The 144,179-nt window shown below is 39.7% G+C and overlaps 1 protein-coding gene across 1 annotated transcript; it reads right to left on the bottom strand.

Moving 5' to 3' along the window:
• Positions 1 to 47,166: 47,166 nt before the first annotated feature.
• Positions 47,167 to 123,745, bottom strand: LOC311520573 (uncharacterized protein; the record flags this gene model as incomplete). The annotated part of the gene is made up of 4 exons (XM_084628129.1): positions 47,167 to 47,407; positions 57,356 to 57,473; positions 122,255 to 122,575; positions 123,163 to 123,745. 4 exons carry the CDS (start codon positions 123,743 to 123,745, stop codon positions 47,167 to 47,169), a joined length of 1,263 nt encoding a protein of 420 aa, XP_084484255.1.
• Between the last annotated feature and the right edge of the window lie 20,434 nt (positions 123,746 to 144,179).

Here is a 144,179-nt window from a genome sequence, read left to right as displayed (position 1 = left end):
CTTTCCTTCACTTATTCAGCACAGATAAGTATAATTAGAAGACAGCATAAAATGCAAAAGAATTTAAAAATGTACTGGACTTCCTGGGCTTTCTCTTCCTTCTAGGGTGACCAGATGTCCCAATTTTATAGGGACAGTCCTGATTTTGGGGTGTTTTTCTTATATAGGCTCCCATTATCCCCCACCCCCTATCCTGATTTTTCACATTTGCTGTCTGGTCACCCTACTTCCTTCTGTTAATCTGACCCTCTATTTTTATCTTTTAAAGAATTGCAGAGTTTTTGGAAGAAACTCAGACATAAGGAAATACACTTTTCAAGATGAGGCAGGATCATTAGAGTGCACTGAAGACAGAGCTTCCAAAAGGTATGAAAAGACAGACTCAAATGCAAAAATACTAGGGTGAATGGTAGGCAGTTTCTTATATTGTAACAATATTACTTGAAGCCACCCATATGACCCTGCAGTAATGTGTAAAATTGGGAAAGGCAGCTGAAATGGAAAAGAGAAAAATGATAAATGGCTGATCATGGCCCTATTCTTACAAAGCAAACAGTGAAATCTCTCACAAAATACAGCATGGAATCTGATAAAACAGTATGTAAAATTCATAAAACCATAAATCTGTTTTTAAAATAGCTTTCAATAGTTATCAGGTAGTTAAGGAAGCAAATTTAATACATATCCCACAGACAAAATGGTAAACCTCTACTTTCCCGGGGTAAGTCTCCATCTTCCCAGTATCGTATGTTTTTCTGGTCTCAATTTTTCAGAAGATAAAATTAGTGGTCTAAACCACATTTTTGAATGTGTGTTGAACTTTCGAGGACTATAGTGTTGTAGTTGTATATTTTTTTAAATTGGCAGACAAATATATATTTTAGGAAAACCCACATATTGCTGTTTGTAGGCTTACATGGGGAGTCCTGATGGTTGACATCATCAGTCCCCGAGCTCAGTTTAAGCATGGTATTTCAAAACTCTCAAGGCTTACTATTCCCAATTAAGAATTATAGAAACAGGCCTGGTGAGCCTAGAGGGTTTTGAATTGTGCTTGTAGAACATTAAGTAAACATGGATATCTCCAGGCTCACAAAGCTCTAAGAAAACTATATGTATCTAATTATATTAATCAACAGGCAACATTGTGTGATATATGTCAGAGGTAGTCTCCCAACAAACAGCCATGTAGAAAGCATTAACTGTATTCACTAAAGCCTCAAACCACACAAAATCACAACGATGATATTTGTGCAGGGTGAAGTGAAAATGTACTACAAAATAATACAAATTCCCAGAGCTTTCTACCAAATAATTTCCATGAACGTTCACATCTGCAAATCAAACAACTCCTGCATGCCAACAGTCAATTACGTGTGTGTTTATCTCTTAAGTTTTTAATTTGTACTACTTGGGAGAGATGTCAATATTACTAATTAGAATATATCCATCAAGCTTAGAAACTATGCCTGGCCAAATTTACATTGGATTAGTTTAAAACTTGATCGTATTTAGGAAAAAATTGCACAATATTTACTGCATGTTAATACAGTATTTAAATTGATATTTTAATCTTGCAAGAATCACAGAATTCACAATTAAGGTTACCACAGTAACTGTAACTTGGCCCCCTTGCACATATGAATTAAAGTAGGGTTTCATTATTGGCTTGACTCTGCCAATGTTAGCCACAATGACAAGTATCTATGCCCCAACCCACCAAAGCACATAAGCATATGTTTAACTTTAAGCATGTGAATAGATATTGATAAGAGCTCAAGTGCTTTGGTGGGTTGAAGACTTACTTCATAAGCAGTCCCATTGAATTCAACACAAACACAGTGAAACAAAACTGTATTATGGTTTGTAAATCTAAGGTTATAGAAAAAGCTACAATTTGAGAATAGGACAGAACACAATTGGAATTGTTTACACAATTCTACTGGAGGAAAATTAAAATGTGTAGATCCTTCATACTTGATCACTGTTCAGTCAAACTACCATAACTAGAAGCAGGTAGTCAGGAAAGCAATTTATCCCTTTTAAATCTGATGAGTGCACCTTGTGCATAGGGAGGTAGATTCCATCCCTCAAGCTGAAGGAAAAGAGCTCCCTCCTTAGCAGAGGAGACCTCAAGGAAATCTGTGGTGTAAGGATCTTCTACTAAGGTCTCAAATAAAAATGTTTGATTCTTAGTCTTCACAGAAACACTCAGGGAGAGGCTCATGCCTCAAGGGTGGGCTATCATATTGCCAGGATTTAGAACCTCAAATTGGGTTGAAACCTAAAAAGTGATGATGTCCCATCATTTGGCACATTTGGACCCCAATGGACAAAAACACTAAACATTAGCAGTGAGGTTTTTCACAGAAATGACTTTGATCTGTTCCTTTTGATTGTATAAAATCTTGTGGCTTGATTTTTATTTATTTATTTATTTATTTATTGCTTAATCTGAACCAGTTTACCCACCCCAAAGCATATAGTTTTTATACAGCAGAGAATATGCATTGTTGGAGTGAAAAGCCAGTAGTCAAATAATGATCTTTCACCCATAAAACTAAATTAATGAGTTGTGGGAATGGCAGCTGAGCCAAAGACAAAATATTTAAAGATATACACTTTTAGAAAGTCTTAGCTTAATCTTTAACAGCTTGGACATTGGCACGAGAGGAAATGGTATGGAGTTATTGGCACCAGATGTGAGGTTCTCAATAAAAAGACAGCACAGGAAAAATCAGCACTGTAGCTATTAATTTTCTGATTCAGGCATAAAGATGGGTCATCTAAACAATGGTGCTTTCTTACCAGAGGGCTTACAGGATTGTATTACTTAAATGGTGCACACCTATTTAAGAACAGTTCAGGCAGTTTCAACATAGAATTAAAAAAAATATATTGCAAAATAATTCACTGTAGCACCCAGTACAGATGTCTTAATTTGGTTCTAAATCAGGAAGCAAACATTATTGTATTCAAGATGTGTATTAGGCCTACATTTATTGGGGTAGAGCATGGATGTAGCCAAGTACAGGATAGATAGCAATACCTGTAACAAGTATACGAAAATGAATAGCTGTTATGCACCTCACTTAGAAACCACCTTGTTGTATGGGCAGACGTGCCTAGGAAAGATTACAGCATAATAAAGAGGGGAAGAGTCTTGAATATGTATTAAAGCAGCTTTATTGCACATACAATACCATTGTGTGGAAACATTTGTTACTGCTCAATAAGAGTCTAATATTTTCCCCCGACTGAGTCCTTTCATTACATATAATTTGCCAGTAGAAAGGTAACATTTACCTACACTTATCACACACTGATATCTAAGATGGCCAGATAGATGTAGAAGGGTAAATAAGTTGTAATTGTGATGTGGCAAAGTGTGTACAACAGTTGTTTTTTATTGGTACCCACTGCTCTGTTGGAAGTGGCATTTGGAACTGGAATGGGATGTTATACCCAAGCAGAGTTAACTTTGCAGAGGATGGCTAGCATCATTATTTGAACTTGGGGATTTTGTGGAAAACATTCTGGGTTTATTCCTGTTATTTGTAACTTTGTACTGTAGTCACTCACCAGTACTGTTGCAGAAATGAGTGGGAGAGAAGAGAGTAGGAACATTCCAGTGTTAATATCTAATTATATTTTATTGACTAGTATGACTGCAGGCAATTTTAATATTCTTCCAGCTATGCCAGGAGCATCTTACAAAGAATGTTCTCTCAAGTTACTCTGAAAGGAAATGAGCAGTTCCAAATGTTATCACACTGATTAGTAGCCGATATTGCTTTGAAAGACTGAGAATAATATTAGCATTGAAGCATTCTGTTGCATCTTTTTTAAAAAGCTCTTCAGTGGAATACATTTGTATAGCTTGTTTTTACAGACATCTTCATGATACTGGGGTCATTGAAGTCATTAGAACTATTAGGGTTTTGACCCTAATTGACTAAGGATGAACTGAACGGAAATGGGCATTCTAAAATGTAGTATACTAGAGAGGGGGAGAGAAATGGAGGTTGGGGGACTGGGACTCTGGAGGTCTGGTTTCAATTCCCAGCTCCGGCATGCACTTTCTGTTTAATCAAATCACTTAGTACCTGTGTCTTATCTCCTTATCTGTGAAATGGAAATACTATCACTCCTTTCGGAACACTGGTTTGGGGTTTTTTGGTCTTACCTGTTTAGACTGTAAGCGCTATGGGACAGGGACAGTTTCTTACTCTGTACCGTGCCTACCACAATGGGGCCTCTAGCTACTATTGTTATACTAGTTACGCTAAATAATACATTAGAAGGCTTTTATACAGTAAAATAACTCTCTCTCTATGGGACATTTGCAATAAAGAAGATGAATGATATTTACTGTTGGAGACTGTTTGGGAAGAATACAGTAAGCCATTCAAAAATGACAAAATGTTCAATTGCCAACTGACTTCCCAATGAATTCCTTTCCAGACTTTAATGTCTTTCGAGAATGAAACCAGAATGAGTTCTTACTCCAAAAATTGATCAAGGGGGATCTACTCAGAGGGGGCAATATACTTTTAAATCTCTTTTCCCCATTCTCAGGCTGATGGAGCTCTGGGGAGGGCGGGGGAGACACATGTTTTAGGATATACAGCCAGATCTAGTGGAGAGAGAGACTAATGAGGTAAGAAACTCAGACAGCTTTGTCCTCTCTCTTATTTAGATCAGTTTCTGGGTTATCTGCCCACACTGTATATTTTATATCCCAGTTGTGATGTGATATATGGACTAAGTTGCTTTTTCCTATAATTGTATCTCATTTCTTTCACTTCTCTTTCACCTTTCCAAATTGCCTTACATAACATACCTCAGTGTTATTATACACCTCTGTATCAGCATAGGGAATGCCAAGCTAATACTCCAAATACCAAGGTAATATTTGTTTTTAAGGCCGTTAACAAGTTATCCAACATGCCCAATGAACATCAAGTCAGAAAAGAGTCCCTACACATACTGAGAATATTATGCTTGTCCTCCACAAAGTTCTGTTTTCTAAGTACTACAAGTGCATGACTCTATAACAGCAGCTTTGGAATTAGACAAAAATGTAGAAAAATGCATAATATACTATGAAGGTTAGCTGCCATCTGATGGAAAACTGAAAAAGAAAATGTATTTAGAAACAATTTTTCAGGACAAACCTTAAAAACTAACCATTTCAATTGCATGTACAGAATTTCTTCAGGCACTTGTGCTCACAAAGCCTGCATTTAAGTGTATAAAACAGATAAATTTGTGCACCAAGTTAAGCAATGCAAATACTTCTTTATAGGATTTTTGTATCCATTTTCTCAAATGGAATTTTTTTAACTGTTTAAATGTTAATAATTTACTTCATTAAGGGACTAGGAATAGCTCTTGTGCTGGGGCTAGGTGTCAGGAATTGGGGGGCCACAAGGAACTTATGTGGAGTCCCTGCTAAGGCTAGAGCTAGTCCCAAACACAGACCCTACCCCTGAGGGAGTGCAGTGTTTGCTCTCTCTGTACCCACAGGGGAACACATACTACAGAAGGGATGAGATAGAAGTGGGGCCATAGTCCTCCTGCTCTGCACAATGACACACAGAGCATGCTGCGTCAAACTAAAGGAGCTCCAAATTTCTACTAGGACAGTGTGGCTGCTCACTGCTCCTTACTCAGAGCTGTTACTTAAAGGCACCATCCAGCCCTACATTTGAAAAGCACTAAATAGGAAACAGCATCACAAAAAATCCAGTGTTTCCTTTCTGTCCCTACAGTAAAATGTTTGATCATCTCCAGATTTTGCTGTGGCAGCTTCATCTCTGTCATCCCCAATTTCTACTCTCTTCCACACCATTCAGATTGTTGCAGCTAAATCATCTTCCTTTAGCCAAGTCACTGCACTTTTTATGTCCCTTCTCCTCATCTTCCATATGTACCATACATTTCTTGTTCTTACCTTGCTCTGCTAACATCTCTGCTGCTATCTTAGTGCTATTTTACCCTACTATTCCAGGTAGACCCATCTGTAATTGTGTCCATCAATTTATCAAACTCCATCTTAACACTAATTAGGTTGTTTGCCCCCACTACTCCTACTGGAAGGGGCTGTTCCAGAATCTCATTCCTCTGATGGTTTTAATTTCTAGTCTCAATTTATTCATGGGCAGTCAACCACTCCATTTCTGTCTGTGGCTAATTCCATGCTTCCCTATTCCTGGAACACATTCACTGTCCCAGTACACAGTTCTGTTCCATGGTAGAACCTACCTCTGGGTCTCTCAATGTGTTTTGTATTGTCTGTCCTCAGAGCAAGAGATGTGTCTTACATAATGTCAAGCACCCTCTTGCTGCTTGATAAACAGAAACCTCTCCATTATAAATATCCAATTTATCTATTCACCAGCAATTATATTCATATAAAGATGTGGTGGATTCTCCTTCTTCTTCATCAGTTCTTTTTCTACCAGAAGTCTTAATCCTCTTTTCTGCAACAACCAATTGTGGTGTCACAAACACAAGACGAAACTCTTAAATATGCATTTCATCTAAATGCCCATAGAAATGAAGCATCATTAGTAACAAAGTAACTTTATCCTTAGTCACAAAAAAAATATCCAAATGACACAGAAATGGAATAACTTCTGTCCCATCTTCTGTCCTCATACTTCAATGCAACCCAGTGAAGTCTATAAAATTGTATCAGTTCTATTAAGGGAAGTATTTGCAACAATTATCCAGAAAGCATATATGCAGCATCAACATTCCTTAAGTTAGATGCTTTATTTTAGTAGCTTCCACATGCAGCAAGCTATTATACAAACAACAAAAATACATTCAGTGACAACCATAGCAACAGAAAATATGTACTAAAATGCTGGAAGCTAAATTGGAGAGCAGAGAATAGCAACTTGCAAAAACCTGAAATGATATGTGAGCAAGTTTTGTGGTTTCCTTCTTAATTTTTTTTAATTTTGATGTGTCAGAACATGATGTGCTCTAATCCATCAAATGATGTGGCATAACACAGTAAGTCATGATGTAATGCATCATTTGGCATGGATCAGTGCTTTCAATAATGATGTGATGGAAATTTATTTTTTTTAAATGTATAAATATATATATATATATTTTAGATTGAGATGCCACAATAAATTATGTGCCTACTCAATCCGAAACAGTGTAAACTAGTCTCTGCCAAATATGACAAATTTCTCCTTTTGCAAAACAGACCAGCCTGTTGTTCAGGTAGAAGGTATGTCATGTTATAGACTGTTACCCTGATAATCATCAAAATGTAAGTTAAAATGCAGAGTCCACGTTAATTATATTTGGCCAAATTCCGCTTCTTACAAGGGAACAGAATTTAGCTCACTGTCTTCAGAGCAGTCTTTATTAATGCATTTGCATCTCTGAACCACAAGACTTCTAAAGCAAATTTCTTACTTGCAAATAATAATTTCCTCTTTTGAACTGGAAAAACATTTTTCATTTCCAGAAATATTTTCGAAGCTTTAATGTACATGCCTGGTTGATAATCTTCCTTATTCATTATCATTGATAGTGGAAGGTCCATTTTCAATTCAAGAGCATTCGTTTTCTGGGGTAGGAGTTGCATTCTTTCCACTTCTTTGTTCCATAGATATCTAATTTCACTCTGGAGTAAACCTCTCTCTCTACTTTTCTTGCAATTCCACAACCCTCATCCCAATGTATTTCCACATTTATGGAAAAAAAATATGATTTGCTCCCCTTTGTTCCCTATTGTGCAAAAAAGAATAAGGAAAAAGGAACAAACTGGCTCCTGAAATTGTAGATGAAGAGCGCGGCAGCTCCCCAGCATGGCTCCCTGCCCTGCCAAAGGATATTGATAGGCTACAGTATCAGTAGCCTGTAGGAGATGTGCTGGGACTAAAGGGGTGGCAGAGCTGAGGAGCAGCCATTCTACACAGCAAGTGCACTTCTGCAACCAGTGGAAGTTCCACTCAAAAAACTTCTTCAGTCAGTCCCATCTCTCCATGAACAGTAAGCAGAGATTGTCCCCTGCTGTGAACTGAATCTTAGTAAAAGGCTGTTGGTAAGATTTCTTACAACAATAGGCAAAGACAAGCACAAATGACAGAGGCATTGATCCCACACGCTAGCATGCACAGGCACAGCTGTTGGCCTGTAGAGCCCCGCTGAAGCCAATGACGTTCTGCACAGGTGCAGCACTTGTCAGTATACTACAAAATTCAGCATTGAGGCCAGTGTAATCAAAGCTGCTTTTAAAGTATTTTTCCTGTATGAACTAAGTGTTTTCCTTCTCTTTTACTGTGTATAGACACCAGTTCAGCTATAATGTCATTATTTCCCATGCCTTCTTGTACATACAGGATGCAGCCAGTAGTTAGATTTAGAGAACATTTATTTTCATGTTCTTCATTTTGTGCCTACTGTTGATAACTCTGAGGAATAGTAATTCAGGAGAGAAGGATGTGTAGCATGACCATCTTTGGGAGATACTCTGAGACCATTATGGAAAGAAAAAGGGAGACAACCTTTATCTCTGAGAACTTTCACAAACAAAGCAGGAGCTTGTATGGTTGCACCAATTCATTTTTAACTTTACTCTTTAAAAAGTAAAATGTCAGACTCCTCCAGTCTGCACGAGCTGCCTGAGATGATGATAAATAATTCTATAGCTGTGCAAGTTTTAGTCATTAGAAGTAAAAATAAATAGAAATGCCATTTATTCTTTAAAATAAAAATAATATAAATTGGCTAAGCTTTCTTTTTAGACAAATCCAGCCAAATAAACAGCACTTTAAATATATTCTGGCAAACAATACAGTATCTAGAATATATAATTGGCATTACATATTTGCAGCTGTATTCATACTATTTCAAGCTATCATCTGCTTAGATCTCAATTGACAAATAGGATTGAGCTTGGTCAGTACCTGGCTGAAAAACCTCCAAGGAGAACCTAGGTACTGCTTTAAGTGGTGGGGGTGATTCAGAAGGTGGCATATTTCCCATCAAGTTATTACTGAGCTAGTGCCCTAGGATAATCCTATGTGGTCTGTAGTGCTGGAGATTCTGTCTGTCTGATAAAACAAAGCCAAGATGCTGAGCTCTTGAGCATTAACCCTAGTACCTTGGCAGCATTCTTATTTGGATAATTACTTTGCATTTTGCCTACCTAAATCTCCCCTGGAATTGCCACTGCATAAATTATTCTTCACATTCTGTTGTAACCTGTTGTGTACTGTTGCTGTGAACTGATAACTAACTGCTGCACTTCAGCAATGAGCAAAATGTCTCTCTCTCACACACACACACAAACACACACACACACACACACGGCCCAATTCATAGTTACTCCATTACTACCCTTGGAGCAGAAAGAGAGGGGAAGGGGTCAAAGATGGATTTAAGCACTTCCCATATTTGCAGGCCTTTTAGAGGTCTGCCTGCCCCACATCTGGTGGACCCTAGCAAGCAGAGAAGAACTTTTGCACAGTACACCTCATCCACATCTTTTCCCTCCCCCAACATACTTTCTATTCCTGATGCAGGGCCAGTGTAGAGACTTCAACACCATGAGCTGCGGTGGCCTCCTAAATAGAGGTTATTTTGAGGGGGTTGTTTCCATTAACACCCTGCATGCTGACAGGCTGACATAAATGGATATTAGTGTAACAGAGAATCATATCATTAGTATTTCCCTTTAACTGTATGATATAGGAGCCTCAGATTAGTGTCATTTGACCTAAATGCTACAATTAAGGTACCCTATGGCATCTGTGTACTAGGTAGACTTTCTATTGTACAGCATCCTGGCAAAAGGATAGCTACACTGCAATGTTTTAACTGTGATGGATGAAGGTCAACCTCTGTGTTAGATCTATCAGCTGCTTTCAATACAGCTGATCATAACACGTTATACACTCACCTACAGACTGCAGTGGAAGTGGCTCCATTCCTTTCTTGATGAACATTCCCAGAGGCTAATGTTGGACAATTGTTCACCATCCCTCAGGGTGTTGTCATGCGAAGTTCCACGAGTAATAAATCTTCTATTTAAATGACTGGAGGGTAATGGCAAGAGCATGGCACTTTATTTACATTTGTGTCCTTGCACTAGTTTAAAAATATAACATTGTAAAAGGTACTACTATAACAAATGATCACACACATCTGAAATCAAAAACACACTGATAACTTAGACACAGGCAGGAATATATTGCTGCTCTCATTAGGACTTAAAACTCATCCAGACTAGCATTATACAAGACTTCCCAGGAAGTGGCAGATCTAGCAAGTGTTCTGGGAAGTATTAGAATCAATATGTATTTTAGAAGAAAGTTACTGAACATACCCTTAACATACCCAAGCTCAGTTTACCAGAAGTATACCGTAAACTCAGGTCAAGGAAATCTGTCTCCTTGCTGAAGTTGATTAACTGATATATCCCATGCTACAAAGAGTTTTTCTTAATCAACAAAATCAATTGTCTTAATATCAATAAATGATCTGGATGTATTAATAAAATGTCTCTCTATTACAGGGTTTAAATATGCCAATATATAAACAGGGGAACAGTGAGTTATTGAAACTACTCTCACTTTACCTGTAACTATGGCCTTCAGATTCTCTCATAATTATTGGTTTGTTGTTATGGCTATTGATTTTGCAAATGGGATTTTGATTATAATGGATGCTACATCATCTGCTCCCTATCCAGAAAATAGCTTAGAATAAAAGAAAGATATTATTTCCTGTATTAGAAATACGCTGTTACAAAAGAAACACTTCAAGTTGGATTTTACATGTTGATTCTCTTCTCATTTGATTTTGCCCTGGTAGCTCCATTGATTTATTTGGGGGTTACAGTGGTGCAATTCAGCTCCACTATGTGTATGTGGAAGAGGTTGCTTCACTTTTATAGTTATTGTGAATTATAAGGAGAGATGAGTGAGCTTGCATATCATAAGAGAAAAAGATGAGGTCATGGAAGAATAAGGGACAATGAACCTTAATATAGGACAGAGATTAGGAACAGGGGAGTAGCAGGAGGCATCTTAAAGGCAAGCAAGCAGGTGGTTGGGAATTCTTCAGAGTTAACTCAATCTCCTGATTGCCACGGGTACTGTTCAAAGTGTATTCTGACTACACAGAGAGCTGGCTACATGCTGCATTTTGCTCATGGATTGGAACTGGAGTTTGGAGTTTATACCCTTATCATGGAGTGGCCAAATGAGTTTACGATACACCTGTCCCATTGTTAGAGGCTAATGACATTTTTTGGTTTTAGTTGACTAGGGAAAAATATTGTTCAGATGCTGGACTATTGTGCAATGGCCTGACCAGACACTCAAGTCCTCTTCTTTGCATTATAATAGACCCTAAACATCCTTTTCTGGCTTTGTCCTCTCGGGTCACTAAAGTGCTGGTGGCCTGCAACATAAGCCGAACGAAAGACAACTCAACTTAAGGACAGCTCCACATAAGGACAAGACAATGCTGGTAGGCTGGAAAAAGAAATCTTGTTCAGAGGATTTGCCCACCAACTGTGACACAGATTTCCAACCTGCGAGTCTTGTCAGATTTCCTCTACTGCATCTTGATGCCCAAATAGCAGCTGTGACCAAGAACACATTTTTCATTTTGCTTGGTTAGGACATGCCAGTCAGATGCAATTTATATTATTATTAGCCAGCTCTTTACCACACTGATATTGAATTATTGTAATACACTCTAAACACAGGAAGCAGAGACTTCATATATCTCAAAAAATGGTAGCCTTCTCAATAAGCGTGGCTTCCAGAGGAAGCATATTACACTTGTTGCTGTGTGAGTTGCAGTAGCTTCAGATTCATTTTGTAAAATTCAAGATGTTGGGTGTAATTCATAAAACCCTAAATTGTTTGAATCTGGCTACCTGTGGGACTTCCTCTCCACTCATGTGGTACAACAGCAGAGGAGTTGGTTGAAGTGCTTGGGCTAGTAGTCCTCTGGATTAGCTAGGAGGAGACTAGTGACAGGGTGATTTTCAGTGTTGGGCTTTTGACAGAGCTGCTTAAGAGTTTTCTGAAAAGTATTTTCACCAAATATGAAACTTTTTGCAGGAAAGGGTCGGGTTTGACTCAACTTTCACAGGGAAGGCTTCTGAGCTCGAGGATGGAATTTCTGGTTTTAACAAAAAAAAAAAAAAATCAGAGAGACAGAATAGCCAATAGCCTGGTGAGTAGGCCCCTCAGCTGTGATGTGTGAGACTTGGGTAAGCTCTTTATGCCAAATCAGGTAGAGCAAGGATTTGAATTTGGTTTTCTCAATCCCAGGTGAAGGGATTGGCTATTCTGAGGTGGGTTTCTCTTGGCTTTTTCAAGAAAAATATCAGAAGATTTCTGTTTTGGAAAAAATGAAATCTTGAAAATGTTTGCAGGATGGGAAAACCATTTCCCACCCACCTTTGACTTCTAAAATGTGTTTCCTGTCTCAGTCCAACAGAGGCCAAGTCCAACCTTCAGAGGCCAACTCCTGTCTTCCATGCTTATTTCTACTGGTCAAAATACTATAGAAGTTTTTAAAAAGTTATGTTTCATATCCATGAAAAAACATCTTTGAATATGATGCAGCAGCATACATCTCTCACTAGCTGGTTACAGAATTTCATCTATAAGCAATACATACTTACACAACATTATCTTCACTGTTAACTAGGGTACAGCAGATAATATTAGACATTCCTAATTCCTCAATTCTTGTATTCACTATTAATATAATTTGATGTCTTTTTTTATCTGGGCATTTTTATTAGTATGTGTCCCTGGCAAATTTCATTGAACAAGAAGCCTAGAAGCTAATTTGCATGACCAAGTTAAGAAGAAAGCTGTATATGTAGCTGGACAGTCCCTTTGATTTAAGTGGAGCTGTTCACCTGGGTAAAGGCAGGTTCCAAATCCACATGAACAACAAATCCTTGAAAGCATAAGCTCCCCCAAAAGCAACTCTTATACTGTTTGTATAGTACAAATTAGAGTTTCCAGTAAAAATGACAATTTAGTTGTATATCTGTTACCATATACTTCCAGCTAATATTTCCCATATTTCTTACTCTAATATTGGTGCAATGTGCCCACCCTATGTACATGAATATCTGTGACACTCACAAATATAGTTCTACCCTTTAACACCAAAAAAACAAAAAAAACACCCTGCTTTTACTTTTTGCTTTGCTAAATGCAGAATTATTGTATTCTGTCATTATGGATTATGAACCAAGTTAGGTACTGTATCCTCACAAACAATTAAAGCTTATGAGGTGTTTTAACAGAACAAAATATTCAGAAAATTTAATTAGATAATGGGTGCCTGCATTATTGTGATGTCCATTTATAATGTGATGAAAATATTCTCACAGCCCTCTATATTGTCTAGTATCTTAGATGCCATGCCACTGTATTTGCATTTCTGTAACAAAAGACTTCATTTTTTTGAAACATGTTATGGCCTGGCCTCATTAATTCAGAAAAAAGAAAATACAATTAAAGAAGTCTTCAGGGGTTCTAAAGTCATCTGAATTTTGTGCTAGTTAATGACATGCAGTATTATTAGTTTAACTTAATCCTGTTACTGTGCTGTGTTATATATAAACTATTCACATTTTAATTTCATAGTGTGAAATTCAGATCCAGAAAGATGTTTTTGTTTTTATGGCTACACCATAAAAAAACTGAATCTCACATTCAGGTTATATTTGTATTGTCACCAAGACTAGCTTTCAGACTCTAAAACATTTCTTTTTTATCACAAGTGTCCACCACATCTTCCATTTTATAATGCCATATTGTTGTCATATTGACAAAAAAAAAATCCCTCAAGATAAAGGTAGTTGCAAAACGTACAGCAACAAGTTAAACTGATTTGGTAGATTAATTACTGTACTAAATACTGTACACTTAACATCCTTGTACTAAGCCATAAAATGTTAGTGCTTTTAAAATAAGAGAGTTTATAATTTGATTAATTGGTTCCTTTGATAGGATTCTGAAAGAATGTTAATATACTACTATTAGCCTGCTGTCTGAATATTGTGGCTGGACTCCATCTGTAATTCTTTTTAATATAATATGTGTTGGCCCCAATCCTGCATGGCTGATGTACTCAAAACTCTGAACAACATCAAGAGGAGCTCTGAAGTGCACAAATAATATAAAGAAAAGGAGTACTTGTGGCACCTTAGAGACTAACCAATTTGCTCACGAAAGCTCATGCTCAAATAAATTGGTTAGTCTCTAAGGTGCCACAAGTACTCCTTTTCTTTTTGCGAATACAGACTAACACGGCTGTTACTCTGAAACAAATAATATAGAATGTGGTTCGTGGTTGATTCATGTGATTTAAAATACATATGAAGAATCTCCAGGAATTTTGTGTTTTATAAATCACTTAATGTATACTCTTCACAGTGATTGTATATTATTGACAAGACAACATTACAAGATACAAATTGGTCATTGGAATAGAATACAATTTCCTTTAACATGCATAGGTTTTCATTGTTTTCTGGAGGAATAAAGAAAAAGATAGTGCTCTCTTGTAATCTGATATTAATATAGATCAATTAATCTAAAACCTGCATTGTCATATTAATGATTTAAAAGTGGGGTTGTTATTTTTTTTGGAAGCATGGTCAATTTATTGATTCAAACATGTAAGAATGTTCCTGTACTTAGGCAGCTTCCTTTTGTTATATCAAGAATGGTAATTTTATTGGAGAAAAGCACAATAGAAGATGATTGATTGTCTGCTTTTGTCATGGAGATGAATTATGGTGGAATGCATACATGAAAAAATAAAAGCTTTATTCTATAAACTGGTCCTTAATGCTTTGCTCATTTTGGTGCATTGTTTGCCAACTCTAGCATAGGCTAATACTAAACAGTGTAGTAAATAAAAGCATTTTGCTGAAGTAAAAATTTCCTCACTAATGAAACCAAGCTTTAGGAAATCAGCGTGCCAGCCAGTGTGCTACATTTAAAATGTGTAATTTAATCTATGCCAAAAGCAGAGTAACAGAAAGTTAGCATAGCTATTATCATTTTATTAAATTAGTAATAAGAGTGCATAATGAAAAATGAAAAACTTTTTATTTAAGCCTTAATGGAAAAGCAGCTTGCAAGCAACACAACACATTTAATTTTAGACAATGGGATAAAAATCTATTAAGAAAAAATATGATGGTCAGTAATCACTGAATGATTCCAATATCTTTTTTAAAAATCAAGAAAGTTAAAATAATTATGCTGCATGAAACTTAAGAGCATAAAATATTAAAAATGAACAAAGTAGCAAAAGCTTTTAAGAGGCAGGCTATGGCCTGCTTTTAAAATCACTTAACTGGAGGAATACATGAGAGTAGTCCCACCCCACTGAGTTGAAAGGAACGACTTACGAGCATAGGATCAGGACCTATACTTCTAATACAAGGGAGAAAAAAAAAGATGTTTTAAAATATTTGAGCATAATGATCATTTAGGTTCCTATCCTGCATTTCTTGTAGACCCAAAACTCTCACTGAAGTCAGCTGGGCATTCAAGTGGATATTTATAAAGTTATTTCATTATGGTTAATTTAAAAAAAATTCCAAAGCCTGTGAGAATCAGGTAAATTCAGCAGTGCTATTTTTATACCCTTTTTAAAAAATAATTTGATACTACTGTACTTGCTTGGAGACAGAACACTTCATTCTGGATACAGCTATCACCTGGTGTTTGCTAAATCACTGTGAAATTCTTGCAACAGCTGTTTGTTCCTGGGGAAACATTCACTTCATATTGCTGCAATAAACTGATCATTGCCAATTAAATGCCCATTAATTGTGTAAGCAAGGATTACTACCAGATGTTTACATTAGAAAGAAAAATATCCTTTGCTATTTATTTTCCACTTATAACCATTTCCTTTCATGTAGATAATTATGTGAAAAGGTTTTATTTTTTTAAATATGCCACAAATTTGAATTTAAGAATTAATAAAATACACACACTCTCTGGATTTGGAAGGAAGGATAATATATATATGTAATTTAAAATGAAAAGTTTGACAATATGTACAGTTTTCAATTACACAAATTCTCTTTTAATGACAGATTTAAGTTTTCCCAAAACACTTCACTGAATGCAGTAAGAAATAGCTAGCTTTCAAAAGAGCTATGAAGTGCATGATGCAATTTTCTTGATACTTTTCCTGATGTGACCCAACATTTAAAGTCTCATACAGCGTTCACTCATTTGGTAGTGTTCCATTCACACCATATTATGAATGATGTCTTAGACGGAAACCAATAATGGCATCTAGTGCTTTTAGATCATCATGTAATCCACTAGTAATAAAAAGAAAAAAAGGAGATTTAAGCAAATATATAATCAACAACATATAGAAACAGGTTGAAACTTTGTTAAAAGTTTGGGTTAAGCTAGGAATGCTCAGTACAGGTCATACCAATCACATCTCTCATATATTACTGCAGAACAACTCAATCCATTACCCGTATTGTCGGTCGCATCTCTTGTTAGAGTAACAGTGGAAAGTAAACCAATGAGATGAGTTGACACACTAAGTAGTTCACAGTAGCCACCTTATAACCCAAACTTTGCTGTTGCCATGAAGAGGTCAGTGAATAAAGGCTCATAATGATTAGGATTTAAGGAACTGCTATATCATTACTGAACTATTTAGACTAAAAATCTCTACACGGCTTACCGAGCAACAGAACTAGGCCAACATCCTCACTCTCTTTGAACAGTGTCCTTAAGAGGCCCCAGAAACAGATACCCAGAGGGACCTCTCAACTGATATTTGGCTCTGAAATCAGCCCTTTCCTCAAGCAAAGATCTGAACACACAAGAAGGGGGCTATCATTTTTGCTAGTTTATTAAATTCTTCTTTCGTCCAACTACTCAATGCATCTTTTGGACCCGCTCCCTCTCAGCACCGCACTCAGATTTGCAACTGCAGCCCCTACATGAACAGTTACTACAGATGACTGATGCTTCCCAATATTGTTCCAAGGAGTGAGCATCTATGAAGGCGGCCTGTAAAATCAACAACCACAGGTAAAAATTGGAAAATCTACATGATATTTTTGGGGATATAAATTTCTCTCACAGAGCCAATCTGTAAAATTCTTTCCCAAGCCCATATGATGACCAGCTGCAGCTCAGAGCAGGACAAAAAAGCAAAGCAGAAACCTGCCCTCACCAGGCAAACCCATTAGTTTACCCAAATTATGATGCCATAAAACTTAGGGCATATCAGGTAAAGACACCCTACGCAGACAGGAGAGCTCTCCCGTCGGCATAATAAAACCACCCATGTCGGTGGGAGAAGCTCTTAGGTTATATCTACACTACAGCCTAAGTCAAAGCACACATGGGACATACTAAATGGATTATAAACTGGCCAACTGTCAAAATGTAAAAGGGGAATCATCTTCGAGCGGGTGTTTCTCTAATGGAATTCTGCAGATATCTTAATCCTCTGCTGTTTAACATTTTTACCAATGACCTAAAAGAAAAAAAAATCATTACTGATAAAATTTACAGATGGCACAAAGACTCAGGAGTGGTAAATAATGAAGACGCCAGACCAATTATTGTGTGATCTGGATCACCTGATAAGCTTGACATACGCAAACAATGTATGTCTCAATGTGGCCATATATAAAGTCATATCTAGGAACAAAAAAAGCAGGCCATCCTTACAGGATGGAGGACTCTCTTCTGGGAAATAGTGAGTCTGAATAAGATTTGGGGGTCATAATGGACTATCATGCGTACATGAGGACCCAGTGTGACACTGTGGCCAAAAGGGTTAATTCAATCCTTCGATGTATAAACAGGGGAATATTGAGTAGGAGTAGAGCGGTAACATTACCTCTGTATTTGGCACTAGTATGACCACTACCAGAATACTGTGTATAGTTTTGGTGCCCACAATTCAAGATGGATGTTGAAAAATCAGAGAGTTCAGGGGAAAAAGCCTTGAGACTAGTTAAAGGATTGGAAAACATGCCTTATAGTGATAGATTCAAGGATCTTAATCTATTTATCTTAACAAAGAGAAGGTTAAGAGATAACTTGATCAAAGTCTACAGGTACTTACATGGGGAACAGAAATTTGATGATAGAGGGCTCTTCAAATCAGACAGATTTATGACAAGATGCAATAGCTGGAAGTTGAAGCTAGACATATCCAGACTCAAAATAAGATGCAAAATGTTTAGTAGTCGGGTAATTAACCATTGAAACAGTTTACCAAGGTTTGAGATGGAGTCTCCATAACTGGCAATTTTAAAATCAAACTTGGATGTTTTTCTGAAAGATATTGTCTAGTACAAACAGGAATCAATTCAGGGAAAGTGAGAGTTTTGCAGGAAGTCAGACTAGATAATCACAGTTGCTCCCTATGACTTTATCTATCCATCTGCTGCTATTAGGACAAAAAAATCTTTGCCCGATGTCATGGACTAAGAGCATCTTTCCCTGACAGCTAATGTATATGTGTGGAGTTTTAAAGGATTAACCAAATGATTGGTGTATTAACTACTGGTAAGGGAAAAGAATCCTCCAGCCAGGGCAGGCTGGGGTATTTGATCTTCTCCCCGGGTTCCTCAGAGCATAATTCCAAAGTGAAGCCATCCAGTATATTGAAGGTTCCACTTGCCATGAGACAATATGAACAACAAATTAAATGTTTTTTTTCTAAAATATACAGTATATACTGACTATTACATAAGAGCAATAAACTTCATTTACTCAAGTAAAGCATTGTCTAGGGATTTTTAAAAAATGCTAATGTCTTTTTAAACTACTGCACCCCCCTCCCCCGTTTGGAAGATGATCACAGGGCACATTGTGTGTGTGGAAGACATGTAGCTGCAGCATCTGGCTCCTTAAATATCTCCACAGGTGCTTGTAATAGCATCTTTGAAGTCATTGCCGCATCTGTTACATGTGTAGACTGCATGGACTGCTGCAGCTGAGCACCATTTGATTCTTTAAGAGAGACCAGTGTAATCTGTTTGAGAGTAAACCTTGGGAAAATCCCTGATAATATGCTTTTGTGATGAACAAGAGAGGAGGAGGGCTTCATTCCCATATTTGATTTCTTGAAACTTATGCTAGCTTTTGAATTAAGACAACCTACTTCACACTACAATTGTGCATACAATTTTGCCTGAATGTCATATAATATGGAGAACTGAAAAAAATACTATGCACCAAATTCTGCACTTACACAAGCGAAGTTAAAGGAGTGATCCAGGTTTATACTAAAGTGTGTGACTTTTAATGCAGATAGTGTATCTATCTAAGGCTAAGCCCTCTCTTTTTCTACATGTCTAACTGTACTATTTTATTGTTCTGCCCAAAATCAGAATCAATTTTAACTTACCAAACTGGGTCATGAAGTACAAAAAAGAGAACCAGCAGAGTACTTGCACATCAAAGAGACTAACATTATTTAACTACTGATTTCACATTTGATAGTTTAAAGTGTATGTTTAAAGTTCGCAAAAAGAAAAGGAGTACTTGTAGCACCTTAGAGACTAACCAATTTATTTGAGCATGAGCTTTCGTGAGCTACGGCTCACTTCATCGGATGCATACTGTGGAAACTGCAGAAGACATTATATACACAGAGACCATGAAACAATACCTCCTCCCACCCCACTCTCCTGCGGGTAATAGCTTATCTAAAGTGATCATCAAGTTGGGCCATTTCCAGCACAAATCCAGGTTTTCTCACCCTCCGCCCCCCCCCCCCCCCAACTCACTCTCCTGCTGGTAATAGCCCATCCAAAGTGACCACTCTCTTTAAAATGTGTATGATAATCAAGGTGGACCATTTCCAGCACAAATCCAGGTTTTCTCACCCCCCATCCCCCTCCAAAAACCACACACACAAACTCACTCTCCTGCTGGTAATAGCTTATCCAAAGCGACCACTCTCCCTACAATGTGCCTGATAATCAAGGTGGGCCATTTCCAGCACAAATACAGGTTTTCCTGAAAAAGCACAAGATCAAATCCGCACAGACACATCCCTGGAACTCCGACCTGGGATATTCTATCTACTACCCAAGATCCATAAACCTGGAAATCCTGGGCGCCCCATCATCTCAGGCATTGGCACCCTGACAGCAGGATTGTCTGGCTATGTAGACTCCCTCCTCAGGCCCTACGCTACCAGCACTCCCAGCTACCTTCGAGACACCACAGACTTCCTGAGGAAACTACAATCCATTGGTGATCTTCCTGATAACACCATCTTGGCCACTATGGATGTAGAAGCCCTCTACACCAACATTCCACACAAAGATGGACTACAAGCCATCAAGAACACTATCCCCGATAATGTCACGGCTAACCTGGTGGCTGAACTTTGTGACTTTGTCCTTACCCATAACTATTTTACATTTGGGGACAATGTATACCTTCAGATCAGCGGCACTGCTATGGGTACCCGCATGGCCCCACAGTATGCCAACATTTTTATGGCTGACTTAGAACAACGCTTCCTCAGCTCTCATCCCCTAATGCCCCTACTCTACTTGCGCTATATTGATGACATCTTCATCATCTGGACCCATGGAAAAGAAGCCCTTGAGGAATTCCACCATGATTTCAACAATTTCCATCCCACCATCAACCTCAGCCTGGTCCAGTCCACACAAGAGATCCACTTCCTGGACACTACAGTGCTAATAAACAATGGTCACATAAACACCACCCTATACCGGAAACCTACTGACCGCTATTCCTACCTACATGCCTCCAGCTTTCACCCTGACCACACCACACGATCCATCGTCTACAGCCAAGCTCTGCGATACAACCGCATTTGCTCCAACCCCTCAGACAGAGACAAACACCTACAAGATCTCTATCAAGCATTCTTACAACTACAGTACCCACCTGCAGAAGTGAAGAAACAGATTGATAGAGCCAGAAGAGTTCCCAGAAGTCACCTACTACAGGACAGGCCCAACAAAGAAAGTAACAGAACGCCACTAGCTGTCACCTTCAGCCCCCAACTAAAACCCCTCCAACGCATTATTAAGGATCTACAACCTATCCTGAAGGATGACCCAACACTCTCACAAATCTTGGGAGACAGGCCAGTCCTTGCCTACAGACAGCCCCCCAACCTGAAGCAAATACTCACCAACAACCACATACCACACAACAGAACCACTAACCCAGGAACGTATCCTTGTAACAAAGCCCATTGCCAACTGTGCCCACATATCTATTCAGGGGACACCATCAAAGGGCCTAATAACATCAGCCACACTATCAGAGGATCGTTCACCTGCACATCCACCAATGTGATATATGCCATCATGTGCCAGCAATGCCCCTCTGCCATGTACATTGGTCAAACTGGACAATCTCTACGTAAAAGAATAAATGGACACAAATCAGATGTCAAGAATTATAACATTCATAAACCAGTCGGAGAACACTTCAATCTCTCTGGTCACGCAATCACAGACATGAAGGTCGCTATCTTACAACAAAAAAACTTCAAATCCAGACTCCAGGGAGAAACTGCTGAATTGGAATTCATTTGCAAATTGGATACTATTAATTTAGGCTTAAATAGAGACTGGGAGTGGCTAAGTCATTATGCAAGGTAGCCTATTTCCCCTTGTTTTTTTCTACCCCTCCCCCCCCCCCGACATTCTGGTTAAACTTGGATTTATGCTGGAAATGGCCCACCTTGATTATCATGCACATTGTAGGGAGAAGGGAGAGTGGTCACTTTGGATGAGCTATTACCAGCAGGAGAGTGAGTTTGTGTGTGTATGGGGGTGGGGGGGGGTGAGAAAACCTGGATTTGTGCTGGAAATGGCCCACCTTGATTATCATACACATTTTAAAGAGAGTGGTCACTTTGGATGGGCTATTACCAGCAGGAGAGTGAGTTTGTGTGTGGGGGGGGGGGGCGGAGGGTGAGAAAACCTGGATTTGTGCTGGAAATGGCCCAACTTGATGATCACTTTAGATAAGCTATTACCAGCAGGAGAGCGGGGTGGGAGGAGGTATTGTTTCATGGTCTCTGTGTATATAATGTCTTCTGCAGTTTCCAAAATATGCATCCGATGAAGTGAGCTGTAGCTCACGAAAGCTCATGCTCAGATAAATTGGTTAGTCTCTAAGGTGCCACAAGTACTCCTTTTCATTTTGCGAATACAGACTAACACGGCTGTTACTCAAAAACCTGTTTAAAGTTCAAATGCTTCAGCCAATGCAGTTGTCAAATACCCCCTTTCCTCATGTAAATTCTGCTTTTCTAAAAAAAAATTGTGACAAGCTATTTAGAGAAATGATAGATTAAAGATGGAATTCCACACACCATGGCTGGAGTCTGAATACTGGGTTCCCAGAATTAGGCTCCAAAACCTAAATGGCCTTATTGTCAAAAGTGTTAAGATTCAATGGGAGCTGCTAGATGCTCGGCACTTTTCAAAAGCAGCCTACTTGGGTAGGCACCTAAATAAGGGTTTTGAAACCCTACACTAAGCACCCTGCTTTGAACCACACTGTTCTCTTATATATCAAGATTATTTTACATAAAAAGGCAGAGGAAAAAAGGCTTTCCTTTAAGGATACTTAAAGATTCCCTCAACCATAATCCAAAATAAATAGAGAAAGGCTTCTACAGCAAGTCTCAAGATAAACAGGAAAGAGTTCTGTCAAGAGAAAGCAAGATGCTAGTGAGGATAGTGCCCTCTCCTCAAGGGTAAGTAAGGTAAAATGTAACAGGAGTTAGCACTATAGCTGGAAAAGAGGGAGAAGTAGCAGGCCACTTGCAAAATGGCTATTTGCGGGCTGTAGCTGCTTGATTCTGCTGAAGCCGAGGGAGAACAGGGCAGCCCTGCACTGGAGAAAATTGGGAACAGACAGTCACAGAGAAAGGGCTCCTAAGGGAGGGGTGGCACCCGCATGTCAGCTACCACCCTGTATCCCTGTGGATCAATTCTTTCGCTTGGTATCCCAACAGAACACACACACGCTTCCACCACTCTCTTCTCCTTACACTTCAGCTTCCTCTCCCGTGAAGCCTTTCCATGCAGGACAGGCACCCTGGAAACTTAGTTTCCTGAAGGTCAGCGAAGCTCTTCCAACTGATCGTCTCATTAGACAGCTGGATGCTAGGAAGGGGGTTTAACCTCATCCCTGCCCGAATCCGTGTGGGCTTCTTTCACAACTATTTATCAAACACTGTTATCCTGTCAGAAAGCATTATGGAATGGAAAAGCATACATTTTACCCTTCTACCCACTCAGAACAATGGATCAGACATACAAGGTAATTATCCATCAGGCAAATACATATTGCTGTTTTAAAATATGTATTTGTGAGTCATGTGACATGCACACTTGTAAGCTGCACTAATGTCGCCATACCAATACCTTTGACTGATGCATTCTAAAGAGCGCACCCCTCTGCAGACAATATTTACATTTCCTAATACCGAAGGGAAATGGAAGAATGATATATTCAATTTGGTGGAAGAGGGTTAAAGAAATACAGAAAAATATGTTAGGGTCTTTACAAACAAAGACGATAGAGAGAATAATATTCCCACCTTATAAATAAGACTTACACAGTTATGTGCAGGTAGACTGTGCCCTGCTTTTTGTGGGTAGTGAAAAAGGGTGCATGGAGTTTTTTTTCCTTTCCCCCATATGGAGGGGCTAGACCAAATTCCAATGGTGAGTATAATCCCTGCTCCCACCTATATGGCCTTTATAGATGCTAGGTGACTTAAAGGGAGCAGAGAATGAGCAAGCCATGGGTTCTGCCCTACCCCTCAAAACACACCAGCCTGTGGAGCTGGTCAGACTCTGTGATGGGGAGTATGTCAGACTCTTCATGGGGAGTGGAGCTATTGCACCATGCTGTCTAGAAGCTCCCAGGTGGTGTTTCTCCTGAGGACTATGGCTGCTGTATGCCTTCTCTGCACACTCCTTAGCATCCCTAATTGTGCTTCAAATGCATGGCCAACCCACAGTGAGAACACACAGATCATTGTACGGATATAAAGTGTGTTTAAACAAATCCACAATGGGCTCCCATCCAGAGTAAAATCTATGAACAGTTACCTATGGCACACCATCTTAGAAAGACCATATACCATCTCACAGCTGCAGACTATGCTGCCCTAGCCAAGGGAGAGATATCAGCCACTATACTTTTCTGTCTCTCCTGCCCCACACCAAAAAAAAAAAAAAAAGGAAGTTCACAACACAGGTATGAAAAGCTTCTCCAAGTGAGGACATCTCCTACTTCCTCTGTATATAGTGTCATCACCCTACCTTTCATTGATGGCTCTGCGGCTTCAGAAAGTTCACATAGCTCTGTGCTGGATTTAGCCTGTGTGTCACTCCATTGTGGAGGATACAAAGAAGCTAAGGAGGGATGGGACTGTTTTAACAAAAAATCCTCTTCACTAAAAAGGCAAGGCTCTCCCACATCTGCTCACTGTAGGGAGTCTCCTATCCGCATTCATCAGTGGAGGTGGTGGGAGATACTAATCTCTGTTACTCTTGTGCGATTAAGGCATTCCCGCTCCCCTTCTGTTTGGCTTGACGGACCCTCCTTTCTGGGCTCGGAAGCTGTTCTCTGAAGAAACTTATCCTTAGGCTGCATTTTCTCTTTAAAATTTCTTCCTGGAGTAATTGACAATAAAGCAGGCAGTGAAAAACCACCCCACAACCAGATAGTCATGGTCTCACAAAGTATATTTAGTGTATCCCCTCACACTGTTCCCAAGGTCCAAATTGCTACATGGTCCTGACGGTTCCCCTTTGGAGAAATGGACATTCTTGAGCATCTGTGTAATGCTGAAGGTGACATCAGCTGGGCACCTCCTAGAGGGAAGCAACACCTCCAGGTGACAAAGGACAGCACACTGAAGAAAATCTAAAACTATCCCTGCTTTATGTGCCACATCATCTGCCAGATGTGTCTTGGAGACACTGTCATTTTGAAACTGATTTCAGATTCTTGGTAAACTATTAAAGATTTCCAATCACATGTTGACACTCAATATAAGTAATTAAGTTTTAGTGATTTAAATTTTGTGTTAGTTTTTCCAGTAGGATTAGTATATGAAATGACAAGCATAAATCCACCATGTACTTAAAGATTAATTAATGTAAGTAAAACATCAATAAAAAAGCTCTGCCATTGCTTTTCTGTTTTAACTTTATTGGCCTGAAAATCATTTAAGGATTGTATTTCATTACTATTAACATACTGCTGTGTATATACACAGCCTCTCAGAGGAGAGCATTGAAAGTAGTGCTTTGTACAGATAGATGTACTGTACAATGCTACTGTGTATGTCAATAAAGCTGTCAGAACAAGAAAAAGACAAATAAAAGTGAATCCATTTGACTTACAGGACTTCTATACACAAAATTGAGCACCTGTTATTGAACATGTATTATCCAGGAAGTCAGACTAGATGATCACATTAGTCTCCTTCTGGCCTTGGAATCCATGAATTTATGAAATAATTAAAGTAACATCCCAGAAGCAATGTTTTTTAGCAGTAGAATGCTAAGACTGTCTGCATTACCACTACTAGGATGAAAAATACCCATTCTTCCTTTACAAAAAGTTTGTGGATCTTGTGCTGGGGAAAGATGACACACCAACAGCCAAAGAGATTGACCTTTATGTAGCCAATGAATGTGTGTAGCAGAGTTTACACGGCAAGTTCATCCATCTCACTAGTGTGCCTCAATCCTGACCTGGAAGAACCAGCTCTGTGGATGAGAATATAGTCCAGTACCTATGACTATTCAATCTTGACGGTCTTTACTGAGACTAGGGATGGATTCCCTGACTATGCCCACCTTCCTCTTCAGCCCTCTTATTCATCTCTCTACTCCTACTTCATGCACACTGCTATGCAGGATGCTCACAGGAGGAATGCACAGATACTGCATGGTACTTCTTTGTCTAGCCCTCCTTGCACAACAGAATCACAATAATCCTGCAGGGGGCAGTGGAAGTGGAATTATCCCTCATAGTTTGGACTGAAAGAATACATAGCAAGATATGAAGATTTAGAAATATCTGACAGGTTCAAACTCTGGATTAGTGGAGAGTTAGACAGGTATTTACTCTAGAGAATAATTGCCCCTTTCTGACTATTCCAGAAGGAAAATCCCTTTAAGCCTAAACTGTCTTGTATATCAATACAGAAGCCTCTGGAAATGCTGCCTAACTTTACCCCACGACTTAGAAGCAAACGTTTTCATAGGCAGTCAGTGACCATCCATAAAAAAAACAGGTGAATCACTGGAAGAAGAGAATGGACTAAGTATTGTATTTTTAGAATTGAATACTGGAATCAGATCTAAGCTTGCACTTGTTTGACCTGAGTTTATTAAGCGTGGAAAAAAGGCATATTAATAAATGAGAAGGTTTGAAATTTAATGATGGAATTAACTGATTGAGCATCAGCTCGACTCAAGTCACTTTTTATTCCCTTGGAGACCCAAGGAGAGCCCCTATGTTATATAAAATAAAATAAAAAAAAGATGAACAGCTTGGATCTTAATAGGCCAACGTAGAAGTTCTACGGCCTCAGTGCTCTCCCCAGTGAATAACACACTTTACTGTATGTCACTGACCATAATTCACATAACTTGCCACCTGTCAGTCACAAAAGTTCAAGATGAAATGCGCAGAGTGTTTTAATGTCAGGGTGGACCCAAGGGTCTTGTATTTGAGGCAGCCGCAGTAACAATCTGTGCTCTACATATTTTCATTTAAAATAAAGTGTGCAGGCCTAAGCAAACACCAAATATAATGAAGGTTCCCCAATTACAACTTTATCTTACCTTCAATAGTTGTTCAAGGTCTTATGCAGGCATGTGAAGTTAGTTAACACCAATTGGCCTCCTAGGTAGGATCTCTGTAGTATTCTTGTTGGGCATTATAACTACGTATGGGAATTGTGATGGTATACACGCACTGTATTCACTGCTTACGCACTAGTTTAATAATCTTTGTACAAAGTATGCTTGGTAAGGTATCATTTGAAAACTCCTAATCTGCTGGTCAGTATTGTCCTGATAAAACGTGTGGCAATATTGTTAGTGAAGTTACAAGATTTCCCTGAGTGCATGTTCAAAACTCAGAGTAGCAACAAACTGGTCAAACAGGCCTGTCTTGAACACTGGAGTATATGTTTGCCTTAATTTACATTTCAGCAGTAAAAGTCATGAGTCAGGAAAGAAAAACCAAAGGAAACTAAAGCAGGTGGAAAAGAAACAGCAAGGAACATCCGTCTAAACAGATTTTTTGTCTTCTAGTTCCCAGCTGCACGTGTTTTTTCAACTGGGCGACTGAAACTATATTTTAAAAAAAGGGATGGGGGATAAACACTCCAAGACACCCCTCTCTCTCTCTCCCTGTCTTTTTGTGGTATCACATCTAAGGCTTTGTCTACACTACCACTTTTGTTAGTAAAACTTTTGTCGGTCAGGAGTGTGAAAAAAGTACACCTGACCGACATAAGGTTCACCGGCAAAAGCGGTGGTGTGAACAGCGCTATGTCAACAGGAGAGGATCTCCTGCTGATATAGCTAACACCACTCCTTGGGGTGGTTTAATTATGCCAGCAGGAGAGCTCTACACATTGTGTAGACAAAGCCTAAGATAACAAAGGAAAACATCCATTGGACTTAGCGGGAGGCATCCTGATCTGAAGAGTTTGGTCAGTACCCTTGCTGGAATCATATGGTGAGAAATTTTGCTTGAATCTAATCTCTTTTAAATTAGGCATTAGTAAGCATATTATCTTTAATTATTTTTTTGTAATGATTTCTAACTTTTATGCCTCATTACTTGTACTCACTTAACAACTATCTCTTTGTAGTTAATAAACTTGTTTTATTGTTTTATTTAATCCAGTGTGTTTAAATTGAAGTGTCTGGATAATTCTATTTAAAATAGTAAGCTGATATATTATTCCCCTAAAGGTATAGCAGACTTAAAATATTTGTATTGTCCAGGAGAGGGCTGCGCAATACAGGACATACATTTCTGGGGAAAAATCCAGGACTGGGCATGTGCTGGGGGCCAACCTGTAATAAACGCTGGCTCTTACCAGCTTTTGTTATAACTGGAAGGCTGAAGTTACCTAGATGCCTAGGATGTGGCCTGCATGCTGGAAGACTCTTTGGCCCCGGTAGGAGCTACATCAGCAAGGCACCAAAAGTTACAGGGTAGATGATAAAGCCCCACCACTGAATTGTAGCCTGGTATGTGACAGGATTTAAGAAATTTGTTTTGCTATGAAATAAATGGAAATCATATATTTTTCGTAGATTCATAGATATTTAGGTCAGAAGGGACCATTATGATCATCTAGTTTGACCTCCTGCACAACGCAGGCCACAGAATTTCACCCACCACTCCTGCAAAAAACCTCACACCTATATCTGTGCTACTGAAGTCCTCAAATCGTAGTTTAAAGACTTCAAGGAACAGAGAATCCTCCAGCAAGCGACCCGTGCCCCATGCTACAGAGGAAGGCGAAAAACTTCCAGGGCCTCTTCCAATCTGCCCTGGAGGAAAATTCCTTCCCGACCCCAAATATGGCGATCAGCTAAACCCTGAGCATATGGGCAAGATTCACTAGCCAGATACTACAGAAAATTCTTTCCTGGGTAACTCAGATCCCACCCCATCTGATATCCCATCACAGGCCATTGGGCCTATTTACCATGAATATTTAATTACCAAAACCATGTTATCCCATCATACCATCTCCTCCATAAACTTATCGAGTTTAATCTTAAAGCCAGACAGATCTTTTGCCCCCACTGCTTCCCTTGGAAGGCTATTCCAAAACTTCACACCTCTGATGGTTACAAACCTTCGTCTAATTTCTAGTCTAAATTTCCTGGTGGCTAGTTTATATCCATTTGTTCTTGTGTCCACATTGGTAATGAGCTTAAATAATTCCTCTCCCTCTCCGGTATTTATCCCTCTGATATACTTACAGAGAGCAACCATATTTCCCCTCAACTTTCTTTTAGTTAGGCTAAACTAGCCAAGCTCCTTGAGTCTCCTTTCATAAGACAAGTTTCCCATTCCTCGGATCATCCTAGTAGCCCTTCTCTGTACCTGTTCCAGTTTGAATTCATCCTTCTTAAACATGGGAGACCAGAACTGCACACAGTATTCCAGGTGAGGTCTCACCAGTGCCTTGTATAATGGTACTAAAACCTCCTTACCCCTACTGGAAATACCTCTCCTGATGCATCCCAAGACCGCATCAGCTTTTTTCACGGCCATATCACATTGGCGGCTCATAGTCATCCTATGATCAACCAATACTCCAAGGTCCTTTTCCTCCTCCGTTACTTCTAATTGATGTGTCCCTAACTTATAACTAAAATTCTTGTTATTTATCCCTAAATGCATGACCTTACACTTCTCACTATTAAATTTCATCCTATTACTATTACTCCAGTTTACAAGGTCATCCAGATCCTCCTGTAGGATATCCCTGTCCTTCTCTAAGTTGGCAATACCTCCGAGCTTTGTATCATCCGCAAACTTTACTAGCACACTCCCACTTTTTGTGCCGAGGTAAGTAATAAAAAGATTAAATAAGATTGGTCCCAAAACCGATCCTTGAGGAACTCCATTGGTAACCTCCCTCCAGCCTGACAGTTCACCTTTCAGTAGGACCTGTTGTAGTCTCCCCTTTAACCAATTCCTTATCTACCTTTCAATTTTCCTATTGATCCCTATCTTATCCAATTTATCTAATAATTCCCCATGTGTCACGGTATCAAACGCCTTACTGAAATCTAGGTAAATTAGATCCACTGTGTTTCCTTTGTCTAAAAAAATCTGTTACTTTCTCAAAGAAGGAGATCAGGTTGGTTTGGCATAATCTACCATGTTGTATTTTGTAAAACTATGTTGTATTTTGTCCCATTTACTTCAATGTCCTTAACTACCTTCTCCTTCAAAATTTTTTCCAAGACCTTGCATACTACAGATGTCAAACTAACAGGCCTATAATTACTCGGATCACCTTTTTTCCCCTTTCTTAAAAATAGGAAGTATGTTAGTAATTCTCCAATCATATGGTACAACCCCTGAGTTTACAGATTCATTAAAAATTCTTGCTAATGGGCTTGCAATTTCATGTGCCAATTCCTTTAATATTCTTGGATGAAGATTATCCGGGCCCCCCCAATTTAGTCCCATTAAGCTGTTTGAGTTTCTCTTCTACCTCAGATATGGTAATATCTACCTCCATATCCTCATTCTCATTTGTCATGCTACCATTATCCCTAAGATCCTCTTTAGTCTTATTAAAGACTGAGGCAAAGTATTTGTTTAGATATTGGGCCATGCCTAGATTATCCTTGACCTCCACTCCATCCTCAGTGTTTAGCGGTCCCACTTCTTCTTTCTTTGTTTTCTTCTTATTTATATAGCTATAGAACCTTTTACTATTGGTTTTAATTCCCTTTGCAAGGTCCAACTCTACTTGACTTTTAGCCTGTCTCACTTTATCCCTACATGTTCTGACCTCAATAAGGTAGCTTTCCTTGCTGATCCCTCCCTTCTTCCACTCCCTGTATGCTTTCTGCTTTTTCTTAATCACCTCTCTGAGATGCTTGCTCATCCAGCTTGGTCTACAACTCCTGCCTATGATTTTTTCCCCTTTCTTGGGATGCAGGTTTCCGATAGCTTCTGCAGCTTTGATTTAAAATAATCCCAGGCCTCCTCTACCTTTAGATACATAAATTCTTCAGTCCAATCCACTTCCCTAACTAATTTCTTTAATTTCTGAAAGTCAGCCCTTTTGAAATCAAAAACCCTAGTTGCAGATTTATTTTTGTTAATCCTTCCGTTCAGTTTGAACTGAATTAGCTCATGATCACTTGAGCCAAGATTATCCCCTACAACCATTTCTTCTATGAGGTCCTCACTACTCACCAAAACCAAATCTAAAATGGCATCCCCTCTAGTCGGTTCAGCAACTACTTGATGAAGGAATCCATCAGCTATCACATCTAGGAAAATCTGAGCCCTGTTGTTATTACTAGCACTCATCCTCCAGTCTATATTTGGGAAGTTAAAGTCTCCTATGATCACACAGTTTCCATTAGTATTTACTTTATTAAAAACATTAAAAAGGGCTCTATCCGTATCCAAATAAGGTCCCGGCGGTCTATAGCACACCCCAAGCACTATTCCAGGGGAGGCTCTAATAGTTTTCTTCCCCAGTGTAATTTTTGCCCAGACGGACTCAGTCTTATCCATTTCATCGCTTCTTATTTCTTTACATTCTACCTCATCATTGATATACAATGCTACTCCACCACCTTTACCTTTATTTCTGTCTTTCCTAAACAGCACATACCCTTCAATACCTGTAGTCCAGTCATGACTACTATTCCACCATGTCTCTGTTATCCCTATAATATCTGGTTTCACTTCCTACACCAGTAGCTCTAGTTCCTCCATTTTGTTACCTAGGCTCCTCGCATTGGTGTACAAACATCTTAATTTTTGCTGTTTGGCCTCACTCACATTCTGTACCCTATTAGGCACGGTCATTCTACAGCCAGTATAACCTATTAGACTGGTATCTACATTGCCCTTCCTCCTACACACAATCAGGGCTCAGCTTCTCTCCCAGCACAAAGCCCCTACAAGCCTCTACACATACAAATACTACAAAACCAAAACCAAATACAAATATCTTCTCCTCCAACAGAACTCCCACTCAAACTCCCCTGTTTACAGCTATGTTTGCTAGCTCCTGTGCCGCTGCAGCTGTCTGGGATTTCAGATGGGATTGAACAGTTTCAAGTTCTCTAGACTTCTTTCACACAAGTTTTCTTCTGCAACAGTCTTTTTCCCACTGTGAGTCTTAACTGTTGTAGTTGGGTACTTGAGCAATATCATGCAAAATTATATTACAGTAAGCAAGCGGTTTCTTTAAATTGCAACGTCTTTAATTTTGATGCACACTTTTGCATTTTTAATAGAAAAACAGTTTTGCTTGAGAGCATTAGGGAAGGGCCTTGATACTGTTGAAAATGGCGGGGGGTGGGGGTGGGAACCAATTACATTCTAAAGAAAAAGATGTTTTAAAGAAAATTCACAATTCTGGGATTTCCTCCCCTTTCCCCCCGCCCCCCAATAAAATAAACCATGTTATCTTTAAGTAGCCCTTGCAGTGAAGGTTAATTGTCCCAATAGTAGGTTCCATGATCCTGCTATGCTACTGGCTAGACAACTGGATTCTTTGTTTCTAAAGGCATTCTATCAACCCATTATTTTAATTTTGTAATTTGCTGCATCATATTTGTGAAATGTAGCACTTTTATTGGAATAGCCAACTGCAAAATCATAAGTTTGCTACTATAATGTTTTCAAATGACAAGGAATGGGAGTTCAAAATAAAATGTATACATTTGCTAAAGCGTATGCTACATATAGAGATGAAGAACAACTTTAATAAGCTAGCACTCTCCTGCTGAGTTTTTACCATCAGAACATGCCTATGCTAGGCCAAGTTTCATTTCCATTGAGTTTCAATTAAATGTCAGTAATGTAATTACACAGCACAGGAAGAATCTGATGTTGTGAATTTGATTTTTAATAAGATTACTAAAAACTATAATATGCTTCCATAACTTTTGAAATTATTGTTGCTCACCCATCTTGCTCTTCATCAGCAGAGGTGACATAACTCATTTTCTGAGGTACCATGAACTGTCATACAGGGCCAGATTCTGACACACACACTCACACACATACTCCCTCTCTCTCACTGAGCGATACCTTACTTTGCAAACAATACAGAGTAACTTACGACCCAGCTTGAGTAAGGGCATCAGAATCTTTGGTGGTAACAACATGGTGACTCTTGGAAACAACAATACTGACATGATTCCTGAATTTGATGATTCTGAGTCAGTAGAAGTGTGAATGTTTTGACTGTTGAGGCTCTTTCTAAGCCAGCAAGAGCAATCTCATTTTTTTCAGTTTGCAAAAACATCTAATCATTTTGTGGTTTCACCTCATATTTTTAGCTTTCCCCCCCCCCACTAAAAGCTGCCTTTCCATCTGTCTGGTAGAAAAATTTCACCATTTCATCACTAAAACTGGCTTCATTTCACCTTGAATGTATTCATAGAAGCATCATCACTTGAGGTATATAAAATTAGTTTGGGTGAAGTGCTAAAAACTGTTAGGGGTTTTGGTTTTTTTTGGAAAAGAAAATTCAAGGTTCAAAATAGGAAATTACATACAGAGGTCAGTAGTTCATGTCTTATACCTATATTACCCATTTTCCTTATCTGCCCCCCTCAAAAATGTAGAAGTTTCTCAGGTGAATCTAAGGGTGAAGAAGCTGAAATAATTACAAAGGATGCAGAATGGAGGGGGAAGGAGTGACAGGCTTGGTCAGGGCAGAAAGGGTACACATCACTCGTTGAGGCAAAGAAACCTCCTAGTAGGCTCCATGGACTTCTGTCCATGTTGAAGACCTATCGGCACAGTCATGTTGGCAGGGAGATGGAGGTTCTCCACGGGGGGTCAAGATGACAGCACAAAAGCACAGGGTCTCCATGCCGATAGTCTTGAGCTGCTAGTGGATTCCCAAGCATGCTGCAGATATTGGGGAACTGTGTGTGAAGGGGGGAATGGGGTGGAGCTGCATTTGAAATATCTTGCTTCCTTCACAGGGAAGAAAGCCACCTACTTATCCCCATTCTTCTCCACAAAAAGCCTCTGGGGGAAACTTCACAACTTAGAGTTGCACTTTCCCCCACCCTGCCACCACCCCCCCACACACAAACAGTCCGTCAGAAGGTGTGTTTTAAAACCTCAGAGAAACACAGTGAAAACACATCCATTGTGACAAATTTAGAGACTCAACTAGATGTTACACTATAAAATACCTCACTCCTCAGACTACATAAAATGGGACTGGGAATTACTTGTGAATTCTGAATAAATTGTAAACAGTGTAAAATTCTGCTTTTACTGAAATGCAGAACCCCATTGGGCTACCCTGAAGAGTGTTTTAAGGAAGCACATAATAGGAGAGGAGCATTGATTTGGCTCTGATTCAAAGCAAAGCACTTCAGCACATGCTTAATTTTAAGCACAGGATTTAGGCCATTAAAGTCAATGTGTTTAATCATGTACTTAAGTGCTTTACTGAAATGGAGTACTGAGCAATTTGTTTTTCCTTTGCTTCTTTATAAGCCTAAACATAAATTTTAAAAAAGAACAGTGGTACACTGAAACACCCAGAGTCATTTTCAAAATAGTTTCAGAGACAGGAAACCAAACCTCTCCTCCTCTCAGAAGACGTTGTCTACAGTTTGTGCCACTGGAAGTATGTGCCATTTTGGCCCCAGGCCTGCAACAGTTAAATATTTGCACAAGAGTATGCATGTTAGAAGTATCACGCAGTTTAAAAGTAGGCACATGGGTTTACAGAAATAGGGCCCTACGTACAATACTGTGATAGAGTTTCTATAGTCTGTAGGCTACTTTTTTAGTGATTTTTGAAGGAATAAATTAATTACTTCAATAGATAGTTGAGTAAAAATTGCTAGAATTAAAAAAAAATTGTCTAGGGTAAATTACTTCAGTGTCACACTAATATTTGCCTAAACATGTTTTCTGAAAAAAAGCTACCATTTAAAATCAATTGTTTAACTAGCAAATACTAACTGCAGGGAGATATGGGAAATGTTAATTTAAAGGCTCTATTCTGCAGAGTTATATTATGATTACTGCATGCCCATACTGTACTGGAATGGCAGCAAAATTGACAGTTCAGCTGACAGTGAGTGCCATGAAGCGGTTAAATTCGGGACTAAATTCCAGACCACCAAAGTCGCAAAGTTGCTGATGTGAAGGACTGTCTCCTGGGAAAACAACATATCGGCTGCACCATTTACTTGTCAATTAATCCAAGGAGATACATTGACATTAGTTCAGGAAAGAGACGCTTCCTTGCCCACTTGCCTAGAGGTAAGAATTAGGTTTGCAGCTGCCAAGCAGTGGGACAGAAGAAATAAATGGAGGGAGAAATTAGCAGGAAGAATTGAAGTATTCATTCTGTGCCTTTACTTCAAAGGAAGACCTAGATGTCAAGCGACCGTTGTATCTGGTACTATGCAAACACATCCTACAAGCCAGTATAGCCTCTCTAAAGGTAGAGAGTATGAGCCAATGCTGAATAATCAAAGATTGTCCTAAGCAGGGAGGAAGATGTCAAAGTGCATCGTCTCCCCCAACCCCTAAGATAAACAGTTTCTTCATGTAAAAGAGAAACATCTGTGTGTTTACTACACCAGATTAGGACACACTGGAGAACTAGTAAACTAATTTACACTGTCTGTAAAATCTTAGCAGTACTTACACCATCCCTCATTATTATACTCTACTTGGAGTAGTATCAAGCACTTGAAATAGACAGTTTCTATCTGTGCCACACAGGTTTGATAATCAATCATTAAAACATAATAGTAAATTTGTCAAAGTTTATTGTCATTGTTCTTTATAGGATCTTAACAGAATTTGCTAACAACTGTCTCTAGCTCCTCAATTGCAGGACTTTGTCTCCGCAGTGAAGACAGTGAACAATAAACCAATATGATGAGGTTCATATGAAATGCTGACAAAGAATTGGTCATATCTGCACCTATGGGTTACAGTCAGCAACACACACATTTTGTAAATTGAAGGACAGTGAATGCTTACAGATTACTTTAGGGGCACAGGATAAAGCAGTGCAAAATAGGAGCCTTGCAGGATAAGAAGAGTAGGAGTTAGCAAAATACATGAGAAAGCTACTGAATAGAAAAAGCTTTGCATACTTCACAGGAAGATTGTGCCTTGAAGTGTACCTTCTTTGAGATAATGTTTTATGTATATTTATTAGCTTTTGCTAGGAGTTCACTGTGGTCTAAGGATACTACTTTCTTCACAGGTGTAAGAGATAGAGGGGAGGTTAAGGTAGTCTCTTATCTTTCCTAGAAAGTTATTGACATATCAGACATTCGTGAGTTAGGCAATAGCAAGGATGTGTAGGACTCTGTGGTTGCATGGGGTGCCTCATGATGTGCATGGGCTGGCCCATGATCCATATGATCTCACTTTTGGCATCAGCGGGAGGAACGTGGTCACAGGAATTCCACCACAGCAGCCTGAGCTAGCCACTGCTGCTGCCACAGAGAAGACAGAGAGCCAGTGAGGCGGTTCATCTGGCTTAGACCAATGCTGGATCTCAAGTGACCTTTTCTCCTCCAGGCTAGTGATGGCTAGAGCTGCTGGAGCCTAGAGCAACCTTCTTCCTGCTGTTGATCACTAGGAGGCCCTCCAAGGTGGCAAAAGCAGCTGAAGTTGCAAGTGCAGGGTGCCATAGTGAAGAGCAGCAGTGCACACGTCATAGCACTATAGAAAACAGAAGGAGAGAAAACTGTGTGGAGCATTCTTCTATGCTTGGTTGGTGGGGAGCTTGTGCATGGTTGAATGTATGTGTGTCCATGACTGGATCCCTCCCTGCACACGATTCCTCTGAGAATTAATAAAGCCACCACTTGCACTAACCATATCTAGTGAGCCACTATGCAACCCAGTAGAACCCAGGGCATGTATGACTCAGGAAACAAGAGAGATCCACTGACTTTCCTTGACATTATTCTTCTCAAGATGATGCAAGAGCAGCATAAGTGAAGAAACAACCTGACTGACATAGTAATTGATATATTTTTAATGCATACATTGATGCTTATACACATAGGAAAGAGAACTCTTCATAAGTGAATGTCCATGTGGCTGTCGACGAAAGGTTTGCAGTAGAAGCCATTGAGCAGAAACTTACTCATGTGCAAAATTTTGAACCTCTCCTACATGCATAAGAAACCAAGACTGAATGATTCTGTCTCTTTTCTGCAGGCCTTTCACTCTTCTTGGCTACACACAGATGTATTTTGTGTTATCCTGTTTTTGTACCTTCCTTCTTTATTGTACGTATAATTTTGTGTAATTCCATAATTCGTACAAGAGATAAAATCTTTCAGCTACTTCACTAACTTCAAGAATCTCTATAGATTTGATCTCCCAATCCTTACTCAGGCAAAGCTTCCATTTAAGTCAGCGGGAAATTTGCCTGACTAAGGAGGCAGGTTGCACTTTGTGAAGTTCACTGCAGACAGCACTTAGAGTTCTTTCACTTTTAATGACCATACTTCGATGTAGCTCTTCGTTATTCATTTCTATTATGACCATATTGTGTTAGTATTTGTTACTTACGGTTTTATTTCTTGTAGTTATATGTGTGCACCTAGCTATATTCATAAAAAAATACCACAGAACCCACTGTAGTCATTGAGACTTTTATTGAATCAACTTTTGCCACACAGTTAAAATTATTCAACTTCCCTTCCCCTCCGACAACTGTAGGGCTTTCACGACCCAAGTCAGATTTGTAATTTTTTTGTAAATAACAAAGGGACCAATCCTTGGCAAGTCTGATCATGTCCTCCTCTTCCATAGGCAGCCAGAGGATTTTGGAGTGCTCCACACCTCACATGATTGAGCACATCACGATCACAACAGAGTATAAGTACTAGAAAGGACAGATAATATTAGAAACTAAACTCCTGTTTGTCCCTAAAAAGCCTTAACTAGGACTCTATTCAATTTTTAAAAACCTGGGACATTGGAATATAGAGTGAACAAAGGACTAGAAAATACTTGACTGGGGACAATCTTGCAGTGGCACAAACTAGGCCAGTAGTAACCTTTAAAAACTTGTCACTTTTGCCTTAAAAAAATAAAAACAGCTATCTCAGTATTCGCAGTAATCCTTATAAATTGCTGTAAGGCAAACTGGCAAGCTTTTAATTCTTACCACTATAACAGAGATATTTGGTCTCTTCTTCTAAGATTATATACTGCATGACCTGTAATACTGTATGTGAGAGTTCTTGAAAAGAACTAAAACCAGTTTTGAATACCTATGTCTGGAGGACTCATAGCTGTCCTTCCGGAAATGTACCATCCATTGTAGAGTTTGATAATCATACTGTACATCACAGGAAACAAAGTGAACATTCAGCACTTTTAACAGTTTTCTTTCTTTACATAATTTTATGTGTATAAAGAGTTATTGCAGAGGAAAACATCTTTGCTTTTATTGCAATTGAGGCATACCATCCATTATCAAACAAGTCTTTCACTATACTATTGTATATTTCTATTTTAGATGTCATTTTACCACATCCTGCTTCCAAATTACACAATTACCATGCTAAACAGCTTAGCTTTATTTTTCAAAGAACACGATAATTTGTAAATGTGTCGCACAGTAATCATCTTACATTTAACATGAGCCATACTCCTTCAGTTGAACTTTCTGATGACAACCTTTGAAATTGACAGATTAAAAGTGATTTGGGGCTGTCAAAATACCGTATAGCTAGCTGCACAAAATATGCATTAAAACTTTACAGACAGCGGACTGCTGGCTTACATAGCAGTTGTCTTACTATGCCCACTACAAGTTAAATTAATACTGTCACAATCTATCTTCTATGTCAGGTGTAAATGACTTTACCCCATCAATAACTACTTTACAATGATGTCCCTCCAATATTTAAGACTGCTATTGATTTCACAGTTTGTGCCGAATAGCACATATACAATCCCCATATTTTGTTGTAGGATGGGATTTCAAATAAGCTAAATATTTTTAGCCTTGGGAAGATGCCATAATCAACCCATATCTGTTTTTATTTGTGCCAAGGCCCACCTGTAGCCTTTACCCAACAGGAAGTCCTCATGACAGATGTACAGGTAATGACATTTTGCAACTGTAAATCTCATCTACAATAGCCATCAATGAAAAGTTAATGTTTACTAATAGTTATAGAAACAAATAGAGATGGTTGGGAATTTTCCTAAACATTTTTGGTAGAAATACAGTTTGCACAATATAAAAATTTTCCATGGATAAACTTAGATTTTGCCAATTTTTTATTTTATGTTGCGAAAAATCAAAACGAATCATTTCAACATTAATCTGCATCTGTTTCAGCTGGCACTGTGCCTCATGGGATATGTAGTTCCGGTGCCTGAGTCCCCTCTTCTCCTCTATAGGCCAACCTCCCTGGTTGAGCTACTTTAAAAACAGACAGATTTAGACTGGAAATAAAGCAAAAATTCATAACAGTGAGAGCAACTAACCACTGGAACAGTTTACCAAAGGTCATGGTAGATTCTCCACCACTGGCAATTTTCAAATCAAGATTGGATGTTTTTCTAAGAGATATTCACTAATTCAAACAGGAATTATTTTGGAGAAGTTCTATGGCCTGTGTTATGCAGAATGGTCCCCTCTGGCCTTGGAATCTATGAATCCTGAATCTCCCTCAGAGCTAAGTAATCTATGCCAGAGCTGGTACATATTCCTGCATATCTCCCACTCCCAGAGCAGGGAAGAAACTGGAAACCAGGTTGTGACATAGAGTTACAATCTGTTTCCTTGTCTACTCTTGGGGTCAAACAACAACACACCGCAGTAAACCACAATTGATCCCATAATAAGGAATCATGAAGTTCAGAAATACCTGTACAGCTCAGAAATACTTTGGTCCACCTTTGTTAGTGTTTCTGTTCAGGATGTGTTATCAAAAAGAAATTCATATCCATTAATATAACTTGCAAAGTAGAAAGTAATACACATTTATATAGTTCTAGCTGTTTGAACAATCCATCCCTAGCTTGAGCATTTCTTCAATATAAATTGAGCAACCCTTTAATTTCTAGGAGGACATCATAAGCCAAACTGACAGCAAAGACTTAGAAGAAAATAAATGTAGAAAAAACTGATTGTTTTCACTGAGTTAATTTCAAACAAATTTAATATGACTGTCACCATAGAGCAAGCTAACTCAACAAAATGGAACAGGAGTACTTCTGGCACCTTAGAGATTAACAAATTTATTAGAGCATAAGCTTTTGTGGGCTACAGCCCACTTCATCGGATGCATAAAATGGAACAGATAGTAAGATTAAGATATATATATATACACACACACACAGAGAGAAGGTGGAAGTTGCCATACAAACTGTAAGAGGCTAATTAATTAACAGAACAGCTACCTTAGGAACCCCAGTGTTCTAGCTACTGTACATCACCCTCAAGATAGCAAACACTTGTGATTAGATAGTCAAATTATGTTGTACTCTACTTTGAATTTTCATGTATTTTATGAAATCATTTTGTATGTGTTCAATGTCTCATTGAAATCCCATTTCCCCAGCCCACTGCCCTCACTTATTAGTCTGTGGCGGTTGTCTGTACCTGTGTTGTGATTTATAGATTTATAGTAAGAACATTCTTAGCAGTCTTTCAATTGCTCTACGATAGATAGCTTTACCATGCATCATATTTTCAGATGTTTTACTATACTTAAGAAGTAACTGGATCTTAAATTTCATATTAATTTCTGTATATATAATCTGTTGGGTACTGAAGGTGAAGCATCCATTTTCATGCTAAAATATACTTCAAACAAAGGCGGTGTGGACTGTTGGAAGAGTTCCTATATTCCAGAGACAGCTATTCTGAATTTCTTAAAAGTTTTTGAGCAATAGTTTTATGTGATCTATAAATTTATTTCAAAGGTACAAAATTTCTCTTTGCTAGTAAAGATTCTTAACTATATAAGTAGTTAGAACATAAAAATGACCATACTGGATCAGACCAAAGGTCCATCTAGCCCAGTCGCCTGTCTTCTGACAGTGGCCAGTGCCAGGTGCCCCAGAGGGAATGAACAGAACAGGTAATCAACAACTGATCCAATTCAGCAAGGAATCTGTGGTCAGTCCCATTCCACCAATGGAATGTCCAATACTTAAGATGTTCCCCTTTGACTTTTGACTCTGAGCATATTGTTATAACAGCAGTTACATTCTGCCCTAAGACAAGCCACAAACATTCATACTCTGGAATAGAGATGGTTGGAAACTTTTAGTTGAAACAGTTTTCCATCAAAAAGCAGTTTCAACCAAAACAATTTTTTCTTCACAAAAATGTATTGATTCCAAATTTCTTGTGAAATGTTTTCTCCAAAATGAGAAATCTTTTGTTTCAGAAAATTTCATTTCAAAAGAATTTTTTTTGCTCTGGAATTTTATTTTACTTTTTATTTTCTTTTTAATATGACTTTTATTGTTTTTATATTATTTCGGACATGTCAGTGGTAGAGTTGTGCAAATAACCATTTTTTTAGTTTGCTGGCCAACCAAAAACAAAACAAAAAGTTGTGCATCAAAAAAAATTATTTAAAAAAAAATTCAGAAAACTAAAAGAAAAAAAGTCCATTTGGGTTGAACATGTTTTTCTTCACTTTTTTAATAAAATCAAGTTGAATTAGAAACAAAAAGGCAGTTTTGAATAAAATATCACATTTCCTTTCAAAAGGGTCAAAATAGAGCACATCTTTTTTTCAGAATTCTGTTGTGTTTTTAATTGAAACACTTTGGTTAATTGAATACAAATTTGCAAAATGTTGCAGTCAACCCAAATCTATATTTTTCATCTGAGAAAGAAAAAAAAAGGTTTTGCCCTGCTCTAGTCAGTAGTAGTAATGCACGTCATGTCATTTTACATATTACCACCACTGATGTGTCATGTGATGTTAAAACTAGTATAAAAATTAAAAACCAAAATCAAAATTTAATTGATTTTAAAAAGCACAACAATTCCAACACACAATTTTGGGGAATTTTTGCCTCATGTGAAATTTAAAAATATTGTTTCATTAGGATTCAGAACAAAAACAAATCTTAAATTGTTAAACTTTCCCACAAAAAGTCAAAACTCCAAGTTCCGAATAGCTCTATCCCAGAACAATGATTTACAAACCAGCTTTTACAAATGTGCCAATGAAACTGAGCTAATTGGTTGCAAATTAATTTCAGCTTATACACCTCCACTGTAGAAAAGGTCTGAGAGCGGCAGTGAAAATCAGGAAATGGATTATTCTTAGGGCACTGGTACGTGACAGTGAAAGATGCTAATGTCTTTTCATTGATGTATAAAACCCCAGGATGTAACTCTCTATACGAAGCTTGTCTTCACTTCACTTTGCTAATGGGAGATAACTGATTGCCACTTAACCTGAGATACTCAACATATTTGTAAAAGTTTGTGGCCACTCCCCACATTTGTTCCTGGCAAACACTTGTTCTTTAACCTATTGATCAGCCTAGGCCAGCATAGACATTTCCAGAGGGTGCATCCATACTAGAAAAAAGGCATGTTCTCACTTCATGTCAGCTAACACCTGGTCAATAATACAAAAACTCTGTGAAGTAGTTTCCATACATCTTAGCATGTCAATATAAACACTAAGAGCCTAGGCTTTATCTCGATCTGCAAACGTGTGAAAACTACAAACTGCCTTGTCTTCACTAGGGTTTTATCTCATGTTAGTTACCTGTTATTTGTTACCTGTTATTTGTTAACAGATGTTAAAAATCACATCTTTTTGCATAGTGAAGACAAGGCCAGAAGAGAGTATAAGATGGCATTCAGTAACCTCAATAAGAGAGTCGTTAAGGCTGTTGTGTGGGTTAAAGGAATTTTCTTTGTTCTGGTCCTTTCAATTTCCTGAACTCACTTTGTACTGTAGAGTAGCTACACTAAAGGAAAGTTAAATTTCAGGCCACCACTCCAGGCATGTGGTATAAGGAGAACGATGGACTAAAATGTGAAGTACAAGTGCTGAGGGAGAAAGAGTAGAATGAGTGTAAGTCGCTGGATTTGCCTTCGATTATGTGAATCCTGGAAAGAGAGAAAGGCACAAATCAGCTGTTTCTTGGGACAGGGAAGGGATGCCTTACCTGAGGTTTCTGTAGAAAGGAGCAACCTATGCGCCATTAATATTCAAGGAAATGGGACTAGTGTACATTCTGTAAGTAAACAAATCACACTAAGAAAATCCATGACTCTAACAGATTCCTCCTCCAAATAGGCAACTGAACTGACCTACAGGCACCTATATGTTCCACCAGTTTGCAGAGGGGCAACAATACATATATCATAAAGTGCACTCTGATGAAAACTTATCCATTTGCATGGTTTGCAAAGAAAGCAAAGGCTGTCATTTTCCTGAAGACCCTTTGACTACGGTTAGTTAAGAAGCTACAGAAAAAGAGAGGAAACTGCTTCCTGTATTCAGAAATTGGCAGTTAAACATCACAGAAGACAACCCAAAGTATCTTTCTACATAACTGAACAGCTTCTGCGGTGCTCTTGCCCATTTTTTGTGTGTTGTCGCATTTGATTTCATGTTCTTTGGATTCATCAGCTTTTTTGCATACATTTAAGATTTGTAAGTGGGGTGGGACCTTATTTAGTAAGGTATTTATAACCCTTGATCTGTTTTTAATGTAATTTTTATCAAAAATAGCAACCATTTGCCATTAGCAGGTATACATTATACTTTTGTGATGCATTTTCTGTGGAACAGGGAAGAGGAGGAGAAGAATGCTGACAGTGTTCTGTAATTTAACATATGGATCTCAGTTCATCATATACTCTGTCTTGAGTAATTGTCAAGTGTCAAAATAGTCCATACAGTAAAGAAGAGTGACTATATATTGTGACAGGGTCGGGCCAGATGGCTACAGAAGAGTAATTTTTTTTTTTTTTCTTTTTTTTTGGGCGGGCAGAGCTCGTCCACTACAAAAGGATCCCCCCACAGCCTAAGGGGGAGATCCACAGGGCCTGGAGAACCAACTAATTACGGGGGACAACTAATGAAAAACAGGGACGGGAGTGCGGTCAAAGGGTCAAACGAAGGGAACCGGACGGGGACACCGAGCAGAGAACCCCGGACAGCGCCCACCGCTCCGCAAAGGCGTCAAGGGAGTCGGTGGACGCCGCCCAGAGGAACTCCGCTCGGAGGCGTGAACGGACAGAGGAGCGGAAATAGGCCCCGCAGTCGCAGGAGACTCCATCGGCCAACCTCCTCACCCTGGTTTTATAGATGGCCGCTTTAGCCAGGGCCAGGAGGAGGTTGACCAGGAGGTCCCGCGACTTAGTGGGGCCACGGACAGGGAGTGCGTAGATGAGAAGGTGAGGAGAAAAGTGCAACCAAAACCGTAACAAAAGATTGGTGAGGAGCCGGAATAGGGGCTGCAACCTGGCGCACTCCAGATAGACGTGCGCCAGGGTTTCCCTCACGCCGCAAAAGGGGCAGGTGTCCGGGATCGGGGTGAACCGCGCCAAATACACGCCCGTGCTCACGGCCCCGTGAAGGAGCCGCCAACTGATATCCCCGGCAGGCCTCGGCACTAAGGTGGAATAGAGGCTGGCCCACCGGGGCTCCTCACCCTCTAGAGGTGGCAGAAGGTCAGCTACAGGAGAGTAATAGAAGGCAGATATATTAGCCACAGGTTAAGTAGGTCCCTTTTCCCTGGGTAAGGTAAAAGGGAAGGTTCCAGAACAATCAGGAACCTTCTGCAGACAATTAAGACAGGCTGATTAGAACACCTGCAGCCAATCAAGAAGCTGCTAGAATCAGTTAAGGCAGGCTAATCAGGGCACCTGGTTTAAAAAGGAGCTCACTTCAGTTTGTGGTGCGCGTGTAAGGAGCTGAGAGTGAGAACGCATACTGTTGGAGAACTGAGGAGTACAAGCATTATCAGACACCAGGAGGAAGGTCCTATGGTGAGGATAAAGAAGGTTTTGGGAGGAGGCCATGGGGAAGTAGCCCAGGGAATTGTAGCTGTCGCACAGCTGTTACAGGAGGCACTCTAGACAGCTGCATTCCACAGAGCCCTGGGCTGGAACCCGGAGTAGAGGGCGGGCCTGGGTTCCCTCCAACCTCCCAACTCCAACTCAGACACAGGAGGAGTTGACCTGGACTGTGGGTTCAGAAAAACGGCCAAGCTGAGGGCTGCCATGAAGCTCCAAGGCGAGCAAATCCGCAAATAAGCGCAAGATCCACCAAGGTAGAGCAGGAACTTTGTCACAATATACTTGTTAGAGCTGTTTTGTTTGAACCAAGGTACTTGCCAATTAAGACACAGACAGAGCTGAGTAACCTGCTTGTTTATGCAGCTTCTAAATTGCTTGTTGCTTTGCCATACTCTACAACTCTGCTACTAGGGATTTTGATACATACAGATATCCTCTAGTGATTAGGCATGAAAGATGCACAATCACATAATGTACATTACAGTCCTTCCCCCTTATTGAGTTGTTACCCCCTCCCCCAACATGTCTAACCTAACATTATAATTTTCCTAAGGAGGTCATAATTTAGCACCAGACAGAATGAGAGGATTATTCTGTCTCTGTACCATTCATTAGCCTTAACTATTTCAACTACAGAATTAAGTCATTCAGGTGGTTTTCTTTGGTATTGTCAGGGTTTGGAGTAGACACTTGAACAGATGCTTCAGATGACAATTCAAGTTCTGATTCCTCTGTGCTAGAAGTCAAAGGAACTACAGTATCCTGAACTTCAGAATTTGGGTCAGCCAAACCAGGTACAGATGGCGTTGAAACACTTGATTTGGGGGGCAAATCCCAAATCTGCTTGATATGACAATGTCATATCACAGCAGGTATCACTGCAACAGCATAAGATTAAGGTCCTTTCTGAGCTTAAATAGTAGCAAGAACCTACTTGTGGTCACCTCTAATCTCAAACAAGAGCACATTGTCCCATCCATAACTAACTGAAGAGCATCCATGGTCCTTTGCTTGTTTGGTTTGCTTGTTGTTTTTTATTTCCCCTTGCAGATCATGTATTCACAAATTCAGGCAAGACTGGAGGTTGCAGCTGAGGAACAAATTTGAGGGCACATGGTTTGTTGTTGTATGTGCAGCGTTCTAATATGACGGCAAGAAATCTGCAAGTTTGGCCTGTAATTAATTGGTTGTTCTGTTGCAGCTCACAAAGCTTGTTTCATGGTTTGAATAAAGTATTCTGCTAAGCCATTTGTTACAGGATGGTATGGTTTATGATGTAATGTGTTTGATGTTATATGCTTGTCAGTGGTCCACAATTTGTTTCAGCAAATTTACAACTTGTCTTTGAAGTCCCATGTGAGCAAAAAAGGCTTCATAGAACTTGTGTTACTTGCAAAAGTCATGGATGACATGCAGAAAACTTTTTGGAATATCAGTCCACTACTATTAGAAAACTGGTACCCAAGAACAGACACTCGACATATCCTCTAGCCAATGTCTTCATCTTCACTGCGCCAACATGCCTGTATGCAACTCCTCTCGTACTCTTGCGTGTAGTTTCAGAGGAATGATAGCATGAAGTCCCCACATCAGATGACCTTCAGCAACTGTGATTTCTTTCCTCTGCTGGAAGAATGACGTTAAGCTCTCTACTGGTTCTGTCTTCCAGCCTTTATGCACCTCCTCTAAGGTAATGGTCTTTCCTTGTTTCAATATCACCTGAGTAATAGGAAGTATACCAATTACTGTGCTACATTGAACATTTCAACAATTGTACATTCATCTTGTCACATGAAGCTTGTATCCAACACTGGTAGTCATGATAACCCATCAGCATTACAACATTGAGCTGTTCCCTTAAATTTGACATCCTTATTATGGGCCGCAAAGAATAAAGACTACCCATGAACCCAAGTAGCAGCCATTTCCAGAATGCCCCTTTTGAAGACAAAAATAGACAACAAGGATTTAGGATTTGTCATAAGTATAAGCTTCATGACAGGTAATGTCCACATTTCTTAATTCCCTAGACCAGACTCAAATCTTCATGGTCTATCTGGGCATAGTTGCATTCTACTGGATTTAGGGATCTGGAAGCAAAAGCAATAGCTCATTTCAGACCATCAGGCATCACATAGGACATAGCTGCTCCAATTCTATAGACTGATAAGTCGCATGCCAAAGAGATGTCTAGATTTGGGTTGTAGTGAGTTTACACTTCCTCGGATATAACTAGTTGCTTTGTCTTCTGGAAATCCTTTTCACATTGCTTAGTTCATTTCCAGCATTTCCCTTTCTGAAGCAACTGATTCAGCGTGTATGACACTGTTGCCGGATTTGACAAGAATTTATACTAATAGTTAACGAATCTGAGGAATGAATGAACGAACTTGTGACATCTTCACGGCGAGATGCCTTCATAACAGCTTCCACTTTTTGTAGTGACTTATGCGGTCCTTTAGCATCCATGATGTGTTCACAGTATGTAACTGCTTCCCTGAAGAACTCACCTTTATCACAGTTCATGTGTAATCCATATTCTTCCAACTTCCTGGAAAAAAATTGTGCCGATTCTTCAAATTATCCTCATCAGTGGACCTGGTGACAATGTAATCTAACACCTACAGCTTGGTATTCCTTTGAGTACCTGGTCTATCAGCTCCTGAGTGCTCAATGTCCCTCAGAAACACTAGCACAGCTCTAGATAGAATCTCTTCCATCTGCTGTTGTGTGTTAGCACTCTGACGGACTTGAAGAGCCTCAATGGATAACCAATCCAATCAAATGATCTTCAATCAACTTCATCCAAACAATCCTGGTCCTCCCATTTTTATGACAGAGGTCCAAGTCGTGGCCCTGACCATTGTATTGAACATTTACGGCATGTATTCCTAATGAGGTGATTTTTCTCTCCTGTGTTCTCAGCATAATGCTGGTCTTTTCCAATTAGCTGTTTCTGAAGGTTTCCAGGAATTCTTGTGTGTGGAATCACTGACGTAGATGAACACCTCCAGCTCCATGTTAAGAGATTTTTCATAGGTGTCACTCAAATGGCTTCTTTGCCTTTGTCCTGCATGCCAGCCACTTCCAGGCATGCGGTCCTTAACTTGGTGAGTCACCCTCACTGCTATCAACTTCTGCTTACAAAACACGCACCTTGTGGTGTGTTTCTGGTCACTTCTTGTGACTTGCTATTTTGTTCTTTGTGGTAGACCTGTAGACCTCTTGGATGTGCCCCTTTTCGCCACAGCAACAGCAGTGCTCATGTCGGAAATGGTAGTCAGTTGCACTGTGTCCACCCTTGCTCAGCAATATCCATTTTCCCTATGACTGTCTTGTCTCTTCACGTTGGACTGTAATGTAATTTGTCTGTAGCAAGTTCACTTGTACTCATTGATTGAAACTCATGTGATACTTGGATGGCAGCCTCCATAGATGTAGCTATCTCCATAGCCCTCGAGTGCAACAGTGGTCATTGTCAAGAGAGACAAGGCATCATGTCTTGCCACCCATGTAATTCAGCAACACAGGCACTTCTCATCTGGCATATCACAGAGCACAAAATCCTGTTCCAGCCACTTAATGTACCTATAGGCCATTTTTCCACTGTGCTGCCAACATGTCCCTTTTGGGACCCCATTACGTCTCAGACTGCAAAACTATATTTTCTACTATCTGCTGCTAAACCAACTCTTCCTCTAAATCTTTCTGAGGCTGTTGAGGGTGCCTCACATGCCTTGTCTAGCTATAGGAATATTGCATGCTCCCTTCTTTCCCTCACTAAGGTTTGCTGCTCCACTGCTAAGAATTGTGATACGTACAGATGCTCTCTAGTGGGTATGCATAGAAGATGCACAACTACATTGCATACATTACAATACCCATTAATATGGAATAAGTGGGTGACGTTCCCATCACAATCAATAAGCATAGCACTTGTTTGTTCAAAGGTTGAATTGGGCTCCATGTCTTAATACTCTCCTTGGTTTCTAGTACAACTAACAAAACAGTGTTTGCTGTGAACATCAAGAGACTATTGTAACTCCCCTTTCCCTCCCAGGTTACTTGGGAGCAGGCAGCACTCACCTGTATGCCAGGGTGCCTGATCTTGTCAATAGTAAAGGAGATCCTGGGCATACCAGTGGTGATGCTCAACAAATGGGAATCCCCTATCCACCCCTTTGCCGCAGTTCTTTTACTTAAGAAAATTAATCTTGGCAGTGCCTCCACCTGGATGGGCCCCCCCCCCCCCACACACACACACGCGCCCCTTGGAAACCTCCAGGAACAAACCTGAGCTAATCTATTCAATGGGTTTAACCCAAAAGTACCAATTATAAAATCTATACAAACAATATATTCTTAGATTAGAGTTAACATACCTTAATTTAACTCAGAACAACAATAAGATTGAGATTAATTAAAATGTTACAACCACTTCAATAACTCAGCAAATCAATTTACAATAGTAAATAAAACTTAAATCAACTTACATCTACAGCATCTCCTGCTACCCCATCTCTGTATGCACACCTCTTAATTTTAGAGTTCTAGACCCTTGCTTGCATGGACATGCTTGAAGATCCTGAAATTGGGGACAGCCCTCAGTCAGAGTCATTATAACTCAAGGTAATTAACTCTGCATTCTGGTTAAACAATAAGACCTCTCCTCAGTGACAATGAAACCCCTTAAAGTCCCTTCATTATTCCCATTCCCCTGAAAGCATTTTCCCAAACAAAAACAGTCGTGGTTACTCACACCGCTTTCACTGTATTCCAACCTCAGTCAAATCTGATCACAGCAACAGTCTTTGCTCTGGCTCTGATGAAGCCCAGCAATAGCCTCCTTGGCCCCCTGCTTGCTTGAAGCCCCAGCAGTTTCTCAACAGCAGCTATTGGCTGTCTAGCAGCAACTTGTGGCTTGGAGAGAACTCCACAAAGTGCTCTCCCATTGCCTGATCAGAGCACCAGTAACACAGCCTCAGCTCCTGAGTCAAAGCAGGGTACTGCAGTCCCGCTTGGACACAAGACTCCCTGCCACATAGTAGCTACTCCCTTTCCTTTTTTAGGTTTTGTTTTGTTTTGTTTTTAAAACCCCCACAAAATGGAACACACCAAATGTTGCCTCTGCATCCAAAACAAGGTTCTCCCCTGCCCTCCCCCAAGACTTCATGGGAGCTTTAGTCTCCAAGACTGGATCAGAACATTCAGCATTACCAGAACACCCCCAGTCAAGTTCAAAAGCCCTCTAATTAGGGATACCTATGCTAGTAAAGCAGCATCATTCACAAAGGTGTTATCAATTGCATCAGATTTCCTGACAGCATGAATAAACTACTTAAACTCAGGATTGGTTTATGATGTACAAAATCAAACACTTTGAAATGTGAATTGGAGAGGTTCTGATTGAGCTCCAGAGCATGCCACATTACACTTGTTAGAATTAAACTGGGTTGGGAGGATGACCAATTAGTAAGTCCTTGATGCAATAATAATTATTTTATTTAATAAAATAATAAGTCCTTGATGCAAAAATAATTATTTTATTTAATAAACCCTTTTGGGGGGAAATTTAATCCACTAACATATGAAAAATTTAAACTTCCCTAACTCTGCTATATTGAAAAAAAAACTATTCTGAAAATGAAATTAAAAACAATCAAGCAATAATCCAAATTCCCTTTTTAGGATTTACATTAATAAATGTTAAAAAAGGTTTCTGAAAACTAAACAATTTATAGAAATGCTGCCTGAATGAATTGTTTTTGGGAGCAAGATTTTCTTTAAAGAGAAACTCCTACAAAGAATAAATAATTTGTGGCTGAATATACTTATTTCTCCTACTGCACAGGAACATTTCTACACATTTCTTAGCTTTCTACTTTAATACAAAATCTTTATTTTTGAGACACAAGAGCTTTAATAGTGTCCAGACTGAAGTGGAAAATGGTGTCCTGTAGCATAGTGATCTGACATATTGTAGAAAAGAAAATATAAATTAAAAAAAAAAAACAGTCACAGTTTGATTTCCTTAGAAAAATTGTATGTTTCCTTTCCACACTTGAAAGAAGAGCGATTACTTAGTGTGATATTCAGTGTTGAAAATGTAGTTTAATTCCTGTCCCCCTTCCTGTTAAGGACAAAAGAAGCTATTATTTAGAAATAAAATGCAATGTCTGTTTCCTACAATAGGAAAGGAATTCAAAAGTGTTTGTATTGAAAGTGTTGATTGCTATCGATACAAAGTCATAAATTACTAAATCTAAGGAATTATACAGCCATTTTAAAGAAAAGAAACAGCTTGTTGAAATAAATTACTGCACAATTATCTGTAAAATAAATTACTTCCACTCATTTCTCCATCTTGTGTTTTTAACCCATGATTTTCTTCCCTATAGCTAGGGACCCTGTATTTTTTCTGTGTCAGTAAATGTTTTGCAAAGCCTAAAGAGTAACTACAAAAGCAATTGTCTGGAGACATTTTATCATCCTTTGATCAAACTTTTAACTTTAACTACAAGTACATTACACAAAAAGGTGTGTCCACATCTGAAATTGCTCCCTATATATACCCCATCCTGCATTTTAAAAAATTGTGGGGGGAGGAGGAGATAGATATCTGCACTTGAAAAAAACATTTCAAAATATAAAACGAGGGTTACATGAGCATTTTGCATCAAAACATGCTGGGTTTCAAGTTCCAATGAAACACCAAATCTTGAAGTTGACCCTGATTACCCAAAGACCTATCTTCCTCTGATCCCCAACCCAGCTGTCAGTGTTTGTATTTTGCTCTTTTCACAGCAAGAAACCACAAAGTGCAGATTTTTCCAGGTAACTATGTTTACTAAAAAGAAAAGGAGTACTTGTGGCACCTTAGAGACTAACCAACCAACCAACCAACCAACTAAGGTGCCACAAGTACTCCTTTTCTTTTTGGTTAGTCTCTAAGGTGCCACAAGTACTCCTTTTCTTTTTGTGAATACAGACTAACACGGCTGCTACTCTGAAACCTATGTTTACTAAATACACAAGCAAAGAAGGTCTAGCTATAAACATGCTGCTGCTCTGGTTGGTTTCTACCACACAGAACACAATGAGTACCAGTGAAAGGTTTCAAAACTATTTAAAAGGATATATATATATATTTATCTCCATGGGCCTTGTGAATATATTGGTGTTTATCTGGTCTCAGTAACAGACTTAAAGGTGGCAATTTTGCAACAGAAAAGCTTCAAAAACAGACTCCAGTGAGAAACTGCTGAGCTTGAATTAATAGGCAAACTAGATACCATTACCTTGGGTTTGAATAGAGACTGGGAGTGGTTGGGTCATTACACATATTGAATCTATTTCCCCATGTTAAGTATCCTTACACCTTCTTGTCAACTATCTAAATGGGCCATCTTGATTATCACTACAAAAGTTTTTTTCTCCTGCTGATAATAGCTCATCTTAATTAATTAGCCTCTTACAGTTGGTATGGCTACTTCCACCTTTTCATGTTCTCTGTATGTATATATATATATATATATATCTTCTTACTATATGTTCCATTCTATGCATCCGATGAAGTGGGCTGTAGCCCATGAAAGCTTATGCTCAAATAAATTTGTTAGTCTCTAAGGTGCCACAAGTACTCCTGTTCTTTTTGCGAATACAGACAAACACGGCTGCTACTCTGAAACCCACACCAAAGTACCTTATAGCTCAGTGGCTAGAGCACTCACCTGGGAGTAGGGAGAGATCACTTCCAGACCAAGGATTTGAACCTGGGTCTCCCATGTCTCAGAAGAATGACCTAATGACTAGACTAAAGAAGGGGAGTGGGGGACAGCACCACTGCCTCCCCTTATATTGTGAATCTAGACCTTTTAAAAATGATCAGAAACAAAAACCAGGGAGCACAAAAAATATTTTTAGTTCCCATAGGGACTTTTTCAATTCCCAATTTTTTTTTTAATTATGAGATTCAGTTTGACCAAAATCTTTTTTTTTTTATTTTTCCAGAACTCCCACCGAACTGAAAAAATCAGTTATTTTCCCAGCTCTACTAATCTGAACCACCACTCAGAACTTGAGCTCAACTAATCCCCAAAGGCTATGAACATTCAAAACTCTTTTGTTTTCCTTCACTTTTGCTGGTTTAGGCCAGGACTAGAAACAACAATACTAAAATAACGAAAGAAAACTTAGAAGAATCATAGAAGATTAGGGTTGGAAGAGACCTCATGAGGTCATCCAGTCCAAACCTCTGCTCAAAGCAGGACCAACCCCAACTAAATTATCCCAGCCAGGGCTTTGTGAAGCCAGGCCTTAAAAACCTCTAAGGATGGAGATCCCTAGGTAACTCATTCCAGAGCTTCACCACCCTCCTAGTGACATAGTTTTTTTTTCCTAATAGCCAACCTAGACCTCCCCCACTGCAACTTGAGACCATTGCTCCTTGTTCTATCATCTGCCACCACTGAGAACAGCCTCAGGTAGTTGAAAGCTGCTATCAAATCCCGCCTCACTCTTCTTTTCTGCAGACTAAATAAGCCCAGTTCCCTCAGCCTCTCCTTGTAAGTCATGTGGCCCAGCCCCCTAAACATTTTCATTGCCCTCCACTGGACTCACTCCAGTTTGTTCACATCCTTTCCATAGTGGGTGGCCCAAAACTGGATGTAATACTCCAGATGTGGCCTCACCATTGCCGACTAGAGGGGAAATAATCACTTCCCTCGATCTGCTGGCAATTACACCTATGCAGCTCAATATGCCGTTGGCCTTCTTGGCAACAAGGGCACACTGTTAACTCATATCCAGCTTCTCATCTACTATAATCCCCAGGTCCTTTTCTGCAGAACTGCTGCTTAGCCAGTTAGTCCCCAGCCTGTAGAAGTGCATGGGATTCTTCCGTCCTAAGTGCAGGACTGCACTTGAACCTCATCAGATTTCTTTTGGCCCAATTCTCCAATTTGTCTAAGGTCGCTATGGACTCTGTCCCTGCCTTCCTGGGTACCTACCTCTCCCCACAGCTTAGTGTCATCCATGAACTTGCTGAGGGTGAAATCCATCCCATCATTCAGATCATTAATGAAGATGTTGAACAAAAGCAGCCCCAGGACCAGTCCCTGGGGCACTCTGCTTGATACTGGCTGCCAACTAGACATCGAACCATTGATCACTACCTGTTGAGCCTGACGATCTAGCCAGCTTTCTATCCACCTTATAGTCCATTCATCCAATCCATACTTCGTTAACTTGCTGGCAAGAATACTGTGGGAGACCATATCAAAAGCTTTGCTAAAGTCAACGTATATCATGCCCACCACATTTCCCGTATCCACAGAACCAGTTATCTCATCATAGAAGGCAATCAGGTTGGTCAGGAATGACTGGACCTTGGTGAATCCATGTTGACTGTTCCTGATCACCTTTCTCTCCTCCAAGTGTTTTAAAATGGACCTGCTCCATAACTTTTCTGGGGACTGAGGTGAGACTGACCAGTCTGTAGTTCTCCAGATTCTGCTTCTTCCCTTTTTTAAAAGATGGGCGCTATATCTGCCTTTTTTCCAATCATCCAGGACCTCCCCTGATCGCCACGGGTTTTCAGAGATAATGGCCAATGGCTTTGCAATCACATCAGCCAACTCCATCAGCATCCTTGGATGCATTGCCTCCAGCCCCATGGATTTGTGCATGTCCAGCTTTACTGAGGAGTCCTTAACCTGTTCTTTCACCACTGACGGCTGCTCAACTCCTCCCCATACTGTGCTGCCCACTGCAGCAGTCTGGGAGCTGACCTTGTCTGTAAAGACCGAGGCAAAAAAAGCATTGAGTACTTCAGCTTTTTCCACATCATCATCTGTCACTAGCTTGCCTCCCCCATTCAGTAAGGATCCCACACTCTCCTGACTTTCTTCTTGTTGCTAACATACCTGAAGAAACCCTTCTTATTACCCGTCACATCCCTTGCTAGCTGCAACTCCAATTGTGCTTTGGCCTTCCTGATTACACCCCTGTATGCTCGAGCAATATTTTTATACTCCTCCCTTGCCATCTGTCCAAGTTTCCACTTCTTGTGAGCTTCCTTTTTGTGTTTATGCTCCCTTAAGATTTCTCTGTAAGCCAAGCTGGTCGCCTGCCATATTTGCTATTCTTTCTGCACATCAGGATGGTTCCTGCACCCTCAATAAGGCTTCTTTAAAATACAGCGAGCTCTCCTGAACTCCTTTCCCCCTCATATTAGCCTCCCAGGGGATCCTGCCCATCAGTTCCCTGCGGGAGTCAAAGTCTGCTATTCTGAAGTCCAGGGTCCATATTCTGCTGCTCTCCTTTCTTCCTTTTGTCAGGATCCTGAACTTGACCACCACACCCACCTCCTTCTCTTGGTAGTGGTGGTCGTGGAACTCCAATCCCTAGGACAATGCATCCCATGCCTTCCAGTTGATGGGGTCCACCCTAATACCTGTGCAGAGAGCCTGAAAATGGTTTCTTACCTCTATCTGCATTGGGGGTACATAAGTTCTCCTCTCTTCTTCTGGAGGTCACATGCTGCCAATTTTCTTCCCCATTCTTCACTGCCCTCTCCGATTCTTCAGCATGCTGTGCCTGCAGTACCAAACACTGACTTCTATCCAGAAAGACTTCATTTTCTCTGATGCAACACAGGGTTGATACTTGGTCTCTAGCCCTTTAACGTTCTCTTCCAATATGGAGACCAGCTTGTACTTCACACAGATGAAGTCGCTTGTATCATCCTAACTTATTTTTATCCAGACTAAACAGCATATATTAGTGTGAATCTGAGAAGGAAAGGTCCATTCTTATCAACATTCCAGGTCCATCTCAGTCTTATCTTCTCCAGACTAAACAAACCCAATTTTTTCATTCTTCCCTCATAGGTCATGTTTTCTAGACCTTTAATCATTTTTGTTGCTCTTGTCTGGACTTTCTCCAATTTGTCCACAATTTTCCTGCAATGTAGTGCCCAGAACTGTACACACTACTCCAGTTGAGGTTTAATCTGTACAGAGTAGAGGGGAAGAATTACTTCTCCTGTCTCGCTTACAACACTCCTGCTAATACATTCCAGAATGATGTTTGCTTCTTTGGGGGGGAGGGGAGGGCCAACAATTTTACACTGTTGACTCATATTTAGATTGTAATCTACTATGATCTCCATATTCCTTTCTGCAGTACTCCTTCTTACACAGTCAGTTCCTAGGCAACTGATTACTCCTGCCTAACTGAAGCACTTCTCATTTGTCCTTATTGAATTTCATCCTATTTACTTCAGACCATTTCTCCAGTTTGTCCAGATCATTTTGAATTTTAATCCTATTCTCCTAAGTACTTGCAACCCCTCCCACCTTGCTACCATCCACAAACTTTATAAGTGTACTTTGTATGCCATTGTCTAAATCATTGATTAAGTGAACAGAACGGGACCCAGAACTGATCCCTGCAGGATTCCACTTGATATGCCCTTCCAGCTTGACTGTGTTCCACTGATAAGTAGTCTCTGGTAATAGTTTTGCAACCAATTATGCACCCACTTTATAGTAGCTCCATCTAGGATGATACATGCAAGCGAGATATGAAGGAATTTGTAATTAATCCTGATCAATGGGAAACCTTGGCTGGTGCCATTGTCTCCATCAAGGTATCAGTGTCCATGACAGGAGCTGGCTCCTACAGCTTGAAGAGAAAATAGCTCGTAGGAAGCAAGCAGCTCCCAGTTAAGACACATACATTTGCAATAACTGCCAAAGATCATGCAAATCTCAGATTGGACTATTCAGTCATGAGACATTGCAAACCATCTACATCACAGGCTGGAATTCCCATCATCTCTTGCAGACTAAAGGATGCCAAAATGCATCTAGGTTGTATTTCCCTAGTTTGTTTATGAGACGGTCATGCAAGACCAGATCAAAAGCCTTACTAAAGTCAAGATAAACACATCTACCACTTCCCACTATCCACAAGGCTTGTTACCCCATCACAGAAAGTTATTAGGTTGGTTTGACACAATTTGTTCTTGACAAATCCATACTGTTACTTACCACCTTACTAACTTCTAGGTGTTTGTAAATAGTCTGCTTAATTATTGGCTCCAATATCTTTCTGGGTACTGAAATTAAGCTTATTCTTACCTTCCCCTGCTTTTATAATAAATAAGCAATCTTCTCAGACGGTGTAGCATAAGATGGTGTTATTCCTAGTGTGGGTACAGGGACCCCCAGGACACCCGTTTTTCTCCTCCTCGCGAAAGCAAACAATTTAATTTTTTTAATTAGACCTATCTTAGGCAAATGCTAACCCTGAGACTTTTAGTTAAAAAGTGAGAGGCAGTAATATAGCAACACTAATTACATGGGCTGTTAGTTGTTCAGCAGTGTGATGCCTTTCTCCCAGTAGGTGTTCAGTGTGATATGCATTGATAGTATTACTCGTCCTTCCTGACCTGGGGAACAGGATACCAGAAAATCCCCCATTGTGCCCTCTATACCAGTGTAAGCTGCCCCCAAATAGATACATTTGCTGGTCTTCCTGCATATCAGTGCCTCCATCTCTTAGCTCTTCAGTCTCTCTTTCAGATGAAAAGTAGAACTGCCTGTTAAGATCGCCTTTTAAAAAACAGTAAAAATCACTCATTATTTTCAAGCTGTTATCACTGGAAAATACTCCTGAAAGTATATTCTGAAGACACACTTGTAGGTGGACAGCTGAGATAATAAAAGGCCATCCTAGCTAAAGTACGCACATCTTGGATTTCTATCTGTAGTTAAAGGTCATTATTAACACCCACCTTGGAGACCCCATATCTCATGCAGTGTTTACAAAGGTCTCATGACAGGTTACATTATTACAAATGAACATAGTGGGAACCTGATAATCTTTGGGGAGAGGTTTGAAGGCCTTAACGGAAAAGGGTATTTCTGTCCGAGACTCAAGAGGAGCAAGAGGCAGAGAAGCGTCAGTGTTGAAATACCTTATATTCCTTGACCTAAATGTCTTTACTTTATTAAAATGTCACTAAAAAATAAAACTAAGAAACAGAAAAGCAATGTAAGGATCTAAAAAGGAGATCAATATATACTATAATGATTGCTGCATGTATTGACTTGCTTCCTCTATCAAAATGTCTTACATAACTACCTTGAAAAGACTAGAAGAATGGGACATTGTTTGCATAAATGGCTTTTTAAACAATGAAAAGGAATGACACGGCTCCAGCAGATGTTGTCTGAAGTCATATTATGGGCAGATGTCTCGGAGAGACAGTTTAAAGTAACAAGTTTCATGAGTCTTTTATAATCATTAGAAGGACTCACATTACAGATAAAAACTAACAGCAATATAGCAGAAGCATGAAACCTGCGTAACAATCAGTGGGACCAGTGGACAATCAAGATGCTAAAAGACTATGCAAGAATGACAAGGCCATTGTGGAGAAGTGAAATGAATTCTTTGCATTGGTCTTCAATGCAGAGGGAGATTCCCATACCAGAGCCTATTTTTGGTGACAAATCTGAGCAAGTATTCCAGATAAGGTGTCAATAGAGGCAACTTTGGTACAAATTGATAAATTAAACAGTAATAAGTCATCAGGACCACATGGCATTCACCCAAGAGCTCTGAAGGTACTCAAATATGAAACTCAAGAATTACCGACTGTGATATGTAACTTTTGGCTTAAATCAACCTCTGTATCAGATGACTGGAGGATAGTGTAAAGTTGATTTTTAAAAAAGGCTCCTGAGGCAATCCTGGCAATTACAGGCCAGTAAGCTTAATCATAGAATATAAGGGTTGGAAGGGACCTCAGGAGGTCATGTAGTCTAACCCCCTGCTCAAAGCAGAACCAATCCCCAATTTTTGCCCCAGATTCCTAAATGGGCCCCTCAAGGATTGAACTCACAAGCAGGCCAATGCTCAAACCACTGAGCTATCCCTCCTCTATAGCTCAGTACCAGGCAAAGAATAGAATAATCAGACACAAAGATAAACACGATGTGCTGAGGAACAGTCAACATGGCTTTTGTAAAAAGAAATCATGCCTCACCAATCTATTAGAATTCTTTGAGGGAGTGAACAATCATGTGGACAAGAATGATCAGGTGGACATCATGTACTTGGATTTTCAGAAAGCTTGGGCCCTCACTAAAGGCTCTGAAGCAGAATAAGTCATGGCATAAGAGGGACCAGCTCTGTTCAACATATTCATAAATAATTTGGAAAAAGGGATAAACAGTGAGATGTGAAAGTATGCAGATGATACAAAATTACTCAAGATAAATAATTCCAAACGTGACTGCAAAGAGTTACAAAGGGATATCACAAACCTGAGTTACTGGATAACAAAACGGTAGATGAAATTCAGAGTTGAGTATGTTTTCCAAACTATACATACAAAATGATGGGGATCTAAATTAGCTGTTACCACGCAAGAAAGTTCTTGTAGTCATTGTGGATAGTTCTCTGAAAAAAAACCTGCTCAATGTGCAGCAGCAGCCAAAAAAGCTAACAATGGAAAGGGATACAAAATATTATATTATACTATATAAATCCACAGTACGCTGTACACCATCCCTTGAATACTTCATGCAGTTCTGATCATCTCAAGAAAGATATATTAGAATTGGAAAAAGTACTGAGAAGGGCAACAAAAGTGATTAGGGACATGGAACATATTCCATATGAGGTGAGATTAAAAAGACTAGGATTGTTCAGCTATGAAGAGACACTACCTAAGGGGGCATATAACAAAGGTCTATGCAATCATGAATGGTGGGGAGAAAGTGAATAAGGAGGTATTATTTACCCCTTCACATAACACAAGAACCAGGGGTCAACCCAATTAAAATATGCAGCAGGTTAAAAACAAACATAAGGAAGTACTTCTTCACACAACACACAATCACCCTGTGTAACTCGATGCCAGAGGATGTTGTAAAGGTCGAAAGTACAACGGTATTAAAAAAGGAATTAGCTAAATTCATGAAGGATAGGGTCCACCAAAGGCAATTAGCCAAGATGGTCAGGGACTCATCCCCATGCTCTGGGTTTCCTGAAACCTCTGACTGCCAGAAGGTGGGACTGGATAACAGAGGATGAATCACTCATTAGTTGCCCTGTTTTGTTCATTCCCTTTGAAGCATTTGGCACCAGCCACTATCGGAAGATAGGATACTGGGCTACATGGACCATTGGTCTGACTCACTATGGCCATTTTTATGTATGACAAAAAAAAACAACCCAACATTCCAATCCAAACTTATTTTACTCTGCTCTCTTGTCACATCAGATGTTTCAGCACAAAAAACTATGGATCTTCCAAATATTTGCCACACCTGGTATACCAGGTTGGGTTTTAAGAAAAATGCAAATATATGATTAATTTTGATTGATTAGCTAAAATTAGCAACAATTTTCTTTGACATGCCTGCACACCCTAGCTTAAAATAGTATGGGAGAACTTAAACCATGAGTGTCAGTCAAATATAGTAGTGGCTCATGCTAATTTTATATTCATCAGGAGATCCAGAATTCACAACCTGTGCATATAGTCACATAGATGTGAGTTCAGAGTTATTACAGAAAATTGTCAGAAGTCTGATTTTTATTGAAGCTCAATCTTGGCTGACAAAATGCTGACATTTCTAGATAATGTGCCTATCATCTGATAGAGCTAGAAAATGTTAACCAGCAGGCAATGAGTACCCCATGATAAATGTATTTAGAAACTAAATAATTCTCATTCTAGTGGTAAAAAAAGTAGAAATGTGTTTAATATGCTTAATAAAAGGCAAAAGTACCTAGATGGTCCCTGCCTCAAGGTTCTTACTATCTTTTTGCAAAGTATGCATCCCCAAAAGAATGGATTCTGAGGCCTCCAGGAATAACCTCTATACCAATAATTATAACAAAATTGTAATGTATTTTGCATAATGTTGTCCATTTGATTTTCATAAAAAAATTATCTTAGTTCTGCACATTTTTCTAAGCGAAAAGTAGACCAATTTCTACTTAAATTTTCCTTAGGTGTTTTGCTGGAAGAAGCTGGCAATTACTTTTCATTAGTCTCTTTCTAGTTTTACTTCTAGCCGGGCAGAGGGAGAGGAATGAAGGTTCACTGCTAGTGACTGAAGTAGATGTTTGTATTTTTATCAAAAAGAAAGACCTTTTGGAGGTAAAATTATAGAAGATCTATCACCCAACACACCCAGACCAATATTCTTTCAGCATGGTTCTCATCTATCCTCAATATCCAATAGTCGTTTGGAAGTATCTTGACTTCATTACTGAACTCCTTCGGCCAGAGTCTCTTCTGTACCAAAGCACAAAGCACACTTGGCACAAGGTCAACAGGAACATGATTATGGTCCCAGCACTAACAGTAAATTAAAGAACCTTAATTTAGAACAGTTGGGGTTGTTCCTTCTGAAGCCATATGCCAGATGTTAAGTGCTTTAGAGAGTGCTAGTCCATACCATGACATACTCCCTACACTCAGAGTTGGAAGAGACTGGCTCAGGAGCTAGTTCTCTCAGCTTTACTCTACTGAGTGAATTCTCAACTGGCTTGCTGCAGCTCAGGTTGTAAAGTCCTCTTTATGCCACTCAGGTGGTACCACAGTTCAGGCAAATGGAACAACCATGGTCGAGAATCTGACCCAGTGTGTGGATTTGTATTATACATGTGACATGCGAGCACAGTGGCACTTACATCTGACACTATTCAGGCTTTGCTCACATCTCATTTTCACAAGGGAAACACTTTTCTTTATTTAAAAAAAAGAGCAACATGCCCAAATCTAAATCCTAGTTCAGTACATTTACCAGTTTGTTGGGTATTTGAAGTCCAAACTTGCCAGACGTTTCCTAACTTTATAATAGCCATTGCCAAACCACAGACCTGAGCACTTCCATACGTTGGGGTTACTCACATTCAAATTTTTCCATTGACCCTTATTTTCAATCTTACTAGCTGTGAGGTCCTGAAGTAGACTAGAAGGAAAATGTTGTCATTAGGTCCTGCAAGGTATATAAAAGAAAGAAGAGTAGTGCCAAAAGAATGCCTCCATTTTATTTAATGGTACTGTAGTTTTTCAGTTTAGAACACGTATACAAACTCATGTAGTCCCTCAAACCTCCTCCCCTCCCCAACCATTCCACTATCCCAAAGCTACATGTGATCTCACAATGTGTTTGTTGATTTTTCTATTAAAGTGTGTCATTTTTGTTTTTTTAACTAAAACCAAGGAAGTGAATGCAAAACACTAACACACTAATTTTATTTGGAAAAACAAAAAGTGGTTTAGAGTGAATGCTGACAATCGCCACAATTGGTATTGTGGCCTTGATATCAGAGAGTTCTCAGAATAGTGCATGGGATTTTATGCCACATATGTGCAACAATACACAACGGCACGCACAGGATACATTAAGGATGCTTCAGATTAAATGAAAATCTTACCATTAACAGACTTTTCTGTGTGCTAATTTAATCTTTTTTTCTGTGTGCTAATTTAATATCTTTTCTTCTGTGCATATTTAGTTCCATTTTAATAATGTTTCGATAATAGATTATAACATTTTAATAGATTTCATTTACTTATTTTCCTCTTTTAAATAATTTCTTTTGGGAACCCTAAATGTTTATATAAGTAATCTGCAAAAGCAGTGTGATCTCCCTTATCTTCAGCATGGCTTTCCCCTGTGAACTTTGAAATGTGATTGATATAACTCTATACCAGAACACACTGTACAAAATCTATAGTGGTATATGCCAATGACGTGTGACATAGTCCCTTTAAATTGATTGCATTTAGCATACTGTTTAGGTTACATGTTTTGTCATCCATGAACCTATAGGTTAAATGTTTGTCATTCATTAACCCATTGTATAGCCTGCATGGAAATACAAGGTGGTACTTTTAAAAAGGAGGGCTAGTTCACAAACCCTAACCTATTTTCTTTGAAATTTCAGGAGAATATGTATTTTTCACTTCAAAACTTGCAAAAAGCTGTTCCTGAAAATTCTGTCAATATTCAATTTTGACAGGAGGTGAAATGATTTTTTAAGGGAATTTCAGCAACAGTAAGTGTGATGGAAATATTTCCCAGAGTTAAGAAAAGAGCATAAAGTACAGAGAAATGATCAGCCTAAGTGGTTGGGGCTTTGTGACAAGATTTGATATTGGAAAGTGGTAAGTATCTTGGCAGGGTCAGCCTCTTACAGCTTTGCAGCAGGGTCACAGCTATCATCATGCAGCACACTGGTTCCACTACTCTATGCTTGAATCAAAGCAAGAGAGGGTAAGTCACAGTTCTGTAACCTCCCACACCTTGTGTAACAGATTAAATGCAGTCTGATTTCTGAAAACTGCACACGTCATCCATCATGGTGCTTTTGCCGTACTGTCCTCTTTCCTCTAAGTTTCTGTCTACATTTCTTCCAACAAAAGTTGTGAGGGTTCACACTACATCAGTGGTCTGATAACAGGCCCACATGATGAATTGTCTTCTCCAGACAACTCCCGCAGCCAAAAAATGAGAGCGTCTGGGATTGCACATGAGACCTTTTATCAGTTTGGCATTAAGCAAAAAAAGAGCCAGGGAGCAAGTACTATGGAATTTAGTCCAAGCCAGCAGGCAGGACACTAATCAGCCTGTCAGCTGGAGGAAGATAAGGAGGACAGACAATTTAAATGAGAAAGTGAGTGCACAATTGCACACAGTAGCATATTTAGATGCTTGACTTTCTCCCTAAATAGGCCCCACTGTTAACGTAAGCATGACAATCTGACCTGTACAGCACACACACAGACAATCCCCATCTGGAAACCAGGCGTTGTTGCCTTTTTCATGCTGCTGCTACCAACAGATATCACATCAGCAGTTATTATGACAAGGCAATGACAGCAAATTAAAGCCCTCATCCAGAAAATCACTTAAGCATGTGCATAATTTTAAGCACGCTAGCAGACTCTGAAGTTAGACTGCTCATGTGCTTAAAGTTACAAGCATTCATATGTGTGTTGTTGGACCAAGGCCTACAATAACATCTGCCACTAAAGCAGTATGGTGAGGGTCATGCTGTTACAACTGTTGTTCTGCTTTCGCAACTTCCTACTGACCACTAATAATTTGTTACTACTTCTTAACCATTTTCCTCTGCTCCCCCACTCCCTATTGGCATCAGTCATTGTGATATTATTCAGCTCCTTCCTGATGCATTAATATGCCTGAAGAATCCTGCACTTGAAACTCAGTAGCAGTTCCCAGACTACCTGTGCCCCAAACAGAGGCCATGTCTCCACTTGTGGCAACATGTAGGGTGTGTGCAGCTACATGCCGCAGTAAGAAGCGGGCTGCATCCACACCATAGTGCGTAGGTACATGAGGCAGCAAAAATCTCGGGTGGGGGGGAGGCAGCAGGGAAAGACTCGAGGGTGGTGTCATTGGAGCCTTTGCCTATTGCCTCTCCACCTCCAACAAATCCATTGCCAGCTGCCAGAGCCTTTTATTGCAGTGGGGTGGCAGCTAGGTTTGCCAACTTCCTAACTGCACAAAACTGAACACCCTTTCCCCACCCTCACCCTGCCCTTTCCCCGAGGCCCTGTCCCTTCTGAGGCCCCACCCCCACTCACTCCAGCCACCCTACCTCCATCACTCACTCTCTCCCACCCTCACTCACTTTCACTGTGCTGGGGCAGGGGGTTGGAATGCGAGAGGGGGAAGAGAGGGCGGCTCCAGCTGGGGTTGCAGGCTCTGGGGTGGGGCCAGAAATGAGGGATTTAGGGTGCAGGAGGAGGTTCTGGGCTGGAACAGGGGGTTGGCGTGTAGGAGGGGGAGGAGAGGAGGGCTCTGGCTGGGGTTGCGGGCTCTGTGGTGGGGCTGGAGATGAGGGGCTTGGAGTGCAGGAGGGGGCTCTAGGCTGGAGCAGGAGGTTGGAGCGTGAGGTCTGTGAGAAAATGTTATAAGAGTCTAGTGTAATTTCAAATATAGGAAAATGCAATGGTATCCAGGCACATAGTTAATACCATAAGCAGAGTCTAGTGCTTTGGACAGTTGGTTGGTTTGTATTCCCATGACTAACTCACACAAAAACTGAAGCCTCTCCTGAGAGCCTGAGTCAAAAAGACTTCTGCTGATTTTCTGTAGCACATGGCTTAGTCAGTCCAGAAACCATAATATCATGCAATTTCAAGCAATTGGTCAATTACAATGAATCCAGCTCAAAAATTTAAACATGCACTCCAAAAAGCAGCGGTAACATTTTTGTTGATATCCTGATCTCTATCTAAGCATTTATTCCTCAGTCGTTACTGATAGCTTAGACAATTTGCTGAGCTAACTTTGACATTCACAGAAATGACAAATTTAAATATGGACATTGTATTTTCATAGGAGCTACACAAACACCCCAAAAGAAATGGAGAGTCTTCATTCTTCTACAAACAATGTACGCTCAAAGGATGATACAAATAGCTTTTTGCAGGATATAGTGTGTTTGTCCAAAGTCAGTGGAGGGTTTAATATAACACATTCTACAGCTCTGCTTGATTTCACATTTATATAATGCTGTTGCAGAATTTAACAGATAGCTTTAAAGGTACTGATATTTAAAGGGCACATTATATACATTAAAATCATGCCTGTAACGTACCATAAAGGATTTTTTTAAAAAAGTAACCAGATATTTTAATGTTCCAGTGTTCGAATAGACTATGTTCACTTATGTTTTAGTGGCACTAGCACTATTATAAGTGTATAATATTTCACTTCCTTAATTAAATAATCTTTCCCCAGCTTTACTGTTATAATTTCCAAGGACCGATGAAAAAAATCTTTTATCCACACTCGGGGTCCTTTATTTATATGAAGTTGTTTTCACATATTTATGCAGAGATGCATTTAAAAGTGAACTGGTCTTTAACAAATTTAGTTCTATAATGTTGCACCTGTCAACAGGGTGCTTTCTGTCATTTTTATTTGCATATTATTTGCTACCTGCTACAATAAAAAAGGATTTCTAACATATAAAAAGAAAGTGGCGATTGATTTCTCTGTGGGGCTCATCATTCTGCTTTGTTAACATAGCTACTATAGTACATCAGACAGCTGAGGTTATTCATTTGCTTCATCAATAAAAAAAAAAAAAAGAGGATAACCAAAATAATTTTCCTTCCAAATTCCTGGCTGCCCCAATGCTAAAAGCCAATGATGTGTAGAAAAAAATCCCTCATAACTCCTTGCCTGATAAATGAGTAGGAAAAGTTTGACAGATCAGAATGATACAAAGCAGCCTAAAACATTTGGCACAATGTGTGTCTGGCATACAGAGACTGCCTGTCAAATGCCTATGACTCCATACAGTAGCTAGGGACCCTATGGAGCAGCAGATGGACCATTAAGGTAGTATTAATGTAGATGCCATCAGTTTTCAGTTCTGACTGGGACATACTCTTTAGAACTATGAGCAGCTGCTGCCATTTATTGTGACAGCTTCCTGCTAACTTTTGCCAACTGGCACAATCTGACTCTTTGTACCTGAGCTATTAAATGTCTGACTTCCACCATTTTATTCCTCCAGAGAACTCTTAATAATCCTCTAAAGAAGGACTGATGCATTTATCAGCAAAGTGAATATACATACGGTACAGTTCTATTGTCCTTTTACAGTGCTGTGTACAGTATTTTACAGATGCTAAATAAATAAGCATACTGCATAGAATTTGTATTTTTATACAGTCAAGACTGAAATTTTTGAGCTGTATTTAAATGAGAAAAGTTATATTACATTTTAACTATTGATTTACAAGCTATTGACATACCTTAAGATCTTTAATACCAATAAGTAAAACAGTTAAACACTGATGGAGTGCATAGCATAGCAATTAGTAATCCGAAAGCAGGGAGTCTTCGTTTTGACTTCTGTTTTCTGATTCAGTGTGTAATTTTGTACACCTGCTGGTCTATTTAATGTCACAAAAGAAACATTTAGATAACAAAGCTGTCCATTCTTGTAATGTCTCTAATGCACATCAAGAACAATGCATTATAAATGATAAGTGATCATGCATTTGTTATCACCTGCACAATAATTTCAGCAAAATATGCTACAATACTACTGGTGGAAAAAACTCTTGCATATTTCTTTGATCCAGCTAGACTTCTATGGATGCATTACATCATTTTTGATTGTGCCAAACAAGAAAGCTAACCGTATAGCACAGCATAAGGTTTGACATACAATAAAACTGCAGCTAGTCATTATAAAAATGGCTGGCAGACATATTCATTATGCTGAGCTAACGTCTTTTCTATTTCAAATCTCCCTGCAATCTGACTAATAATGTATATTTCTATAGTAATTCTCAGCTACTTGATAGTGTACTTCTCACACACACCTATTTTCCTTTTTTTGTGAGCAAAAAAATATTAAGATATTGTTGTTCTGATTTATGGAATGAGAAGTGTACACACTACTGAATCCATTCAAGATGAAAGGGTTGAGCCTGTATATAATGGGAAAATTATAAATTAAACATAGCTAACATTAATAAATCCTGTACCATTAGCATGAGAAGAAAACATTTGAAATAATAGTTTCAATAAAAAGAAACTTATTAGAGAAAGGAAAATCTGGATATCATAAAGAAATGTTTTTAACTTCACATACATATTTTTATGTAACATATTATATCCTTTTCACTTATTCCTATTTTTCTAATTAAAAACTTGTCTATTTTTTCCTTTTTGTTTTGTTTATATTTTTATAAACCCATATCAACTCTATAAAATGAAGGTTTCCATAAAACTAACTATTCGGTCCATTGATAGCTATCAGTGTATAATAAACTATTTTAAAGGTGTAAATAGCATTCACAGCAAGACACTAAACAGGCCAATCCAGGAAAGCCAAACGGATTTAAGGATGCTCAGCCCCTTGCAGCATTAGGCCCTAATACCATTCTTAGCAAGACATCATTATTCAGCACATTTTAGCATATGTTTAAGTCCTATTAACTTTTGTGGCATGTAAAGGCCTCATTCAGGAAAGCATCTCATCTTAGGAAAGTAGTTAAAGCACATGCTTAGCTTTGCATACCTACTCAGATCCCATTGAAATAAATGGAATTCAAGCATGTGCTTAAGTGCTGTACTAAGTCAGAACCTTAGAGACACCAATACAATTATTGTTTGAAGTTACAGGGCCCACACACATCATACACCTTCACCTTACTCATGCCCAGTTATGTACAAGCTAAATGAAACCACACAGCATGCTATTTAATTTTATTACAGGTCTATTCCAAGCTTCAGGCACTTAATATAACAAATAACTCACAACATGTTTAGCACAACTAGTTTAGAAAACTACCTATGCAGTATTACAGGTCCTATTACTATACCAGGTAAATATAACTGTAATAGCCCCTTATAAAACAATGTTACACTTAATCCATTCACTACCCAATGATTTTTCCAGAATGCACAGCAAGTTAACAAATCCAGACTATGCCAAACCAAGATGGGGGAGTGAGTTCTGTTGTCAAGGTTGTAATATTAATATTTGCTTCCTTAACAGACTTTGCATAAATATTTTATATAAGGTTCTACTAGAAAAGACAATATGTATTGAAGCTGTTGAAAATAGTATGGAAGAAAAGGACTAAATATAACTAACCAAGCCCCAATTTTTTTTTCAGTATGTCCCTTTTTGTCACCATTTTGAAATTTTACATTTAATTGTCTTTCCAAGATTAACTATTTCACAAAGTTATGAAAACATCAGGGTGGAAGTCTCACACAAAAATAGAAAAATGTTCACAGCACATAGTTCCCATAAAACCACAAACTGAATCCTATACTTCCAACTCCAAGCACAGAAGGCAAGGACTGAATAGTCATTCAACGAAAACTACCTTCTTGCCCCTACAGGTCAAGCGTTGAAAAATATTGGCAAAGCAATGTGAAAAAGATTGCATAGTAGTTGCCTGTCTTCTGCCTGTTCTGCGGATAAAAATGGGTCCTCAGTTTCCAGAGCACTCAATCCAGCTCCTTTCATGAACACTAAATCCACTTAAAAAAAATCAAAGTTCATAGGGACACCATGTGGCTTAGGTTCATGATAGGAACTGTGGCTGAAGGATTAAGACATGGTGAACTGCTGCTGCTCCATACCAGGGCAAGTCACTGCCAGGATTGAAACAGCAGAATAAAAACAAGGATCATTCTTAAGTTGCAGTGGGTTTTGTTGTATGAACTTCTGGGGGAGAGTTCCCCCTTCCCTCCCCCCAGGAGCAGGAGGATGAAGTAGGGTCTGATTTCTGGAAGGTGTGAAACACTCTTGGCTCCCATTGGCTTCAATGGGAACTGAGAGGACTCAGCAACTTGTAGGTTCAACCCCTTATAGCTTTACACTGGTGACTAGAATATGAATTCCCTAATGTAGATACTATGGAACACATTCCACTCCTCTCCCATCTTCTAGGAATGAAAGAAGGTTGCCTCCTATTTTCAAATAGAGTTCAAAGGCTTACAGTTTCCTTTAAGAAATACCTGCTTCTCTTCATCAATGTGCATATTTTACCAGTTTCAAAAGCATATTAATATCCTTTGTGACTTCAGTTAAAGTAAACAGAAATAATTGGAAGGGTGACAGCTAAATTATTAGAAGACAGTACTTAGTACTCGCAGTACAAACTAAGAACAAAAGAGGGTAGCATCAGTAGGTATTCCTCACAGATAGATAATTAAGGAGAATGTAGCACTTTTACCTCAGTGGAGACAGTTTATTTAGAAGAGTGTATTAAAAAAAAAATACTGAACAAAGTGTTAGAAAATCCCATCCATTCATTTTGTCCTAAACTGCAGGTAATAAACTTATTTATTATATTCCTTGCTTTCACCAGAACCTCCACAAAGAGTAAGAGGTCAAATGTAGAAACAGTTGACTTAAAAAAATGGTTAAAAACATGGTTGCATTTCTGTGTTCTCTACTAATTACACAGAACCTGGTTCTACTGTTACATACTTCAATGTAAATCAAGAGTAGCTCAACTGAGGTGAACGTAAAAGTGTTGCAAGTGATGTCCAGATCAGTCCCATAGTTCATACCAAAACCTTGTACTCATGATGGAAGAATGCTACCTTAAGATCCTTAACTCTCACTTTGCTACAGATGTCTAAACACAATGAAGACTGTATAACTTTTACTAAATTCTGTTACATCAGAAAAGTAGACATGGCTGAGGGCAGGCTGTAGAGGTAATCTGCAGATTCACATGGTTGGGGTCCACAAACAGCAAGCATTCTACCCAAGGCTACACAGCAACATTTGTTTTCTTAAAAATATTTCAAGCTAGTTTACAAAACAAGTCATTTCATTACCTGAAATTATGTTAATTTCCCTAACTTAGGGCAGTATTTTCTGATGGACAATTCTTTGGATAGATACTGTGGAGATGGGTGCCATAGAAACACCTGTAAGCGAATAAATGAAATAGGATGTTTGTCCTCTGGCAGAAACATATAACTGGTAATGTGAAAGACCATTCCATGATCGTGGACATCATCTTCCAGTAATGTCACATATCACAAATAGTTACACTACTGTTCCTACCCATCAAGTTTTACTTGTTGTCACCTAGAGATTATATTTCCAATAAATAAAGATTGCAGCATTTTGTGGCACATATCTTTGGAGAAAAAGGCATGTCATATGCCTGCAGTTTCAGCTATAGGATGCCACCAAGCTGTGGCATGTCACTGTTAGCTTGTGGTGCACCACAGTTCAAAGACAGTGTGTGACATGTCTGCCTTTCACTTCAAAGACACATATGCCATGTGGCAAAAAAACAAAAAACCTTCAAGCCCCTTTTCACATTTTGGGTCAGCATTTTATATTTAGATTTTTATTCCCAGTCTCTCACACAATGCTAATAAATGGAGGAAAAATGTTTCCATTCCAAAAATGTTTCCATTCTACTCATCCCCAAAAGGAATCATTTTTTGAAACTGGATACAAAATTATAATCTTTAATGTATGTGTATGGCTATTCATACTGAACTGTGCTTTTCTCTTGAGATTTCACAGTGCTGATCTGGCCCATTAGAGAACTTTCTCCCTTTAAGTTGCATAGAATGTATGGGTGCAAGGTTGTGTGTCACAAGTAGACAAACTTTTACTTTGTAGAAGCACTCCTACAAGGATTATCCAAAATCCAGGAGATAATGGGCCAGATCCTCAACTGGTATAAATCGATGTAGCTGCACTGAAGGCAGTGAAGTAGTGTTGATTTACGGAAGCTGAGCATCTCACCAAATATGTTAAATATATTTGCACAAATACATGTCAACTAAGTGCTTCCAACTGTTAGTTAGCATCGGTGTTTGTAACCGTTGGCATAGATAAATGGCCTACTGGTTACTCCTTTTGACTTTGGGGAACTGAATGGGGAACCAAACAAAGAACTGAATGTGTTTACCATAAGTCTGGAACAGACTGGTAACCACAGGCTACACCGCAGAACATGGAAGTCATGATTTAGGCCAAAGGTAATGGATTTGGGGATTAGATAATCGATATTTATATGTCATAATATCTTAGCCTATAATAGTAAGTGTACCCGAAGATTTATCTAGGTGAGGAAATAAGATTTGGGCATGGTAGGTTGGGCCCTGATTAAGGCAGTGCCAGGACCCTGTAAGAGGGCAAACAGCCATGCAGAGTGGTTGCTCTTTCCTATTTTCTATCAAGCTAATCAGCTCAGCTTTGCGATATGGCTTAGCTACTCAACACTCGAACCTGATTCTTACCAATTTGGGGAGCCTGGACGACTGAATTCATCGGACATGCCAGAGATGAGGCTGGTTCTCTGTCTCCCACTACCAGGTCTTCAGGGAAGGGTGTGAGTATGCAAGTTTAAATAATCTTTTAGAATAGAGATGTCACTACCAGGGACTATAGAATTGTATTACTTCTTTGTGACTCTATGTTTTATATCTTTGACTATTCTTTCATTCATTTTAATAAAGATCTTAACATTTTGGCATTGTCCTCAGTATAAGCGTCCTTGCCACACAACCCGAGGGTTCACTCATGACGTTGAACTCTCTGCGTTTTCTATCCCTGTAGCCTAAATATCTTCTGGTCAGATCATTGGTGAGCTGTAATGAACTAGCCCATAAATTCAGGTCAACACAATCAAGCTGTACAATACAAAAGGATCTGAACTTACAGGAGTTCATTTCTGACAGCAAAAGCTACTTGTGTGGTGTACTGGTTTGAAAAGATGACCTTTTTTGCCTTCTCCATCTGAAACAGGGGCGACAGTGGGAACTGTATTTGAACAGCGGTTTGCAGTGTGGAAACATTTAAAAGAACATTAAGTTAAACATTTTACCAAACAAACAAAGCACAACACTTTTCAGAGATAAATGTATCTGAACTCAAACAGCGGGATTTTACTCCAAATGAGATCTCATATTTTTAAATAGTAAAGTTTTTATTGTCACTTTTAGCAGCCCAGTAGGCCTTTTTATATGAATGGTATAATGAATTACTGTGACAAACAAAGGAATGCGGTTTGATAGTTGCTCAGACTGTATCTTGACTTGCTACTGGCAATGGTATTTTCTGTAGGACTGTTTTTTGATTAAATGCTTCCAAATAGAGGACTGTCTGGGACAATCCAGCAGCAGCAAGAAGATGTCTCAAGATGGTCACCTCAGAGCTTCCACTTAAAATTAATGAATTAATTAACAATGAGAGAACTATTAATGCTGATTACTCTGTAGCCCTTCCAACAGCCTACAGAAGAGGTTTGATCAGGAGAGGCCAAAGCCAGAAGCATTCTGTGAACAAAGAAACTTTGCTGCATTTAAAAGGACGCTCTTTGGGTGGGGGCAGGAGGACCAGACTAGGACACCCACTTGGGCACAGTGGGTGAGTGTCTGGAGAAGTTGAGTCTGCCTACATTACCATTATGGGATGGTGGTTGTTTATGAAAACTAGACCTCCATACAGATTATTTTAAAACATATTGCCTCTGATGCTTTGTTCCATTTGCTAAATGAAAATTCGTTGTTTTAAGGCAGGCAGTTGTTTGCCATGGTCACAGGTTCTCAAAGGGTGGGAACATAGTAGCATGAAATCCAGTGGAACCTGCAAGTTGTTATGCAAATGGTATACATGGGGTCCCAGACTCAGAGTGAGATTCCACCCTCAGATAGAGCAGGACAAAAAAAAGGGGCAGGGGGAGATGAAGAAAGGATTGACCTAAAACCATAGCAACTACATATTGTTTTATTAGGCCATTTCAATTACTCTGAATATACTCTTAGTTGTTTTCTTGTTGGGTTTTGGTTTTTTGGATTTTTTATTTTATTTTTATAGTGGATTTTCTGGATGGGGATGAAGCCAAAATATTTTATATGCACACTACTGTTACTCTTCTACAATTTGGTATATCAGTCATGTGTAATTGTTTTGTACTTATTGTTTTACAATACAAAAATGTAAAATAATTTTAAAAACTAACATGCACATTCTTTGCATCAGCCTTCACTGCAGAGGATATGAGGGAGATTCCCACACCTGAGCCATTTTTTAGGTAACAAATCTGAGGAACTGTCCCCGATTGAGGTGTCAATAGAGGTGGTTTTGGAACAAAATTGAGTCACCAGGACCAGATGGTATTCACCCAAGGAGTTCTGAAGGAACTAAAATATGAAATTGCAGAACTACTAACTGTGGTATAATAAACTATTGCTTAAATCAGCCTCTGTACCAAATGACTGGAGGATAGCTAATGTAATGCTGATTAAAAAAAAAAAGAATTTTAAAGAGACAAACCTGGCAATTACAGGCCAGTAAGCCTAAACTTCAATACCAGGAAAATTGGTTTAAACTATAGTAAAGAAAAGAATTACCAAACACATAAATTAACATTATAAATTGGGGAAGAGTTAACATGGCTTTTGTAAAGGGAAATCATGTCTCATCAATCTATGAGTATTCTATGAAGGTGCCAGCACGCATGTGGAATAAGGTGATCCAATGTACTTGGACTTTCAGAAAGCCTTTCATAAGATCCCACACCAAAGGCTCGAAAGCAAAGTAAGCAATAATGGGATAAAAGGGAAGGTCTTCTCATGGATCAGTAACTATTCAAAAGATAGGAAACAAAGGGTAGGAATAAATGGCCGGCTTTCACTGTGGAGAGAGTAAATAGCGGGGTCCCCCAAGGATCTGCACTGGGACATTCAGAAATAATTTAGAAAAGGAGGTAAACTGTGAAGTAGAAAATTTTTCAGAGGGTACAAAATTACTCAACATAGTTAAGTCCAAAGCAGACTGTGAAGAGTTGCAAAGGGTTCTCACTAAAGTGTGTGACTGGTCAACAAAATGGCAGAGAAAATTCAATGTTAATAAATGCAAAGTAATGCACATTGGAAAAAATAATCCCAACTATACATACAAAATTATGAGGTCTAAATTAACTGTTTCCACTCAAGATGTTGGAGTCATCATGGATAGATTTCTGAAAACATCTGTTCAATGTGCAGCAGTATTCAAAAAACTAACAGAATGTAAGGAACTATTAGGAAAGGGATAGATAAGACAGAAAATATCATAATGTCCCTAAATAAATCCCTGGGTCACTCACACCTTGAATACTGCATACAATTCTAGGCATCTCATTGCAAAAAAAGATATTGGAATTGGAAAAAGTACAGAGAAGGGCAACAAAAATGATTAGTGGTAGGGAACAGTTTCCAAATGGAGAGAGATTAAAAAGACTGTGACTGTTCAGCATGGAAAACAGATGACTAAAGGGGATATGATAGAGGTCTATAAATTCACAAATGGTGGAAAGTGAATAAGGAAGTTTTATATACCCCTTCCTAGAACACCTGAACTAGGTGAAATTAGCTAAATTCATGGAGGATAGGTCCATCAATGGTTATTCGCCGAGATGGTCAGAGTACTGATCCCATACTCCTGGCAGGCAGAGGTTTAGGGACACCCAAAGCTGGGACTTGCTAGTTACCCTATTCTGTTCTTTCTGAAGCATCCGGCAGTGGTCAATGTCAGAAGCCAGGGTACGGGGCTAGATAGACCATTTGTCTGACGCAGTACGGCCATTGTTATGTTCTTATCTCAAATATTTCTGAAATTCCTATCATTAAGAGCTAAAAGTACAAACATCTATTCAACTAATGGAGAATCTTCATTACTTGTAGCAGTATTAGGACCTTTGCCCTCTGGGAGCAATGCAATCATGTTTAGCCCCTCTGTACACCATACATGATCAATTACAAGTTGGTTGGTGTAGTTTGGGCAAAATCATATTTTAAAGTATGGCTGCTTCTGTTTTAGCACTTCCATCTCAAATATTGTGCTTTTTTCCTCATACCTTCCAAAAACGTATGTTATGGTGTTAATATCTGCAAAATATCAGGTGGCCTGGCTTTGGCTAAGTAGTGGGGGGGGAAGTCATACTTACAATAGGAAGTTTATTTTAGCTTTAGCTATGGAAGAGTTTTGTGCCACAGACAAAATACAAGAAAATAGAAAGTATTCATCATTCAGAAGGAGCATATGCATCATTAATATCTACTCAAAAAAGCTAAAACCTAGTAAGCTACTGTTCCATTTGGAAGGCCTTTTATTTTATACCCAAAAGTCTTCACACCAAATTAAAAAATAACTATCGACATTTGTGTCTTTTCAAGCAGTCTATAAATGGATTAATTGTTCTTGACCAAGATGACTGTCTCAAACAAAAGTCATCTACTTTCCACAGGAACCTGCTACAGGAATTCAATGTTGTATACTAACAGGCATCAGATTCACTCAAAATCTGGCTCTCCAGGAAGAGAGTGAGTATCTTCAACTTCTGAGTCCAACATAAGTCTATGGCTCTATTTTGGTGAATAGGCAGTATCCACAGGGATTGTTTTTATCTCCAAAAACTCTTGCAGGTGTTCACAGAAGGTACTGACAGACCAAAGCAGCATATACAAATCAAATTCCATTCTTGTGCTGAATGACACACTTAAGTTTAATTGTTATCAGCAGTAGAGAACATTTTTTTCTCTGAGAATAGCCTGTGCATTTTGCTTTAATAAATTCCTAAGCACTTTGACTAAAATTATTAGGCACTACAGTTAATTAGTCTAACTTTTTTCTTCCAGGCTTACTTTTACTGATACAGCTGAAACAATTAGATTCACCAAGAGAAATGGGCAACATCTTTTCATACCATATTTCCCATAACACTTAGCTTCCTGCTGCAAATCACAAAACAGCCAACAGATGCATTTTGTTTTCTTCTTGCACACACATGCAAGCAATTCTTCTTCAAGGGCAAAAGTAACATTTTTTCCTCCTATTGTAGTTCGTCATAGTCTGTCACCATTTAAAATTCTACGTTACTGAACTAAATGGTTGGAGGGGGGTGTTTTGTTTTGTTACTAAGAATCTTCCATATCACTCGCAACTATCCAAAACACAAACAGCATACATCACACAAGTTCTTGGGTAGGAAAGGAGGTTTGAAGTTTACACCATGAACAAGGCAATGACAGATTGTTAATAAAAGGTAATAGTGTAAACCCTGCAGATAAGGTGAGGACCTTGCAATTATCTTCCCGGCAACTGCATAAGCCAGCCCTTATTCTGGATTTAAGGCTGTTAGAAAGTTGTGGGGGGGGGGGGGTTGTTTTGTTTTGTAATTTTCCCCTTTTTGTTTCAGCAGTAAAATGCAAAGTAAATAGACTTTAGTGTCATGTTTTTTTGCTGGCATGTTTCCACAGCCAATTCCATTCATGCAGAAAAGGTATGAAATTCCATCATTCGAGCATGACATCTCAAAATTCAAACTTAATGAGAGCTTTGGCAGCTTCTGTCGAAGGCAGACAGTGATTAACAAAACACTTCTGAGTACAAGGCACAGCAGTGCTCAAAGAAAACAGTGATGATCTCCACTTAATTGTAGAAAAGCCCAAAGCATCTGCCAGCAGAGGAGAGCTAGAGCCATAAGGAGCTATTGCTCAGATAGGCTGTCATCTCCAGAGATCAACAACCATATGCTCAGCTCAAGCGCAAACTCCAAAGAAGTTAATTTTCTGACAAAATACAGGGATAAATATGACATTCAAACAAGTGTGCTCACTCATCCTGAACACACATTCATCTGTACATATCAGATTTATGCATCGTTTAAACACAAGCAAATATAATTTGTTTGGAACACAAACACTGCTGTATGAGCACAGGTATAATTAATCTTTGTCCGCTCCACAGGTTCTTGTGTTCTCCTGGTTAACCATGCTTACAGTAAACTTTTGATGAATGGAATTGGTTACTTGTTGCATTCCACCTACTGTATACTATATAAAATATAATACTATCCTTCCTAGCTACCTGGAACAAATATTTTTATTTCAACCTCAGCTGAAACAATAGACTTTAGCCAGTGTTTTATGGCAGCATGAAGTTCATTTCCAACTGCCTGGGAAAGCTGAGGGACCTTGAGCAAACTCACCTGGCAAGCAAGCAAGATTAGTTTTTAAGAAAAAAGGTAATCAAAGCTTAAAAGTACAGAGAAATCTCAATAAAAGTCTATGAGGATATTAACTCTTTCATGCTCATTCTAAGCAATTGGACGCAATTAACTCTTTCATGCTCATTCTAAGCAATTGTTTCTTGACTTTAGCAAAGCTTTTGACACGGTCTCCCATAGTATTCTTGTCAGCAAGTTAAGGAAGTATGGGCTGGATGAATGCACTATAAGGTGGGTAGAAAGCTGGCTAGATTGTCGGGCTCAACGGGTAGTGATCAATGGCTCCATGTCTCGTTGGCAGCCGGTATCAAGTGGAGTGCCCCAAGGGTCGGTCCTGGGGCCGGTTTTATTCAATATCTTCATAAATGATCTGGAGGATGGTGTGGATTGCACTCTCAGCAAATTTGCGGATGATACTAAACTGGGAGGAGTGGTAGATACGCTGGAGGGGAGGGATAGGATACAGAAGGACCTAGACCAATTGGAAGATTGGGCCAAAAGGAATCTGATGAGGTTCAATAAGGATAAGTGCAGGGTCCTGCACTTAGGACGGAAGAACCCAATGCACAGCTACAGACTAGGGACCGAATGGCTAGGCAGCAGTTCTGCGGAAAAGGACCTAGGGGTGACAGTGGACGAGAAGCTGGATATGAGTCAGCAGTGTGCCCTTGTTGCCAAGAAGGCCAATGGCATTTTGGGATGTATAAGTAGGGGCATAGCGAGCAGATCGAGGGACGTGATCGTTCCCCTCTATTCGACATTGGTGAGGCCTCATCTGGAGTACTGTGTCCAGTTTTGGGCCCCACACTTCAAGAAGGATGTGGATAAATTGGAGAGAGTCCAGCGAAGGGCAACAAAAATGATTAGGGGACTGGAACACATGAGTTATGAGGAGAGGCTGAGGGAGCTGGGATTGTTTAGCCTGCAGAAGAGAAGAATGAGGGGGGATTTGATAGCTGCTTTCAACTACCTGAAAGGGGGTTCCAAAGAGGATGGCTCTAGACTGTTCTCAATGGTAGCAGATGACAGAACGAGGAGTAATGGTCTCAAGTTGCAGTGGGGGAGGTTTAGATTGGATATTAGGAAAAACTTTTTCACTAAGAGGGTGGTGAAACACTGGAATGCGTTACCTAGGGAGGTGGTAGAATCTCCTTCCTTAGAGGTTTTTAAGGTCAGGCTTGACAAAGCCCTGGCTGGGATGATTTAACTGGGAATTGGTCCTGCTTTGAGCAGGGGGTTGGACTAGATGACCTTCTGGGGTCCCTTCCAACCCTGATATTCTATGATTCTATGATTCTATGACGTATCCTATTAAAAAATCAGATGCCTGCAGGGCAAGTAATTAATGGAAGGGAATGGGGATTACAAAAGGTGATTTAATAGAAAAACCTATTATTGAATATAAAGTGGAAAAATACTTTCAGTCTAAGGCTGTGTCTACCAAGGCAAAAAGTGTTTTAACAAACAATTGGCTGGAATGCCTTCCCCTGGCAATATCTTGCTCTTCCCAAGATATCTGCCCTGGTATTTTAGAAACATTGGTTGTACCAGCTGGGTTTCAACACCTGGGATGAAGTCTTTAGCACAGGTCCAGTTAAACCAATGCAAACTAAAATAGCTTCTCCTCTGCATGAATGGTAAATCACAAGCGTTCAGACTGTTCCATTCTTACCACTTGTATCCTGGAGTTGCCCCCAAACTCCCGGCTCCCAGTATAAAGTACTATGGAGCAGGCACTTCAAGAACCCACAATGTCCTGGGCAAGCCATGTTTGTAAGTCACACTTGCTTGTTAACTCTTTGCAATGATGAGTGTGACAAGCAACCATTTAACACAATCAGCATCCCTGAAACCTTCTTTACTACACAAAGTTTAGTAAACTGATGTGCAACAAGCTTTTTACATGGATCTGCAGTTTGACCCAAACTGGGCCTTTCTGCAAAAACTGTTGTTTGCTTTTGTATCTGCAAGCAAGCTGGTAGCGGTTACTTCTTTGAGATAATCCATAACTGCAAGCAAGCAAGCAAATAAGAAAATAAATGCTCTGGCACCCAGTGGACTTCACAACAGGCCCGTTTCTTGTTCAAGAATGCCTGTTCTCATTATCACAACTGGTAGGTGTTTTCAGATATTAAAAACATTTAGGTATCGATAATCTTGTCTGGAATTAAGCAGCCACAGGTAATAAAGTACAAAACTATTCAGCGCTAGTGAGTTATATGTAGAAAAGTTACTTTGATCTTATCAAATCTGACAACAGCTCTTGCTATTCCAATGGTTTGATCAGGAAGAGATCCTGAGCATTTACTGATGGATTGTTCATTAGTAGGAGAAGCATTCTCAGGCTGGCAATAAGACTAAACCTGCATTCTTTGTTAGGAAGTCCTTCAGTGATACTCTACACAACAATAGAACCAAACATCATTATCAGCATGTCTCTTTATCTGGCCAGTGTTTATTATCTCAGAACTTGCCATGCCTGCAGGAGGAAGACCCATTGCTATGGCTGTTGTCATTAACTTGCTCTTTTTTTATTGCAAATTTTTCATTATGTTTGAAGAAAACAAACTGTGGTAGACTACTAGCCTCTAGCAGTATCCTATGGCCTGAGGAAACGGCCTAGGAAAATGAGGGGGGGGGAACACAAAGAAAGAAAGAAAATCACTCAGAATTCCATTGCTTGGGCTGCGATGGTGGTAGAAATATGCACTAACATGTATAATGAATTTCAAGTAGTACAATATTGCAAGAGCTGTGTTTATTTGTAACTCTAGGAACATAGAAACAGAGCATAGAACTGCATTGAGAGAGACAATCTTAGCAACTTCCTTGATCCCTGTCCTCAAGAGCTTCCTGACTGTTGCTGGATCTTTTCTTACTATTTAGGAAATTGTAAACTTCATTTTTCATTTCAACTGAAAACAGCATTTAATGTGAGATGTGAAGACTTCAGTTGTATTTTCAGTTGCAGTACACTCACTGTTGACTTCCTACTGGAGCAGACTACTTTCTTGAAGAGTGTGGAAGAACACCAGCAGAGGAAACAGTACTTAGTACAGTCACAATATATAAATAGCTCTGCTGAGAACAAAACAAAGGCTCTGTTATGCTATCACGCAGCAGAGCCAATAACATACAAAATAAAAATCTCTGCCAACTGCATAGAAAATATAGTCAGTGTTGTGCCATTGCTCTCAATGGGCTGTTTTTTATGTGCTGCACAGTTTGCAAGAGATGAAGCCAATGAAAGTCCACCACACCCCAAAACAACAAATCCTCAATAAAAAGAAAATTCCCATTTAAACAAAAATCTGGCAATATAACAATACTAGCATTCCTTCTCCAGCAAATTCTTTCAACGCACTTGAAAGGCAACATGAATTCAATTTATAAGCTTTTAAAATTATATTGCATGCTTACCTTTATTTAACTAAATGCATGGAATGTGAGGTTGCCTGTCTTATTTACCATGTCAAAACTGATCTGGTATAATAGCTATAAGGATATCAAAGAAATCAGGTGAAAATGTTGTGGTGTGAAAAGGAAGGAAGAACACATTTCTTAAGGCCCTGATTCAAGAAAGCATTTAAGTACATGCTTCACTACATATATGATGAGTTTAATTAAAGTCAGTACAACCACATGTGCTTAATGTGAAGTACCTCCTTAAGGACTTTAGGTCAGATTCTGTCACTCTTAGTAGTTGATTTCAGTTGAACTACAGTACTTAAAGAGTGAGGTAGTAATCAAGATGAGTAAGAGTGACAGAATGTGGACCTTGGGTAGCAAGTTTCCCACTTGGATTAACATGGCCAAATTTCTAAACAGAAAGAACAGGCATACTCACAAAAATGAATGCACACTTCTATCTCCTGAAAAAACAAAAAACAAACAAAACACCACCTTACATTCAATGAGCATGTAACCACAAGTCTGCATGTGCACATGCATAAAAGTAGGCTCTACCTGGTAGAATGGGGCAAACGATTGTGTATGTGTGAATTACAAATAGGGCTTGTAATAGCATTCAACTGAAAACTTAGAGCCCATCCTATTCTACAAGTAAGCATATGAGTAGTTCCTTTAACATCAGTAGATTTACTCCCCCAAATTATTCATGTGTTTAAGTATTTCTAGGACTGGGGCCTTAAATGTAGAGCTGTAAACTTGTTCAATAAGGAATATAAAGCATTGTCTGAGTAGTGCTCATGATGAACAAGGTAGCTTTACAATGAATTTTGCAGCTCCCCAATTCTGAGATTAGCTAGGGGCTGATTTGACCACAACATAAATTAGAGCAGTCGCTAGGCTGCCATTCTAACTTATGTCAGCCCCCGGAGGCTGTTCCAGGAGCAGGGAATAGCTGAAGTGAAGAGGCACTGTAATCATGCCCTTTTCCATAGCCACATCATCTACACCAAGGGCTGAGATGAGGTGGCATCTCCATATTCCTTGGAAGAGAGATGAAAAAGATGACCAAACTTGGGTGGGGGGAAATGGCCCCATTAAAGACTAGGGCAAAGCTCCCATGAAGCCAAGATTTCACCCTAGATCTCTTCTTTTAAGATGTGTAATTTTTATGTTTTTATTATTTGATGGGGGGAAAATAATCTCATACCTCTTTTCCCACCAACCCTCTAACTAGGTGACATGCAGACCAAGGTCTAATAGTAATCATACAGTATCATTTTACCAGTTCTGTGGTCTCCTGTGCTTTAAGATATGTTTTTCTTAAATGAGAAAAGAGAAATATGTTGTGATGCTCCCCAGGGGTACACAATGTTGTGCTGCAATTCATCACCATCTCCCCTTAGCATGATGAAGTCTTGTCTGTGCCAGCTGTGGGTCAACTCCCTGAAACCACCAGACTGCCAACACAAGAACTGTCTGCTCACCCTCCCTGTATAGGTTAGCAGTAGGCAGACACTCTGAATTCCCCAAGCATTCCCTGCAGTGTCCAGCCCCTTATCCACTCAACACTCTCAGAATTTCCAGGCCTGCTGTTCCCAAAGGAATAGTAGACACCAGTTTGTAAGGTTCAACCCCAGGATCACCACTTTTCTTAAAACCACAGCACTTAAATATAATTGTAGTGAAAACAAGGATAAGTTTATCATCAAACAACAGAGATTTCTAGTGACCGTAAGTACAACTATTGAAAACAAAGTCATAACATGCTCTCTAGAAACTAAACTAACAAGTTAAGCTTCTTCAGACAGGTAGTTCACACCCAAAATTCTCTCCAACGTTTTCAGCCAGGCCTTCTGAGACTCCACTTTCATGAAACAAACTCACTGTCTATTTACTTCCTAGGTAAAGGATGCCAGCGTGCCTTCATTGGCCCCCAAGTATGCTGCAGAAGACCTTTGACGTGCACCTCAAGTTAGGACTCCTACTCCCACCTAGTGCTTAGCTCCCCATTACACACTCTCTCAAGTTTTCACAATCCTTCATTAGCATTCGTTTCAGACTGGGGAGAGAGGCCCATTGTGAACTATACAATACTTAACTTATATGTGGACAAACAGGTAGATAAATATGTTTTGTCTGTTTTTCACCTTTGCTGGTGAGCCTAGACACAGACCTTAACAACTTATTTTTCAGTGTAAATACTAACTCCTTACACAGCATCCATGCATGCATTTCATAATAATACTGATGACCAGGGTGATGCTGGCTTTTATTTGACAAGCGTTGGTGAACTAGAATGTGTGTCCCAGAGCTAGGAGATCACCATAAACTTTATGTATCCCCATCTGTGCTCCTTCCCAATTGACTAAGAGGTTCCTAAGTCATATTTCCTCTTAGCTAAGTATTTTTTTCTTAGGTTAGTCTCTTAACCAGACAAACAAGTGAAGAGACCTTAGAGAGTATTATTCACCAGAGTTCGAAATAGTAGCAAGCTCCAGTGAAGTACTGAATTGTGAACATTATAGATACAAAGCAAAGTATTTACAGTAGCATTGGGGTGCTCCACCTATTATAGTAAATTGCAGGTCTATTAATTTATTTGAATGTTAAACATATCTTTAGGCAAAGGACTCCTAAAATTACCTAATTCAGAGAGCCTGACTTTAGCATACATTTAATTATGAAGCAAACCAGAAAACTGGGCTCTTAAGTGTGCTGTAGTTTTGTTCTGTGTATGCAATTAACTTGATAAATAAAATATTAGATTTTATATTTACAGTTAAATGAGATTTTAAACTCAGTAGGCTCCTCAACTGAAATTAACTATTCACTAGTAACAAAATAAGAAATTCTTCACTGTGTTGCACAATAGTGCAGAAAAGCTAATTGAAATTCTTCTTTTAGAATGACATCTTTTACCGAATGTTCAATTTGTTGATGGGAAGTTGTGTAAATGCTTAAAACCGATTAGGCAAAGTTTTTAACATTTACCCTCTAAAAACTTTCATTCTCTCATGGAATTCTTTCCTTTCACATGCTCATGAAAAGTAGTGTTTTCCCCTCATGTTCATTTAATTTTATTTTTAAAAGTGTTACTAGAACTAAGCAAATTCTGCTAGTTTGTCTCATTTTAACATATTTAAATAAATTCATTCCTTGTGAAAAATGTGGAATAGAAAGCTTTTATGTATACCACAGACATGACATGTAATGAAATGCAAGCTTCTAGATTTTATTCCAATGTGCATCTATCCTGGTCACCAGTGTGCTAGCGGTAATGGTGGCTTCTGTGGCACAGATCGAGAGCACAAATCTATTTCACACAAATCATTAGGCAGCCCAAAGTGCTTAGCTTATTTTGTATTTAAAAAAAAAACACTTTTTTAGCAAGATAGAATTACTTATCAACCTGGATGTTTATTTAATGATCTCACTTCACACAGGAAAAAAAATTATTTTCTCAACCCTAGCTGTGGTATACCCTATTGTCTACAGTAATGTGTCTAATCAATAATGCATACATACAAGGATCGAGAGATTGTTGCCAAAAGAACCTTTACATCTCAGTTAGTATTTCATTAATATTTTTGCCATATTGAATGTATTATTGTCCATTCACTGTTCTTCTGAATCATAGTAAACAATAGCAAGATAAATATTGGGTTGTAATCTCTCCACTAAAGCCATCACTCGTGCTCCTACTTTATTGAATATGTTTGCCACCAACTGAAACTTGGTATTTTCAATTAACAAGCTCATAAAAAATATGTATCCCTTGGAGTTTCACCCTCTAAATTTCATTTTCAAATCACCTCAGAACTCTAACCATAACGCATCTGAAGCCACTTGGTTGTGCTTTATTTTAGAATAACCGGCCTGCACCTTTAAGGGGGGCGGGGGGGAGGTATTTGGCTGGCTGGCCAAATGAAGGAAACAGTGCTTTCTGGCAGGTGTGGAGGGAGGGAATGAAAACTGTTGCAAAAGGGTCAGCATGGTTGCTGACTCATCCCCTAAGAATGCAGGGTTTAAAAGGGACAGCTCTGTGCCTGAAGCCTCCCTTTTACACAGAGCAGGCTGAAGCAGGACCCACCCTTCCTCCCCTTTAGGTGGTAAAATACCAGGTTTGGTCAAGACTTGCTGTGGGCATTACACTAGCTGCCCCTTTTCACGGGGGCTGGGAAGGAATTTTCCCTTACCACCATATTGGCTTGGGTGCAGTTGGAGCTTTTTCACCTTCTTCACAGCAGGTTCAGAAAGGGCTCAGTTCATGCCTGGCATGATGGGCGGTAGGCTATGTCGCAACTCATTATTTAAGTGTGGGGCAGATATCCAGTAGAAATACTCCATAGGGAAGGCGTACAGTGACCGGATAAATGGCATAGAAAAGGAGTTAAAAAGAGGTGTTCATTAAAGGAACAAATGGGGGTGGTTGGGGAGTCCTATGATTGGTGTGGCGTGGAGCCAACCCCCATTCTTATAGCCCTCCTTAATCCTGCTACGAGGATGGAGGGGTGAGATGGTAAGGTCCCAGTGATGGATTTGCTGGAGGGAAAAAGGGGGAGCTGGTGGAAGCCGCCCTGGGTAATTACAGAATAAACATGGGGTTACCTGCCCCGTACACTTATCTGCCGGGTAGTTGCTGCCTGATTAAATCCATGTCAAATGTCTCCTGTCCTTCTTTCAGTATAGCCAGACAATGAAACCATTGTGTTTTGTATGGTTTCCAGCAAATTATAGATAGACTGAATTTGGAAAAGATCTATTCATCATTTAGTAAACAGTCTTAGCAAACATGGTTCAACCTTTGGATTTAAAATAAAATCCTTAATCAGTTGAGGTGCATCAATAAAGTTTGTTATGTGTTCCTTACTATGGCACTGATTCTGCAGAGACTTATGTACATTTTCATAGCGCTTGTGATAAAAGAAGAGGGATAGTTCCCTCTTATGGACACCCAGCCAGTTAGCTATGAAGTCCCTCTTGGTGGCTGTTCTCTGCTTGCTTTACCTGAAAGGGTTAAAAAAAATCCCTAGGGAAAGGGAGTGGGCACCTGACCAAAAGAGCCAATGGGAAGGCTAGTATTTTTAAAATGGGGGGAAAAAAACTTCCTGTGTGTCTGTTGTGTTCTCCGGGAAAGAGGGGAACAGGGAGCAGTTATGCTATGAGAAGCTTTAAACCCGGTATGATTAAATCATCAGATCATACCTAGAACTACTTATTTGGAACTCCCAAATGTGTAAGTAGATCAGGAATGTTTAGAAAGACACTATGAGGTTTATTTTCAGCTTGTGGATTCCTCTGTACTAACCCCAAATGCTTTTTTGTTTTGCTTGTAACCTTTAATCTGGACCTCAAGGTTATTCCTGATGTTTAAATTTTGTAAGTGGGTTTTTTAAATCTAGCAAAAGCTTAAGTTCCAGATGTATTTTCTTTCTTCTAGTTTTTAAATAAAATTTACCTTTTTTAAGAACAGGATTGAATTTTTGGTGTCCTAAGGGTTTGGTGCATATGTTGTTTAATTAGCTGGAGGCAACAGCTGATTTCCTTTGTTTTTCTTTCTCAGCTCTTTCCCCGGGGGTGGTGGGGGTGAAAGGGCTTGAGGGCACCCCACAGGAATGAATTCCCAAGTGCGCCTTTCTGGTTTCAAAAGGTTTTTTTTTTTTTTTTTTTCTTTTTCCTTCTCATTTGGGTGGTGGCAACATCTACCTATCCAAGGTCAGAGAGAAACTGTAACATTGGGAGTTTAATACAAGCCTGTAGTGGCCAGTATTAATCTTTAGAATCCTTGGGGCCCCCACCTTCTGCACTCAAACTGCCAGAGTGGGGAATCAGCCTTGACAGTGCTTTTCAAAAATTTCCCTCAGAAAAACTGTTTTCAATTGAAAATTGGGGTTTTGAGTAAGTGAATGTATTTTGCCAAAAAAAAAAAAAAAAAAAGCTGATTTCCACAGGAAAAAACTGATTGCTAGGTAAAAGCCCACAAAACTGATTTGTTAATCCAAAATATTTCAATTCAGATAGACACTCACAATGGGAGTGACAGCTATAGTTTGATTGGCTCATTACTCCCTTCTCTTCTATGGGCCAAGCTGCCAACTGGACTTTATCTCTCCTGATACACCATTGGAGATGCAGTCCAGCCAGGAAGCCCAGCCCATTGATGAGTGTAGGTACATGAGACCTTGAAACTACAATTTCTATGAAGAAAAGTGGCAGCATTTCCAAACTGAACAATTTCATTTCTGATTTTTGGAAGAGAAGGCAATTTTCTGAAGAAAGAAACTCCATGTGTCTTGACTCTAATTACTAACTTTAAGCATTTGAGTAGGCCTATTGAATTCAATGGGACTGATCACATGCTTAAATAAATCATGTGCTTAAATCTCTGCAGGATCAAAGCCTATGATTTTAACCCTTTCGTGTGCCACACAAACTTCCATGATTACCTTCTTCTGTGTTTGTGTACAGTGGTTGGGTCCCTGAGGGCTACTGTAATGCAAAATAAAAACAGATTTAATTGCAGACTGCCCCTAGAAGGGCAATGGAGCAGGATTGCAGAAACACCTGACAATAGTTCCATTTGCTCAAATATATGGTTGTGCTATAAGAAACAGACCATTTTTAATGTTATCAGATTAATTTGTTTTAATTACAAACTGAAGACTCAAATTGGGAAGGGAGATAGGAAGAGATTACACCTAAAAAGGAAAAATGGACATACATTAAGAAGAGTCAAGATATAATGTGGGGAGAATTTCCAGCCTCTGAGTCAACTCAAAGTTTGCTTATACAAGGTCAAATTATTTTCTCAGTTACACATGTGTAAATCCAGAGTAAATCCGTTGAAGTAAGAGTTGCATATGCTTATTCGATCTGAATTTGCCCTTCCACTAAATTGGAGAGTTTATTAAAAATAATCAGAGGCCACATGATGTAGTGGATCAGACATTCAGGAGACCTAGGTTCTATTCCCAATCTGCCACTGACCTGCTGTCTGACTTTGAGTAAGTAACTTCACCTCTCTGCATCCGTTTCATCTCCCACTCTTTGTCTGTCTTGTCTATTTAAAATGTAAGCTCTTCATAGCTCTCTTGTGTTTGTACAATGCCTATCAGAAAAGGGTCCTGATCTCAACTGGGGCCTAAGCACTACTGAAGTACAATAAAAATGAATTTTGGATTTAATTTGTAATTTGATAGTCCCTGCTTTTCTTGCTTAAAAGTAGGAGTGTGAACTTTTTTCTGTGATGGCAGCATAAAAAAACTGGACAGAAAGAATCATACTTTTCCCTAATAAAAATGCATAAATAATGCCTCTAAAGAGCCTTTTTAATAATGTTAAATATAAAAACTTGCCCATCTAGTTCTTCAGATATAACAAAACCAATGGATGTTTGAGCACAAGACCCCTTCACTAAACTCAAGATGATTGCTCATGCGAAAAAGGAACAATAAGCATTCTACAAAGAAAGAAATATAGAACAACTTACAAGTAGGTCCTCGGCTGGTGACTACATAGAATGCTTTGGAGTATCTCTGAAAGCCATGTCTTTTACATGACAATTTGTCTTTAACAGACAATTTTATCTGTTACTTTTATTTACTGTTCATACCATGTATGATCCTAAGCACTTACTGACAGAGGCTGCTAACATAATATGGATTTTTCTCTCAAGAAACAAGTTACATGGGGTAGAAACAAAATTAGAAAACTAGAAGTGGGCCTGAAGCAAACGCCCAGATCAGAATACCCCTACGAGTTATGCTAAAGGTTTGTTTAGAACCCAAATCTAGATCCAGACCATTTTGTAACTCAGAATTATCTTTATGTAGGGGGACTAAACCAAACCTCTGAGACTTAATGCCTTCAAACCTGAAGAATTCATAATCTGAATTTTGTAGCTCAGGTTTATTTCAATAGGAAGCAAGAAAACCCTACTTAGCCAGAATCCTGTAAATTGATTTAACAATTTAAAAAACAACAACACACCTTTCACTGCTCAACTCCAGTCTTCCACCATCTTCCCATCAATGAGCCATTTTGGTAGTTATCCCAGGTGTAAATCCTTAGCTCTCAGATAGGAGTCTGGCCTTATTACCTAAAGCCTTTTCACCTGGGTTGGGGTGGGCCCCCAGATACTTCAGTAAGCATTTGACTGACGGATTAAACCAGGGTAGAGCCTTTGCATTCTGTCACGTGCCAAATTAGGCACATAGTTAACAAGATTTATTTATAATTCAGCTGCACCAAGAGAACTATATCGTTTTTCATAGAATAGGTTCAGAGCACCCACTAAAGATTTGCTACAATAATAAAAACATAGCACCACCGGACACAGTGCCAAGGGATGACATTCAGGTTCTACAAACTAATTAAGCCACAACAGGATGTACATTAGTAGGCTCTTCATGAATTTATTAAAGTGGTTGATGAGAGAAAGCTGCTAGAAGCAGCAGCTGGGATCTCTACCTGGTTAGGAGCAGAAATAGCTAAAATAGGGATTGCTGCAATGGGGGAGAACTAGGGAAAATGGGGCCCAGAAGGGCCTATCTCCCCCTGCCGGAGCCAGAACTGTGCAGGGGAGACCCCATGTACACATATGCTCCTGGGAGGCACTAGGACTCAAAGTGTCTCCCCTCACCATCCCACTATGTGTGCAAGGGAGTAAGCAGCAAAGAAGAGCTAGTCACAATCTTCAGTCAGCTGGAGCAGAAGCACTCAAAGCAGGGATCCTCAGGAGAATTTTCTGTAGTTTTGACTGAACTTTCTCTTCCCTGTGCTGATTGGCTGTTTGCTCCAACCATCCCCCTCCCTTTCATAGTCTCTTCACCTCAACTTCACCCATACACCTGCTCCTCTTACTCTCTCCCTGACCCCCTCACCTGCCTTTCCTGCACTTTTCTTTCCATTTAGCTGATTGCCTCCTAAGTAAAATATCTCCCCCGCCCCGTTTAAAAAAAACTGGAACTAATATGATATTTGTCACATGGTTCACTCTGCTTGTGTGTTATATCCCTCCCTCCGTTCTTTTTTCTTAGTTAATAAACATTTAGTTTGTTTAATAGAGAATTGGCTACAACCATTGTCTGATGTCTAGGATTCAAATCAACCTGAGTGAGCAACTGGTCTCTTGGGACTGAGCGTAACCTGAATGTTTTGTGATTTTGGGTGTAAATGACCATTTAACACATAGTGCAGCTTGGCTGAGTGCCAAGATAAACTGCAGTGTCTGCAAGGACTGTATGTGACTCCATTATAAGACTACTGTAGTATTTTGGGAGTTCACATTTGGTACTGGATTGGTGAAATCTATATTATAATCTAAATTATAGAACACACCACCAGTTGGAGTGTCTGCCCTGCTTTCTGACAGTCTGCCCTGAAGTTGGCACTCCGGATTGGGAGCCACTTCAGATAGCATGACAAGTGGTCAACAAACACATGGACAAAGCTGATCCTATGGATATAATGTACTTTGGACTTTAGGAAACCTTTTAACAAGGTCCCCACAAAACGCTTTTAAGAAAAGTAAGTTATGGGATAAGAGGGAAGGTCCTCTCATGGATCAATAACTGGTTAAAAGATAGGAAACAAAGGGTTGAAATAAAAACTTACTTTTTGCAGTGGAGAGGCAATTAGCAGGGTCCCTCAATGATCAGTACTGGATGAGTGCTGTTCAAAATATTCACAAGTGATCTGGACAAACAGGTGAACAGTGAGGTGGCAAAGTTTGCAGGCGAGAGTAAATTATGCAAAATAGTTATGTCCAAAACTGACTGCAACAAGTTACAAAGGAATCTCAGAAAACTGGGTGACCAGGCAACAAAATGGCAGATGAAATTCAGTGTTGATAAATGTAAAGTAATGCACATTGGAAAAAATAATCCCAACTATGCATACAAAATGATGGGGTGTAGAATAGTTGTTATCACTCAAGAAAGAGATCTTGGAGTCATCATGGATAGTATTCTGAAAACATCTGTTCAATGCGCAGTCAAAAAGCTAATAGAATGTTAGGAATCATAGGAAAAGGATAGATAATAAGACAGAAAATATAGTAATGCCAATATATAAATCCATTGTCAACCCACACCTTGAATACTGCATGTAATTCTGGTCACCCATCTCAAAAAAGATTTATTAGAATTGGAGAAAAGTATAGAGAAGGGCAACAAAAATGATTACGGGTAGGAAAAAGCTTCCATATGAGGAGAGATTAAAAAGACTGGTACTGTTCAGGTTAGAAAAGAGATGACTGAGGGTAGAAATGACAGAGGTCTATAAAATCATGAATGATATGGAAAAAATGAATAAAGAAGTGTTATCTACCCCTTCACATAACATATGAACCAGGGTCATACACTGAAATCAATAGGCACCATCTTTAAAACAAACATAAAGAAGTACTTCTTCAAACAGCTCAGTCAAACTGTGGAACTCATTCCCCGGGGACGTTGTAAAGGCCAAAAGTATAACTTCGTTCAAAAAAAGAATTAGATAAGTTCATGGGGATTGGTTCATCAATGGCTATTAGCCAAAATGGTTAGGGATGCATCTCCATGATTTGCATGTTCCGAAACATCCAACTGCTAGACACTAGGACTGGACAACCGGGTGGATCACTTGATAAATTGTACTGTTCTGTTCTCTCCCTCCGAAGCATCTGGTACCAGCCCCAGTTGGAAGGCAGGATACTGGGCTAGATAGATAATTGGTCTGACCCAGTATGGCCATTCTTATGTAATGGGGTCCTGGACCATGCTTAGGGCTCCTAGGCACTGTCGTAATACTAATGAATAATAATTGCAATTATTAGCATTTATGCCCCTTTGCCTATATAAGCCTTCAGAGATTTTGTTAAAAACTGAACATTGTTATTTCACCTGGCCATTGGAAGAGCATGCTGCCAATTGAACTTTACTTGACATAGAAATGTGCCAGGTTTTTAGCACATCAAAATAGTATGGCAGGTGCATGCAAAAAACTAAAAAAAAAAAAAAACCTGTATATTTTAAAAAGCCTCTCAATCTGAGTAACATTTTAGGGCTAAATAAAGGACATTCAAGGTAATATTAGGATAAACAAAAGGCAGATATTTTAGTACAGATAAAGCAGTCAAATATCTACAGTATGCTGATAGAACAGATTAATCCTATTAATATGTTGGAGCATTTTAAAATTAGAGGAATGTTGGCTTGTGGTTAAACTAGGAGACAGACTTACGATTAGAGCGTGGGAAATGGTTTTCCAGATTTCTTTTCCTCAAATATTTTAAAGATTTTGGAAGTTGCATTCCTGCATTTGGGATGATACCAAAACCCTTTGAAGTTTCGTCCACTGCATGTGTGTATGGAAAGATCCCAGAACAGTAGTTAGGGCATGCACCTGGGCTATGGGAGACATGGTTCAAGTCTTCGCTCTGCCTGATTTGTTACCATCCCAGATGAGTACCTGAACAACTGGGCTATCAAGTCAGTCTCTGTCTGGCTAATAACTATTTAAGTGTTTTATACAAATTGGAACATCTTCAACAGGCGCGATTGAGAGAGCTGCAACCCAGAATATATGATAGCCTGGCAAGCCTGGCATTCAAATGGGGTATAGGAGACCTGGGTTCAACTCCCTGCTCCAAATCAGGCAAAGCACTGAAACCAGGTCTTCCTTACTCCCAAGGGAGTGCCCTAGCCACTGGGCTATGAACTGTTCTGAGGTCCCTTTTCTTTTGACCAGTAATTTCATCCTCAACTCAAGATAACTTTCCCGATAAAAGTTTAGCCCACTAGATGTTCCCACAAAAAAATTGATCTCAGGGAATCACCATTTTCCAATAAAAAACATCTCAGGGAACAATCCTCAACTAGCTCTATTTATGAATTCTATTCCCGGTTCCTCCCATTGGCTCAAAGCAATCTATGGCAAGAAACTGAGGGCCAAATTTTCAAAAGTTTCCTCTGATTTTGGGTGCCCAACTTTAGACACATAGGGTAAATGTTTTAAAAGTGATTTTAAATGATCTATCCCAATGCAGGCAGACACCTCTGAAAATAGCTTTTGGCAATCATCTTTCCTCTCCTTTGGCACCCATCAAATACAAATCAGACCTTCATATTGCTACAGGTGGACCACTATGTAAACACAGCTTGACAGCACTAATGGGAGTCAGTCCCCCCATTCTTCCCTCAGACCCACATGAACTTCATACATTCTGACCCCACATACGTAATGGTCACATTCGTTCCACTGCTTGTCAATCCTTAGACACCCAGAGAAGAAGGGGTGAGCTCTGCCTTTTAGAAATATTGTTTACTAAAAAGATTTTGATAGCCATGACTACACGAATAACATATTAGTAATGAAAACTTCAAACTAATATTTGCATTGCTACCATATATGCGGGAATTTACAAGGTCTATTTTCACTGTTTTTTTTAAAGAAAGAATTACTTTATCCGTTTCCTAGTAGCCTCTTACACAGAAGACAAATATTTGCCTAGCATCTCTTCATCTTGTGTTTGTGATTATGTCATGGAAGATTAAGCTGTATCTGGCACATAAGTCTCTGGCTTGACTAGAGCTCATTGAAAAATTTCTAAACTAAAAAGGGACACCTTTCCTTTGCAATAAAATGTCCAATTTTCCAACCACCTCTATTCCTGACCCATGGAAGCTGTTTCAGCCTCCTAGGCTATGCAGTCACAAAAGACATTTACCATCTGAAAGGCTGTTCCCCCTCAACAGCAGCCAGATCTTGCAAATTCCTAGATTCCAACTTTATAGCTCTACAGTCACCTGCCCTACCCTCCAGATGCTCACCATGACACCCATCAGGTTATACATACCACTTGACTTGATTTCTAGCAAGGGTTAAATTAATTCTATATACATTTATTTAAATTACTATAAAGTCACAATAACTAGTTGTTGCAACTGAAAGCATAATCTCTGTGATAAGGCAGGAGTTACTTTAATCTACATTAGGAAACAGCGATGGGGAGTTGAAAGAGCACAACACCTCGACTGGTTAATTTCTAAAGGTTCCCTCTTATACTTTTCCATACTGTGGCCTGAACCATTAATGATCTCTGCTTCATTTGTCTGCCAAGAGGTCTTGGGGGATGGAGCTATAACTTATCCAGTTATTCCATTGCAGATGTAAAGATCTACAGAGTTTGAGATACACTTTGACCCTCTTGAGAAGGTCTGATTCCTGCAGAATATAGCATAGAACCAGTGAGCCCTCTGTTGGACAAATAAAATGACATGACAGTTACTCTAATGTATATTAGGTAAGTATTGAATTAACGTCAGGGTAAGGACTAAGGAGGGAAGAAACCCAAACAATGAGAGGAAGTTTCATGTCTGTTCTGAAATAACTCATTTGATTTTATTAAGTCAGAACTTTGAGAGATTGGACCAGAATTCAACCAAACTTGGATATTTCAAGGTTTATCTGTCCCAAGGTGAGGATTAATTGAGACTTAGACCAATATATAACACAATTATCCAACCACAAAATCTGCATTGTGGTTCGCAGTGGTATTATAAAGACAAATGTACTTTATATGACAGCTTAACAAAGGTCAAAACTCAAACTATAGGGAAATGAAATATGACTTTTTAACTTGAATCAGTACTAATGGTATGTTTTGCAAAGATCTGCTTTTGCCAACTAGATTTAGGCTTCTGAGCCCTAACTTCAGTAGGGCATGTACATCTCTGGCATGTAATAGGAACATAATTAAACCTTTGAAGTTCAGAAAATATCATTTCATGGGAAATTAAACACTGAACAGACCTACCTTATCCAAGCAGATTATTTCAGTTTGATTCCAAAAAATGTTGTGAGAAAATTAGATTTGTATGATTTAGGATTACTTACAAGGACACTGTGAGCTCACATGGGGCCCCAAATTAAGATTATTTTAAAAGAACAATCTTTTACAAAACCTAATACCACTAAAAATGTTTCCATGGACTTTTTTTTAAAAGTTAAGTAGAAACAGTTTTTTTAAGCAACCAAACATTGTCCAGCAGTGCTTGCAACCCAAACATTAGGTGACTAAGAACCTGAAAGTGATACTGTTATAAATATATGAAAGTAGAAAAAAGTCTAACATTAAGTGAAATAGAACTAATTAGATTTTGTTAATCTGTGATAGAGAATTTCCTGAATCAGTTAACAATGACAACAAAGCTCTGGGAATCAAGCATTATTTATGAGATCAGTTTTTTGATTCATAAATGTTGGACTTTGCTTCAGGATAATTTAGTATGAAAATATACAGCTAGTAGATCTGCACCAAATTCTCATGTTTTACCCACATGAAGTTTTAGATGAAGCACGTCTCCAATCATATCCTCTCCAACAGGATGTGTATGGGAAGAAGTAGATTTTCCTAAGGTATACTTACTGGGGGAAATGAAAAACGCAACTCTGCTATATAGGAGCTAAGTACATGCCACTCATGAAAATAATGGGAACATAAGAACAGTCATATTGGGTCAGACCAACATCCATCTAGCCCAGTCGCCTGTCTTCCAACAGTGGCCAATGCCAGGTGCCCCCAGAGGGAATGAACAGAACAGGTAATCATCAAGTGATCCATCCCCTGTCGCCCATTCCCAGCTTCTGGCAAACAGAGGCTAGGGTCACCATCCCTGCCCATCCTGGCTAATAGCCATTGATGGATCTATCCTCCATGAACTTATCTAGTTCTTTTTTGAACCCTGTTATACTCTTGGCCTTCACAACATCCTCTGGCAAAGAGTTCCACAGGTGGACTCTGTGTTTTGTGAAGAAATACTTCCTTTTCTTTGTTTTAAACCTGCTGCCTATTAATTTAATTTGGTGTCCTCTAGTTCTTGTGTTATGAGGAGTAAATAACACTTGCCTAATTACTTTTTCTACACCAGGAGTGATTTTATAGACCTCCATCATATCCCCTTAGTCATCTCTTTTCCAAGCTGAAAAGTCTCAGTCTTATTAATCTCTCCTCATATGGAAGCATCCCATACCTGTAATCATTTTTGTTGCCCTTTTCTGAATCTTTTCCAATTCCAATATATCTTTTTTGAGATGGAGCGACCTCATTTTGTGCAGCATTCAAGGTGTGGGTGTACCATGGATTTATATAGAGGCAATATGATATTTTCTGTCTTATTATCCAACCCTTTCTTAATGATGTCCAACATGGTGTTCACTTTTTTGACTGCCGCTGCACATTGAATGAATGTTTTAGAGCACTATCCACAATGACTCCAAGAGCTCTTTCTTCAGTTGTAACAGCTAATTTAGGCCACATCATTATATATGTATAGTTGGGATTACATTTTACTTGAGCAATAGTCTGAGCTGGAAAACTGCATTTGATGTATTCAGAATACACCTTTCTCTCCTCTATTGTGAGCGAAGTGAATTAATGGTTTTACTTTTCTGAAAGCTGGGCAAGACATTTTTTTCATAAAGCCTCATTCACACGAGCAGTTAGACCATGTTAGTGTATTCATTATTAAAGGTGGTTTGAAGAACATTTTAACATATGCAATTGTTCCAGCTGCTAACAGAATAATATCCTTTAGAGCAGACTTCTGTATGGTGAAAGTGCCTAATTGGTATGCTCTATCTACAGAGAGGCTTAAACCATGTTAGCAGAAACATTCTTATGTAATTGCATTTGCTTGGCTAGTGTAGACTGGGCAAAATCACTTTGAAAGCCATGGTCTAGACTTAGGTCATTGTAAGACCATAAGGACTTAGGACTGGAAGATACTCCTGGGTCATCAAACCTACTCTCCTGCTATTGCAGGCAACCATGCCATAAAATTGTGTTCATAAATTTATCAAGCTCCATCTTAAAACCAGTTAGGTTTCTTGCCCCCACTGCTCCTATTGGAAGGTTGTTCCAAAACCTCACACATCTGATGGTTACAAACTTTCTAATTTCCAGCCTAAATTTACTGATGGCCAGTTCAGACACATTTATTATTGTGCCAGCTTGTCTTCTCTCTCCCTGTTGTTAACCCCCATGACTCTCTGCAAAATAAATACCTGTATTTATGCTTTATGAAAGTGCAGCTTTATGAATGACTCAAATTCACTAAAATGTAGTAGAACCATGTCTCAGAGAGGACTTCCAGGTGAATTTCACCAAGATAAAATAACATTTGCACTGGCAATGCTAAAGACAAACCACTCCTCCCAAGCTCATTTGTGCTGATTCTAGTGCCATTAACTCCCATTTAAAAGTAATTTAACTCCATGGATTTATTTGATTTATTCTGGTTTAACCAAGAACAGATTTTGGCCCAATTGTCTTTGTATGTGGAGAAGTGGATGGATGCTATATTTAAATACTTCACTGAAGTTGTGCCCCCTTACATTAGGGTTGAATCTATCTAGCTTTTATATTGTTACAAATAAAACATCCAAGTTTCTTATGGAAAATGCTGATTAAGGGTATGTCACATTATGGAAATCAAATGTGTGATCTTGTGACTGTCATATAGACCATGACATGTTTAAAATGATAATTTTACACTGTTCTGATAGCAAATTTAAAGAATGTGTTTTAGCCCAATATATCTGGACCGTAGGCCTGGTCTACACTAGGAAATGAGCTGGTTTGGATAAGTCTCGATTTTTGTGCTCTAACTTTTTAATGTTTACTCTCTTAGCTGTTGTGGGCCAGGCCTCTGAAGTGCATTCATGCCAAAGCAGTATCTGAGTGTGGGGTTGAAACTTTGGGCCTCATTTAGAAGATGAACTAATTGTGTTTCTCTTTAAGATCCAAGGACAAACACGGTGAGGGCACAGGGTAAGCTGTGATCAGGTGGCGGTGGGTATATCCTTCCCCCCCAACACACATACACTGGACACATATTTGCCAATAGTTTTCACACACACACAGGTATTTTATAGAGCTGTGGAATGGATAGGGATGACAAGGGGTATCTGGAGTCATGGCAAGGTAAGGATTGTTTTGTTTTTATTTATTCTGGTGTTGGTTGGAGGGCTGTTGGAAGGATTTAGCTTTGGGTAGTCTAGCATAGTTCATTCGTGTGTGTGTGTGTGTGTGTGTGTGTGTTCAGTAATTTTTAAGTCCAAGCCCTGCCATAGGTACGGCTTTCATGGAGTATGGACTGCCGACTAGTCTCATCTGGGAATATATGACATAACCAGTTCCATGCCACTGCAAAGGTCATGGACATTGGAAGCATCTCAGTGTCTTCTGTTCTCTGTGGCACACAGTTTAGTCTCTTGAGGACTGAAATGCTTTAGTTTAACTAAACTAATTGGTCTCAACATAGAGGCATTTGGGTGAAATCTAGTAACCTGTGATACACAGGAGGTCAGACTAGGTGATCTAATGGTTCCTTCTGGCCTTTAACTCTATGAAAGTGTGGAAGTTTTAGAATAACCTGCTTTGAGGGAGGGTGGTTGCCTTACATCCTGAAACATGAAGATTTCTGTTCCTTCCAAAGCTGTTGGTCACTGTTTTGAACTCTGGCTACCTTTGTTATCCATATAACTGTTCAATTCTATTTTGAAGGGAAACAATTAGATAGTGATGTTGTTCTGTCGTTCACCCTTAGTTTTCCTCAGGCATTCAGCGGGGCTCTGCGCTGGAGCTTTAGTTGTGCCGGGGCCCCTGCAGACAGCCAGGAGGCTTCTCTGTTTCCTTTCTTGTTGCTCCCTATAACAGGGGCCCTGCAGGGCTCTCCTGGCTCCTGCCCCCACTGGGCTGAGAAAGTCATACAGAGACCTTGGTGCAGTGCTCACCTGGTGCTTTTATTTTCAGGTTGTGTTCCCACCACCTTTCCACCGTACACATAGTCCCCTTCTTACACTCCACCAGCAGGAGAGAGGGGGCAAGCTATCTCTCACTGCCTTTCCTCTAGTGCAACTTACACCCTGTCCAGCTCCTCTCCTGGCTTCCTTCCCCTGGGGCTTTTATCCAGTCCCAGCCTGAAGCAGCAGCTGTTCCAGCTTTCCCAATCAGGGCCAGGTGATCTACCCAGCTCCAATTCACCTCCCTTAATTGGAACTGGAGTGACAGAGGGTTGGCTAAGCAGTTTTCTGCTTAGCACCCTGTCGCACTCCCTTGTTGGATCCCAGCAAGGAAGGAGCAGCCAGGAGGACAGGTGGAATGAGGAGGAAGTGGCAACAGCAGTAGGAAGAGCAGGCTTACTGTCTGAGACAGAAGCTGAGGCCTCCCTCATGTGAATCATGCAGGGAAATCTCAGCTGTTTGTTATCCCAGAGTAACACCATCCCCTGTCAGACCTGAGATCTACCCCTCCAGAGAGACCCTTCCCAAGTCCCTAACCCCAGGAAGACCACAGATAACAATCCACCAGACAGTCTCCAGACTGTTATCCGTCCCCCACCACATGCAAGTCTTCTTTTCTCAAGACTTAAACATGCCAATATTTTTAGCCTTCACTCATAGGTCAGGTTTTCTAAACTTTTGTCATTCTTGTTGCCCTCCTCTAGACTCTCTCCTATTTGTTCGCATTTTTCTTAAGGTGTAGTGCCCAGTATTGTAATACACATTTCCTTCAACAGACATATGCCAATAGTATAATTTAAATCATAACAAAACTATCCCATGTGATGGTAAGAGACAATGAAAACATTTAAATATCACTAACATAAAATAAATCTATAGTACAAATGATGCACTTATCAATTGTAATACATTATGTTTTCTGTCTCATTTCAGAAGGTATTATGGGAATAATTTTGGATTTTAGCCAAGTGCTCAGTAGAGGATTTTTAACATCCTCTGAATAGACACATTTAATAGCTTTTAACTGTACAGAGCACTGCTCTTATCAGTGAGTAGCAGGAAAATGATTAATACACTTTGGGTAAACTTACATTTGGTTTTCTTTAGGTGAAAAGGAAGGCATTACTAAGGGCTGAAATTTCTAATTATATAAGAGGATACACAAGACAGGAGCTCACAGACATCAGATGCATATTTTGTAGGTCTACATAACAGATGGTGATGTCTGGCAACATCTTTTAAAAAAAACAGAAAAATATTGTTATAAAAATATACAGAGTACATTTTTAATTACTGAATGAAACATGTGGAAGAATTAGGGGTCCACAGGAAATTAGAGTGATGATGTTGGGTATACTGGAGCAATAATTTTGTATGAAATCTAATTATTTAGGATTCTGTCATTCTCATATTGCTTTCCTCTTTGAGACATATCAGCATGTTCATGTCTTTACTGCGATCTATTTAAATACAGCCTGAACCCATACATTTTTGATACATTTAATTTATACTGTAGTGTATTGGGATATTCTGTACATCACATTTTTACCTCATCCCAACCCATTATTGCTAAAAAGAATTACTATTATCAGTCACAAAGGGAATTTTCCCATGTAACCAAAGTTCTCTGAAGGTAGAATCCTCTGTAGACCTATGCTTTTGAGTGACAAGTTCTTACACATGCCTCATTAGGAGTCAACTGAATTAGCATATTCTGCTGGGTTGTAGAAAGTAACCATATCTAGTAGCTGAAGATGTAGGAAATAGTCTGTAAACCTGACTGTGATGAATTCTACCAGGACAATACAGTATTTTTGTGAGTCAAGTTAAAGTATTACATTTATGTCCAAGACTAAGTAAAGCAGATTCATTTGGACACTTTTGTTGTTGAATAAGTACTTCATACTCTTCCCCAGAGACATCACTCCTTCCTAATATAATTCAAAAGTGTGGCACAAGAGTGAGTTGGAGTGAAAATGGGCAAAGCTTGAATTTCAAACTGCAAGTATGTACCTCTGTACACAGTAGTATTTCCAAAGCCTGCAGGGAGATGTAAATGGGTGGGCTGTGTCCATCAGCTTGAAGGGAACTATATAATCTCCTTCTTAAACAATGAGTTAAGTAAGTCAAAATGGAATAGGACTCAGAGCTTTAGGGGACACGGGGTGAAGGCAAAAGGTTTATCTGAAAGCAGTTTATATTTCCAGACACACATCTAAACATCCAAGCAAAGTGTTGTTGACTTGGAAACCTTTCTGTGCTCTCTCTACCCTTCTACCACTCCATCCCACTCCCCACCCCATAATGCTAATATTTAAAGTCAAACCATTAGGAAAGTTTTATTCAGTTTTGAAAATGTAAACTGAGTCCAAGGATCCCCCTACTCAGAAAATGTAGAAATACCAACTGCAATTTCCTGCACTAGAGCCACAGGTTCCCACTCTGGGAACACAAAATCCAATATACACTCATTCAAAAATGCAAAAATAAATAAATAAAATCATAAATGTTCTTCCCTATTTGGAAAAAATAATAGATTTCCATGTCCATCTTCCATCAAACAACTGCACCTTCATATCTTCATTTCTGTAGGATTTCAATTAATTTTCAGAGAGCCCTATCTACTTAAACAATTATCATTATTCTTTGGATTTATACATGAATTTCCAAAACAAGTCAGCTGAAACTGGTGGCTAACCCTGCCATCAAAATGTAATGCAAAATCCAGCTCCCACAAACTCCCTGCTCCCCCACACAAATTTCAGACCTCTTCCCTCCCAAAGGTATGAGTAAATGATCCCCCTTTCAGCATGGCCTAAAGGTTAGCCTAGATCTGTACTGTTTCAGAATAAATGTGGGAAGCAGGTTCCAAAGCTGAGGGTCCCTCAGAGAATGCTCCACCACTATACCCCTCTTCTTTTTAAAATAAGGAGCCTACAGTTTAAGCAGCTCTGATGATCACAGCTGTGGCAATATGGCAAGGAAAGAGAGGAGGTCTCTTAAGCAGGAAGGGCCGAAGCCAGTTTAGAATTTTAAAAGTCAATGGCAACAGGAAGTCACAGCACATCACAGACCATAGGTGCCACATATTCCCTCTTGAAAATACCACTTAATGAGCAGCCTCTATTGAAATCAAAATGACACAAAACTTTGGATCAATATTAGTTATCACCTTGTTTTTACAGTCTTTGCAACACTGCCTTGAATTTGCGACATGAAGTTTGTTTGGATTTTTTTTAAATCAAAGCTTGTGAAACATCAGGTAATCTGTAATATATATAAAGGGAAAATGTGTATCCTTACCACAATTTAAATGTTGTCGGCTTGTGGAAGAAGGATCTCTGGTTTTTAGTCATACATTGTCCTCATGAGAGTGGAACAAAAAGAACAGACTTGTACATAAACAGTTTACTCAGTTCATTCATAGCCCTTAGATCAGTTATTTCAAAACAAATGCATTAGCTTTCCTAAAAATGGATCTTTTCTCCTAATGTACTTGATCAATAAACAGAGCTTTGATCAAAGAACAACCTAAGGCTACTTTCATATTTCATACATGTTACTTTTATTTCCAAGGATGGATACAGCCACTTCAGGATCAGACCATGAAAGTTGTTGTAACACTTTCATTCTAAAAAAAAAAAAAAAAAAAGTTCAAAAGAGAAAAAAAACCAATACTTTTGCATCTCAGACTCAAGAACAAAGGTAGCGTAGAACAGTTCAATATAGCTCTTGTAGGTCAGAATGTGCTGACAGTCTAGACTCACAAGTGATCATTCTAAATGACATGTTCTGCACTTTAATCTTCTTCTGAATATACACAATGGTACTGGAGCTATAAAGATACAATATAAAGTTTTCCAATATTTTCCCTGTAGTTTCTGTACAACATAGGGTACATGACTTTACAAAATAAATATCCTGACTTTACAAAATAAATATCCTATATTTGTACTCTCTGAAAACACAATTTTATGAATGATTCAAAAGTACTAAAACGTAGTAGAGCCATATCTCAGAGAGGACTTCTAGTGCCTTGCAACAAGATTAAATAACTTGTGCACTAAGAATGACTTCAGCACAACTAAGGTGGGGCAGAGTTTGTCTGGGGCTTACCCAGGAAGGAAAGCTCTGCTTTATGGTGTGGGTGGGGGAGGGAGGAGGTCAGAAACTGCTGTGAAAAAGGGTGCTCAGTGGTCAGCTTTGCAGCAATGAATCACCCCCCCTCCCCCAGGAATATGAGGTCTGAAGGGTATAAAAATACAAGACCTTGGTGGGGCAAGTTTCTGTTCCATGCTGCAAGGAAGCCAGCACACACCCTCCCTCCCCTAGTGGAGGCGAATGGCAGGCTAGGTTAGGACCTGCTGTGGGCATTACTCTAGTCGCTCCTTTTAAAGGGGAGCTGGGTAGGAATATTTTCCGCACCACCTGAATTGACTTCGGTGGAGTGAGGATTTTTTGCCTTCTTCACAGTGGGTGTGAGGGAGGACCTTTTCCGGTGAGAAGAAAAGGTGGTAGGCCATATGTTGCAACTTATTTTGTAAGGTTGGGCAGATGTCCACTGCAGATACTCCACTGGGAAGGCAGCCGGTGACCTGATAAATGGCTTGGTAAAGGACTTAAAAGGAGGTACTGGATAAAGGAACAAAATAGGGGAGGGGGTTGGGGACTCCTCTGACTGGTACAGCAGGGAGCCAACCCTACCCTACCCCGCTCTCATAGCCCACCTTAACCCTCTTACAAGGATGGTGAATGGTAAGGTCCAAGCCATGGGTTGGCTGGGGGACCTGGATGGAAACAAACGGGGGCTGGTGGAAGAACTGATTTGAATAAACATGGATTTGCCTACACTTGCACTTTATCTTCCGGGTAGTCCCAGACATCTATATAATAAAGTTGCGGCCTGATTAAAATCCATAAGAAGTGTCTCCTGTCCTTCTAAAGACAAACCACTCTTCCCTAGTTCAGTGGTGCTGATTGTAATTTCATTAACTCCCGTTTAAACCTAGTGTAATTCCATGGATTTGATTGATTTTGGTTTAACCAAGAGCAGATTTTGGTCCAATTGTGTTTGTATGTGGATCACTGAATGGATGCTATAGCTAAATACTTCAGTGCAGTTGTGCTCACTTATACAAGGGCTGCATTTATTTGGTTTTTATATTGCAACAAATGAGACAACCTAGTTTCTAATGAAAAATGTTAATTAAGGGTATACTATATTATGGAAATCAAATGTCTGATCTTGTGACCAGCATCAGGGTATAGCACTGTTTATTACTGGAGTCATAGGCAGTGGGCAGAGAATAAGAATATGAAGTAGTTGCAGAATGAAGTTCTTTGTGTCTCCATTACCACCCGACTACTCCTTAACTGGTAAATTACAGGTTCACTTTCAGCCTGCAGGATTATCAGCAACCATCACCCAGAATTGTAGTATCAGCAACCTAAGCCCAGTAACACCACTAATGTCATTTTATTGGAAATTAGTTAATTTTAGGCTGAGGTTGCTATTTCAGTTGCCCATGATGCCATACAAATAGATAAAAGAGGACAGTTTTAAACCTGAATAAATCAACCTTATCTATATTTTGATGGAATTGGAACACTGTTCTGAGACCTTCTTCCAAGGAGAGCTGTAGGAAAGGATCCACCTATTCAAAGTAAAGTTTGGATCCTCATATCAGAGGCTAGAAAGCCGTGAATTCCTTAGCCCCTTGAATGGAGAAAGTGCCTCATCATACTCTCCAATAACTCTTCCTGTCCACAGAAGCAACAGGAATTGATGAGATCTCAAAGGAAGGCACTCCCACTCCACAGGGCCTTTATGCATATGGGGAGGAGGGATCAAAGGAAGGATTATAAGGCAGATATTGGAGCATCTTTCTAGAAGAAAAATGAATGGTAAATAAATTATCAGGTTTAAGACCAAGGGTAGAGCTTTGTAACAGACTTTTACAATCAGCTAAACCAGAGGCAAATCATTGTCTTCTTGAAACGCTAATCATGTTGTGGATTTGCTTCCAACCTTTGTGGGTATTTTCTCCAAAATGAGAAAGCAATTTATGCAGATAAAACTCTAATTTTACCATGGAAGGACTGTTTCATTGGGGCAGTGGGCAGAATTAAAGATGCTGAAACATCAATCTGAACCACATAAAGGAAATCGTTGCCATATTTACAGTGAAAAGTTACACAGACTGGCAGGAATGGCAGAGTTTCCCAATGCATGAGATTCAGGAATTCTTGTGAAAATGTCAGGTTTCCTCTGCAAGTATTATACTTGAAAAGGGAAAGTTGTTATTGGCACACAACTTTATGCGTGGCAACGTCAAAGTGAATACAATTCTGAGATGGGTTTAAACTCATCTGATCTGCTACCCAGTCTCTGTTATTTTTTTCTTGATGAACCTTGAGAAAAAGTAATTATATTTTCTGCAGGCAGTGAAATAATCCCGTATTTAAATATTTATATCAAGTCTTAATTACAAAACATTTTGATAGAAATTGCATTTAGACAATTCCATGTATAGGTTGTAGCTTTATATATAAATGTGTATATGTATACATGAAACATACATATGAACATTATATATTTCTTTATGTACCAGTAATGCCTAAAATACTGAATTAACACCATTGATGGCAGTAGTGTATTGAATTATTACTACACAATACTGCCTCTTTATAACAGCTTAATAATAATAAGGTGTCTAGTATTGTCCCTTCTAAAATGTGATGTCCACTGCAGTAAGTATGAGTACTGGTCTCCTAAAGATCTCCCTTTAGAAGGATTTACTACACTAATACTCAATTCATATGCTTCAGTTTATTAATTTTCAGTTTCATGTTCTATTGTTCCTCTTCTCTGGTACTCCTTCTGGAATTCTTGCTTTATAAAATGCTGTAGTGAAGGTATGAAGGATTTTTCCCTCCCACTTGCATACTGCCAGGGGATTGTTTTTGAAGACCATCAAGAGCTAGGGAGGCAGACCTGGTAGTCTTGTGGGATTTAATTAGAGTTCACCAAGTTAGAATCTCCAAGCTCTCAAAGCCCTAATTTAAATATAAGTTCACTCACTTTTCAACTGTTCCTTAGGTCCTTATTAAAATTTCAAGTTATTAAAGAGAACATTCAAAGTTTTTGCAATAGATGTAAAATAAACCCAAGATGTACCAGCACCGAAATGGCAGTGTTTTAACATCCACATAAAATGGATGTTAAAACTCTGCCAGTTGCTAGTGAGAAAACTAAGCCATGAATTACAGTATCACTGAAAGTGTGTGTGAAGTATTCAGTGACCAAACCAAATGCTGAGGCTATATCTGAGCTGCCAGAACAAAGAAACTGAAGGTGGATAATATGCAGATTTCTAAAACATTGGTTATTTGGGCAGTTGACCTAATATAGACTTGTTGAAATAATAGGTATTATAATTCATACTTCTATTGTGTGTGGTTGATGTAACATTCCTTTTGTTAACATGTCAGCCCAAAGCCTTGTTACACACTGATGACACATCAAATCCATTTAAAATAAACTTTCTTGTCAATCAAAACCTTGTAACACATAGATATGATAAAAGAACCTTGTATAACAAGGGTTTTGACTGACAATATAGCCACATAGCAATTTAAAATCCCTATAAAACATGCTGTGTGGACGGAAGGGGTTAGAAATGAAATGCTGGCAGCAGCTTTCTCACTCCAGGAGTTACTGACTCTACGATGAAGCCTTTATATGAGAAAAGATGGCATGGATCAGAGTTAGCACACTAAAGGCTGCAGCTGCCCTGATGCTGAGGACGTGAAGGTTAAAGCAGCAGGAGCCGGGGGAAGCAATGTGGCACAGGGCAACACCAAAGGACTGAACAGCTAAAGGAACTATCCAGAGGAACGGGAAGACAGAGTTGCAGTAGCAAGTATCTCAACTTCCCCTGTTGAACTACTTAAGAATGAGCGGAGTATAAAATTGACTCTTAAAATAACCCTTTTAAGGAACCCTTGAAGCACAAAGATTTCCATACTGTTTTTTATATTTCTGATGAAATTAACAAATCACTTCACTGGAGCTCTTACAGTTCACAATGTCACCAGAAAGAAGCACTGGATAGAACAACATCCTTGTTATACATGACTGGTCATTTTATCGATTAACGTTTTTATGTCCTGGAATCCTAAACTCAGCTATTTAAATTACAAGACAAATTAACTGCAAGGTGGCTAATGTAGCAATTATAGAATAACAGTAAATGGGATAAAAGATGAACAATTTAAAATCATCTATGTACTTTTAGTAGCGCTGTTATGTGTAAGGGCCTACATTTTAAAATATCCTGTATATTTGTATGTTTGATAGTTTAGTCGTTTAATTCTCCAGAAATATACAAATGTTAAAAATATAAATATAATGGACCAAAGCTATTCCTTGTGGAACTCTGCTGACTTTGGGATAAATTTAGCCCAAGATATTTTAAAGATGTTTACAAAAAGTCGGAGAGACTGCCGAGACTCATCAAGCCCTCGGATCGCTACACCTTCCTGCTTCCCCACGTGGGCACCAATGATACTGCCAAGAATGACCTTGAGCGGATCACTGCGGACTATGTGGCTCTAGGAAGAAGGATAAAGGAGTTGGAGGCGCAAGTGGTGTTCTCGTCCATCCTCCCCGTGGAAGGAAAAGGCCTAGGTAGGGAGCGTCGAATCGTGGAAGTCAACGAATGGCTACACAGGTGGTGTCGGAGAGAAGGCTTTGGTTTCTTTGACCATGGGATGGTGTTCCATGAAGGAGGAGTGCTGGGCAGAGATGGGCTCCATCTTACGAAGAGAGGGAAGAGCATCTTTGCCAACAGGCTGGCTAACCTAGTGAGGAGGGCTTTAAACTAGGTTCACCGGGGGAAGGAGACCAAAGCCCTGAGGTAAGTGGGAAAGCGGGATACCGGGAGGAAGCACAGGCAGGAATGTCTGTGAGGGGAGGGCTCCTGCCTCATACTGGGAATGAGGGGCGATCAACAGGTTATCTCAAGTGCTTATATGCAAATGCACAAAGCCTTGGAAACAAGCAGGGAGAACTGGAGGTCCTGGTGATGTCAAGGAACTATGACGTGATCGGAATAACCGAGACTTGGTGGGATAACTCACATGACTGGAGTACTGTCATGGATGGTTATAAACTGTTCAGGAAGGACAGGCAGGGCAGAAAAGGTGGGGGAGTAGCACTGTATGTAAGGGAGCAGTATGACTGCTCAGAGCTCCGGTACGAAACTGCAAAAAAACCTGAGTGTCTCTGGATTAAGTTTAGAAGTGTGTGCAACAAGAGTGATGTAGTGGTGGGAGTCTGCTATAGACCACTGGACCAGGGGGATGAGGTGGATGAGGCTTTCTTCCGGCAGCTCACGGAAGCTACTAGATCGCATGCCCTGATTCTCATGGGTGACTTTAATTTTCCTGATATCTGCTGGGAGAGCAATACAGCGGTGCATAGACAATCCAGGAAGTTTTTGGAAAGCGTAGGGGACAATTTCCTGGCGCAAGTGCTAGAGGAGCCAACTAGGGGGGGCGCTTTTCTTGACCTGCTGCTCACAAACCGGGTAGAATTAGTGGGGGAAGCAAAAGTGGATGGGAATCTGGGAGGCAGTGACCATGAGTTGGTTGAGTTCAGGATCCTGACGCAGGGAAGAAAGGTAAGCAGCAGGATAAGGACCCTGGACTTCAGGAAAGCAGACTTCGACTCCCTCAGGGAACGGATGGCCAGGATCCCCTGGGGGACTAACTTGAAGGGGAAAGGAGTCCAGGAGAGCTGGCTGTATTTCAAGGAATCCCTGTTGAGGTTACAGGGACAAACCATCCCGATGAGTCGAAAGAATAGTAAATATGGCAGGCGACCAGCTTGGCTTAATGGTGAAATCCTAGCGGATCTTAAACATAAAAAAGAAGCTTACAAGAAGTGGAAGGTTGGACATATGACCAGGGAAGAGTATAAAAATATTGCTCGGGCATGTAGGAATGTTATCAGGAGGGCCAAATCGCACCTGGAGCTGCAGCTAGCCAGAGATGTCAAGAGTAACAAGAAGGGTTTCTTCAGGTATGTTGGCAACAAGAAGAAAGCCAAGGAATGTGTGGGCCCCTTACTGAATGAGGGAGGCAACCTAGTGACAGAGGATGTGGAAAAAGCTAATGTACTCAATGCTTTTTTTGCCTCTGTTTTCACTAACAAGGTCAGCTCTCAGACTGCTGCGCTGGGCATCACAAAATGCGGAAGAGATGGCCAGCCCTCTGTGGAGATAGAGGCGGTTAGGGACTATTTAGAAAAGCTGGACGTGCACAAGTCCATGGGGCCGGACGAGTTGCATCCGAGAGTGCTGAAGGAATTGGCGGCTGTGATTGCAGAGCCATTGGCCATTATCTTTGAAAACTCGTGGCGAACCGGGGAAGTCCCGGATGACTGGAAAAAAGCTAATGTAGTGCCAATCTTTAAAAAAGGGAAGAAGGAAGATCCTGGGAACTACAGGCCAGTCAGCCTCACCTCAGTCCCTGGAAAAATCATGGAGCAGGTCCTCAAAGAATCAATCCTGAAGCACTTGCATGAGAGGAAAGTGATCAGGAACAGCCAGCATGGATTCACCAAGGGAAGGTCATGCCTGACTAATCTAATCGCCTTTTATGATGAGATTACTGGTTCTGTGGATGAAGGGAAAGCAATGGATGTATTGTTTCTTGACTTTAGCAAAGCTTTTGACACGGTCTCCCATAGTATTCTTGTCAGCAAGTTAAGGAAGTATGGGCTGGATGAATGCACTATAAGGTGGGTAGAAAGCTGGCTAGATTGTCGGGCTCAACGGGTAGTGATCAATGGCTCCATGTCTAGTTGGCAGCCGGTATCAAGTGGAGTGCCCCAAGGGTCGGTCCTGGGGCCGGTTTTATTCAATATCTTCATAAATGATCTGGAGGATGGTGTGGATTGCAATCTCAGCAAATTTGCGGATGATACTAAACTGGGAGGAGTGGTAGATACGCTGGAGGGGAGGGATAGGATACAGAAGGACCTAGACCAATTGGAAGATTGGGCCAAAAGGAATCTGATGAGGTTCAATAAGGATAAGTGCAGGGTCCTGCACTTAGGACGGAAGAACCCAATGCACAGCTACAGACTAGGGACCGAATGGCTAGGCAGCAGTTCTGCGGAAAAGGACCTAGGGGTGACAGTGGACGAGAAGCTGGATATGAGTCAGCAGTGTGCCCTTGTTGCCAAGAAGGCCAATGGCATTTTGGGATGTATAAGTAGGGGCATAGCGAGCAGATCGAGGGACGTGATCGTTCCCCTCTATTCGACATTGGTGAGGCCTCATCTGGAGTACTGTGTCCAGTTTTGGGCCCCACACTTCAAGAAGGATGTGGATAAATTGGAGAGAGTCCAGCGAAGGGCAACAAAAATGATTAGGGGACTGGAACACATGAGTTATGAGGAGAGGCTGAGGGAGCTGGGATTGTTTAGCCTGCAGAAGAGAAGAATGAGGGGGGATTTGATAGCTGCTTTCAACTACCTGAAAGGGGGTTCCAAAGAGGATGGCTCTAGACTGTTCTCAATGGTAGCAGATGACAGAACGAGGAGTAATGGTCTCAAGTTGCAGTGGGGGAGGTTTAGATTGGATATTAGGAAAAACTTTTTCACTAAGAGGGTGGTGAAACACTGGAATGTGTTACCTAGGGAGGTGGTAGAATCTCCTTCCTTAGAGGTTTTTAAGGTCAGGCTTGACAAAGCCCTGGCTGGGATGATTTAACTGGGAATTGGTCCTGCTTTGAGCAGGGGGTTGGACTAGATGACCTTCTGGGGTCCCTTCCAACCCTGATATTCTATGATTCTATGAAAATATTTATTTTTGCACTAGCTAAAGATGAACCCAAGCTTTAAAGTTTGGATTTGGATGTCACTCTGAATTTGAGATTGGAGCCAGAAGTAGGTTGAGGCCCACTCTTAGCATTTATACACAGAAAGGAGATAGCAGGATACAAAGCTGAATATACTCATACACTTGTTCTCAATTACTTGATAACCATTCACAAAAAAACTTCACAAAGACATTATCAAAGCAGTTCTCATAATTATAAATTCATTTATCTAATTCTAATCAAACATGGAAATTTAAAACCTGTGAACACAGCCCTACTGGCATGGGTCCAGGTTCATCTTTGCCATTGACTTCAATGGAACAACACCAGGAAATAATTTGGCCCACAGCACTCAGAGAAAGCAAATTCTAAGTAATAGACAGTGATTTCATTGACACAACCTGGATGCTGCAAGATCCTGAATTTGGTCTTGCAGAACTGTATAACTTTTAAAAGTGTTGATGGTGTAGTTCAGTCCATCTCCATTCACTGGTGAGCTGCAAATCTCTGCATCACAAACATCAAAAAAATCTTTAATTTTTTCTTCCATTATCTGAACTAAATTTAAGTCCTGATCGGGTGCAGGAGTGGGCCATTAGTCCATCAAAAGTTTAGTAAATGAGACTGAAATTCAGAAGACAATTTAGACAGACCAGAAACTGTTCTGACTTGTCAATATTCTCTTTAAAAGTTAGCAGTAAACCAAGTGCAGGCCTTATTAAGGCAGAGTATGAGTTAAGACATCACTTCATTTTGATCCCTAAGACCGAGTTACAATATCATAGCATCATCAAAAGAGGTATTTTAATCAAGCCCAGATCTATTAATGATACTGCCTAGAGAATCATAAAAATATAAAAAAAAATGGAACATGAATAGAGCCCTAGAGGACCACACATTTTACAGTAGCTATATCTGATGAGATGCTTACCCAATATAGAATGCTGTGTCTGCTGACAAAGATAATTACATTTCAAACCAGTTTAAAACTGTCCTAGAAATTCCAATCCATGATTCCAGAAGATCTAACAATATATCATTGTCTACTGTATCAGAGCTGACTGACAGATCTAATGTGAAGAGCTCTGATAACCTCTCTTTATTGGCAACCATTCAGATATTACTGTAGGGACTCAAATGAGCACTCTCAAGACAAACAGTCACAAAGCAAGCTGAAAGCTTTTCAAATTTCCATTATCAATTCAATGTTTCTATGTGTTACTTCAACATCTTCCCCTGTGCTTTGCAAGAAAACACAGATAAGGAAGTGGTCAGAAACTTGCAAGACTCTCATTGGGAAGACCAGATTAAATTACAGGGGCAATACAAACAAACTGGAAAAACTGAAATTTCAGTTTAGCCACGTGACTCACCTTAACAATGGAATTGCATGGTACATCTTGACATACTATTCTAGAAAAAAATCTCAAAACCTCAAAATGACTATGCTTCATAAACAAAAACACAGTAACAGTCAACAGGCGGTCCAATTGGCCTTGATTTAGCAATGAAGTTGAATGTATGCAGCTGTGGAAAAAAAGCCAACTTTTCTACTGTAGGAACTCACGTTAAGAGGGCATTTCAAGTCACCGCAACACAACCAACAAAACAAAAACAACCATTCTCTTCCTCAGCTGCTATTTACATTTGTGCCCCCCTCAGTTTGTGTTGACACCTTACAGCTAGTCTCACCCCCATTGTTAAAAACTGTGTAACTGAGAAATAAAACTGTTCAAAACTGAGGCTATTCTCTGTATTAGAAGGCCTAGATAAAATAATATTATCCAAAGTAAGGCACAGGTATTCCACAGATGGCCAAGAACCAGTTTCTGGTCTGGAGTGACCTCTAGATAGAAGAATACAGAAAAGACTCACCTTCATTTTGCCAATGATAAAAGAACTCCTTTATACATACAGACCCCATCCATATACACACACCCCTCCCTTATTATAATCACACATTCTCTCTCTCTCCAATACATACTGTTATAGCCGTCTGTTCTCACATGCTCATAACTTTCTTTAAAAATTGGGCTTGCGCTAGAATTTTCCAAGTTTTGACTCATACCACAGATAAATTGTTCTACAATATTTGTGTTAATTCCCTTCAGACATTTGTGCAACAGCAAGAGAGAAAATACTTTTTTTCCATTTGATATACTTTTTTATTACTACTGAGTTTATTGCTTCACACGCTGTGGTGGATTACGGCTAATAGAATCCTGGCTCCAACCCAAGAAAAAGGATCCTATCAACCAGCCAAAAAATATCTCCCACATGCAACAAAATTCCTTGAGATTGTATACTTTTTTCTGTCTCGTTCTAATGTGCATTATAATTTCTGTTATTAGTTAAATCCTATTGACTAGTAAATAGCTGTTTTCTATAATAGGGTTTTTTTTTAAATTATTTGAACATTGCATACACACATGAGGATATATTACCTACTGTAAACACATGCACAATATGTACAGTTTGTTAGATTATTATATTCATTGCAAATCCAGAGCACAGCTGAACTAATAGCAGAGTGGGGGGAAGCATGTAAATATTTGTTCAAATTTGAAAGCAAATTTTGATCATATTTGCAATCTTTTTGGTCTTGCTTTCTGTAAACATTAAAGTACATGGAGCTTGACTACTGCAAACACTGAAGAAAACCAAACTTAAGATCAAATGCTTGAATATTTACTGAAAATTAATTTTGAATAGCACATTAATTGCAACAGTTTTCACAATTTGATTAGGTTCAGAAACCATCCAACCATGGAACAGAAATAGTACCATGTGCATTTTGTAACTAACCAATATTAATTGCAAGTTGTGAATATTCACAATAATTTGTTTGTGAAATATATACAGATAAGGGAGTATGCATTCAAGAAATTTCTAATAATTGTCAATTGAGAAGAATGTCATGATTGCTTCATGAACCTAATGGGGACCAATGAAGTGAGCTGTAGCTCACGAAAGCTTATGCTCAGATAAATTTGTTAGTCTCTAAGGTGCCACAAGTCCTCCTTTTCTTTTTGCGGATACAGACTAACACGGCTGTTACTCTGAAAACTATTCACAGTGATTTATTCCTCAACTCCATTTCTGCCCATAAGAGAATTCTTTCCAAATGAGTCCGACTTCAGTTTTTATAGGGAAAATGAAAGAAAGACCCTTATTTAAACCTGTCTCTCTGAATGTCCTCCACCATAATATTCAGGAAAGAGCGCTTAACTATATTGTATTAATATAAGCTAGTAATTAAAAGTGTACACAATGAATAAGCACAAATAGTAAAGAGAGCACTATAGCACAGAACATGGGGTAAATATTATTTAGATTTCTTCTTTCAGTATTTGAATGCTCGTTTTGCTGTAAGAAAACAATTAAAATCTGATTCTTTTTGCTATTGTGGGGAACCAGGAGTTAAATCAGCTGAGCTCGTAGTTTATGTTACATGCTGTCCTGCCACCCACATGCTCCTTTGTCTCTCTTCCTCATTTACTGTCCTCCCTACAAGCCCTGATAGTCCTTCTGTCTCCTCCTCTTCTGCCCCCTCAGGAGTATCATGGACTCATCTTCTGTCTCCAATGCCTTTTCTTATTTCCCTGAGAGACTTCACGAGCTTCCTTAGTTCCTATCCTCTATGCGTCAAAAGAACCCTCCTCTAATACATGGCTATTAGAGCTGGGTGGAAAATAGTTTTCCCATCCTGGGAAAACTTTTGAGGTTTAAAAAATGTGTCCCATCCAAAATCTGGACAAAAAACTGAAAACTTGAAAAGTTTTCACAGAACTGAAATCCTAGAATATTTCATTTGGAAACACAAAATGGTGGTGTTTCTGAATCAAAATATGAACCGTGAGATCCCAGCCTGCCTGGTAGACTGCTGTGGAGCTGGGCACCTGGAAGTCCCACAGTTGATTTCACAGCTGCCCATTACTGAATAACAGTCATGAAACAGACTGACTATTGTTGTCAAGTTTCTGTAAAAAAATGGTTCAGTTTTGATGAAGCAGCAAATTCTAACAAAAATATGTTTCTTCAGAATTTTTCTGCTCAGCTCTAACACCTGAGGGCATTGGAGTCAATGGAATTGCACACGTATTCGAGATCACAGGCTGAATGCAGGGCTGAGAATTAGGAAAAGCAACTTTTTTACTTGCAAATTGAGAAAGTTTGATTTAGAGTCTTTGTGTGACAAGGAACATGGTACTTTAACTTGTCATTTTTAGCGTCATAATTCAGAAAAGCACTGCATTTTAATTGGGGGATTTTAAAAAGTAGCCAAAATTATTCTTGATGTAATTTAGCAAGTGTTCTTTGTTACTGTGTCTAAAATGTGTTCCACCGACTGCACTGCTGTTCCATCCACAGCCATTTCAAAGTGACTTTTGTATGCAAAACATTTTTCTCTTTCAGGCAAAGGAGATTAAATATGTGCCTGTAGCTAGATCATTGTCATTCCTCACTGGTGTGATCTTCTCAATAAGTCACAGGATCCTCCATAGGTGTTCCATAAAACTGCACTGAACCAAGCCCCCTCTCCCCTACCATCACAATGCTGTAACACTGAAAATTCATCAGTGGCTTCAGACTGCCCAAAAATGGAATTCTGCCTGCTCACTATCAGAATGTTTTGAATGCATAGTTCTCCCAAGATAAGGTGAGATTTTGCATCTAATAGCCAGCAAATTTTTCATGTTCTTTTGCTTGGTTAAGAAGCCTTGACTAACACAGTTAAGATGATGTGCAGACATGACTGAGAGAAAATCCTTGTTTTAGATGGAAATGCCACATTTGTTCTATATTATAAGGGAGAAGAGAGCAGGGGAAAACTATCTTGAGTTATCTTGTCATATAAGGTCTCCAGTGCATTCACTACCTTATTTTTTTCTTTAAGTCCTATGAACTGTGTCACTTTTTTATGGACAAATGGTTGGCAGTAGCAAAATAGGTGTCTTGCTGAGGTGAACAGAAAAGGAATAACATCTAGTGAATTGTTACATACAATGAGTCATTGGTCTATCTCTCGGTCTTAGCAGTCTGGTAGGAAGATTATTTTACAGTAGGTTCTTTTCCTCGTCACCTAGCATGGACCTTTCATATTTTCTTCATGTTTCAGATACTTATATTTCCATGTACAATTAATTAGTTGCTTTCTAACTTAAGTGTTTATAACTTTCAAATATTTGCAGATTGCTATGTTCCCCTTAATTGTCATTTAATCTAGTTATATTTAGTTCTTTATTTCTTTCCTCTTAATCACTTCAACACCTTAATCACATTTGTGGCTCTTCTCTGAGATTGAGTTCACCATTATTTTTCTGGTATTGAGGTGTCCAAAACTGAATGCAGTATTGATGTGAGGTTGTATCAGAGTTGTATAGAAAGGGATTATCGCTTCTTTGCCCTGTGATGTGATGCCTCTGAGCATGCAGCCAAGATTCACATCAGTTTTTTTAGCCATATTACATTGCAAACTCCTCTTGAGTTTGCTGGCTGTGTCTGTTTGGCATTACTACTTTCCACCGTTCTTCTTCCCATTACATATCTGTATTCCAGGTTATTATACCCTATAACAGGAAGGTCCAATGAGCAGTTTGCCTAGTGATCAGGTTGTGGCCTTATGGTTTCCAATGGCTTAGCTGTCCCAGAAGGGGATCTAGCTGCAATCAAAGTATCAAGCATGGTTATTGAGCTACTCAGTGACAGGTTTCAGAGTAACAGCCGTGTTAGTCTGTATTCGCAAAAAGAAAAGGAGTACTTGTGGCACCTTAGAGACTAACCAATTTATTTGAGCATGAGCTTTCGTGAGCTACAGCTCACTTCATCGGATGCATGCTGTGGAAACTGTAGCAGACTTTATATATACACAGAGAATATGAAAAAATACCTCCTCCCACCCCACTGTCCAGCTGGTAATAGCTTATCTAAAGTGATCATCAGGTGGGCCATTTCCAGCACAAATCCAGGTTGTCTCACCCTCCACCCCCCCACACAAATTCACTCTCCTGCTGGTGATAGCCCATCCAAAGTGACAACTCTTTACACAATGTGCATGATAATAAAGTTGGGCCATTTCCTGCACAAATACAGGTTCTCTCACCCCCTCACCCCCCTCCCAAAAACCACACACACAAACTCACTATCCTGCTGGTAAAAGCTCATCCAAAGTGACCACTCTCCCTACAATGTGCATGATAATCAAGGTGGGCCATTTCCAGCACAAATCCAGGTTTTCTCACATCCCCCCCACCCCCATACACATACAAACTCACTCTCCTGCTGGTAATAGCTCATCCAAACTGACCACTCTCCAAGTTTAAATCCAAGTTAAACCAGAACATCTGGGGGGGGGGGGTAGGAAAAAACAAGAGGAAATAGGCTACCTTGCATAATGACTTAGCCACTCCCAGTCTCTATTTAAGCCTAAATTAATAGTATCCAATTTGCAAATGAATTCCAATTCAGCAGTTTCTCGCTGGAGTCTGGATTTGAAGTTTTTTTGTTTTAAGATAGCGACCCTCATGTCTGTGATTGCGTGACCAGAGAGAGATTGAAGTGTTCTCCGACTGGTTTATGAATGTTATAATTCTTGACATCTGATTTGTGTCCATTTATTCTTTTACGTAGAGACTGTCCAGTTTGAAAAATTTCCTCTTGTTTTTTCCTACCCCCCCCCCCCAGATGTTCTGGTTTAACTTGGATTTAAACTTGGAGAGTGGTCAGTTTTGAAGGGGTTTTACCAGCAGGAGAGTGAGTTTGTGTGTGTATGGGGGTGGGGGGGATGTGAGAAAACCTGGATTTGTGCTGGAAATGGCCCACCTTAATTATGCACATTGTAGGGAGAATGGTCACTTTGGATGAGCTATTACCAGCAGGATAGTGAGTTTGTGTGTGTGGTTTTTGGGAGGGGGGTGAGGGGGTGAGAGAACCTGTATTTGTGCAGGAAATGGCCCAACTTTATTATCATGCACATTGTGTAAAGAGTTGTCACTTTGGATGGGCTATCACCAGCAGGAGAGTGAATTTGTGTGCGGGGGGTGGAGGGTGAGACAACCTGGATTTGTGCTGGAAATGGCCCACCTGATGATCACTTTAGATAAGCTATTACCAGCTGGACAGTGGGGTGGGAGGAGGTATTTTTTCATATTCTCTGTGTATATATAAAGTCTGCTACAGTTTCCACAGCATGCATCCGATGAAGTGAGCTGTAGCTCACGAAAGCTCATGCTCAAATAAATTGGTTAGTCTCTAAGGTGCCACAAGTACTCCTTTTCTTTTTGAGCTACTCAAAATTATGTTTTCCCCTGGGTCACTTCCTACCAGTCTGGAGCACCTCAGTTGGGGCATGATCAGTGGCTCAGCAAACTTTCCTTGGTCTCTTAGAATCCTGTTCAATCAACCTCTTTTAGGGCTTTCAGCATCAACCTTGTTTCCTGGTGTCACATGAAGCTCATTCACCCCTTTCCCTGAACTACCAGTGTCCTTTTAAACTGTTCCTCCTCTGGGAACATGCCTTGCACCTGTTGGGGGGTGGGGACTCATGAGCCCACTGTTACTCTATTCCCAGCCTTGGTTCAGTGTGGGGCTGTTGCCCTCATCACACACACCATGTGCCTTAGCTTGTGTTTTCTGAGTTAAATCTCATTTTTTTTATTGTCTGTTAGGTACACGCCAAATTATATTCCAAGATGATCCTCAGGCATCTCTTCTATTTGCTTCTCATTGTGGTAGTAAAACCCACTTAGGGTGAATATCATTGAAAGAGATATCATTCTCCAAGTGATTTAAAGAAGTTTAGAATCTGGTCCATAACCAACCTTATTATCAAATAAAACACAAAGCTTGAAGTCTGATAATTTTTTTAGGTTCCCCATTACAGCTGTTCTGATTATAACTAGTTATTTTATAATTTGAACAAGACAAAAAATAACAATCGATCTACTAGAAATTTCAAACTATGTACTAATTAGAGCTGGTCAAAAATTTCAACTCAAACTATTGTTTCACAGAAAATGGCACATGATTCAGTGGAAAATTTTGTGAAAAGCATTCCATTTTCATTTTAAAAAGTGGTTTTCAGTGAAAAACCAAAAACCTAAAAAGCAAGAAATATTTTAGTTTGTGGTTGCTGAAAACCCCAAACTTGCTAAGAAAAAAGAATTACACCAAATTTTTTCATGAGGAAAAAAATAATTTCCCAACTAATTCTAAGTTCTGGAGGAAGAAAGAAATAGTAACCATGTAGTCATGGATTGGACACCATTGTGCTAGGTGCAATACTCAGAAGAAAAAGATGATCCCTGCCCCAGGGTTTTACTAAGGCAAGAGACAACAGATGGGCAGAGATGGGGTAGAAGTAAACAATGACACAGTATTAGTCACCATGGTAGGCAATAGTCTATTAGGCCAACAGCCTAATAGTTATCAAGTATTTTTGTAGACATGACAGCAAAGGAGGTTTCGAGGAGGGATTTAAAGAAAGACAATGAAGTAGCTTTGTGGATGTTTATGGGGAGCACCTCCCAAGTATGTGGGGCACCATGGGAGAAATCATGAAGATGCTTTTTGAAAATATAATAAGTGGGCATTGGAGGGAGGCATCACGTGCTTATTGGAGATGAGCATTGACAGCTCGACAGAGAATGAGAGATAATAGGTAGCATGAGGATTGACTGTGAAGGGACTTGCAAGTGAAGACAAGCAGTTTGATGAGCTAGAGAGGGAGGGACCCACTGAAGCTATTCAAAGATAGGGGTGGCATGGTCCGAGTGACAGACTAGGAATATGATCTTAGCAACAGCATTCTGAATGGATATGGGCAAGATGACATTTTTTCAAGGCAAGAGAGAAGTATGTTGCAGTAATCAAGGTATGAGATGATGATTGCTTGGATGAGAGTCAGCTGTGTGGATGGATAAGAAAGGCTGCATCTTAGAGATGTTATGCAGAAAGAATCAGCAAGATTTAGACATAGTCTAGATGTCATTACCTAGAATCAAATATGTCACCCAGGTTGCAGGCCTGAGGGATTTGTGAGTCACTGTGCAGGTGAGTCAACATATTCAAAAAAGGGTAAATAAAGTTAGGCTCCTAACTCCATATTCAGACACCTCAAGAAGTGACCTGATTTTCAAAAGTGCTCAGGATCCAGTTGCTCCAATTAATTTAATTAACATATGCAGAACACTCAGCACTTTCAAAACATGAGTGCCTAAGGGTATGTCTACACTACGAAATTAGGTCGAATTTATAGAAGTCGGTTTTTTTGAAATCGGTTTTATATATTCGAGTGTGTGTGTCCCCACAGAAAATGCTCTAAGTGCATTAAGTGCATTAACTCAGCGGAGCGCTTCCACAGTACCGAGGCAAGCGTCGACTTCTGGAGCGTTGCACTGTGGGTAGCTATCCCACAGTTCCCGCAGTCTCCGCTGCCCATTGGAATTCTGGGTTGATATCCCAATGCCTGATGGGGCTAAAACATTGTCGCGGGTGGTTCTGGGTACATATCGTCAGGACCCCGTTCCCACCCTCCCTCCCCCCGTGAAAGCAAGGGCAGACAATCATTTCGTGCCTTTTTTGTCTGCTGCCAGCCAAAGATGTAAAGGATAGATGGAGTGGGTCAGAACAAGAAATAGACCAGATTTGTTTTGTACTCATTTTCCTCCTCCCCTGTCTAGATCACACTGCAGTCAGTCACAGAGAAGGCGCAGCGAGGTTAATCTAGCCATGTATCAATCAGAGGCCAGGCTAACCTCCTTGTTCCAATAACAACGATAACTTTGGTGCACCATTTCTTATTGGAACCCTCCGTGCAGTCCTGCCTGAAATACTCCTTGATGTACAGGCACACCCTTTGTTGATTTTAGCTCCCTGAAGCCAACCCTGTAAGCCGTGTCGTCAGTCGCCCCTCCCTCCGTCAGAGCAATGGCAGACAATCGTTCCGCGCCTTCTTTCTGTGCGGACGCCATACCAAGGCAAGCATGGAGGCCGCTGAGCTCATTTTGGCAATTAGGAACACATCAACCACCACACGCATTATCCAGCAGTATATGCAGCACCAGAACATGGCAACGCGATACCGGGCGAGGAGGCGACGTCAGCGCGGTCCCGTGAGTGATCAGGACATGGACACAGATTTCTCTGAAAGCATGGGCCCTGCCAATGCATGCATCATGGTGCTAATGGGGCAGGTTCATGCTGTGGAACGCCGATTCTGGGCTCGGGAAACAAGCACAGACTGGTGGGACCGCATAGTGTTGCAGGTCTGGGACGATTCCCAGTGGCTGCGAAACTTTCGCATGCGTAAGGGCACTTTCATGGAACTTTGTGACTTGCTTTCCCCTGCCCTGAAGCGCATGAATACCAGGATGAGAGCAGCCCTCACAGTTGAGAAGCGAGTGGCGATAGCCCTGTGGAAGCTTGCAACGCCAGACAGCTACCGGTCAGTTGGGAATCAATTTGGAGTGGGCAAACCTACTGTGGGGGCTGCTGTGATGCAAGTAGCTCACGCAATCAAAGATCTGCTGATATCAAGGGTAGTGACCCTGGGAAATGTGCAGGTCATAGTGGATGGCTTTGCTGCAATGGGATTCCCTAACTGTGGTGGGGCTATAGACGGAACCCATATCCCTATCTTGGCACCAGAGCACCAAGCCGGCGAGTACATAAACCGCAAGGGGTACTTTTCGATAGTGCTGCAAGCTCTGGTGGATCACAAGGGACGTTTCACCAACATCAACGTGGGATGGCCGGGAAAGGTGCATGACGCTCGCATCTTCAGGAACTCTGGTCTGTTTCAAAAGCTGCAGGAAGGGACTTTCTTCCCAGACCAGAAAATAACTGTTGGGGATGTTGAAATGCCTATATGTATCCTTGGGGACCCAGCCTACCCCTTAATGCCATGGCTCATGAAGCCGTACACAGGCAGCCTGGACAGTGGTCAGGAGCTGTTCAACTACAGGCTGAGCAAGTGCAGAATGGTGGTAGAATGTGCATTTGGACGTTTAAAGGCGCGCTGGCGCAGTTTACTGACTCGCTTAGACCTCAGCGAAACCAATATTCCCACTGTTATTACTGCTTGCTGTGTGCTCCACAATATCTGTGAGAGTAAGGGGGAGACGTTTATGGCGGGGTGGGAGATTGAGGCAAATCGCCTGGCTGCTGGTTACGCGCAGCCAGACACCAGGGCGGTTAGAAGAGCTCAGGTAAGGGCGCGGTACGCATCAGAGAAGCTTTGAAAACCAGTTTCATGACTGGCCAGGCTACAGTGTGAAAGTTCTGTTTGTTTCTCCTTGATGAAACCCCCCGCCCCTTGGTTCACTCTACTTCCCTGTAAGCTAACCACCCTCCCCTCCTCCCTTTAATCACCGCTTGCAGAGGCAATAAAGTCATTGCTGCTTCACAGTCATGCATTCGTTATTCATTCATCACACAAATAGGGAGATGACTACCAAGGTATCCCAGGAGGGGTGGTGGAGGAGGGAAGGAAAATGCCACACAGCACTTTAACACAGCACTTTAAAAGTTTACAACTTTAAAATTTATTGAATGACAGCCTTCTTTTTTTTGGGCAATCCTCTGTTGTGGAGTGGCTGGTTGGCCGGAGGCCCCCCCACCGCGTTCTTGGGCGTCTGGGTGTGGAGGCTATGGAACTTGGGGAGGAGGGCGGTTGGTTACAGAGGGGCAGCAGTGGCAGTCTGTGCTCCAGCTGCCTTTGCTGCAGCTCAACCATACACTGGAGCATTCTGGTTTGGTCCTGCAGCAGCCTCAGCATTGAATCCTGCCTCCTCTCATCACGCTGCCGCCACATTTGAGCTTCAGCCCTGTCTTCAGCCCGCCACTTACTCTCTTCAGCCCTCCACCTCTCCTCCCGGTCATTTTGTGCTTTCCTGCACTCTGACATTATTTGCCTCCACGCATTCGTCTGTGCTCTGTCAGTGTGGGAGGACAGCATTAGCTCGGAGAACATTTCATCTCGAGTGCGTTTTTTTTTCTTTTTAAGCTTCACTAGCCTCTGGGAAGGAGAAGATCCTGTGATCATTGAAACACATCCAGCTGGTGGAGAAAAAAAAAGGGACAGCGGTATTTAAAAAGACACATTTTATAAAACAGTCGCTACACTCTTTCAGGGTAAACCTTGCTGTTAACATTACATACATAGCACATGTGCTTTCGTTACAAGGTCGCATTTTGCCTCCTCCCACCGCGTGACTACCCCCTCAACCTTTCCCCCTCCCTGTGGCTAACAGCGGGGAACATTTCTGTTCAGCCACAGGCAAACAGCCCAGCAGGAATGGGCTATACTGAGTGTCCCTGAAGAAAAGCACCCTATTTCAACCAGGTGACCATGAATTATATCTCACTCTCCTGAGGATAACACAGAGAGAGAAAGAACGGATTTTGGTTGAATGCCAGCAAACATACACTGCAATGCTTTGTTCTACAGTGATTCCCGAGTATGTGTTACTGGCCTGGAGTGATAAAGTGTCCTACCATGAAGGACGAAATAAGGCTGCCCTCCCCAGAAACCTTTTGCAAAGGCTTTAGGACTACATCTAGGAGAACCGCAAATGCCAGGGCAAAGTAATCCTTTCACATGCTTGCTTTTAAACCATGTATAGCATTTTAAAAGGTACACTCACCAGAGGTCCCTTCTCCGCCTGCTGGGTCCAGGAGGCAGCCTTGGGTGGGTTCGGGGGGTACTGGCTCCAGGTCTAGGGTGAGAAACAGTTCCTGGCTGTCGGGAAAACCGGTTTCTCCGCTTGCTTGCTGTGAGCTATCTACAACCTCCTCCTCCTCCTCCTCTTCTTCGTCCCCAAAACCTGCTTCCGTATTGCCTCCATCTCCATTGAAGGAGTCAAACAACACGGCTGGGGTAGTGGTGGCTGAACCCCCTAAAATGGCATGCAGCTCATCATAGAAGCGGCATGTTTGGGGCTCTGACCCAGAGCGGCTGTTCGCCTCTCTGGTTTTCTGGTAGGCTTGCCTCAGCTCCTTCAGTTTCACGCGGCACTGCTTCAGGTCCCTGTTATGGCCTCTGTCCTTCATGCCCTGGGAGATTTTCACAAAGGTTTTGGCATTTCGAAAACTGGAACGGAGTTCTGATAGCACGGATTCCTCTCCCCAAACAGCGATCAGATCCCGTACCTCCCGTTCGGTCCATGCTGGAGCTCTTTTGCGATTCTGGGACTCCATCATGGTCACCTGTGCTGATGAGCTCTGCATGGTCACCTGCAGCTTGCCACGCTGGCCAAACAGGAAATGAGATTCAAAAGTTCGCGGTTCTTTTCCTGTCTACCTGGCCAGTGCATCTGAGTTGAGAGTGCTGTCCAGAGCGGTCAGAATGGAGCACTCTGGGATAGCTCCCGGAGGCCAATACCATCGAATTGTGTCCACAGTACCCCAAATTCGAGCTGGGAACGTCGATTTAAGCGCTAATCCACTTGTCAGGGGTGGAGTAAGGAAATCGATTTTAAGAGCCCTTTAAGTCGAAATAAAGGGCTTCACTGTGTGGACGGGTGCAGGTTTAAATCGATTTAACGTTGCTAAATTCGACCTAAAGTCCTAGTGTAGACCAGGGCTAAATGAAGATTAAAGAGTCTAGCCTTCGGCATCTATTTTTTTAAAATTTTGGCCATGGCATCTAAGGGTTAAACTCTTGTTGCTATCTATGCAGATGGCAACATCAGTATAATATTTAGAATGGTTCCAAGCTTGCACATAACTCTTGCAGTGGGGTCCTACTAGAAAATGCAATAAAGGAGAAATGCCCCACAAAATTAGTTTTTTGCAAATCAAGAAAATGAAAATCAATTTTTTAAAAAAACTAACATTTTTTCCAGGAAGGAGAATTTTTTTCCACCATTTGAATGGATTGTTTGTTTCTTACCTTAGCAGGAGGACCTTCTTTTCAATTCTGTGTACAAAAGTGTACGCTGAACATTATGTCAAAAGCATGGATACTGAACAGCTGTTTCATTTACCTGGAGTTTACCTTTTTACACCCACAGACTTTATTATCTGTGTAATATTCCTTGGCTGCTGACCTTCCAAATGTTTCTTTAATTTCTTTTCCCAGCTGCACCACAGGAGTTTTATGAGAGTGAACAAAGAATTAGTAGTCCATTTCTATTAGTAGTAAAATCTCCTTTTTACCCTTGCAGGGGGACCTTTGCTTCAGTTTCTGTACATTTGCTAAAATGATAAATGCATGTAGGAGGTTACCTGGATAACAGCATCCCAGGGTTTACAAGTTACCATTGCCTCAGGGTGAAACTCTGAGCCCATTCATGCAGGGAAGATAATACTCAAAGTATCAAAACATTCCCAGCATCAGACATGGGTGCTCTATCCCTAAAGCACGTGTCGGGGCTAATGATTTCTTACTTCAGCTCTGCTATGTTTCATTTTCAAGAGAGCAAATAAACCTTTTTAATCAGGATTTTCTCCTTTTTCTGGATTGATCCTTTATTATTCCAGACACTGGCATTTCACCTGCTCCATTTATCTGCCTGAAGTATTCGCTGCCTCGACTTCCGTAGTCTCCCGCCTACCTACTCCAGCCTCAGAGAATTGATACAAGAGACATTAAAATGGTTTTGTATTTTACCAACTTCCTTAATGTATAATTTCAACAATAGTGCAAAAATCTCTACAACTATTCAAAAAGGTAATATTCAAATCACAACATTAATATGATTGTTATTATAAACAATTATATATAATTAAATATATAATTATTTTTAAATGCAAAAATTTCACAAATGTGGCTAGGGATTTCCTGTGATCACATGAACAAGTCACTACAATTTCTCAAATATTGTTTGTGAGAGAGAAAAACATTGGAATAGACAGAACCTTGTAATTTTCACAAACAGAAGTATAGTACAGTTGGTTATATAATAAAGAAATATAATATTTGATTTGAAATATTTTGTGAAATTTATATATAGTTGAAATTGGTTTGCCCAGCTGTATAAACTGGCTGGATTAATAAAAAAAGTCATCCAATAATGTATTTGAAAAATACCATAAACTAGCCCTTGTTCTCATGCTAAATCTATATTGAAATACACTTAGATATCACATATAAAACAGATAGTGTTATGTAACATCAAATTTTATCTTAACATAACATTGGTCATTCTTATATATTTTCACTAGTACAGTAACGTGTAAAAACTATTATTTACATAATATTCCTAGAAACAAGTGGCCTACCCAATCAATTATAAGAAAATGACTGTGTGCAGATATGTATGCATAAGCTTGAATATTAGGTCTCTCAGTATGTGAAGAATAATACCAAGTATGGCTAAAAACTATTCACTGAACAGCTCACAATAAGCACAGAATGGCCTCAGAATCACTTCAATGATTTGCTCGAAGGTTTAGTTTAACAACCATGTCTGATTTTAATACAACAGTTCAGATGTCCCATTTTTAGAGAGTAATTGTTTTGAATGGATTGGCTTTACATCTGAATTTGGCTGTGTAAAAACCAATATGAAGCTGCTTTCAAAACTGATCTTCTTATGAGTGAAACAATGAAGAATATAGTGGTAGAGAGGTTGGAAATGTCCTACGGATATAATCTGTGGTAAGGCTTAGTGGAAAAGAAACATACGAGTTCTATAAAGGCTAATTTCCTAGCTCATTTAAAACAGGCCAGAGAGTTGCTTGATGACTCCCCCTTCACCAGGTGAAGTGCATGATGAAAAATGTTGAATACCTATTTTCTTGGTGAACATAAGAATGGCCATACGGGGTCAGACCAATGGTCTATCTAGCCCAGTATCCTGTCTTCTGACAATGGCCAATACCGAGTGCTTTAGAGGGAATGAACAGAACAGGCAATAAAGTGATATAAAGCCTTTTGTCCCCTCCCAGCTTCTGGCAATCAGAAGCTAGGGACACTCAGATCATGGGGTTGCATTCCTGACCATCTTGGCTAATAGCCATTGATGGACCTATCCTCCATGAACTTATCTACCCCATTATAGTTTTGGCCTTCACAACATCCCCTGGCAATGAATTCCATGGGTTGTGCATTTAGACTAAATGATTTATGGAAGAAGAGATAACTCTTTTTCTTTGTGGTGTTGTTCTTGCATGTAGCTACTGTCATAAATATAAAGGGAAGGGTAAACCCCTTTGAAATCCCTCCTGGGCAGGGGAAAGCTCCTCTCACCTGTAAAGGGTTAAGAAGCTAAAGGTAACCTCGCTGGCACCTGACCAAAACGACCAATGAGGAGACAAGATACTTTCAAAAGCTGGGAGGAGGGAGAGAAACAAAGGGTCTGTGTGTCTGTCTATAGTCTGTCTTTGTCGGGGACAGACCAGGAATGGAGTCTTAGAACTTTTAGTAAGTAATCTAGCTAGGTATGTGTTAGATTATGATTTCTTTAAATGGCTGAGAAAAGAATTGTGCTGAATAGAATAACTATTTCTGTCTGTGTATCTTTTTTGTAACTTAAGGTTTTGCCTAGAGGGGTTCTCTATGTTTTTGAATCTAATTACCCTGTAAGATATCTACCATCCTGATTTTACAGGGGGGATTTCTTTATTTCTATTTACTTCTATTTTTATTAAAAGTCTTCTTGTAAGAAAACTGAATGCTCTTTCATTGTTCTCAGATCCAAGGGTTTGGGTCTGTGGTCACCTATGCAAATTGGTGAGGCTTTTTATCCAACATTTCCCAGGAAAGGGGGGGGGGTGCAAGTGTTGGGAGGATTGTTCATTGTTCTTAAGATCCAAGGGTCTGGGTCTGTAGTCACCTAGGCAAATTGGTGAGGCTTTTTACCAAACCTTGTCCAGGAAGTGGGGTGCAAGGTTTTGAGAAGTATTTTGGGGGGAAAGACGCATCCAAACAGCTCTTCCCCAGTAACCAGTATTAGTTTGGTGGTGATAGCGGCCAATCCAAGGACAAAGGGTGGAATATTTTGTACCTTGGGGAAGTTTTGACCTAAGCTGGTAAAGATAAGCTTAGGAGGTTTTTCATGCAGGTCCCCACATCTGTACCCTAGAGTTCAGAGTGGGGGAGGAACCTTGACAGCTACAGAGTCTGCATTAGGTGCAGACCCATAAGACACCTGACACCACTATCTATATATGCATTTTCATCTATAAAAAGGCCCTGCAAGCCCTCCAGCTATAACATTGGTTCTATGCCACCCTGACATTCCTGCAGGAGGGCTAAACCAAGTCGCTAGTTAATCTATTTTTATTGGTGCTATGTATTATCAGAGCAGAGTAAAGGGTCTGGAGCAGGGATGAGAATCTGGACCAGTGTATCTGAACTGAAATAAAAAGACCTATTTTTAAAGGAACAGAAATAAAGCAGAATCTAATGAAATTCATTTTAAAAAAACCTCTCCAGGTCCAGTCCTGCATGTTCTCTGCATGTGACTTTACATCTGAAAGTATGTATCACTTCCATTGATCTCACTGGGCATTCCAAGTGGGAGGGTTAGCTAGTTTAGGTCCCACTTGTCAGCCTTAGACATAGCTATAAGCTTTAGACAGGAGGTGTAATATATCTGAAAGGGTATTTATTTGGGAATGGATGTGCATCGTGACCCTTTCCTGGCAGGGAGTTATCTACTAACAAATTAATATAATGAGGTTCAGTTTCTTCTCCAGGCATTTTGTTAGACTTCCAGGCTGCATATAACCTGTTGTGGAATTAGTGGGGGGATTTTCTCTCATGCTGCCTCATGTTAGCTGCTAGGGTGACCCCTGCCTGCCCTGGATGTATATTTCACTCCCGTAGGTATAGCCTTAAATGGTTTTTCCCTGGCTTGACATTCTGGTGGTAATGTGGTCCACAGGGCCTGATCCACTGTAAGATCTTTACCAAATCCTCTTCCTCCAAACCTACCAAAGTGACTATAGATTCAAAAGAGTGCAGTGCCTGCTGGGTCTCCCTTCTTCATTGGCTTACCATTTTCACTACTGCAGCTATGGTTTTAACATTATCACCACTAATATTGGGGAGGATGCACTATCATTTGAGTCTGAGGACTGCAACTCTGCAGGGGGTGGTGGAAGACAGGAGCCTATGACCTCTGTCATCAGAGAACTTCCTCTCTGGCTCCAGAAGTCACAGTTCTCTGTTCTTTATGATCAAAAAGGGGAGCACCTGTCCCTCCTTTTTCGAAGGAACTGCTATCTCCCAAGCTTGAGTGGCTTTTACAGTGGATAGTTTAGGAAGGGAATCTAGTTTCAATCTTTTAAACTGCCTCCTGGTTGGGTTGGGTGATTCTGACATGTGCCAAGGGTTACTTGTGTCTGCTGGCAGAAGACGTGACATCAGCAGGCCTCCTTATGGGGATTCTGTTCTTGGCCATCCTGCCAGGCTTGAAAGAGGCAGACTGGAATTGGAATGGGGTATGCCGCTAGCTTTCTTCATTATTGGCCATGAAGTAAGAGGACTGAAGAGGCTGGAGTTGTCTTCAGGACCCAAAATGTGCAAGGACTTCCATCTCATTAGATGCAGCCACACTTGAGATTGCTTTCCTCCAAGCACCTACATCATATTTTATCATTCCCTGGATGTTTTCTACTAAGCAACACAACCTGAGGATGGCCTGTGCCATTCCTGGACTTCTCCTCACTTGGTCACTCTCATTTGGCTGGGATTCCAGTGCCTGGCTCTCAACATTGCCACTAGTCTTTCTCAACCCCTGTTCCTCATCCTTGCCTAGGAGCTCAAACTCCTGATCTTTCTCTGATTCGTCACTGTCTGACTGCACTGCCTATTCCCCTTTTCTAACACTGCTGGTCTCATTTGACTTGTTCTGCTCCTCCCTCAGATGTTCCCCTCATATTAACTCTCTTCCTCCTTCTGACTCTAAGATCGGATCTGGCTCAAGATACCCCAGTGCTCCTTCCTGCCCACGTTTAGCCCACGACCAGGTGAGTGGGGGTGAAGGTCTCTGCCACCGTGATGGCTTGGCTTACCATGACCACTGGAGTACCAGAGGTTGGGCCATGCTCAGGGTTGCTTGTTCTCACCCAGATGATATATACGAGTAGAAACTGCATCTCTTTCCATGGTTCCTTTCTACTCAGGGTCTGCGGGACTTTTTGGATTCCCTGTTGGTTACTGCTTCCTGCAATTGCTACCTGAGTGCACTTTGTCTAACTCTCCCTCTGGTATTTCATAAATCTGTTGGCCCTCTTGGTTAGCTCTGTAAGCCTTATCTCTTGCTCAAATGAGCATTCCTGGCTTGTTACTGCTTGATCCCTCCAAATTCCAATAGCACAGCAGGTTATTGTAATTGTTGGTTACGGTGGGATAATTCTTTCTCAACATTCTCTTTTTGCCTATCTAGAACAAAGTTTACCTCTATCTGAATCAGCTGCTCTCTTAACTCCTCACTAACCCTACTATCCTTGTGCTAATGCTTATTGTGCTTCACTTAACTGTTCTAGTTTCCTTTTTAATTTTCTCCCTGAAGTGTTACAGGGTATGAATATACACTGCATTACTATTCCCTTTATCTCCTAGGTTTTTTTCCTTGATTTATCTATCTCAAATTGGAGACACACTAGTTCCCAGGGGCTTGGGTGATCCATGAGGGTCTGACTAGCCAATGAAAGCAACCATCCAATAAGACAATGAATCATCCGAGTTTAGTATTGATACTGATATGAACTAAGGCTGAATCTTAGTGCCCACTGGCTCCAGTATCTTCTATCTTCTTAAGTACACTTTTGGAAAAGATCAATCTTGCTTGCTAATTGAATTGAAGAAGGACGGCAGCTTGTTTAACACCAGACGATTCCAATGCAGAAGGCATGTCACCCAGTTTACTATTCGGAATCCAAGCAGAAGTGAGATTGAACAGTTTCCACCTCCACTGTCTTAGAAAAATCCTTGTAGTTACTTGGGACCAATGCATCATCAATAATTATATCTTTGAGAGAACTGTCCTACAGTCTATGCAAACTATGCTGGACATTTGCAGGCTTCACTGGTTGGGACACGTGTTAGAGAGCTTATTTCTTCACTCTCCCACTTCCCTAGTCCTTCTCACATGAACAGAGAGCAACAATACCCGAAGTCTGCAGGTACAAACTATTTGATGTTTATTGGGGTGAACTTCCAGCAAGCTTAAATCCAAGTTCCTTTTTCCTTATTTTTTGAATCCCAACCTGCTTCCTGTTTGCCCCTAATTTATATAATCTATACCTTAACCAATCATTCTAATGAAATTTACCTAACCAATCCTAACATATTGTAACATGATTAGCTAACCAATTATATCCCACCACCTTTATTAGTTTACAGACAGCAAAATTAATTATACAGCAGACAGAGACAATGCAAATAAACAATATTAAAGGGGGAACTATAATGACAAAACAATACAGAAGTGGGGATTTCACAACTACATCTAAAAAGACATAAGGGTTTCCCAGCTGTTTCTATTGATAAGTGAGTTCTTACCAAACAGAAAACTATTAAACTAAATTTTCTTTTACATCTTCTAGATTCTTTCCTTTCTCTGGAGGTGATAGATCAGATCCCCTTTCTAACAGCCCCAGATTGCCTTATTTTAATATGACTAGTTTGGAATATGAGGATGTGACCCTACACTTCCCAACTTATGGCTACCTCTGCTGCTAGGCCAAAGGCATTAGCCTAAGAACAGGGCCCCCCCCAGAGTGTCATAGTGAGAGAAGGCCCTTACACAGATTCTTTCCTTTATACTTCTATAACTAACTAAATGATAAACATATAGAGTACCTAAATTCTTAAAGTATAGGCTTTTACAGACAGGCCTGAATATCTATATCCTAACAACATGGAGCTCATGCCTCAAGATCATCTGCCAAAGGCTGTGCTCTATGGCCAACTTGCAGAGGAAAGCCAGTGCTCCAATACAGTGACAAGGTCAAGCAAGGCCTCAAGAAATTCAGCATTCCCACTGACACCTGGGGAAATCCTGCCCACAATTGTTCAGTTTGGAGAAGCCAGGTTAAGACAGGGGCAGTCAATGCAAAGAGCCATCATACAGCCCAGGCTGAGGCCCACAGGCAAGCCAGGAAGCAGAGTATGCTTAAACCTCCATCTGGCAAATGGACTTGCAACCACTGTGGGAAGGTTTGCCACTAGAGCATTGGGCTCTTTTTCCATACAATTACTAAGCACCACTGACAGACCAACTTTGTCGTGTCTCCTTTCATCTGTCAAGATGTTGGACAGCCATATAAACTTAAATCCCACCCCCAAGAAGTACTTGTGGTGCTTTCTTCCCCTTTTGCTATTAGCAGCCAGGTCACAGCATGCCACACTGAAAAGAGAGCTGGTGACCAATGTATCCCACACAGTTTCCTCAATCCTCCATTGCTGGTGCAGTCCAGGGGGCCTGAAATTTTGGGGAGCTTTATAGTCTGTCTACTGACAGCCCATCTACCACTTATGACAGGACCTCTGGTCAGTAGGTGGTGCTAGGCTCAAACACTACTGCTTACTTATTACTTATTATTTGGTACCACTATATCACAATACCCTATTAACATCTATTCAGTTAAAACAATGCAATTAATCAGCTTCAGTTTACCTTATTTCCCATACAAGAGTGTTGGTGCCCTTTTAGTTTTCCCATAAGTTCACTTCTGCAACAAGCAGCACACAGGAAAAACAGGAACAACATCCTTGGTACCAGCAGCTATAGTGAGATTACTTCTGCTCTGCCTTAGACCCTAGCAACAATTTTCTTTCCTGGTATACTGGGAATGTCTCAGATTTTCCCCAGCTACTATAAAGTGGTCTTTTTTCCTCTCTGTATGCTTTGGAGTCCCATCTGGGGTGCCAAAAACTGTATCCTTTATAACATGGATAGGTTGGTACTGAAGAATATCATTAGGTTTGGAGACTCTCTAAGAGAACATGAGGAATGATAGCAATGACCGCAACAACATTCACAAGTTCTCAATCATCCCTTTATTGCAAATCTTATTACACCAATCATCAATGCCACAGTTATAGATACACAAATGAAGATGGAGAGAAACCATAAAATGTCCAGCATCAATGTTTTCATATGCACATCCCCAAGGGTACCATAGAGGTGGGTGGTTCTCTGAACAGGTGGTCAGCTGTGGAGGGTCTCCTGATGGGGTCGTCTTCCCTTATTCATGCTGGAAATCCCTTTTATCCTCTGGTACACTCATACCCATAACCTTTATGCATATACATGAGAGTTCTAACCCCATTTTCCTTATCTGGACTTCCACACCACATAAATGCTGGGCTGCCCTGCTTTTCATAGGTTATCCTCTTAGTTCCCTTTACCTTTTCATTAATATTTACATCAACAAGTCCCTATGGTAACTAGCTGTCACTTGCAGAATTTCCCATGATGTTACAGTCAGGAATCTTGCAGTAGTGATAGGCCCATTATGGCATATTTTCCAGAATATCACCCATTAACACAGCTTTTGATTATAATCTTACAATTTTACTGGTACAGGATTACCCTGGAACAACATCATGTCAACTTCTTTCAGACCTAAGGTCTGCTATGACTAAGCTTAAATTTTGACAGCCTTCAGTTCTATGCACCTTGCTTTACAGCCTTATCTTATTTATATTCGTAAACTCCTCAAACCTGATTACTTCCCCATAGTACAATCTCTCCTGAGCAGAATGAGGCTCAGGAATCCTATGGAGAAATAGTATATCAATATATGTTTTAGTGCAAAAGTTAGAGTTGGTCATTCAACCTTTTTCAGAATTAATATTTTTAATGGAATATTAGTATAAGGAGCAGTGCAACTGAGAGCGTTAACCTAACCAATCAGCATACTGGACTCTTGTTAATATTCATATTACAATCCCACATCCAAATTGTGATGTCTGAACTGTACACACAACTTCCACTGAAGTTAGATTGTAAGCACTTTGATGTTGGTATCTTGTTTTCAGTTATTTTTTGTGTTTATAAAGTACTATCTTCTCTCACTGTGTTGATTACTTAAGATGATACAGAAATTGTTTATTTTTATTAATCAAACAAAAGCAATGAAACATAAAATGTCACAATCTATCTCACACCTATACCAATATGCACCAGCAGACCTAATACTGTAATATGAAAATAAACTCTTCTCCACAGCAGATGTAATATAAAATTCCTTCATGTAGAATGTCCAACCAGCAATTCCCCTTCTTTTGCAATGAAAGGGGTTCAAACACCTCCATGACCTCAATTGGAGTAGTTCAGCACAAGGAGAGAAATGGTCTCTTAAATAATGCAATCAATTTAGGGCGTTATAAGTTAATACTAATACCCCAATAACTCTTCTACTTCATAGTTAGGCACCAAGAAAATCTGAAGACTTTGTGTAGTGCCAGAATTAACTTGCATCTCCTTGACCTTTCTCTCCACTCACCATCCAAAAATGAATATTAATAATGAAATTGGGCTAATTAAAATATATATTAGTAATGCTACTGTGGCTTTTTTTTTAACGGTTTCAAAATCATGTTTCAAAACTCACTTTCCTAGCCATGGAATATAGCTTTTTGCTGATGCCATGGTCATGACACATGAAATTTGGTAACTGGTAGAGAAATAGTCTATTAGCCAGAATTATGTATAGACGGTGTGTGAGTGTGTGTGTTCACTGAGGTCACCATTACCACTGTATACAAAGCATTCCCCTGTGGTATATTTACTGAGGTAATGTTAATCAGCAGAAGGTAACATTGTAAAAATGTTAATGGCAACTCCTCTTTACTTTTGTTTAGCTTGATTCTAGTCAGCTGAAACCATATCACATGACCATTATAATTTGACACTATTTCTTAAAGCATTGACAACAATTGAGAAAAGCAGGCACTGTTCCATACAGAAATGCTCAGGTACATTGAGATTTCAACACACAAAGTAATGGATGGAAAGTTCAGTGAGACAGAATAAGAATCTAAGAAAATACAATTCATTTTGGGAAGGTATCAGCGTAGCAGTTTGTAGCTGGCAGTGAGGCAGCTAGAAGTGGATAGTGACAGTTGAAAAGAGACTGAGGCAGAGTTAGAGACAGATAAGTGACTAGAACTAGTCTCCATACTAGTAAAGAGCAAGATACATTTTACAGAACAAATATTTTAAAACAATTCCTACTGAGACTTAGTAAGACTAAAATACATGTTAGCTACAGCAGATGACAGCTTCCTGTTATCTAACTTCTATCTGGTGAAACAAATAGAAACTAATGGGAAATTTCTATTTCCTAAAAGTCTCCTTTCTGTTTGTACCTGAGAACAAGGATGTCTAATTCAAAAACAAAACCAAAGGTGAAGTTGGAAAACAAACTTTCATACTCTCCTCTGCTATGCTACAACCACACCTATGGGGGAACTCTGCTCTGCTATGCCCATCCTCCATCAGTGTAAGATCCTTTACTTATCCCATGAAGACCACTCACTCTGCCCTCAGGCTACTTATTTCCCATACTCCCCACCACTCACATCAAACTGATACATTTTGAAAGGTGAACATTTTATTATAATAAAATGGCTTTAGAAATAGAAAATATGGTTTTTAGATAGGCTGTCAGTAATATAAAAATCCTGCTACTAATGACTAGTATTCATCAGATACTTTACCTAGCATCTGGTAATGACTGCTGTCAGACAGGATACTGGACTAGGTAGACCTGAGGTCTGATCCAATATGGCAATTCCTATGTGTCTTTATGTTTGGGTACATGGAGAATTCTATTTTATAAAAGTATACTCCAGGCAGCACATTATTGGCCAAGTACTGCTATGATTGAGTAGCTGATGACACTTGATGTTCATCATGATGCCTTGTCCATCTCCAGCATAAGGCACATTTTAAGTATCCAGATATACACTGTTTGTGAGATATCTTTGCCAGATAGAATAGGGTGAAAACCACATATTCCAGACATTTAAAAATTTGTTAATAATGCATGAACCCTTTAGAAACAGCCCAACTTTAATTAATTGAGCTGGTAGTTAGACAAAGTGTTTTAGGCCTTTGCTTTATACATTATTGTACTACAAACAGCAGGTAGAGCTGCCATTCCTAAGATGAAAGTCATAATTTACAGCTGTAAATAATCAGTCACTTTAAAAAAATCAGTTCAGGATGTCAAAAGTAATCAGGTGCCAGATTTGGCCATCCCCACATGAACTATCCTACTACACAAATACTCCAAGTGCAATCCAAGGGGCTACTTGACTAGTGAGGCCTTGATTCAAGACTCTGGGTGGTTACTCATGTACTTAAAATTAAGTATGTATTTAAATGCTTTGCTGGTCTGGAGTCAATGGTATTATTCAATACATGTAAGAGTCGCAGAATCTGGCCCTTACATCCTCAGTCAAAGCCCACTGAAGTTTCTAAGAGGCTTTCTATTGATTTCAATGGACTTTGAATCAGGCTCTCACAGTTTAACATGTGGGTTTCTACAGTTTCTACATGTGGGATATAAATGTAACCCAGCTCACTGGTCAATGTATTTTCTATGTCCCCCCTCTGTGCATTATCCACAAAGGATATGAGTTGGTTACAGTTCTCAATTACTGAGCTTAGCTGTTTAGTTCAAGCTGTAGAGGCTCATGTATTTTGTTCTGGAGGCCCCCAGTTCAATAGCTGTTGTCCTAGATGGCAACCATCAATTCAACATGGCTTGTTATAATAATACAAATCTAGTAAATATTAACCACCTTCAAACACACTACAGTATGTATTGTTTTATGTCACCAGTAGATTGGTTTATTTTTTTCTTTTCCATAACTCTATATTCAGAATAGAAAATAGCTACCTGCCTCATTTAAAGAAATAGGAACATTCAAGAGACTTTTTTTTCCCTGTCTTTGAAAATATGAAGTTCTTTGGGTGGAACTTCAGCAAAAGAGGCCATTAGCTATTTTGATCCATTTGCCTTTGTTGAGTAATCCCGGACAACCAAACAGGATTTTCTTACTTTGATTTGTTAGGAACATTTAGGCAGCCTGCAAGTTTTCTTAAATTAATCTTATAAAGTTGACATAGATAGTTGTGGAAGAAATCAAATCATTTAAAATATTCAGAGTTTTATTTTCCCACTAGGCAATATTATGCCACTTGTGACAACTGTAAATATGCTATTTTCCAACCTCCAAAATAATGGTGATATCCTTCTAAAAGATAATTTAATTTATTATTAATGGTTTGAATCACTCCTGGGGGTCAAAGGCATCTTTTACATCAATTTGCAAAAGCAAATGAATATTCTGAAGGAAATATAGAAGTCAAGTTGCTTAGGAGTATATTAAATTATATGCTAGTTAATGGTGTTAGAGAGATGGTTTAAAAATAAATTGCCTATAATACCTTTAAACAAAGGAGCTAAATGCATTTTTTGTGCCTACTAAAAGCAGATGCCTATTTGGCACTGTTTTGAATCCCATTTGCCATGTATATTTTGATTAATACTATGCTTGGTAATCTGCACTGCATGGTCTAGGTTCGGTAACCTCACTGTAAAATAATGAGCCTTCAAGAATAAAAAATACATTCACTATAAAGTTGCATATCCTGAGAAGCACTGAACATATTCAAATGAAATGAAAAAAATGAGGCTTTCACCCAGTAAATTTGCTCAAAAGTGAAACTTGCATTTCTCAATTTGTATTTAGCTGTCAGTGTGTGCTCTAAAAACTGGACAAGCCATCAACCTTTTGCACATTATTTCTATAAATACCTTTTCTTCTCTGATTCAGCTGCCATAGATCTATGCAGAAGTACTAGTCTTAAGGGAGCTTATGGCAACTGGGATGCAGCCAATAGCAGTGAGTTCACCCTCTAAGTAGTGTCTTCAGAAAAAGACCAGCACTCATATTTTATAAAATATGTAACATGATTTACCCAAGGTTGTCAAAAGAGATGAATTTTAGCCAAATGCAAAGTAATAAATAGGGATATCTGCTGAATATAGTTGACTTATAACCCCTGGCATTTTGGAACAAAATTCTGTTGAATTCATTTTATACATCATAAACTTTTCTATTGTTTTTCTTTTTTTCACTGTCTTTGTCATCAGATTTCTTATGAAAAGCTGTACTGAAAACTATAAATGAAGCACTATATTTCAACAATACTTACATAGGGCTTTATTTCTATGGTGTTCTTTGAATAAGAAAGTTAGTGTCAAAAATGATATATTTCATTAAAAAGAAAAAAGGCAATACATTAATATATGTGTGTGCTTTTTTATTTTTTAATTATTATAGAAAGGACTTTTCCAAGGTTGAAAGTTATTTGCTTTCTTGACACACTAACGTTGTTTTGAGGCAAAGGACAATTAAATGCTTTTCTTTTTACCAATCTGAAGGTTGAACTGGTATCATGTGAAGTGGGTACAATTTTAAGGCCAGAAGAGACCATTATAATCATTTAGAGTGCACCTTTTATATAACACAGGTCATAGAATTTCACCCACTAACTCCTGCAGCAAGACCATAATAAGCTAGAGCGCAGCTTGATCTGGAGGCAGCCTCTCCAGGAAACTTTTAGAAAATACTTGATTCTTGAATAAGTCTGTTCAATAGGTAAATTTTCTCTTCTGCACTATTTTTAGGGGTTCAGGAATAATTCAGCAATATCAAGAAATAGGGGAAAATTCCATCATCACAAACAGGAAAATTACCCCAAACTTCCCTTACATTTGGTGGCAGAATTTTAATTTAGGGCTCCTGCGTGCATATCTTGGGGCTGCACTTTGATTTTCAAACTTGGGACTTATTGGATCTGTCACTGCACCTACATCCTAAGGGGACAGTGGTGAGAGGAGTAAGTAAGCGGATGAATAATAGGAAAACATCAAGATCAGAGTATGAAATCTGTCCTTTTACCTTTAGGATTCAAGTCTGGCATAAATCAGTGACCAAAGGTCCCTACCATCTAGCGGCTATTTAGTGGCCTAGCAGATATGAGTTATTGGTCTTAGTCTTTTTCTTTGTGGATGTATGCCTCCAGTAGAATTAGGACACTTTTTATCAGTATCAGGAACCATTAGGAAAGTGATAGATAAGAAAACAGAAAACATCATAATGTCACTATATAAATCCATGATATACCCACATCTTGAATACTGAGTGCAATTCTAATCACCCTATCTCAAAAAAATATACATTTGAACTGGAAAAAGTACAATGAAGGGCAACAAAATGAGTAGGGGGTTGGAACAGCTTCCATCTGAGGAGAGACTAAAAAGACTGGGACTGTTCAGCTTGAAAAAGAGACAAATGAGGGAGACGTAACAGAGGTCTATAAAATCATGGATGATGGAGAGAAAGAGAAAAAGGAAGTGTTCTTTACCCCTTCACATAACACACAAACCAGGGGTCAACCAATGAAATTACTACGCAGAGTGTTTAAAACAAAGTATTTCTTCACACAATGCACTGTGAATCAGTGAAACTCATTATCAGGGGATGTTGTGAAGGCTAGAAGTATAATTGGGTTAAAAAAAGAATTAAAAAAGTCCACAGAGCATAAATCCATCAATGGCTATTGGCTAGGATGGTCAGGGATGCAACTCCATGTCCCTAAATTTCTGACTGCTAGAAGTTGGGAGTGGATGTCCGGGTGTACCACTTAATAAAGTTCCCTGTAATGTTCCCTCTCCCGGAAGCATCTGGTACCAGTCACTATCAGAAGACACTCTACTGGGCTAGATGCACCATTGGTGTGACCCAGTATGGCCATTCTTAATAAATTGAAGCATTTTTTTTTGTTTTTTGTTTGTTTGTTTTTTAAATAAGTGAATACAGATCAGGTCTTCAAAATCTAATTTTACCTCTCCATTTGGCAAATGTTGATTTGTCTTTCCTCTTTCTAAATGAGTGGAAGCAGACATGACTGCTTTTTGTGCACTGTTCTTTCTATGTAGCTCTGGGAGTAGACTTGGTTAGTTAAATGGCTGCTATGGACAGAAAGAGGAGAGCTCACATATTTAGTTGTACAAATTGTACCAAATTGTTAACTTTTAAAAGATTGAAACCAAAACATTCAAGGGCCCCTAAATTTAGGCATCTAAATAAAAGTGCTAAGAATTCAAAAGTCCTGCTGAAACAAAGATTTGTGTGCCTAACTTTTGATACATATTTTTGAAAAATCTTCATCTTCTTTTCTTGAAAACAGGACAGCAAATTTTGAATTCATTTAACATTTCCAACCATATCATCTCTGGTTTTGGGTATTCTTGACATACTGTAAACAAGTTATCTTTGTCCTAAAAACTTACTGGCAAGATGAACTTGAAGACTTCTGGATCAGGTCAGAATTCTATTGCCTGTAACGTATACGAAAATAGATCTTTTTCTATCTACATATTTTTCTTTATTTTAAATGGAAACCTTACCTTGACAATATGCATCAAGGATATAAGCACCTATTTGGACATTAAAAAGCTGACACCAGGTTAGTACTCTACTACTTCTCTCCGAGCTCTGATGGAGACAGGTAGTCAGGCATGCAGAAGGAGATAGTGAATTAGGAGAAAAGAATGTTTTACCAACCACATACAAGAATTTCCTTCTAAAACCAGTTCCTGCATAAAGAGTCAGGCTGTGTGACCTTTTTTTCCAAAGCATATTTGCCCTATTTTAAAAAAAAATAAAATGTCTTAGTAATGGTCCCATTTACCCACTTTGTGAAAATCGTACAAGAGAAGAGTTGCAAGGGCAAGATAAGTGCACTGGCAGATGTTCTTTGATTCACTCATTTGGAGGGAAGGGCATTTGGAATTGGCATTGGCACAGAATGACATTTGAAATAATGGCCTGTGATTCTGTTGGCACTTTTAGTGTTAAGCAAGTGATCTGCAAGGTAAAGTGGATTCACAGTTAGAGTCAGCACCAGTGCACAGGTCGCCCATAAAAATAGAAGATTCCATTATTCTTCAGGCTCCCTAGAGGGAGCAAGGTCTCTAGCATCATTACCAGGACTAAATCTGACTTTTCTACCTCCCCTAATTTCCTCCTAGTAATTATAGGTCAAGCAGTCTTTTGTAAATTATAAAACCTTTGTTCTTATCAAAAATGAATAGCCTAGGAAAAAATTATAAAGAGAGTCCTCGGAAAAAAATTTCAATTAGAAAACCAAGCTAATTTGGTATGACCAAAGACTGTCAGGCATACTGACAGTGCTCTATTATACAGTCATTTGGGCTCTTTCAAATTAGTTATGTTAATGTCCTGTGAGTGAATGTAACACTTGGATGGGACAAGATTTCTGCAATTAATTTCTGCAGTCAGTGGAGAGACAAGCAAATTTATTTTCCCCCTCTCTGGGAATTGGTAGTGGAGGGTGTGAGGTAGAGAAAGTGCATTTAGGAACAGAGTACAAGCTAAACACAAGCCCTAAATAAAGCAGAAACAATGGGAGCCAATGCCTCCCCATTCATTCAATTGACAATGTTTTGCAGCTTAAACCTGTTTTATTAATTATGTTTGACATTTCCTTAATTAGTTTCATTTACACCAAATCAATCCCTACTGCTGTATGGCATCATTTATCATTTTGAAAAATTTGCATACTGAGTGCTGACTTTTTCTACTTAATTATACATTAAAAGTGTCAAGCATGCTTGCTGCCTGGCATTATCTGCACCAGAAAGGTTTGTGGCTGGACTGTGATGGTATTAATCATTAAGAGTCCCCAAGTGCTGCTGGGTAATATCTGGGGAGTAAAGTGGCTCTCATTTTAACGCTAGAGAGCAGAAGTGCTTTTGTAAAATGACCCAGAGCAAAAACAAAATAAATGACCTAAAGCATCCGGTCTATTGTAATGCTTTGCTCTTTCAATAGAAATTTGCTCTGGGAAAAAAATGTTTACTGTTAACTATTAGCCTCCTGCATGTTGAAACTGCAGGATAGCTGGTGTTTTCTCTGAATGAAAAACATGACATTTCAGTTAAGTTATATTGATGGCTGACTAAGACACCAACCAAAGCAGTTATATATCAGCTGGCTTTTACTTTCATCTTAAATTCCTTACTTTATAACAAAAGCAGTGAAATGCTACCAGTCATTAATACTTCACTTCATATTGCCCAGAGTTTACATGAAGCCTGTTAGGAAACAATCAGCCTTTTTACCGGTAAGTGAATCGTCATATACTCCAGGGGGGGGAAATAGATTCCAGGAGGGAAATGAATGGCTGCAGGACACAAAACATTGTATTCCTAATCAATTTAATTCAAAAATATTGACACTTTGACACAGGGATTCAATGTTGACATCTCAAAGATGCACTTCCATGTCCAGAATGCCAGTATGGGCAACTGTGTTTGAACATCTTCAGCTAACAGCAGTTTCTCTCACAGCTGCCTCTCCCAAGACACCTTTCCTCCAAAAATGCTGTGTCTGTCACTTAACTCCATCCCAGACATATTAAAAATCCTGTCTGTTAAGATGGTCACTAAGGGTATATCTACTCTGCAATAAAAAATGTATGACAGTCTCAGAGCTCAGGTCAGCGGACTCAGGTAGACAGAGCTCAGGCTGCAGGGCTAAAAATTGCAGGATATATATTTGGGCTCAGGCTGGAACCCTGGCTCTGAAATGGGAGGATCTCAGTGCCCAGGCTTCAGCCTGAGCCTGAACGTCTACACTGCAACTTTTAGCCCTGTAGCCCGAGGCCCAGGAGTCAGCTGATGCATGCCAGCTGTGGCCATGCCACTGGTCTTTTATTGCAGTGCAGACATATTCCAAGGGGTCAATCCCGCACCATTGAAGTCAATTAGATTTTAGCCATTGACTTCAACAGGTATTGAATCAGGCCCCTAGTTACCACCTTAATCATGTTGTCTACAACCATCCAGGGCTCATGCAGGAATTGACATTCTTGGCTAGAGTGAGAAAGTGTCCATGTTCACATATTACAAATGAAAAGGGTGCTTGCCTCTGAGAATAGGTCACAAGGGTTGTTCTGATAATCCTTAGAAGTATCTGCTAAAGCTTCTAGGCTGGGATGTAATTGAGGAAGCTGCTGTTGACCATTTCCAAAGCCATGTCAGCTATTTCATTTAATTAAAGTTATTAGTTTAATTTCTTTCCCATTTTTGCCACAACAGTACATAACTGGAAATGTATTACAATTCTAGCAATATTATGGCAACACTATGAATGTTCAGTAACTCAGACACTACATTTATTTCATTGCATCTCTTGTCCAAAAGATGTAATGTTTTGTAAAAAAAACTGAAAGAGTTAAAGAAAACTGATTTTCTATACGACACATAAAACATGCCTGCCTTCGTGTCAGAACCCAAACTTATTGTGTTTAATATTCAAGTTCATTTTCAAATATGTGCCTATTAACATAATATATACCATTTTGCAAGCCTGGTCAGAGAAATCTGTAACTAAATAATTTTCAAGTTTCCTTCATATCAAATGCATTATATGCAGTGTGAAATTATTTCCCCACTCTGTCCTTTATAGGACAGTAAAAGAGCAACACACAATATACTTGATATAGTTCTAAAATATATTACAGACTTCAAAAGATACTGCATGTATGCACATTTATAATAACTAATCATAAATGAGCATTTAATTTTATATTTTAAGTTATACTTGATATGCTATTACAGTGTCAGTATTTGAAACTTGCAGCAGAAGAATATTATTGATGCTAACATGATAAAAATAAAGCCTTCTCTTTCTTTCTTGCAGTAGTACAATATTATATTTCTAGGTAAAAAATTTCATTACACACAACACACACACACAGGTGTCAACATTGTTGTGGAAATCACAAACATAAAAGAAACTGGGCAGGTTAATACCATTCATTAATTCATAAGTATTTTTGTTTTCACCGAAATTTCAAATACAAGTGTAATGGAAAAAGATAAAAGATGGAAACAGTGTGTGAAATGTTTGCAACAAAAGTCGGGATTCATAAGAAACTTGCTTGATTTAGGGTTTTGTTACAAACTCTAAGTTCAGCACCAGTTTGTTAAAGGTCATTAAAGTCAGTGATGTAGAGTGAACCTAGGCCCAGTGCTGAGCAAACTTGCCCAAGTGTATTGTTTGTGAAACTCAGAGATTTCAACGGAATTTGCTTTCAGATTTCAGATGCATTTGAACCTGAAATTCAAAGCAGATGTCAATGGGTACAAAGCCACACAAATATCCAAAAATAATACTCTAAATGCAACTCTATTGACCTGAGTTACACCATTTACACCAGAGTTGAGTTTGACTCAATGTTTGCATGAACCTCTGAAAGCCAAAACCAACTTTTTTATAGGGAAGTCCCAGGTCCACCACTTAAAAAATCCTTCGGTTGTTCCCATTGAAATCAATGGCGTTTTGCCATGGACTTCAGTGGGACAAGGATTTCATACCCTGAATTTTGTGTATTAAGATTTTCAGCGATAATATTTAATCAGTGTATGTTTTGTTCTGAAAATTTTTGGTGTTTTTATTTGGTTTGGGATTTTTTTAAATGAAAAAAAAGAAGTTATTCATGTCCAAAGTGCAATTCAAATGAACACATGATGAGATCAAAACATCTAGGTGAGACTGTAAAAAGCACATTGTAAGCATTTATTTGATTTTTCTGACAAAGACAGATAAACACAGCTGCATTTATATTCATTGTGTGGCACTCCAGATGTG

This window comes from Lepidochelys olivacea (genome assembly GCF_965140295.1).
Source record: "Lepidochelys olivacea isolate rLepOli2 genome assembly, chromosome: 5".
NCBI classification, from domain to species: Eukaryota; Metazoa; Chordata; order Testudines; family Cheloniidae; genus Lepidochelys; species Lepidochelys olivacea.
The sequence above is the reverse complement of the archived record's forward strand: the minus strand, read 5'-3'. Positions and strand labels throughout refer to the sequence as shown.